Raw genomic sequence first — 132,230 nt, 5'->3', positions numbered from 1 at the left:
CCGCACAACAGCAATAGCACAGTAGGAACAGAACTGTATAAAAATGTGAAGACAGGCAGCAATCCAATAAAAATTCAGGCATTTCTGCTACACACACAAGAGGCGTACAATATCGAAGGTATGCCAAATTGCAGAACGCACTCACTTGAACAACTTGAACAACAGATCAGGTGCGATCATGTGGTGCTGTTCACTGCTCCCCAAAGATCCAGCAAGCAATCCTACGAACGACGCATGGACAGATCTGGGAAAAAACTCCTAAAAATTCATAACGAAGCAAGACAGGGGCAGCTATTGTCGGACAGAAAGGCAGCAGTGGGGGTACGAACCTGTATCCACGCAATGCAGGTAGGAAAAATTTCGGAAGAAGAGAGCCGGAGTCCATCAGGCGCACGGAGCAACGAATACGCACATCAGACAACCATATCCAAGCATCGTCAAAGAGTAAATAAGAATAAAGGCACGTGGAGGGAGATCTCACCACCGAAGTAAGGCCACCACCAGTAGCCCAGTCACAAGCGGCGACGACGGAGACACAAGGAGAAGGAACCATGAGCCACGAATCTCAGCCGGGCGAAGCGCGAGGCAAAAGGCGCAAGATGTATGCAAGGGAAACGGAGAAGGTAGGAAGCTGACCGAGGCTCAGAAGGGAACGGGAGCGGCGGCAGCAGCTGGATCCAGAGGCCTCCCTCCCCCCCCCCCCCCCGCGCCGAACCCTCGGACATGAAGGCGGTGCGGCAGCTCGACCTCCACCAAACCCTCTTCTCGCCCTACCCACCCCTTCCGCCCTTCACCGAGGGCGGCATGCAAGAGAGACACCAGGCAGTGAGGGCTGCGCACAAGAAAGGCAGCAGGCACGAGGGGCGATTGGCCCGAACCCTAGGGACGACGCGGAGAGGCGGTAACGCGAGGAGCGAGGTGGCCGAAATTCAGGCCTAGCGGCGAGCTGTGTCTAATCCACACCACCACGGAGCCACACATCGCGCCATGGGCGCTAGAGCAACCAGAGGGGTGTTGACATTTCTTAGCGCAATCACTAGGAACGGGGTTATTAAGCTCGTCACCGGCAATGGCGCCAGAAATGCTTGTTGACATTTCTTAGCGTCGCCACTAGGAGGGGTTAGTTCCTAGCAACGCCACCAAGGGAATGCCGTGTTGGTATGTCTTAACGTTTACAGAAAGATCTGCAAGCGCACGGATATACCGTTGTAGCATTTCACCCAGAAGTATTCAGGGTATCGTTATTTATATTTTCCCAAGGGATGGCTAGGTTGTGTAAAGTTATTTACTAGTTCCATGACCATAACACATATCAAGTAAGATGCAGACTACTGACTACACAGGGGTAAGTGATAAATAATGGATAATCAGGGGTAATGTGACACACACAGAACAGCCAACTCTCATGAATAAAGAATAAAAAAGCAATCCTAAGGTTAGTGGGAGAATAGGCATAGATTCCTAGTATACTATTCATGTTAGCAGATAAGTTACGTTAGCCACATGCTTAGAGCTGCAGGTGCCTAGAAATTAGGGACATCGGGGAGAATGACCCGCACTGGAGAATATCCAGTCCCGTTTCATCTTTGCATGAACTCCTACACGATATCCGAACATCGGGGAGTACGCTAACCGAGAAGCAGCTTCCCGGCAGACCGACATGGCTGTCACCACCTGTGGTCTACCCCAGTCACACCGTGGAGCACCGTCATATCCGAAGGATCTCGCATACACGGGCACCATGCCCGCATATGAAGTCACTACCCTAGCACCCCCGGATCCCCCACCCTTCGGATGGACAGGTAAGATACTAAGGCAAGCCCGAAAGCACAACGAACCGATATCCTTACCCAGATCATCTGGTCTAAGCAAGCAACTACTATAACTTGATAAAGCACAGATCAAAGCTAAGCAAGCTACGAACATAGTAAGATAACCAAGAACAAACTCAATATGAATAGCATAACGAAAGTCGGAATACAAAGCCATATCAGAGGCCGAGGATTGCTCGCCGACCCCGAGGACTACTGGATTCGCTAAAGAGATGAAGTACTAGCCTAGCTCCACTACCCTAAGGAGTACAAGTCACAAGAGAGTGTGAGAGAGAGGCCTTCAAGTGGTGTGTGTGGTGAGAGTGGTGGGAGGCCTCTTTTATAGCTTGAGAGGTCAGTTCCCGCCATCTCTATACATGGAAACATGCCAAACCGCCATTGGGAGGATAAGATCAGCCTTCCCGCCAAAATTTATCGTGTTTGGCTGCCAGGTGGGGTCGGCCGACCCCTCTGTGCCTCCTCTGGCCACCGCCCTTCTCTGGTACACTGCCTGGTGGGTCCTGATGTCAGGTGGTCGGTGTCGGGGCTTGGTTGATCGGTTTGGTCTGGTTTGTGTGCCTCCTTTGCATGTGTTACGCAGGACGTGATCGTTTGCGACTTTGTCTGTGTATTCGACGTGTTTTCTTCTTATTCCGGACTTGTGCTCCTGAAAACATAAATCTTCGAAAATAACTGTGGAGCTAGGTTAGTGATACAAATATGTGAGTAAGAGGTATAGTTTTCCTTCTTTTATGAGTATAGTTGACGGTCATATTTCGCACTTAATGACCGTCAACAAGGGGCGTTCGCTTCTTGCTGAATAGGGATTAGACTATTTGGAAATTGGGGGAAAAAGCACATATACCACCAAGTCCATGTATAGGTTCTTGACCTTTGGGGGTGCTGGATAAGAGAGCAGAGAAGCTGTGGAAAAAATAGATGCCGCTCAAGCTACGCTTGTTCATCTGGCAGGCTAATCACAATAAGCTACCCACAGAGGCAGTTTTGAAGCGGAAAAAATGGAAGGGCGGTGCCAATTGACACCTCTGTGGTACCCTCGAAAGGGGATCATATTTTCTTTCAGTGTGCCATGTCCCGTTTCGTCTAGGCTTCTTTCAAAGAAGCTTTGGAGTGGCATAAATAGCCTGATAATTTGAGGGGCGTTTTCTGGGATTGGGTTCCCTTGGGCTGTGCTAAATATGTTCTAAAACTTTTGTCGCTTGCGATAATCTGGTGGGCTCTTTGGCTAACCAAGAACAAGATGCGGATGGAATGTAAATTTCCTAATCAACCGTGTGACGTTCTTTATTCCATCTTATTCAAGATGCAGAGGATTCTATTGCAAGCGTCGGAGAGGGAGTCTTTTGAAGAGATGCGTGAGAAACTGGGTGCCTGGGTGAGGAGACTTCAATAAGAGCATAAGCCCAGTTGCGGAGCTGTGATTAGCTTTCCTTTTTGTTTTTTCCCTGGTGTCGTTAGTTTTCTTTTCGGAGGCTGTGTCCTCATGGTTCTGTTTCTGTTAAACTCGTCTCCTCAGTACGTGTTGGGTGTGTGAGTTTGTATAACCGAACATTATGCTTCCTGTATAAGCAGGATGAACTCTTCTTTCAAAAAAACACAACATAAACATACCACATGCCTAGATTAGGGACATAGAAATCGACTGACAACATGAAAAAACAATGGATTGTGGCACAAACAAGAATCAATTGAAAATAAGAGTTCAAACAATTATAGGCCAGTCTCAATGGAAGTTTCATGGGCACAGTTACCTAGACTGGGAACTAGGTAACTGCGTCAAATGAATTTCATGGTAATGAAACTCTCCTCACATCCTATGAAACTTCATCCTTCTCTCTTCTTGCCATGTCAGCAAAATTGATGATATTTAATGCTATAAAACTCTCCATGAAACTCTCATTGAGACTGGCCTTACAGGATTTCTGCTGCTCTTTTCCGGTGGACATTGCTGCGCGAGGACACTAGTTCGAGGTCGGTGGTGAATGTGGGCGTTGAGTCACCGTCCCTGAACCCCGCATGATGTGTTCCGCGTGGACATGAGTAGATGGCCGAGAGGTGAGGACAACATGGTGGCGCGGGCAGCGACCGAGCACACCGAGGCGGCGCGGATGCCGGACTAGCTGTAAGAGTCATCGTGGCCGCGAACAATGTCGGTTCCGGTGGTAGGACTACCTTGTCTGCGCATGAGAACAAGCTACCGAGGTTGGTATGAACTATGAGAGGCGAATCTAGAAGCTGAACAATGTGAGGAGCTCATCTTTCCTTTCTTCTTCCTCCTCCTTCATTTTCTCTTCTTCCTACTCCTCCTTTTCTTCCTCCTCCCTTTCAACCATGGCTAAAAATTGTAGGGGAGCTTAGGGGGGATCGATGGACTTCACAAAGGTAGGGGGGCTGGAGCCACCTCAGCCCCCCTACTGGATCCGCCCCTGTGGACTATGGAGTGATAGAACTCCAACTTCGGGGAGGAGGACGAACTACTCCTCACCTTGGCGGCATCCATGGCTACTAGGAAGGAAGATAGTGTGGGCCTTGTTGCGGCAGCAAGGGTGCCGCTGCGGCCGCAAGACGTTGGAGAAGGAGCCACGTTGGATGGCTGGGTCGTATTGTAGAAATCAGAATAGGAATGGAACAGTAACAACACATACAAATCAATCAATCATCAAACCCTAGGCGAGCGCCCTTCTTCCAATTCACCGTCACACCCACCAAACCCTAGGCGGGCGGTCGCCGCAGCCTCCGGCAAATGGCCGGCCGGCGGCGGCGGTCAGCGGCGGCCACTCGCATTCCTGCTTCTCTTCTTTCTTCCTCCCTCTCTCTCCTCACCTTCCAAATTCTGGTCGACGGCTGCACTGCTTCGAGGTCAACGGTGGGGGTTGCTCTTGTGGCAGAACCATTCTGAATTACACCAGATCAAGTGCACTAAACATCTAAGCACACCTTAATCAGTATAATCATTGGCCTGTCGGGTAAAATCCCGATAAAACCACTGAATATCCGATCGTAACACAAGTATACATTTCGCACGAAGGTGAGTCAGAGATATAATATTTCACAATATTTTACATCACATAGATAAGAGGTGTGAGTTACATCAGAGTTTTAAAGCTAGAAAACAAGAAATCTAGCTTTTTCAAGTTTATTCAAAGGAAAGAGATAAAAGTAAGCTATGCTTACTTTAGTATTTCTACAACGGAAATTTAAACATAATTATATATTAACATTGTAGAGTAGATGCCATGCTAAGCCCGAGCATGACATCATTCGTCCAAGTTATTGCTGGTCGAAGTTGGTTCCCATTCCATAGACCAGCCACAAGGTATAACACTAGGCCAAGTTAAGCTAGTGTTTGGGTCTTCAGAAGTCATTCCTGAAAATAGAGTCACCAACAAGTCTGAGTATACTAATACTCAGCAAGACTGATCCGATTAAAGGTAATAGTAGTAACCCTTATCTAGACATGCTAGGCTTGGAAGGTTCTGGGTTTGCTTTTGCTGAAAAGCCACAAAGAGTATGTCCTTAATATCAAATTTTAGCTTTCAAATTCTAGTTGTATTAACCATTCTAGGTATGCACCTATCTAAGAAAATATGGTAGAAGAATTAACTTCATCCAACTATATTTAGAATCAATCTTGTTCCTCTTCTTAATCTATGTAGCAAAGGGATTAAGCAGTCCCAATCATCGTGAGAAGCGGACAATTCTGAATCAAATTTCCAACCTTGCAAGGATAAACCTAGCACACACGTTTGGAGCGCTGTCGAGTCACTCCCAAGCAACCTTTTGCTTTTCATTCCGGTTCATGGATCAGTGCCACTCTCCCCGACTACAGAGAACCACCACATCTTTGTAGTCGCGGTGTTGCAACATTATATATATATATATATATATATATCTTCCTATCTCTAAGAGAGAGTGGGAGGTATGTCGACTTGCCGGGCCGATCAGTTACTAGGCTTATCGCGTACCATATTTACGGCATGTGGCTAGTACTTTCAAACGCTTAACCACCGCTACTACACACTGCGGCCTTAGTAATTTATCAACACAGATGGATCTCAACTGAAACTTGAAACCAAATCTGTCCATGGTCCTTATAGTGATTGCAAGAATGTAAACAATCAACTCCTATAAATCTCGCGGGTGACAGGAAATCACTCGACTTTTACCGGTCCTATTAGCATAGCATCTAGTTCAGACTCAGTTCTAGTGTTCAATCAATAGGTACCTAGAATTATGCATCTAAGTTTTCATTCAACTCCAATAACTTAAATACACAACAAAATAGATATAAAAAGTTGCATAATTTGAAATAATGGGATTATGCACCGGGGCTTGCCTGTAGTAGTGTCTATGGAGTCAGTAGACTTTGGTTCCTCCGAATCAGAGTTCGGAGCTTCAGTTAGTTCAACAATATTAGCCTGGGCTTCAGAAAAATCCCCGTCTGGTTCCTGAATAAACTCGTATGTTCCGTCTACTAAAGGGGTAATCTCTATATGAAATGCAATAGTTGGAAAAAAAAGTAAGATACTATACTTGAGTATAGATTTCCTTCACGATAAAGTTGTAAACTCAATCAATCAAACAACTCAGATTATCCATATTGTGTACTCTAGCTACACAAGATCTCATGGAGGAAGGTTTTTTTAAAATAGTCCATAGAAAGAATTTATTGAAAGATACAAATAGCACAAAAATAAGGAATTTTTGAAAAGCACAAATTAAAGCCCATTAATAGGCTTAGAAAAATTATAAAAAGCTAAATACACTTCATAGATCACATGCCTTCAAGCTCACAAGAAGAGCAATTTTAGAACCTAGGATCTAAATGAAAAGAGCTAGATCATACTCCTATTTTTAAAACTTACTACACAAGGTTTCAAATCATTCTCATAGCATTAACATGTAGAGTTTATCACAAGGAGCAAAACAAAATTAATTTTGCATTTTTTTTATTTTTGTACCATTTCCTATGAATTTTCAAAATTCACATTGAAAAGGGTTTGAATTCTTGCAGAAAGGACCTTGGAACTTTTTAGATCCTTACAAATGGGTCCCTGGCTCAAGGAGGAAGGGGAATAGGGGAGGGCCGGCCGTGTTCCGGCGAGGGAGGTCACTGGCGGCGAGGTCCAAGGGGCCAGAGAGAACAAGGGGGTCAAGGTGCACCTGTTGGTGTGCTTGAAGGGGTGCGGGGTGACTGGAGAGGCTTCGTCAGCGAGGAGCAGAACACGGCGGTGAGGGGTGCTCGACGGCGGCGATGCTCCGGCAGGGGAAAGGCGATGAGGGGTGGCGGGTTAGCTTTACAAGCTCAAGGCGAAGCCTTCCAGGAGGTTGTGGTGGTCAGAGGAGTGCTGTGGCGGTGTGTCAGAGGAGTGCTGTGACGATGGACAGGGGTCAACGGAGTGGGAGGAGAGGGTGCGGCGGTGGATGGCCGGTGATGAGGACCGGCCGGGGCTATTTATAGGCCCAGATTGAGGAGGATAAGCGAGAGAAGAGGTTCAGGGGATGAACTGAACCAGGAAGAAGCAAATTCGGCGACGAGAAAACCTTCTCCATGGGCGGCCGGCGAGGTGGCAGGCAAAGCAGCTCGCGGGGCGGCGTGGCGCGGGGCTACTGGGCCGGCCAAGGCAGTGCTAGAGGCGGCGGAGCCACATGCGCGACGCGTGGAGGCGGCGAGGCGGCTTGGGAAGGCGATTCCATGGGCGGCCGAGCTCGCCGGAGTTTGAAAACATAGGCGGCTTGGTGGCGGTGCTTCGTGGGAAGAGGATGTGGCGCCAGCAAAGGGGGAGTGGGTCCAGGAGGGGTCAAGGGAGATTATCGGCGCGTCAAATCGGCAGCGGGGGCAGCCGGTGGGTGGGAAACCGGCGGCGGGGCGGCGCCGCCAGGGCTCCGAGAAGGCTGGAGGTAGGAGACGACTGGGAGGACTAGTTTGTAATTTGTGAGAAGTTCAGGGGCTTAACTGCAAACTAAATTTTCCCATTGATCTAGGGCTCAAATGAAAAAGTGCCCAACATGAAAGTTGTTTAATTTTTCAAGATCTACAACTTTCATGTTATGAAAATTTTCACTAGATCAAAGGATTTGAAGATATTTTCATAAATTTAAAAGAACACTAATCCATTGAGGAAAATACTTTTTAATAGCAAAATTTCAACATTTTTGGGCTAAAATGGAACAATGCTACCAAAATAATTACTTTTAGCATATTTGCAAGAAAGCCCTACACAAAGTTGAAAATGCTTCCTAAATCAAAACTTTTGCAAACAGGGACTTGTAATCTTTCATAATTACCAAAATACCCCTACTATGCACTGCAAATTTTTGGCTATCAAACAATAATAAACACAAAATTCACACAATAAACTTTGATTTAATGCGCTTCCCGGTGTCGGATCTGCGGGCTCCCAGCCCATCACCTGTGGCGGGGGCTCAACGGCTGGCGGCACATCTCTACGCAGCGGTTCCGTGGCTGGCGGCGCACCTCTCGGCGGCAGGGCATGGCTAATAGCGCATGGCACCACGCGGCTGGCGGTGTGGCTCCCACAGCTAGGCTCGTTTGCTGGTTGTTGAGTGCCACCCCATTGTGGGGACTTGTCTGCCAGCAGTGCACCTCTTGCAGCTCGCTTGCTCGTCAGCTGGATGGGGTGATCTTTGGCCACCACATGTCGTTCTTGTTCGAGTCTGACCGTGGTGTCTTGGAGGTTGGTTCTTGATGCCGTGATGGTGCCTGATTTCGTCATGTCCCTCTTGGGGGCATCGCTATGGGACACCTCTAGGCGTCCTCTGCTGCCCCCTCCCCCCAGCCCGACTCGGTGACGGTTGGCCTCCGCGTCTCCGTCGCCGCCTATGGGTCTGCCTCCACCCGTTGCCAACCTTATGGGCTGGCTCTCTGCGGTCGCTAGCATGGAGGAAGGATACCTGGTGAAAACCATGTCCGGTGCTTTGGACTGGCAACGATGGTGCTGGTGCCTGGTGCGTCATGTCCCTCTTGAGGGCGTCGTCTTAGGATTTCTCCATGTCTCCACTGCTACCACGACCCGCGCCACACAAGACGGATAGCAGCATGGGCGGATAGCCGATCAGACGTGCACTGACACAGCGTGGGCTTACACAGTGCATAGTGGAACGCCCCTTCCCGTCGTGGCCTACAGTGATGTAGGTCATGTTTTGTTTTGAACGAAACTGTGGGGGAGCTCCCCACAGTGTGAAAAAACAATTTTATAAAAAAGGGGCTAAAGCCAGAGTTTAGAGAACCTTACATAGTGTTTAGCTGAAAGCATCTAGCCAAAAGCGAAAGGCTGATCTAAGACCTGCCTTGAATCTAATAGAATGAAGGAGACCCTGATTTTTAAAGTTACAAAACCATCTAGTAATGCAAACAGGTTGCCTGTCAAAGATTTTATCATTTCGTATCTTCCACAGTTCCCAACTCGCTATCATGGCTGCTTCTGTGAAGAAATCAACTCCACTTCTTTGCTTTGCATCTATGAATCTGTCCTCCAGGTTCAGACTTAAGTCCCAGTTTATGTTGATCCTTGTCCAGCATTGCCTTGCAAAGGAGCATGTGAAGAAGAGATGATCAATTGTTTCTTCTGCGCCTGTGTTGCACATTACACATAGGTTATCGTTGTGGACATGAATGTGCCTTCTTGTCAGCATAGTTTTTGTGTTTAGTCTGTCAACTAGCAGTAGCCAAGCAAAAAATTTGACTCTGGCAGTGCATTTTGATTTTCAGATACACTTGAAAATTGGGTGAGACTCTACTGCACTGAAGACATGCTTGTAGAAACCTCTTGAGGAGTATTCAGGTCCCCAAACTGGCTGCCAATGGTCTGCAGTATCATCATCATAGGCAATGTTTTGAATGTGAAGCTGCAACAGTTCAAGTTCTTCTGTTGCTTGTGGAGATAGTGGCAGGAGGAAAATGCTATCCAGATCAGTGGCTTGTAAAATCTCCTGAACTGAAGAGGAACTTGACTTTGCAAAGGAAGCTATCTTTGGAAAGATTGTTGCAAGAGTACCATCTGCCCATTGATCTTCCTAGAAGCATACTGAAGCACCATTCCCAATGGTGAACTTTGAGACTGTCCTGTAGATTTTATTTAGACGCTATAATATCTCTCCACCAGAAAGAGTCCAATTCTCTAGTGGCGTGAGGTACCTTGTTTTGGTAGTACCTGTACCAGACTAGATGGACCCAAGGTAAATCAGCTTGATTATAAAACTTGTGGAGGTGTTTCAATAGGAGTGCATCATTTTGTAACCTTAGGTTGATAACACCAAGTCCACTTTTTTTCCTTTGGCTTTTGTACTGCTTCCCAAGCAACAAGATTTCCCCCTCTTTTCTTTTTCTAAGTTTCCTCTCCAGAGACATTGTTTTCTAATTCTGTCGATATTCTCGATGACTCCCTTGGGCAGTTTGATTGTGCCTAAAGCATAGGTCACAATTGGGGTTATTGTTGTGTTAATCATCTCCAGCCTCCCTGAGTAGGACAACCAGGTAGCACAGCCTGACAGGCGTCTCCCCACTCTGTCCATCATTGGTGTAAGATCCTCCATTCTTGGTTTGGTGGTGCCCATTGGCAGTCCCAGATAGGTAAAAGGAAAAGTGCCAATGGAGCAACCAAAAGTGTTTGCAAGATGTTCCATGATGTAGGTTATGTTGACACTATTTTTTGGCACGTGTCAATTTTGTGGACAGGCAGCCGATAAGGAACAGGCCAACGCTGGAGTAAAAGAGGGAGAGAAGGCATATTGGGCTTTTGGGCCAGAGCAGGCGTCACAGCCGATGGAGCTAAGGAAGGAGCTGACGGAGCTACGTTAGCAAGTTATCATTTGAATTTTGTGTCATTTAAATTAGGAAAGTTTGTTTTCTTGATAGTCAAGTTGAAATCTTGTCGTATCAACAACGGGGTCTAAGTTTAGCCTATAAATAGCAGACCTCCGGAAATTTGTAAATTTCGATCAATTGCATCCAACCAAAAACTTTATTTTCAATCTCATCTACTTTTCTCGCAGGCGACTTTGCCATAGTTATAGTAGATTTTCTCTTTTTGATTTCTTCTCAGCAGGCATGTTCATCGTTTGCTAGTAAGTTTCAAGTCGAGTTGCTTAGATAGATCCAGGTTGATGACACATCGCTTCTTTCTCTGTCTGTAGCGCTCAAAGTTATCGAGCAAGTTAAATATGTCCGACGGGATTTAGCTTGTTCACCAATTTATCGGTAAAAGTTATCAATTTGTTAGGTTAATTGATCCGTTCATCTAGCTTTTTGTTGCTTTTATCACCAATTATCGGTAATTGCTTAGATCTAACTAGGTTAATCCATTTAATCTAGCTTGCTTTAAGTTTTTACCACAAGTTATCGACATATGCTTAGATCTTGCTAAGTTAATCCGTTTAATCTACTATGTTTTAAGTTTTTTTTCACAAGTTATCCAGCTATCTTGATTGGCTACCTTCCGTGATCTGATCACACGGGCCGATTTTTACTTGGATCTAAGTGTTGCTTGTGCTACGTTGCTTTATGCGTAGATTGTTTTCCCTCGGCTGCACGATAGCCGATTGCTAGCGTCATCAGTATCGGCTAGCTAGCCGATAGCCTTTGTATTTGACGTCTACCCTCTTCGTCAATTGCAGGTCAAATTGACTGGTACACCTAGTGCACCACATGCGCGCCTAATGGGTTCGGTACATCGGAGCGAAGTAGATCTCCCCGACCCTAGCGTACGTGGAGCACAAGGATTCCCGTCCGGCGAGGAATTTTCGTGTCAACATGCCATAGGGTAGGGGCGTGCTGCACCTTGATGGAGGCGCCCTCACGTCTCCCGCTCCGCAAATTGTGCGGTAGGACGAACCCGGCGGTGGAGGAGGAGGGGGAGGACGGTGACGACAAGGCCATGCAGGCCTACGATGACTGGAGCGGCAGAGGACTCGGGGACTCTCTCTCTCTTTGTTATACACCATTCTCCTCTCTGTCATATAAAGAGGGGAGGACGAACCCTTGCACAAGAGATCGACTTCCAGATTGACCCCCAGATTGCACACTGGACCAACCTCAGGCCAGATCGATTGGATCAGGCTCGAGCGATACACACACCCTTCTCTCCCGCACACCAGAGACTTGGGACGCTTCTCTCTCTCGTCCGTCTGTAACACATTTGCCGGGTAAAAAGCACCGACAATTTGTGAAAAGGGAGATCTATTACTTTATTATGTCTTCTAGTCTTAAAAATGTGACTCAGTGCTGAAAACCGTAAGAAGCAGAGTGCCTTGAATAATTTCCTCAAACTCAGAAGGCACTCTTGATAGATTTATTGTTACAGTAATTGTATAATTAGACTCAAAATGCATTTGCATTATTTGAGTTTCCTAAATGTAAAACGTCAAAAACTTTATTCGGCCCTGCCGATGAGATGAGATGTACTACGAACGTTGCAGGTGCTGACGTACATGCCCGTTGCCCCGTTACACGCATGCTCGATACTAGGCACCATAAGCTTTCCTTAAAAAAATACTAGGTACCATAAACGTCAATTGCCACTGTAGCTCTGCTTCCGTTTATTACCAGACAGACTCTGACGCTTTGGCCGGCCAACCAATCTTGTTCTCCCCTAATATCGATGGATATCATCCCTCCTCCCCCCCGCACCCCACCCCACCCACCCACCCAAAAAAAAGCTTCTGCTTCCCCTCGATGGCTCGATCTCCATGGATTTGGACTTTGGAGCCTCTCCCCCCACGCACGTGCAGCGGCGAGCGGCCTCTGGCGGTGGTGCCGGCGCCTGTGCTTCCCGCCCGGGCGGCACAAGAGAGCTGCAACCCACATGCCGGCGGCCGGCGTGTTGGTTGGATCCTTATCCATGGAGTTTGATTGCTTGGAAATCCAACCTGCAAGGTCAACTGATTTCCCCACGGCTTGCATCTTGGCCGTCTCAAATATATGCGTGGAAGTTGCCGGAGCCTGCAGATCCGGATCCGGACTCTGTTGATCGACAAATTTGGCACCTGCTGAGGTCGACCGGTCTGACCGGTCGGGCCGACCGGTCAGACCGATCTGGTCTGTACAGTCCGAGTAGAATTAGGGTTTTTGTAAAGAGTCCTCATGTAATCCTACTCGTGAAGGGTTACGTCTTCCCCGGCCTATAAATATAAAGGCTAAGGCCGATTGAGGTTATTCACAATCGAATCAATACAAAAAATCGTATTACTTTTATAAATCAAACCCTAGCCTTTTCCAACCCTAGATTGCTTTCTTCTTTCGTCCCGGCGGCGTTTGAAGACGTTCTGAGTGGCCTGCCGACCTCAGAGCAACCCTACGATCACGAGCTCCGACGGGGTCCCTCCCGAGCTCGCTGTTCTAGGTTTCCACCAAGCCCCTGCCTGCACCGGTCAGACCGGTCGGCGGTACCGGTCAGACCGGTCCGCCCAGGGTTTTGCGGGTGTTAATCGTTTTGACGATCGTTCGCGCGTTCTAGCGCATTCGAGTGTGTTGGCCCACAACGCTTCGGATAACACTTCATGCCACCTCTTAGGATTTTCTTCTATCTTCTTTTTAATAAATTTGATCAAAATCTTATTACTAGACTCGGCCTGCCCATTGGCCTGAGCATAGTATGGAGATGAATTGTGCAACTTAATCTTATAAGATTCGGCAAAGACACGCACCTCTTTTGATATAAATGAAGGACCTTGATCCGTTGTCAAAGTTTGTGGAATGCTGAATCTATGAATAATATGCTCAGTAATAAACTCAATTACCTCCCTATGTGTCATATTCTTCAAAGGAACTACTTCGGTCCACTTAGTAAAATAATCTGTAGCAACTAACACGAAGCGATGCCCCTTTGAAGATGGAGGATTAATTTGTCCAATAAAATCCAACCCCCAACCTCGGAACGGCCATGGTTTAATAATAGGATGCATCAACGCAGCAGGCACCAATTGCAAATCACCAAATCGCTGACATTCTTCACACCCTTTATAGTATCTAAAACAATCGGACAGCATGGTGGGCCAATAGAAACCAAATCTTCTGAGTAACCACTTCATCTTGGGAGCCGATTGATGAGTACCACAAATACCTTTATGAACCTCACCCATAGCAACCCGAGCCTGATCCGAGTCTAAACATTTGAGAAGCAAATCTTCGGCAGTTCGACGATAAAGATCATCGTCAATTAAAACGTACTTGAAGGCCAAACGCCGAATATTTCTCTCTGCACCACGATCAGGATCTCTCAAATATGATATAAGAGGGACCCTCCAATCCTGAGCTTCAGCCGAAACAATTGAATCAACTTTTTTGGCCGAATCAGAATCAGCAACTGCATCACCGGTCAGACCGGTCTCTGGACCGGTCAGACCGGTTTCGCTGACCGGTCGGACCGGTGCGTCCAGAAACAGACACTCGGCTTTCGTTTGCATCGGCTTGCGAATGTTGAAATATTTTTTCGTAACATTATAGCCAGATGCTTGTTGCGCCAGAGTATTTGCCTTTCCATTCTCCTCCCTCGGAATATGTTTGATAATAAATTCATCGAAAGAGAAAATAATATCGAGGCATTTATCAAGATATGCATTTAAAGAACCATTATAACACTGTCATACCTTAGATACTTGCTGCACCACCAGAAGAGAATCTCCAAAGGCTTCAACATGCTTCACGCCCATGGATTGTAAGAATTCCAAGCCAAATAGAAGAGCCTCATATTCAACTTGGTTATTTGTGCACTCTTCTTCCAATCGGTTTGAAAATTCAAAAACAGCACCATTCGGAGAAATAAGAACAGCACCAATCCCTTGACCATCATCACAAACCGATCCATCAAAGTACAACTTCCATGGTGTGCAAGTAATATAGCCGACTTCTAAATCATGCTTGTCATTAATCCAATGCTCAACAATAAAATCCGCTACAATTTGGCCTCTCATAGATTTTAAAGGTTCACAAGCCAAATCATACTCAACCAAAGCATAAGCCCACTTACCGATTCTACCACTCAAAATCGGTTTCTGTAACATATGTTTGATCACATCGGTTTGACATACTACTATACAAGTACTAGATAATAGATAATGTCTCAATTTGGTACAAGCATAATAAAGAGACAAACATAACTTCTCAATAAATGTATACCTCGTCTCCGCATCAATAAGTCGTCGGCTTAAATATGCAATAATATATTCCTTCCCTTCGGTCTCTTGAGTCAAAACAGCCCCAATAACCTTATCTTCAGCAGCCACATAAAGTCTGAAAGGTACTCCTCTCCTAGGTGCTTTGAGTACGGGTGGTGAAGACAAATAAATCTTGATCTTCTCAAATGCTTCTTGCTGTTTTGCCCCCCAAATAAATTCGGTTTCATCTTTTAACCGAAGAATATGAGTAAAAGCATCGATCTTCCCGGACAAGTTAGATATAAATCTTCTCAAGAAATTTACCTTGCCCAAGAACTTCTGTAAATCCTTTTTGCATGTAGGGGCTTCAACCTTCTTCATGGCTTCAACTCTCTTAGGATCAATCTCTATTCCCTTCTCATGAATAATGAAGCCAAGAAACTTCCTAGCCGATACACCAAAAGCACATTTGAGTGGATTCATCTTTAAACCATACCAAGTCTCAAATCGGCTAAATGATGATCTAAACCGGCCGATTTAATGACAATATCATTAATGTACACTTCCAAGATGACACCAATCAAATCATGAAAGATTAAATTTATAGCTCTTTAATAAGTAGCACCCGCATTTTTCAAACCAAAAGTCATAACCACCCACTCAAATAAGCCGACAAATCCCGGACATCTAAAGGCTGTTTTAGATATATCTTCTTCGGCCATGAATATTTGATTGTAACCGGCGTTACCATCAAGAAAACTAATGACACGATGTCCGAAAGCCTCATTAATCAACATATCGGCTATAGGCATAGGATATTCATCCTTGGGAGTAGCTTTATTAAGATCTCTAAAATCAATGCACACTCTAATTTTCCCCGAATACTTTTTCTCAACAGGCACAATATTAGAGATCCAATCAGCATAACGACAAGACCGAATAAATCCAGCATCAAGTAAACGATTAATTTCAGTTTTAATTCGGTCATAAATAATGGGATTGAAATGTCTAACCGGTTGTTTATATGGTCTAAAACCGGCTTTAATAGGTAAACAATGCTCAACAAGATCATGACTCAAACCAGGCATCTCATGATACTCCCAAGCAAAGCAATCGATGTATTCTTTTAATAAATTAACCAAATCGGCTTTATATTCAGCCGATAAATTTTTGTTTACAAAGGTCGGCCTAGGAATAGTTCCATCACCAATGTCTACCTTTTCTAAAGGATCGGCCGATGTAAACCCTTGTCCCAGCTTATCTAGATCACCAGAATCTTCAATGGCTTCACACATATCGTTCGTACGCGCGCGATATTGATCTAGCCTCTGCTGTAGCCATTCTGCATTAGATCGGTCTGACCGGTCGGGGTGTCCGGTCTGACCGGTCGGCCCTGTGCGCCGAACGGGATAGGACCGGTCTGACCGGTCGGCACTGGCGATCTGACCGGTCGCCTCTGGAATTTCTGTTGTACTCATCTGATTTACATTAAATGATTTAGCCGATTATTCATCGGCTTTAGCACAGCAGAAACAAAGCCATCTTTAGTGCAACTGATCAAATCATAATCGGACAGATCCATGGCTGATAAACACTTGACGTTGTCGTGTGCACTAATAGAATCCGAATCGGCTAAAGCAACAAAGGATGAAGTGTCCCCATGGACAATCTCAACCTCATCGCCGATCCACTGAATAAGAAACTGATGCAAGGTAGAAGGAACACACTGATTTGCATGAATCCAATCCCTCCCAAGAATCAAATTGTAGTTACCTTGCACTTCCGCGACGAAGAAAGCTGTAGCAAGCGTCTTACTTCCAATGGTGAGCTCCATGGAAGCAACTCCTTTGGCGCTAAGGGGCTCGCTCCCTCCAACACCACTGACCGTCATGTTTGTCTTGATCAAGTCCTCGTCCTGGCCACCTGTAACATCCCGAAAATTACCCAAATAAATCATGCGCTAGAATTCTGCTTCGTCGTTGAGCTCGAGATCCCTCCTTGAAACCCTAACCCCAGTCTTCCGGAATCTTCCCTGTTCCGCCAGATCTCCCGAACTTCCAAAGACCCGACACCCGTATCCAGAACCCTGTTTTCCCCTCAATCCGTGCATCACGCCTGGCAGCGGCCGCGGCCGCGACAGCCGCGCGTACCCGACCGGCGTCGCTGTCGCCACCGGCGGGATCACCGCAAACCTCTCCCTTTTTCCCTTTTTCTCTCCCCTCCTTTTTCTTTTTCTTTTCTTTTTCCCATTTTCTTCTTTTCCATTTTCTTTTTCTCTCTCCTTCTCTCTCTCTCTCTGCTCCTACCCCGCGCGCTCGGCTTTCCCCCTCCCTCTCTGCTCTGCCGCTCCCGAGCGCCGCCCGCTCGGCCTTCCCTTCCTCCCCACCGAGCACGCCCCCTGGACTGCGCCACGGCCGCGCTAGATCGGCGCCACCCCTCCCGCACGCGCCCACGCTGCAGGGCAGCCCCACGCCCCCGCGCGTGCCAAACCCGAGCCGCTCCAGCGCCGCCGCGGCGCCGCGCGCACGCGTGCGCACACGGCGCGCCGGTCCTCGCCACCTCTCCCCGCTCCCGGCCGCCCTGCTTCGCTCGGCCGTGCACCCGCCTGCCCAGCCCGTGCGCGCGCCCACACCACGCGCACACGGCCGCGCCGCGACCCGCGCGACCGCACACGCCACGTCGCCGGGCCCGCTCGCCCTGCCCGCCCGCACGCAACGGCCGACAGCCGTTGACGCCGCACGGCGCCGGCGACCACAGAACAGCAACGCCTGCGCGCGGTCGCCGCCTGCCGAAGCGTCCTATCCCGCCTCGCCGCGCGCGCCATCGCCTGTGCTCGTACGACGCCGGCGACTCGTGCACAGCGCCTCCGTTGACGCCGCCGCTGCCCTGCTTCCACCTCGCCGCCTAAGCCGCCTATTTAAAGGGCCAAGGGGGCGCCTCCGGACTCCGCACCCCCGCCCCGGTCTCACTGACCCCCCACGGCCCCTCTCCCCCTTGCTGCAGCGACGCCCCGCCGGACCCCAGTGGCCGCCGCCGCCCGCCCCCGAAGACCCGCCTCCTCGCTCCAACCCAAGGCGAGCCAGGTGGGGGAATCAAGCCGCCCCACCTCCCTGCTCCTTTTTCCCCTACCCCGGGCCGCCGCCGAGGCGCAGAGCGCCCGAATCGGCCGCCGCCGGCGCCGCTCGGCCCCTCCCCTGCTCTCCCGTGGAGAGGGGAGGAAGAAGGGGCACATTTGCCCCTAGGCCCTTCCCTTCCCTCCTAATTGTTTAAGAGCCCATCTACCTTTTGGCATTTTTGCAAATAAACCCCTTCTTTTATTATTTTCCCAAAACAAACCCCCACTATATAAACATAATTACAAATCAGACCCTGACCCTTTTTAATTAACCCAAGAAACTTCTAAAATATAAACCAAGCCCCTGCTTACTTAATCCTAATTACAATTAGGTCCCTGAACCCCGGTTTAGGCCCTAAACCCTCCTTTGACCTATCATTTTATGTGCCAAACGACCCCAGATTAACCTAAAATTTTACCACGCCTCTCCTAACTCAGCTTTGGCTATACCATTCAGAAGCCATTCAAAAATAATACTCTATGCTCTATATTTCATGTGTTCCCGTTTCGAGCTCGACGACAATTTTTGTTTTGATTGTATGTTTGTCTGTGTGCGCTGTAGACCACGGAGTGACCGAAGGAGAGCCCGTCAACGAGCCGTACTGTGAGCAGGAGAACGAGGACCCGTCCCGCGACCCCGAGCCCGAAGGGCAGGACTTCCCCGAAGGCTTTGAAGACGGCAAGTTCAATCCCATCCTTTGATGCATGTTTCTGTCCTAGTTTTTATAAACACAACCCAATGGCCTGTTTTATAAATTGCATATGTTTTGCTTGCATGAAAACACGGTTGGATAGCCACCCCTTGATTTGTGATGACCATTCCTTGACCTCCTAGATTAATGTCTGATTTTGCTTGGACGTTAATCGATATTAGAACGCTTAGTACTTTACTCATAATATGATTTATTTGATAAAGAAAATGTGTGCGTGTGGGAAGGGATAAAATGTGGATTTTCGAAAGATGAGTATGGACGGGATGGACGGCATTTCTGTGTGATTTGCCGATTGGTGTGCTTATGCCTGTGTGGCAGGGCAAAGGAGGGAGTTATCCATCTTGTCGCGTTTAAGGACCGAGTTGGTGTGTCATCTCACCTAACTCCACTATCGTGCAAACCACTCGACCGTTGTATGGGCAACGGCGTAGCATAAATCCCACTAGTTGGTGTGATAGCCATCAGGAGAGCTGAGAGCAACGGGTGACTAAGGAAAAAGGGATAAGCCCAGAGTGACTTATGCCCGGTTGTACCTAAGTGAACGGTCGATGACCCCTTGGTGCATCCCGTGATGGCTAGTCAGGCTTAGCTATGGTGGGTAATGGCTATGTTGGGATCTACACCGACACGACGGTGTTTGAGTTGTGGTATCCTACTTGTGGGTAAAGTTGCACACCTCTGCAGAGTTAAGAATCTATTCGAATAGTCCGGGCCCACGGTATTGGGCGAGTTATGGTGTGGTCACCTAACTAGTGTTTTATTGGGATGGATTAGTGTGAGTTGTTTTGGAATTGTGTCCGGCAGTCGTGCCGTGTGCTACGACGGACGGGGAGTCCGGTAGCAGTTTTAAAACATGAACTTAGTGTTACTGCAAAAACTGATTTCAAAAAGGTTTTTCCGTAAAACAAAACCCCTGCATAAAATGTCGTTTTTCCGCAAATTAAACCGTAACCTTATCCTTGATTTACCTATGCATATTATTCTGTTATAACCCCCCCTCCGTGGGTGTGGTTGGACTTGCTGAGTACGTTTGTACTCACCCCACTCTTACTTTTTACAGAAGAAGACCCAGACTTTGTGCCAGACGACGACGAGTAGGGTTATCGTTCTACACCCAACCTTGCCTGTGGAACCGGCCCTGTCGAGATGCCCCCGCTGTCGCAGTACTCTGAGCCCGTGGTAGACCCTATGTGGTTTGCAGTCTGGTGTTATGTCGTAGCTTGGTTAGTTATTATCATTATCTGTATCGAGTGTCCTCCAAGGTTTGTACGGTTTTGAACCATCTGATGTAATAAATGTGGCATCAGCCTCCTGGGACTGATGTTTTGTATCACATTTAAGTCTTCTCTTATGAGGGGACGCTTCAGGTGGTATCAGAGTCGTAGGTTGGCCGTAGGACGTGACCCTAGGAGCGAAACCCGTTTTCAGGACCTTTCGCCTTAGGACTTTTCTATCCTTAATCCTTTCCTCACACAAACACTTACCTTGGGTTCTTGCCCTGTTCCAGATGGCTGACGATGGATGGATCGGCGGAATCTGTTTCGCAGAGCCCGGCCTTCCTAAGTTGTTGATACTCAGCCTGGAACGCATTGGAGTTGTGGATCCGCCAGAGTTTCTTTATCGAGAGTACGACTCCAAGGGCACTCTTCGGTGTGACCTAATGATCTTCATAGCAAGGAGCACCCGCTACCCTGACGTGGACCCTTGGTTCATCTCCACCACTGGATTCCGTTTCCCGGATACTTATCGAAAAGCCGCCCGCAAGGCCCTACGACGGCTCCGAGTGATCTACAGGCATCACCTTCAGAGGACTCCTATGGGATTTTTCCCGCCGACTGAAGGAAGAGGACGCACATGGATTGCCAGGATGAGAGGACTTGGAAGAGAAGAAGAAGACCTAGAAGACACGGTCTCTCACCTATCCATCTATATCACCGGCCTGGATGAGCTCTATCGCAAGCAAGCAGCACAACTGAAACAGCAGGTCCACAGAGCAGAAAAAGCAACCCAGGAAATGGAGGAACAACGGTCGAGGACTTTCCATGCCGAGTATTCCCTAGCCGCCCTCCAAGTCCAAATGGATGAAAAAGAGGAAGAACTGGAAGAACAGCGAGCAAGAGCCGCACGCGCCGAGGACTCGCTAGCCGCTCTCCAAGCTCGTATGCGGAGGTATGAGGCTCGCTGGGGAATAGGAGGATGGATAGAGGAAGACGCTGAGGAAGAACCCGAAGAGGCTCAATGGGATGTAAACACCCAGACCGAAGAGGAAGAGCCCATGGGAACCCATTGGGATGTTGGAACTCAAACTGAAGAAGAAGAACCTGAAGAAACCCATTGGGACAAAGGTACTCAGACCGAGGATAACTTGATGGATCAGTATCTTCCACTGAAGAAGCGCTCTCTTAGGATCGAGGAAGAGTCCCCTTGATAGGAGTTGTCTCCAAACTAGAACCTTTGCTCTAATAATAATCATGTACCCATGAAGTTGTACTCCACCATGTGGCCATAAATAAATGTCATCTACCCCCCCTTGTGTACCTCAAATATTTGTGCAAGTTTTCACCCTATCTTTGTTTTCAGATGGCTGAGGAAGGATGGACCCAGGGCAACTGCCAAGCTGCACCTGGCTTCCCCAGTCTCTTGATCAACGCCCTGGAAAGCCTTGGAGTCACGGAACGCCCAAGGTACTACAGCAGAGAGTATGAGCACCATGGCACTCTCCGCTGCAGGGTGATCCTAGTCGTCGCCAGAAGTGACCGCTACCCCGACATCCTGTCATGGCGAGTGACTGCTACAGGGTTTAGGCACCAGGACACCTATCCCCTAGCCGTCAGGAAAGCACTTCGTTACTTGTGCCGGATTTTTGAAAGACACCTCACCCCCACACCAATGAGGTTCTTCCCACCAGCCATCAGAACTCCAGTTTGGGAAGCCCGAATGAGAAGCCTGGAACGGCGTCGCCATGAAGAAGTCCTCCTGTACCAAGTGGCTACCTACCTAGCCTCCCTGGATCAGCTCTTTGATGAGCAAGCCAACCTGCTGAGGGAACAGACCCATCGAGCTGAGCAAGCAGAGCTCGCGCTAAGACTGCAGCAGATCCGAGCAGTCCAAGCCGAGGCAAGAGCCGCAGCAGCGGTCAGCAGTGAAGCAGTTGCTCAGGAAAGCCTCAGGCAAGCCCGGGACCAGCGAATGCAAGAATGGACTAACAGTGGAACCCCAGTCCCGGCAATAGGAGAAGACCATGTTCTGCTCGGAACGCCTGTCGTAGGATGGGGACCGCTCGTTGGAAACCCACTAGCCCCACCCGAAAATCCTGGGAGGTCTACGGCCGCTGCCGCAAGAGAAGCCACGGCACCACCCCAGGAAAATGGAGACCTAGAGGACGGTGAGCCAGGACCGCTTGATTCCCCGGAAGACGTGAGTTCCCTTCCGAGGGAGGAGCCCACTCAAGCCAATGAGTCTGCCTGAAGCGCGAGCAACCGACAAGGAATGAAGCCGTGTGGTCCGAAGAAGTGCTGTGCCCCTTTTCCTTTTAAAAGTTGTGTACCCGGACGTGTAGTACGCGTTCTAGTCGTGTTTCCGTGTTGTACCCTGCCTTGCTTTAGTGAGAGTTGCTTGTTTGCTTTGTTGTGTGCTTGATTGTGTGTGTGCCCTTCGGCAGAAGGTAAATTCTGCCTTTTCGAAAATGCGAGTTAAACAACTTAAACATCACCTAATCCCAATCTCACAAAAACCCCACTCGATCTGCAGATGGTTTCCCGGAGCATCACAAGGGCCTCCCGAGTCAGGGACCCTGCAGCCGCTGATGCAGGAGTACACCCCGACGGGCAAAACCATCCTCAGGAAGAGCAAGAAGTGAGCCAGGGCAGAGGAGAAAATCTTGGTGCACAGCTGCCACCACCACCACCACCCTTCGTGGACCTGGCACAAGTAATCCATAACCAGACTCTCATACTGGAGACACTGGCCAATGCTCTAGTGAACAGGCAGCCACGAGAGCAGACCTTTAATGACAAGCTGACAGCTTTTCTGAGGGCCAAGCCCCCTACTTTTGCCGGATCCAGCAACCCCTTGGATGCAGATGACTGGCTCCGCGTGATCCAAAGGAAGCTCGAGCCATTTGGGTGCCAGGATCGAGATAAAGTTCTTCTGGCTGCACATCAACTCACCGGGACTGCCTTAGCCTGGTGGGAGAATTACTGCGCTGCTGCCCGAGATGCTTCCACCATCACCTGGAATGAATTCGTAAGGGAGTTCCGCCGATATCACATCCCCTCGGCCACCATGAAGCGCAAGGCGGATGAATTCCGCGCACTTCAGCAGGGGAGTATGTCGGTGGAAGAGTATACTCACCAGTTTATGGAGCTGTCTCGATATGCGCCAGATGAAGTGAACGACGACGAGAAGAAGCAGGACATGTTCAAGAAGGGACTAAACCCAGAACTCAGGACCCTGCTCACCCCTCAGATCTACCCTGATTTCAACACCTTGATGAACAAGGCAATCCTCACCGAGAGGGCTAAGATTGAGGAAAGAAAAGAGAACAAGCGCAAGTTCCTGGAGAGTAAGTCACGCCAGCAGGATCGTTTTCAGAAGACCAGAAGTCTCAGCTACAACGCACCAAGGTCCCAAGCCCCAATGCAGTACAAAACTCAGTCTCAAGTGACAGGACCACGTGCCCCTAACACCCAGCTCAGAAGCCAGAACACCATGAGGGCCCCTCAGAGTAATGCAAGCCAGGTCACCAACAACAACAGCAACGTGAGGGCCTGCTTCAACTGTCGAGAGACGGGACATTTCATCGCCGACTGTCCTTATGCCAAGAACAAGCCGGCTACATCAGCTTTCTCCAACACGGTGAACGGACCTAAGCCAGTTCTGACCGGTGCCAACCGAGTGCCCCTCCGCGGCAACAGCAGCAACAACAACAACCAGCAGAGGCAACCCCAGCAGTCTTTTGGACGAGCTCGCGTCAACCACATCGACGCACAGGAAGCCCAAGGAGCTCAGGGTGTAGTACTCGGTGAGTACCTAGTCAGCTCAACTCTTGCAACAGTACTGTTTGATTCTGGAGCGTCACACTCGTTTATATCCTCAAGTTTTGTGGAGAAGCATAAAATACCTACAGTACTACTAAAAACACCCCTATTAACCCGGACGCCCGGAGGAGACATCAGGTGTCAACTGGGTTGTCTACGGGTAAGGATCAATTTAAGTGGGGTAGAATTTTTAGCAGATTTAGTAGTGCTTAAGTCAGGGGGGATAGATGTGATCCTCGGAATGGACTGGCTAAGCAAACACAATGGACTCATAGGTTGTACGGACAAGGTAGTCCATCTAACAAACCCGGAGGGAGTCCGAGTGACTTGTCATACCCGGGAAAGTGGAGCAAACCCGATGGTATTCAGCATGGAAGCCAAGTCCTTGGAAGAAGTCCCTGTAGTGAACGAGTATCCCGATGTCTTTCCCGAAGAACTTCCCGGTATGCCACCAGATAGGGATATAGAATTTGTCATTGACCTTGTCCCTGGGACTGCCCCTATGGCCAAGAGACCTTATAGGATGGCAGCCACCGAGTTGGCAGAATTAAAGAAACAATTAGAGGAACTACAACGAATTGGCTTCATCAGGCCGAGTTCGTCTCCTTGGGGAGCCCCGGTTCTATTCGTCAAGAAGAAGGACGGAAGTATGAGGCTATGTGTAGATTACCGGGCACTAAACGAGGTCACTATCAAGAATAAGTACCCCCTTCCCAGGATCGATGATCTTTTCGATCAATTAAAAGGAGCCAAGTACTTTTCCAAGATTGACCTAAGGTCCGGATATTTTCAGCTCAAGATTAGGGAAAGTGACATCCCGAAGACGGCCTTTGTCACCCGATACGGACAATTTGAGTTCACAGTGATGTCTTTTGGACTAACAAATGCACCTGCTTATTTCATGAACCTCATGAATAAAGTTTTTATGGACGAGCTAGATAAGTTTGTCGTAGTCTTCATCGACGACATACTTATTTACTCGAAGAGTATTCAGGAGCACGAGTAGCACCTGAGGGTAGTTCTGGAAAAACTGAGAGTGCATAGGCTATACGCCAAATTCAGCAAGTGTGAATTTTGGCTGGAGAAAGTAGCTTTCCTTGGTCACATTCTGACCGCGGAAGGAGTAGCAGTAGACCCCGAGAAGGTCGAAGCAGTATCCAACTGGCAGCAACCAACCAATGTCAGTGAGATCAGGAGTTTTCTTGGATTAGCTGGGTATTATCGGAGATTCATTGAAGGATTTTCCAAGATAGCCCGGCCCATGACAGAGCTACTCAAGAAAGAGAAGAAATTCACCTGGACGGAGTCGTGTGAAAGGAGCTTCCAGGAGTTGAAGCGAAGATTGACGACAGCCCCAGTACTAACCCTGCCGGATATTCATCGGGATTTTGTCATCTATTGTGTTGCGTCCCGACAAGGATTGGGTTGTGTACTGATGCAAGATGGGAAGGTCGTTGCATATGCTTCCCGTCAGCTCAGGACCCATGAGCAAAACTACCCGACCCATGACTTGGAACTTGCAGCCGTAGTGCACGCACTTAAGATCTGGAGGCATTATTTAATTGGAAATAAGTGCGAAATCTTTACCGACCATAAAAGTCTGAAGTATATCTTCACCCAGCCGGACTTGAACTTGAGGCAAAGAAGATGGCTAGAATTAGTCAAAGATTATAACTTGGAAATTCATTATCACCCGGGAAAAGCTAATGTAGTAGCTGATGCTCTAAGTCGGAAATCCTACGGGCCCAAGAATGACCATTTACGAGAGGAAATGGCACGATTAAATGTGCACATTGTCCCTCGAGGTTCCAGCCAAGTGCTGAACGTTCAATCCACTCTGGAAGAAAGAATCAGGAAAGCCCAAAGATCGGACAAAGGGCTGATGGAAATCCGGAGGCAAACCGGAGAAAATAAGGCCCCAGACTTTCGAGTTGATAATAAGGGAACGTTGTGGTATAAAGACAGAATTTGTGTGCCCCAGAAAGGAGATTTCAGGCAGATGATCATGGATGAAGCCCATAACTCGGCCTACTCAATTCACCCAGGATCCACCAAAATGTATATGGACTTAAAACAGAAATATTGGTGGGATGGGATGAAGGCAGATATTGCACGATTTGTCGCCCGTTGTGATACTTGCCAGAGAATCAAAGCTGAACACCAGAAGCCGGCAGGATTACTGCAACCCCTACCCATCCCGGTGTGGAAATGGGATGAAGTAGGAATGGACTTTGTGGTGGGCTTGCCCAGAACCCAGAAAGGACATGACTCCATATGGGTAATAGTGGATCGCCTTACTAAATCAGCTCACTTCATACCCGTACGAACCAACTATGACGGGGAGAAGCTAGCTAAGCTCTATATTGAGAACATAGTGAAATTGCATGGTGTGCCCAGCCGAATCGTTTCGGATAGAGGAACCCAGTTCACCTCTAGATTTTGGAAAAGTTTGCATAAAGCTATGGGCACCAAGCTAGACTTTAGCTCCGCTTATCACCCACAGACAGATGGTCAGACAGAAAGGGTGAATCAGATCATGGAGGATATGCTGAGAGCATGTGTCCTCACTTATGGCAAGGATTGGGAGCAGAGTCTACCCTATGCCGAGTTCTCATACAACAACGGGTACCAAGCAAGCTTGGGCATGTCGCCGTTTGAAGCTCTCTACGGAAGAAAATGCAGAACCCCGCTGATGTGGTCAGAAGTTGGAGAACGTGCCCTAGTCGGCCCCGCACTCATAAAAGAAGCCGAAGAAAGAGTCGCCGAGATTCGAGAAAAGATAAAAGCGGCCCAGTCCCGACAGAAGAGCTACGCCGACAAGAAAAGACGGGAAATAAGTTTCAACCCAGGAGATTTCGTGTATCTCAAGGTATCGCCTATTCGAGGAACCCGAAGATTTCAGGTACAAGGAAAATTGGCCCCTCGGTATATTGGACCATACCGAGTTCTGAAGAAGGTTGGAGCAGTAGCATACCGTTTGGAGCTACCAGAAGAAATGTCGGATATCCACCCAGTATTCCATGTCTCGCAATTGAGAAGGTGTTTGAGGATACCCGAAGTGGAACATGTGCCGGTTGAAACAATAGATTTACAGCCAGATTTGCGGTACCAAGAAATACCGGTTAAGATTCTAGACACCGTCACCAGGAGGACCAGAAACTCCGAAGTGCGAATTTGCAGAGTTCAGTGGAGCAGACACGGAGTAAAAGAAGCTACGTGGGAACGCGAAGATGCTCTGAAGAAGGAATTTCCCCACCTGTTCGGGAACCAGTCGAATCTCGAGGACGAGATTCATTTTAAGTGGGGTAGGTTTGTAACATCCCGAAAATTACCCAAATAAATCATGCGCTAGAATTCTGCTTCGTCGTTGAGCTCGAGATCCCTCCTTGAAACCCTAACCCCAGTCTTCCGGAATCTTCCCTGTTCCGCCAGATCTCCCGAACTTCCAAAGACCCGACACCCGTATCCAGAACCCTGTTTTCCCCTCAATCCGTGCATCACGCCTGACAGCGGCCGCGGCCGCGACAGCCGCGCGTACCCGACCGGCGTCGCTGTCGCCACCGGCGGGATCACCGCAAACCTCTCCCTTTTTCCCTTTTTCTCTCCCCTCCTTTTTCTTTTTCTTTTCTTTTTCCCATTTTCTTCTTTTCCATTTTCTTTTTCTCTCTCCTTCTCTCTCTCTCTCTGCTCCTACCCCGCGCGCTCGGCTTTCCCCCTCCCTCTCTGCTCTGCCGCTCCCGAGCGCCGCCCGCTCGGCCTTCCCTTCCTCCCCACCGAGCACGCCCCCTGGACTGCGCCACGGCCGCGCTAGATCGGCGCCACCCCTCCCGCACGCGCCCACGCTGCAGGGCAGCCCCACGCCCCCGCGCGTGCCAAACCCGAGCCGCTCCAGCGCCGCCGCGGCGCCGCGCGCACGCGTGCGCACACGGCGCGCCGGTCCTCGCCACCTCTCCCCGCTCCCGGCCGCCCTGCTTCGCTCGGCCGTGCACCCGCCTGCCCAGCCCGTGCGCGCGCCCACACCACGCGCACACGGCCGCGCCGCGACCCGCGCGACCGCACACGCCACGTCGCCGGGCCCGCTCGCCCTGCCCGCCCGCACGCAACGGCCGACAGCCGTTGACGCCGCACGGCGCCGGCGACCACAGAACAGCAACGCCTGCGCGCGGTCGCCGCCTGCCGAAGCGTCCTATCCCGCCTCGCCGCGCGCGCCATCGCCTGTGCTCGTACGACGCCGGCGACTCGTGCACAGCGCCTCCGTTGACGCCGCCGCTGCCCTGCTTCCACCTCGCCGCCTAAGCCGCCTATTTAAAGGGCCAAGGGGGCGCCTCCGGACTCCGCACCCCCGCCCCGGTCTCACTGACCCCCCACGGCCCCTCTCCCCCTTGCTGCAGCGACGCCCCGCCGGACCCCAGTGGCCGCCGCCGCCCGCCCCCGAAGACCCGCCTCCTCGCTCCAACCCAAGGCGAGCCAGGTGGGGGAATCAAGCCGCCCCACCTCCCTGCTCCTTTTTCCCCTACCCCGGGCCGCCGCCGAGGCGCAGAGCGCCCGAATCGGCCGCCGCCGGCGCCGCTCGGCCCCTCCCCTGCTCTCCCGTGGAGAGGGGAGGAAGAAGGGGCACATTTGCCCCTAGGCCCTTCCCTTCCCTCCTAATTGTTTAAGAGCCCATCTACCTTTTGGCATTTTTGCAAATAAACCCCTTCTTTTATTATTTTCCCAAAACAAACCCCCACTATATAAACATAATTACAAATCAGACCCTGACCCTTTTTAATTAACCCAAGAAACTTCTAAAATATAAACCAAGCCCCTGCTTACTTAATCCTAATTACAATTAGGTCCCTGAACCCCGGTTTAGGCCCTAAACCCTCCTTTGACCTATCATTTTATGTGCCAAACGACCCCAGATTAACCTAAAATTTTACCACGCCTCTCCTAACTCAGCTTTGGCCATACCATTCAGAAGCCATTCAAAAATAATACTCTATGCTCTATATTTCATGTGTTCCCGTTTCGAGCTCGACGACAATTTTTGTTTTGATTGTATGTTTGTCTGTGTGCGCTGTAGACCACGGAGTGACCGAAGGAGAGCCCGTCAACGAGCCGTACTGTGAGCAGGAGAACGAGGACCCGTCCCGCGACCCCGAGCCCGAAGGGCAGGACTTCCCCGAAGGCTTTGAAGACGGCAAGTTCAATCCCATCCTTTGATGCATGTTTCTGTCCTAGTTTTTATAAACACAACCCAATGGCCTGTTTTATAAATTGCATATGTTTTGCTTGCATGAAAACACGGTTGGATAGCCACCCCTTGATTTGTGATGACCATTCCTTGACCTCCTAGATTAATGTCTGATTTTGCTTGGACGTTAATCGATATTAGAACGCTTAGTACTTTACTCATAATATGATTTATTTGATAAAGAAAATGTGTGCGTGTGGGAAGGGATAAAATGTGGATTTTCGAAAGATGAGTATGGACGGGATGGACGGCATTTCTGTGTGATTTGCCGATTGGTGTGCTTATGCCTGTGTGGCAGGGCAAAGGAGGGAGTTATCCATCTTGTCGCGTTTAAGGACCGAGTTGGTGTGTCATCTCACCTAACTCCACTATCGTGCAAACCACTCGACCGTTGTATGGGCAACGGCGTAGCATAAATCCCACTAGTTGGTGTGATAGCCATCAGGAGAGCTGAGAGCAACGGGTGACTAAGGAAAAAGGGATAAGCCCAGAGTGACTTATGCCCGGTTGTACCTAAGTGAACGGTCGATGACCCCTTGGTGCATCCCGTGATGGCTAGTCAGGCTTAGCTATGGTGGGTAATGGCTATGTTGGGATCTACACCGACACGACGGTGTTCGAGTTGTGGTATCCTACTTGTGGGTAAAGTTGCACACCTCTGCAGAGTTAAGAATCTATTCGAATAGTCCGGGCCCACGGTATTGGGCGAGTTATGGTGTGGTCACCTAACTAGTGTTTTATTGGGATGGATTAGTGTGAGTTGTTTTGGAATTGTGTCCGGCAGTCGTGCCGTGTGCTACGACGGACGGGGAGTCCGGTAGCAGTTTTAAAACATGAACTTAGTGTTACTGCAAAAACTGATTTCAAAAAGGTTTTTCCGTAAAACAAAACCCCTGCATAAAATGTCGTTTTTCCGCAAATTAAACCGTAACCTTATCCTTGATTTACCTATGCATATTATTCTGTTATAACCCCCCCTCCGTGGGTGTGGTTGGACTTGCTGAGTACGTTTGTACTCACCCCACTCTTACTTTTTACAGAAGAAGACCCAGACTTTGTGCCAGACGACGACGAGTAGGGTTATCGTTCTACACCCAACCTTGCCTGTGGAACCGGCCCTGTCGAGATGCCCCCGCTGTCGCAGTACTCTGAGCCCGTGGTAGACCCTATGTGGTTTGCAGTCTGGTGTTATGTCGTAGCTTGGTTAGTTATTATCATTATCTGTATCGAGTGTCCTCCAAGGTTTGTACGGTTTTGAACCATCTGATGTAATAAATGTGGCATCAGCCTCCTGGGACTGATGTTTTGTATCACATTTAAGTCTTCTCTTATGAGGGGACGCTTCACCACCGAGCTTCTTGTACAGCGAGTAGAGCATAAGATTTACAATGGCCCCCACCATCTATTAGCATGCGAGTCACCGGCTTTCCGTTGATGTGTCCCCTCATATAAAGAGCCTTCAGATGATTGTCTTTCTCACTTGGCTTCTGGAACACAGCTTCACGGGGCCCAAACTGAAGATGAGCCAAATCCTCCTCCGGAACCACGAAGTAATCCAAAGATAAATGCACCACATTGATCTCCATATTGGTGCGCTCTGGAGACGCTTCGTAGTCTACCAACTCTTCGTCTTCTGATGTCGGAGGAACTGCTGGGGCTTCATCAATAGAAGAAACCGAAACGGGCGGCGCCGATTCGGCTGTTGCCTCTATACTGGGCTCGACCAGTCTGACCGATTGGTCAGAGCGGTCTGACTGGTCTGTCTGACCGGTCTGACCGGTCGGCTGCAAGGATCCGACCGGTCTGGCTGGATGATCAGCTATCTTGGCCTTCCAAACCTTGCTCTGAGGGAACATGGGCCTGTATCTGTTGAAGTTCTCATCCCTCTTCTTCTCTTCCTCCTGCTCCTTCTTCTCTTTGTTGCGAAGGCGCTGCAATTTCCTCTTTTGTGTATGAGTTAAACCCGAAGGGCACCACCTAGGCTGATGGTACTTGTCCGCCGCGTTATTGCTGCTACCAGCCTCATGATCATTGGCCATGACCGGCTTTTGCGAAGGAACGTCAACCGATGTATCTATATCCATCGATTTCTTGCCTGTATCCTTTATGGGCACCTTGAACTTCTCTGGGTCGGCCATAGGCTTCTGCTCCCCTTTCTTCTCCTTGACGCGATACTCGAATCTTGGAACAGGAACTTGGCCCGGCCTCTGATGAGATCGGTCTGACCGGTCGGAGGTGACCGGTCTGACCGGTGCAGCCTGCTGCACTGGACCAGATTGGCGTGGTCCCAATCGGTCATGTACTGGTACTCTGGAGCTTTCCCCCTGATAATGTGGAGGATAAGGCATTGGAAAACACTGCATCCATATCCCTTCATGCTCCCACACCGGATTTGTTGCATTTGACGCCGGTGGCATCCATGGCATGGTAGCATACATCTTCTGAGGAGGATACAATGTGACAACATCACCTCTGCGCCTGCTGAACTCCCCCCTCGGGGACGCTGGACGATCCTGGCACGGTGGTGATCGCAGTCTCTTTTTTAGCGGCCGATCGTTTTGAACGGCCTTTGTGTACTTGTTCAACAACTGGTTGAAGGTGGGCTTCTGATTAGTAGCTCTTCCCTGCACCTTCACCTCATTGGTCTTCCAAGTACCCACTTACGGACGTTTTGGCTTGAAAGTCCGGGGACGGTCACCAGGGCGGCCTGACCGGTTGGAGGAACCGGTCTGACCGGTCGGAGATACTGGTCTGACCGGTCGTGCCTGATCAGCAGACCGATTTTCTGGTGGAGAGCTTCCTTGCCCCCCAAGTCTGGGATTTCTGATAATGATCTTCAGAGTATCCTTTCCACCATCAGTCTTCTCCTTGATAACTTCCCGGGCAAGAATTTTGTCACTTGTATTCATCGGTCTCGGATCACCGATGACAACCTGCTTCCCCTTAGCTCCTTCGGCTTGTTCCGGTCGAATGAGCACCTTCGGATTGTTCAATTCCAGTGTATGAACAGGGAAAGGAGCTTTATCAATTTGCATCTCAGAAAGTACTAATCGTCCTTCATTAATGGCCGATTGTACCTGTCGACGAAAAACATTACAATCAGTAGTAGCATGAGATGTAGAGTTATGCCACTTACAATATGCATGCCGTTTAAGTTCGTCGGGAGATGGAATAGCATGTGACAATCGGATGTTACCATTCTTAAGCAATTCGTCAAAAATCCGATCACACTTAAAAACATCAAAAGTAAATTTCAGCTCCTCTTGCCGATTCTTTTGAATCGGTTTGAGAGACGGAACTGAACCGGGTTTGGCCTTCGATGGCCAAACAAATTCAGCAGCATATACTTCTTTATTCTCATCATCCGAACTATCTGAATCACGATCGATAATGTGCGTGTTGGACCGATGAGGCTTGAAAGTATCTTTGGCGTTTTTAAGCTTAAACTCTAAACCCATGATTTTGACTTGCAAGAAATTCACAGTATGATATTCAAAGCCCTCGAGTTTATCTTTCAAATAAGAGCGTAAACCATTAAATGCCAAATCCGCCAAATCTTTTTCGGAAATCGTCAAACTAAAACACTGATTTTTAATTTCTTTAAATCTTTTGAAATAATCCGAAGAAGATTCATCACGTCCTTGCTTAATCGATGTTAAGTCTAACAATTTCGCTTCGGTTTCCCCACTAAAAAAGTGATCATGAAACTTATACTCCAACTAAGCCCAATTGCGAATAGAATTAGGAGCAAACGAGGAAAACCAAGAGAAAGTCGTTCCAGTCAAAGATAAAGAAAATAAATGCACACGCAAAGCATCATTGAAACCGGGTTCTCCTAATTGCAAGACATATTGACTAACGTGTTCCCAAGTTGTACGAGAATCATCACCATTAAATTTAGTAAACTCAGGAATACGCCAACCAACAGGAAAAGGAGTAAAATCAAACTCAGCGGGATAAGGTTTTTGATATAAATGTGTAGTACCCATATCCACCCCAAGCTTACTCTTAATCGCATTGGCCAGATCTTCTTTGAACTTAATAAGATCGGCCTGATAGTGCTGGCTAGTATAAAACTCAGAAAAACGATGTGCATTAGGGTTTCCATGCAACATCGTCTGTGAAGAAGTTGGGATCGGTCCTTGGTTAGGTCCAGATCCTCGTGACCCTCCCGCTACAGTAGTAGTGCGAGGCGGCGTATACAGCGACAACTCATTAGTTCGGCTAGGGGCAGCCGAACCAGAAATTGTCTCGAGAGGCGTCGGCGACGGCACTGATTAACCGGTCTGACCGGTCTGGTAACCGGTCTGACCGGTCGTACCGGTCTGACCGGTCTGTGGGACCGGTCTGACCGGTGCTGTGTGCACGGTCGACGGTGGCGGGGTTTACCCTGAGAACGAGTTCGGCGGCATACCATAGAGTGGTTCAGATGTGAACTCAGGGATAGCCGAACTCGGATCTGATGAGTTAGGATCTGACATGGGTTGTTTACCTTTAAGCGCATCAACATCACTACTCAATTTAATTAGAATATCACCCACAGCGGCTTGTGCAGCAACAATCTTTTGATCCATCATGGATGACATTCTATGAAACATATCAGAGGGAGAGAGGCTTACATTGGAGATCTCTTCAATCTTATCCTTGCTAAGCTTGAGAGACGGCAGTACGAACTCTTCCACTCTCTTGACGAGGCCACCACGATCCTTCTTGAAGCCCTTCAAGAATTGTGCCTTGACGTGCTCCTCCACAAGAAGGTAGGCCTTGCGCTCTTCTTCGGTGAGCTCCTCCATTGTAGCCGTGATGATGTTTTCCTTGTCGATCTCTGAAGAGCCCATCTTCTTCAAGGAGTAGATTAGATCGGTTTTAAAACCAGATTAATCTCTCCCCAGCGGAGTCGCCAAAAAGTGTGTTGACACAGAATCGCGCCAACACACTCGAATGCGCTAGAACGCGCGAACGATCTTCAAAACGATCAACACCCGCGAAACCCTGGGCGAACCGGTCTGACCGGTACCGCCGACCGGTCTGACCGGTGCAGGCAGGGGCTCGCTGGAAACCTAGAACAGCGAGCTCGGGAGGGACCCCGTCGGAGCTCGTGATCGTAGGGTTACTCTGAGGTCGGCAGGCCACTCAGAACGTCTTCAAATGCCGCCGGGACGAAGGAAGAAAGCAATCTAGGGTTGGAAAAGGCTAGGGTTTGAGAGATAAAAGTAATACGATTTTTTGTATTGATTCGATTGGGAATAACCTCAATCGGCCTTAGCCTTTATATTTATAGGCCGGGGAAGACGTACCACTTCACGAGTAGGATTACATGAGGACTCTTTACAAAAACCATAATTCTACTCGGACTGTACAGACCAAACCGGTCTGACCGGTCGGCCCGACCGGTCAGACCGGTCGACCTCAGCAGGTGCCAAATTTGGCTGTCAACAGACTCTCCTCAGAACTGAATCAACCGGCATGACGAAGCCGGAGTAAGGTGAGATCGTCGCAGCCCAAATCTCTCGGATTTATTAGGCGCCTAACCTTGTGTGTCCACGGCAGCACTCGCCGGCGACCACGTTCCACCTTCCACGAAGGCGCGCGCAGCGCCGCTGGTGGAGGGGTCGACTATACAAAAGAACAAAGTTCATGCAACACGGCATGGCTAACTAGGGGGGATTTTGATATTTGGCATCTGTTAACAGCTGATGCCAAAGAGATCGACCGTGGTCCCATGCTGCCTCCGCCTCTAATTAACAAACAGCAAGACGTACGTAAGCACAGGTAACTCTTCTGGCTATCGATTGTTCAATCTTCTCGTTCTATCCATTCGTTTCAAATTATAGATCGTTCTGTCATTTCTAGGCGCAAAAAAGTAAATTATGCATCTAGAGACACCAAAACGATCTATTATTTGAAACGGAGGAAGTAATTCTGATACTCCTTTCCAATGATCACAAGCATAGAACAAGTGCCAAAACTAGGGAGACTATTAAAATATGATCCAATTTTCTTTCACTTGATTCAAAATTATTTCCTCAAATGCGCCTCGCATCTTTTTCAAGATTTCAGAAAATTTTCTCAAAAGCACCATGCATCTTTGTTCAAGATTTCTCGTGCTGGACCAAAAGAGCTGACATAAGTGGTTAAGATGACTTTCATCACAAAAGATATTTGCTTGCCTTGGTCGTATTTTTTCTCTAAATTGTGAAACCAAAATCATCTGTGCCATACTGATGGTAATTTACACCTTACATATACCGTATGTCCGTATGTGATTATATCAATATAGATCTTCCTGCTATTTGCATAAATGAGTGCTTGTGAGCTTGTCTGACAAATTCGCTCACCTCCTGCAGGCATCATTTTCCCCACTGACAAAATTGTTATTCCATAGCTATGTGGTGCACTGTGTAGTTGTTAGTCCCATGGGCTTGGAGACAAAGAGCTATGTCTACGTGTATAGTATATGTATCCTGAGACACAAAGAAGGGATGAAACGATCGAAAATGAATCATTTTATTGGACACGGTACTCGGTCCATTAGGAATTTTCATATTATCCAATTTAACATTTGAGAGTTGCAATCTAGAGATGAAAATTATTAGAAACAACAAGTTTTATGTTTGGGTAGAATTGGAAACGGTCGGAAAGGAAATCAGTTTTGAGAACTTATACTGGCTCCGTCCGGAATTGCCATCACTATTTTCCCAATCCTCTTCATGGTGCCAGAGATGTCCCAGCGATGGCTACGAGGGTGAGCCCTACCTAGTTAGAGCATCCCAGCAAAGTCCCTAATTGAGTCCCTACTCAAAAAGAGTAGGGGATGGAGATGAAAAAACCTGCTAGATAAGGAGGGCCCTACTCCCGTGCACCTCCTCCTTCCTCCCCCACGCACCTCCGGCGGTGATCCCACACACAGGCACGGCTGGCCAGAGTGGCACGCGCACGTGTCGAAGCTCCCGCCCGCACGGCAGGTCGGAGCTCCTGCTCCTTCGCGCCGCCGCGCTGGCCGCCAGCCAAGCCCTTGTCTTGCGGGCCGTCGCACTGGGCACCGCCCGTGCTCCTACTCCGCGGTAGCGGCCAGCTCCCCTCCAAGGAACCCGGGCACGAGCAATGGCCGGCCGGCGGCGGTTCCCGCCTCACCGCGGTCACGTTGGCCGCGCGGGCGTGGATACCGTGACGGCGCAGCAAGGCAGGGCCCAGCTACTTCGACCCCAAGAGGTCATGGTCGTGCTCTGTCAATCGATTCTTCCTGCTCGGCTTCTTCTCTATGTACCTGCGTACACATCATGACGCTATTGGCGTCCCTGTTCTTCCTCGCCGTGGACGCCACTGGCCTCTGAGCGGATGCGCTCCGAGCTCTGGGTCATGATGAGGTTTGTCATGAAACCGGTGGATGCGCGGAGCTGGTGTTCGCACACGCGCGGCACACGGTGGCTCGGCTGCGTCCGGACTCAGAGGAGCACCGTGTGGCACGCTGCTGGACCGCGGGCTGGAGCGTGCCGTGCGCGTCGCACTCCAGGAGCTTGAGTGCATCGTCTGCCTCAGCGGGTTCGATGGCGACGAGACGCTCCGGCCTCGTGCATAGATGTACCCGGCAGCTCCGGCCGCGCCACCGGTGAGGGGCACAGTCGCCACGGCCTTCAGTTCCGGCAAAGGTGCCGCCTTCCACGCTGTCGCGGCCGCTCGATCGAGAGAGAGAAAAGAGAGGAAGCAGATAGTAGAAACAAAAGAAGAAAATAAAAGAAGAAAATAAAAGGAGAAAAAAATATAGTCTATGACGGGTGGGTCCTATTTTTTATGATGAAAGTAGGGGCAGCAAAGTACTCCCTCGGTCCGACAAAGACTGTTCGTTTAAAAAAATTCAGACACACTACTAGTAGTAGAAAATGACTATGTTACCCCTAATTAACTATGACATTTGTGATTGAAGATCGTGTTGTTTATTTGATTTCCTAGATCCTAATAAATGCAAATGTATTGGAACTAGAGAAGTAACATCTCCTTAAATATTTATTGGTTCCATGTCCTTCTCTATGCAATTATTTCTTGGTATTTGATATTGCTTTAATTAGATGGACTTTACTACAATCTAGACGAACAGTCTTTGTGATACAAAATTTGGAGCCTAAATGAACAGTCTTTATGGGACGGAGGGAGTAGGAACTATTATTGGAGTTGAGAGTAAAATTCGAAGTGCCAGAAAGTTGGACAGCCCTACTCAAAAAAGTAGGGGCTTTAAGTTAGGGCTATTACTGAAGTTGCTCTTAATATGGTGAGGTCGGCAAAGGGAGAGTGAGGGGACCATCAGCATAGCAAGGACTCACCATCAGCAGCGAGTGGGAAGAGGCCAGAGCGCGGAGAGGTGCACTGGGTGCCGAGCATGCACACAGAAAGGAGTGTTACATTCTCTGCCTGAGGTTCAGTGGCGAATTCAGAATGGATTATAGGGGGGGCTGATTTCTTCTCCCTCTTCTTTCTTCTCTTTTCTTCTCAAAAATGAGGGTGGCTCAAGGGGGGCTCCATAATTTTTTTGGGTCTAGGAGGGCTGGAGCTCCCTAGACCCAGTGGTGCCTCCGCCCCTAGTTGTGATGGCTGCCTGTGGCCTGCAGTAGTAGCCGGCAGTCTTGGGCGTAGAGGAGAGCTCATGGTTGATGAAGGAGGGGCAGCAGAACTACAATTGGAGGTAATCTCGATTGGACCTGTGCTTGGTGCTTGGTTCTGATTTGGGAGGATAAAGCTAGGAGAGCACCTGTCGTGTAGTGTAACTGTGAGGGAGAAGGAAATTTGTGCAAGCTTCAGATTTGTAGTGGTACGTACAGGTGAGTGCAGAGCACATTGAAAGAATAAGAGAAAGGAGAGCACCAGATTCTAGTTCTACGCAATGGGGGACAAGAAATTGAACAAGTGCTTAGAAAATTGGTGGAATTCGTCACATCAAAAGAAGATGAGGCTCCAATAATTTCAAGCGTATTGTGCTTCACAGTTCACACGGAACCAGTCCAGGAGATTGAGTTGATGCCAAATAACATCAAATTAGAGGCTACAAAAAGATAATTGGCTTGGTCTAGAAGGGCACTATGGCTGTTGAAAGCGAAAATGCTTGAAAGCTTTGTAAACAGAAAATCATCCGGGCTAGAAAGTAAGTCAAGCTCTGAATAGAGCACATAACTCCTTGGTAGCTGCATGTGCGTTAAGCTCCTTCCTTGCTAGTACCTTGATACAATTATAAGTGCAGGTGAGATATGGAAAGGCAATGTGTTTTTGATGGTGGAAATATAAGACCACCTCCATGATCTCAAACAAAGGGAGCGATATGTGCCAAAGTGTTGCTGAGTTGGAAAGTTTATGGGCTGATGTTGATTATCTTGAACCCATAGAGTTGCCACATTCCAAGAGTTGGCTTGGGTGAAGAAGTGGATAGAAGAGAAAAAAAAAAAGTTTATTCAACCTCTGAGAGGATGAAACCCAGAGTTTAATGCATTTGTAGTTAAAATATTTTTGGTGATTACCAACATATATCCCCTCTAACTCAAATATTGATCAAATATAGAGGATACCTCTCTCAGCCCTATCCATTGTGTAAGATGCTACAATACTGGCTATTGAAAACACAAAATATATCCACTGTGTGGCTATTAAAAATATAAAATGTGTTTTGGTGACGGAGATATAGAATATATAAGGCGCTTATCTTAATCATAAATGCATTTGACATGTGTCTATGTTTTTCTTTAATTACTTGGTTTGCTTATTCACGGGCATTAATTCCTTCATACTCCCTCTGTTCCAAATTATAAGTCATTCCAAGAATCTTGGAGAGTCAAAATTTTCCAAATTTGACCAAATTTATACAACAAGATAATAACATTTACGATACCAATTAAGTATCATTAGATTTTTTGTTAGTTATATTTTTATAGTATACTTATTTGATGTCATAAATCTTTGTGTGTTTTCTCTATAATTTTGGTCAAACTTTGAAATGGTTTAACTCTCCAAGATTCTTGGAATGACTTATAATTTGGAATAGAGGGAGTATTTGATTACACGCTATTTGCTGAATTTTCATGTTATTTACAAACTTCCGACTGCTGATGGGATGGAAAGGATGCTGCAAAAGAATGAAAACTTGCAAGCGGAGCTTGATTCAGCTTTTGGAGGAGTTGGATCATATGATGTTAGTAACAGGTAATGTAACACCCACATTTGAAATGATCTTGGTTAGAAATAATAAAATTCATGTGAGTATTTGGTCCCCTGTTGTCAAATTATCTAGGTTAGGAGTGATAGAAATCTTATGAATAGATCCAGCTCTTCTATCATTTGCTCGGTCTAAAACCCAAAAATTGCTGGGCCAAACACCTCCTCTCCCCCTAATGGTTTTTTTAAAGCAACCTCCCCCAAAAATCTTATGATTTTGGTGTTTTTAGTCGCAGTGGAAAAACAAAAGCCATCTGCATCCTGAAAAATTACTGCATCATCGAAGAGGCCCCAAAACCACGCCGTCTTCATTCCCCTCGCAATCTCGATTTCGCCGACGACGCCAACCGCCTCCGCCTCCGCCCTCGGGTTCCCTCTGCAACCGCAACATGGCGAAGCGCGACCGGGCTGCCCGCGGCGACCGCGGCGCGCAAAGGGAGGCTGCCCGCGGCGCGCGGAGGGAGGCTGCCGGCGGCGACCGCGGGCGGAATCCGTGGCCCCAGAGGGGCTGCTGCGGGGGGAGGCCAAGTACCAGGAAGAGCGGGGAATGGCGGAGGTCGACTCGAGCATGGTGCGGCAGCAGGCGGCGGCCAGCGCGGCGGCGCACCACACCCTCGCAGGCCTGCGGACATCGCCTTGGTATATACCTAACCCTAAATCCTCGAATCCCCTTGCTGTTCTCGGTTTGGTGTTGAGCTGTTGGTTTACATGTGCGTTATTGGAGCACAAAAGACTTTGCCTCCATTGTTCGATCAACACAGCTTCGGAAGAACCATATAGATATGAATCTCACTGTCTGATGTAGTAGTAGCAACATGTTGTGCTCTGTTATTGGATATAGATATCTATCTGCAATTGATGCTAGGAACTAGAAATTGGAGATCATATAGATATGAATCTCACTGTCTGATGTAGTAGTAGCAACATGTTGTGCTCTGTTACTGGATATAGATATCTATCTGCAATTGATGCTAGGAACTAGAAATTGGAGATGGACTATGCTCTGAGGAAGAAGTAACTGGGGTAAATTGACTTGAGATAAAAAAAAAATACAGTGAGGAAGCTGCTAGAGGTAGAAAATGATGTTGACAATGTTTTCTGTCTGATTCCCTGAACCATTGAGGATTGGTCCCTTATGTAGCGTGTCCTCAAAATGGTTCCCGACAATAAAAATTTTACCGCCTTACATGATCCATGTCAAAATAGTTACAAATGTCAGAAAAAAATCTGCATTCGGCTTTAAGCAACAGACTCATAAATGATGCTTCTCATCTGTTTCTACAATTCTTCCTTCCATGGTAATTGTCATAAACAAAGATGCTGTCCAAAGCTTCTGCACATACTGTACAAATATATCAACTAGTGAGGGGTCAATGCTTTTATTGAATACAGGGTAATGACAACAAGAAAATGTGGTTGGATGGCAATAGGAACAGAGACGTTCATGAACAAAAGGTAAGATGTCCTTCCTTTCTTTCTCAACTTGTTGCAAAGGCCATGGCATGCAAGAACTTACTTTTTAAATCCGTGATTGTTTTTGCTAGACTGTTCTGACAGGAAGCCCTTTCCGATCTGAGAATACTCCAACGAAAGTCAACAACAAAGACTCCAACAAATAATAGATGAGCTTCGGGAGTTGAAGAATCTGTTGTCCGGTCAATCTACATGGGAAGCGAGTGAAGAATCTCTGAAACAATATCATGAGTTGCTTGGTGAATTCGAGAAGATAAAGAAGGAAATCAAATCTGCTCAAGGGATGGCCATCCCACTGCCCAAGGACGTCGGAAAGAAGCCTAAGTTGAAGGTGTCCCTGTTCAAGTAGTAGAGAGTAGCCATCCCAATGCTCAAGGACGAAGTATTTGCAGTACCAAATAGAATGTAGGCAGGATCAGTCGAAGTATTTGCTATACCCTAAAGATGAAATGGTGCAGCATATGACTTCATTTTGTTTGACTGAAAGTTAGAATAGTGCATCTGATGACTGCCCTGTTCTAGCAGCAGTGTCTGGCTGTTTCTACGTGTGGAAAATAAAGTACAGCCATAAGCAGATTAGCTTTATGCACAATTCACAGATTGAGGCCCATAGTTTTTGGAGATAGTGTACGAAGCAAACTTGTCATGATATGCTCTCAGGTTAGTTTTTACCTTAAAGTTTAAGTCTTAACTGTTGTTCTTATAACAAGCTGTGACTTTAGTTCATAAAGCTGGAACACTTGTTGAAATTAGTAAAGAACTCAAAAAAGTTGCTTCTCTTGAAATATGGTTGATAAAGTGTTCCGTTATATGTAATCATATTTCATGAACTGCTAAGAATTAATTGTTAGTTTTTCCTTATTGTGTGGTGAAATAGTGATTTCTGTAGACTGAATACAGGGCACATTTTTGCGGATATTGGTATAGGTTTTCATGTGGAATTTACTTGGCAAGAACGTATGTGGTATATATCTGAAAGAGGCATGGTTAGTTAGTAAGTCAATTCTGATGTTTGAATGTCTCAGTATTATCTTCCATGCAGCATTCTGTTATATTAAATGAGTTATCCAAAAGGATCATTTGGAAACACCGTAATGCATGTGTCTTTGATGGACTAGCTCCCTGCCTCCAAGTTGCTTTGCAAGCCTATAAGGATGAATTGTAGCTTTGGATAGCTGCAGGAGCTAAGGGGCTCAAGGCCCTGCGTGTACAACAGATAGAGTGAAGACGCCATTAGGGTGTTTTGGTCAGGTCCTACCTCTCTAATTTTTTTTTCTGTAAATCTTTTAGGATTCTTGCTCAACCGTCACCCATTCTGGCCCAAGGTGGGTGATCGGTGATGTAAATTGGCCACTCTCTTCTTCTTAATACAAAGATGCGCAGCTCTCCTGCGTGTTCGAGAAAAAAAATTTATACTTTCTGTTCAATACGGTGTTTAGACAGGGCGAAAATCATATAACCTGTTAATTTAGCTAGTAGGAAATGAAGATATATTAGCTCCAAAGGAAAAGAAGAAAAAAAGATGCTGACGCAACTTTTAGCTCAAGCGTTTCAATGGCTGTAAATCTTGTTAAGAGTTTATGATGTAGGACATTTAGTTTTCTTGGAACATTGCTTGCATATTACAGAGCTGGTCATGACATGCTACTGGCGTGCCTGACATTCAATTTTATACACACATGAAGGAATTTGGTGAAGATCGCGTTTCTTAGGATTCTTCTAAACACTTGAATTGTTGCATGTTGCAGGCAAGCAGATAAGCGCACACTTGTCGTCGCACGGCTATAATAACAGTCGATCGAGTTGGTACGGACACAGTATTATAGTGGCATCCTTGAACTGCTGCAGGTGTCGCCTGGGAGGACCTAGGAACATCAGGTAGAATTTGTAGTTAATTCCGCACTGGCTGCCGTTATAAAAGTTGCTAATTCAGCCCCTGGAAAAGTTGTGGCGCCATCCATGCCGATATGCCACATTGCCGTCACTTGATAGAGAGACAAAATGTCCCTTTTGCCCTTCCCGTCGGAGCAACCCAACCCATCCTCGTTGCTCGGACGGTAGCGGTGCTGTTAGCTGCCGTCGCCGGCTCCAGCCTCCCTGCTCGTCACACTCGCGCTCGCCGGCGTGGGTGACGCCGCCGCGCACCTGGTCACCTGGACGACGGGTAGGGTCGCGCAGCTCGCTCCTTGATTGGCGGCTCCTGTTCATGTGGATTTCAGGCGGCGAGGGAAGGGGACGGGAGCAGTTCGAGGCCACTGGCCGGGAGGGGGTACTAGAGGGAAGGGGCGCGGAGCGGCAGTAGCCGGCCGGATGGGGAGGGCACTTGCACTGACATTTGTTGGCTTGGAGACAAGCCTGAACTCTGATGCTGCTGTACAAGTCGGTACCAATCGCATCGCTGCAGTGACTTCAACATCAACCCTTCATTCTGCATCGGATGGCTTTAGTGCTTCGTCTACTATTCAATTTAGTCTTTACAGCAGTTTTACCTTTCTAGCCAATTGGCTAAGAGTGCTTTGTATTAGTTGAGAACCTTGTCCAGTTAATAACCGAGCCAAAAGATAGGCTCTGGTTGGGCACTGTTGGGATCATGATGGGCAAGAACTAAACAATAGCTAGGACTAGAATAGCTGATTTTGTAATGGGTACTGTTGGGATCATGATGGGCACTGTTGGAATTGGAATAAGAATAAAGCTTGTTTTTTTTTGTAGAAAGCTAGAAACTATCCAACACCTCTTTGTTGAATGTCATTATGCAAAATTTCTGTAGCGCGCAATTCATCTTTTGTTAGGTATAACACCACCGGTAAATATTGAACATTTGTTAAATAACTGGTCTAAGCAGGGAGGGCACAAGCACAACATATTGTTATTAACAGGAGCCACAGCTATATTTATCAAAAATGATACTGTGTTTAATAATTGTAGACCAAAAATATTTGCAGGTGCTTTTCCGGGGGGGGGGGGCACATTGGTTCCGGTCATGTGCTCGGTTGCAGTGCATTAATGACCAAAAGGAGCGGGTAGTCGAAGCATGCCAGATTCTAGAGTCTTTAGTTTTGCATTTCTTCGCCTCCCATGGACAACCCTTCATTTTGCGTATTGGTTTTTAATTTTAAACACAATATGGTTGAAACTCGATTGATAGTTGCGGACAAATACCTCTTTCTGGAGGGGTTTGAAGCCGAAAGTTTTTCCATTATCTAAAAAAATAGTTGTAGCTCGTCGTTTCTGTGGCGGTGCTTGGTGAAGGCTGCTCATCTCGACTTGTAATAATCTGTACTTCAGTTATCTAGTTCTTTTGGATTTGCCCAAATCCTGCATCTTCTCTTTGGTTTTGATCTTTTCCTGGTCGTATATGTCCTCAACACAAGCCAACGCGTTGTCCCGCACGGGCGAGAGCTACCCGAAGCTGCAGGAGTGGGTGCAGTGCAGACCAAGGGCCATGTCGAGATGGACGACGACTGGGTTAAGAAAGTCGAAGCCACGGTTACGAGACTCAGGAAGAAGATGAAGACGGTGAAAGCAACTAGAATGATGACGATGAGTTTTACTTATTAGGCTCCGTTTGAATCACCTAGGATTAAATTAAATTAAAGTTTAAGACTAAACTTTTACTCTATTAAACTTTAGTCCAAACAGAGCCTTGGATCGGGCGCGTACAAGAAATCCGAAGATTTCCGTTTGACCTGCCTCGTGCTCGATGCCGGAGATATACGCCACACGCCGTGGTAAATAAAAATTCAATCAAATACATATTATTTCTACTAATCAAAGAAACAGTGAATTTTTTTTGCTTTTGATGAATTGAAATAGAAATTCAATTAAATGTGCATACTCAAAACTAGAATTGCAACAGTGAATTTCTTTGGCTTTTGAATTTTTGACTACCCACTTAATCAATACTATACTAGGCCCACCGTGCCTCTTGTTGGCTAGGTTCATAAGCTACAATTGAAACACAAAATAAAATAGTTTGACTAGGATTTACCTGCACGAAAGGATTGACCCATTGAGCCATTGTGAATACACCAAATTGAGAAAAAATATATATAAAAAGGAGCCCCGCACGAGAGGTGGGGTTCCTCCGTCACCATCCTCATCATCTCCAAATTGGAAAGCGTGCACGAAAAATCATGTAAAAGTCTTTGGGCGTGTTTAGTTGGTGAAAATTTTTGGATTTTGGAATTGTAGCACTTTCGTTGTTATTTGATAATTAATGTCCAATTATGAACTAATTAGGTTTAAAAGATTCGTCTCATCATTTACAGCTAAACTGTGCAATTAGTTATTTTTTAAATTATATTTAATACTCCATACATACTTCCAAAAATTAGATATAACAGAGAATCTTGAAAATTTTTGGAACTAAAAGCCCACACCGCTCTATCCCTTTCCCCCTCACCGCAACGAACGTGAAAAGCTAGCACGCACCAGGACCGTACCCACCCACCTGTACTATCAATGACATGTGGGTCAGGGATAAGCGAAACGTGAGCGGCCCCACATGTCATAAAGGCAGGAAGCTGTTCGGCGACCGAGCCTTATCTCCACATCACCATCCATGCGCCGACGCGTCACCTCCATATCCCCTCGTCGTTGCCTCCACCGTCCTAAGCAACAGAAAAATAAAAATCCCTGAATCACCCTTACACAAGTACATATTTGTAACAAGCATCGCCACAGGTACTGAAAAAGAAATAAAGAATCAATAGCCAAACGCCACGAGAGGGCTTAACCGGAATAACGTAAATTTTAGAGGGACCAATCCGTGATATGCGCATGGAGAACCCATACCCATTACATTATTAATGGTAAACCCCCCTTCACCGTAACGGCAACCCCTTCCTCCGCTTTCCCTTCGCGCGCACGCCTCCTCCGCGATTTCGTCGAGCACCCCCCGCGCCGCGCCGCGCCATGCCGCCGCCCGCCGGCGCGTCCCGCTCCGGCGCCGGCTCCGAAGAACCCGAGTCCCCGGCGGCGCGCCGCCTCCGCCGCCTCTCCCTGCACCTCCTCCACCTCGAGCCCTCCCCCGCCCCGGCCGATCAGGCGGCGGGCCCGGCGCTGGCCCCCGCGGCGTGCGCGGGGCGGGCGCGGCGCGTCGAGGGCGGCGCGGACGTGGCGGCGGCGCTGGCGGCGTACCTGCGGGGCCGGCACCGCGCGGCGCAGCTGCGGCTGTTCGACTTCCTCCGCGCGCGCCCGGACCTGCAGACGCCCGTGGAGCTCGCCACGGCCGCGCACCGGGAGCTCTGCTTCCGCCAGCTGCGCGCGCTGGTGCGGGACGCCGGGGTGCGCCCGCTCACGCTCATGGCCACCGACCCCGCCGAGTACTTCGCCGTCATGGAGGCCGCCGGCGGCGCCGACATCTCCCTCGGCGTCAAGCTGGGCGTCCAGTACAGGTGGGTGCTCTGCTCGCGCGATCCTGGGTCCTGGCTGCTTGCTACCGTAATTAATGAGCCTGCTGCCACTGGATGGCGATGCTTCAACAATCCACATGTTTCATATGGTTTGATGGTGGAGTTAGACAGATATCCATTGGTGCTAGCTGTTAGTTAAGCAGAGACGCAGATAATTACTTTTTGCTAGCTGATGATAATTACAGACAAAAAATTCTTACTGGACTTGTCAATTCGTTGTGAAATTTTGGTCTGGAGGACTTTACCTCGCTGCTTTGAAGAAAGCTGTAAATTCAAGTAGGCAGTTCATCATAACATGACCGATCATAGACTGTACACTGGCATATGGTAGTGGTACATAGTGCCAGGGTACTTCATTTGTGGGTCAATTGAAGCGATCCAGCTGTGTGTACAAATATCTAGTTACTTTTTCTTTATAGAGTGCACATGCAGTTGGTTGTCACATTCACAAGGATTCTAAGGATGGTTACTACTATGAAAGTGGAGTTGTGCATATCAATATCTAAATTTAACTACTCTGTGTTGATGCCTACTCGCATCAGTGCAAATAGTTTTCTGCAAAAGGGTTTCTGAAAACGAAGTTTTGTCTTGTCCTTTTCATTCCTTCTCCCCTTTTTTTTCTGTAAAGTACTTTGGTTGTACATGGGCTTTCAGTTTCCTCCTTGTAACCCGTTTAGTTACCAAAAAATTTTGGCACCTTTTCCAACACTAATTATGAGTATTAAACATAGATTAATTATAAAACTAATTACACGGACGGACGGAAAATCGCGAGTCGAATCTATTAAGCCTAATTAATCCGTCATTAGAGGTTGTTTACTGTAGCATGACATTGTCTAATCATTGCATAATTAGGTTCATTAGATTCGTCTCGCGATTTCACCCGGGGGTTATGGAATAGGTTTTGTCAGGCTATCCACATTTAATACTCCTAATTAGTGGTCAAACGCTCAAAGTTACTATAATGTGTGAAAAAATTTGGAAACTAAATGGGACCTTACAGGTGAGTTCTGTTTAGCTGCAATTTTCGAATGCGGGCCTGCTTCATTGATACCCATAAAGAGAGCATTCATTACTCATGAACATGATGCTTTGTTCAGTACTGCGCATTCAAAAGCTTGTTTTTTGGAAATCTTTCTGATGGATCGGCCACGGCCTATTTAATTGGCCTGATGGATGATAGCATGCCAAATAGTTGCTGTGGGTTCACAATAAATATGGATACGTTTTATCTAACTCATTTATTCTTGTTCATTTTTGGTGGTTAACCCAGGCCAGCTACAAACTCTGCAGCCATTTATTGTTAGTTGCACATCTTAACATACTTGAATTCATTCAAAATACCCTGTAGATTTATTTTGTTGCAGCTATATAGTTTGGTAGTCTTTTCAGAACATTAGCAGAATCTGCTCCAGTTATTTACCGCTTTTATTTACTAGCTACTTCCATCTCTTTGTAACGCACTAATTGGTCTGCTTGTTGATGCAGCCTCTGGGGAGGTTCTGTCATAAATTTAGGAACCAAAAAGCACAGAGATAAGTTCTTTGATGGAATTGACAATTTGGATTACCCAGGCTGTTTTGCAATGACAGAACTGCATCATGGTTAGGTTCTCCACTAATCAATGTTGTCTCTTTTCTTTTGTTGTTTTTCGTTTTATGAATATGCAGCCCAGCTACAGGGCCTCAGTACTGTTGTGTACGTTTTTTCTTTATTTGAATGGTGTGCAGTAGTGCTTGAACCCAGCACCTAAAACACAGTTACCTATTCCAAAGCTCTCTGTCACCATATTCCTCTTACATTATTTATCTTTTCACTTAAACAGGATCGAATGTCCAAGCCCTACAGACTACTGCTACATTTGATACTGTTACTGATGAGTTCATCATTAACACCCCCAATGATGGGGCTATTAAGTGGTGGATTGGCAATGCTGCAGTTCATGGAAAATTTGCTACTGTCTTTGCAAGGTTAATTTTGCCCCTTCAAGGAAAAGGAGGAGAACCTGCTGATATGGGCATTCACGCATTCATTGTCCCCATACGGGACCTTGAAACTCATGCTGTTCTTCCTGGAATCGAGATCAATGACTGTGGGCACAAGATAGGCCTGAATGGTGTAGACAATGGTGCACTGAGATTCCGCTCAGTTAGGATACCCAGAGATAATCTTCTGAACCGGTTTGGTGATGTCTCACGAGACGGAAAATACACAAGCAGTCTCCCCACAATTAACAAAAGATTTGCAGCAACCCTTGGGGAGCTTGTTGGTGGACGAGTCGGTATTGCATACTGTTCTGTTGGTGTGCTCAAAGTTGCAGTAACAATTGCCGTGAGGTATGCTCTTCTGCGCCACCAATTTGGTCCACCTAAGCAGCCCGAAATCAGTGTGTTGGACTATCAGTCTCACCAGCACAAACTAATGCCCATGTTAGCATCTTCATATGCGTTTCACTTTGCCACAGTCCAATTGGTGGATAAGTATTCAGAAATGAAGAAATCCAACGATGAGGATCTTATTGCTGACGTGCATGTTCTTTCATCTGGATTGAAAGCTTATATAACTTCATATACAGCGAAGTCTATAAGCATATGCAGAGAAGCATGTGGTGGCCATGGTTATGCTGCTGTAAATCGTTTTGGAGCACTGCGCAATGACCATGATATATTCCAAACATTTGAGGGGGACAACACAGTTCTTCTGCAGCAGGTACTGATCAGCATATCCTTTACAAAGCCAGCTGATGGCCTATTTTCAGACTTGACAATATTTGAGGGGGCAGGTTTTCTCATATAATCTGTGTTCAGAGGAAGTTTGGATCAGTTTCTAAAAATGCTATGAAGTTATTTTTCCTTCAATGATGTGCTTCTTCCCATGCTCTTGTAGGTTGCTGGAGATCTCTTGAAGCAATATCAGGAGAAATTTAAGGGAGGTACACTCTCAGTTACCTGGAATTACTTGAGAGACTCCATGGGTACCTACCTATCCCAGCCTAATCCTGTCACTGCCCGATGGGAAGGGGAAGATCATCTGCGGGATCCTAATTTCCAGCTGGATGCCTTCAGAGTGAGTCCATTATTCATAGTTTCTGAGAGCTCTCTCAAACTTCCTGTACTGATTAGACAAACTTTCTCCTCAGTATCGGACATCTCGGTTGCTGCATAGTGTTGCTGCTCGACTTCAGAAACACAGCAAGACGCTTGGCGGTTTTGGCGCATGGAACAGATGTTTGAATCATCTCCTCACACTTGCAGAGTCACACATTGAGTCTGTGATCCTTGCAAACTTCATTGAATCAGTAAAAAGGTAAAATTCTAATATTGCATTTGTCCTGATTTCATTTTTCACACCCAGCTTTGGTTCTGTTTCTTTATGCGTGAGTGGTAGAATTCTTTCTCGAACCATCAAGAATACTGTAGCTGAGAGTACTTAGTCATTTATATAATTATATGATGCTGATATAGATATCCTTGACTCCTGCTACCTTGTTGCTGTTTTGTTTTACCACAACAAATTAATTAGTCTCAACCTGTGCTATCTAAGTCTGCTCATCACTCAGATGCCTTTCATACCTCTTTTCAAACCTCTGCCAATTTATTCTAACCACAATTGATAACGAACGCTTATGCAGTTGCCCTGATGAAAAAACACGGGAGGTCCTAAAGCTTGTGTGTGACCTTTACGCGCTCGATAGGATCTGGAAAGACATTGGAACATACCGGAATGTAGACTATGTTGCCCCAAACAAAGCAAAGGTTTGTGCTTGTCACTCTCATGCAGCAATTTCAGTTCTAAATTCACGCTGGAACTGGAAGGTCAGAATCTGACAGCAGTATTCCCTTGTATGTATGCAGGCTATTCACAAGTTGACAGACTACCTTAGCTACCAAGTGAGGCTCGTGGCAAAAGAACTCGTCGACGCATTTGATCTTCCAGATCTCATCATTCGTGCCCCAATTGGCATGCAATCAGAGGCTTATGCACAGTATACTCAATATGTTGGCTTCTAAACGGTATAAATATTAACATAGCTGGGATAAGTTCATATATGCACCAAGTTGCAATGAAGTGTATAGATGGGAAAATAAGTTTATCCGTGCTCATATAAATAACTGTAAAGCCGGGCCTTCTGTGAATAAACTATCAGATTGCTTTTTCGGCACAATTGTTTTCATGGACAGTATTGTTACTCGGAAGAAAAATCAGTCTAAGACATGAATGGTACAGCCTTGATGTCTGCTTAGTTGCCTGCCAAAAAAACTCACAAATAACTTGTTTTCCTTACTTTTGAAAAAAAAATGCCAAACTGCAAGGTGAGCATGAGCCAATGCCGAATTAGAGAACTACTAACAGATTGCCTGTTCTATCATTGTTGCGATAAAGGATGAACTTCTGATATCCCTAACCAACATCAAGGACAGGTGACGAAGGTTAAATATGCCAGGCATACAAATATCACTAAATATTAGGCAAAAGATTGTACTATAATCTGATCATCCACAAAATATATATACCCAAACACTAGAATTTGTCATCCAGAACAGATAGGAAAAATGCATACGCCACCATTCACATAGGGCTAAGTAAGTTGAGCATTTGGTCCAACTCTCTTGTAATCATCGCGAGCTATCTCATAGTTCTGCTTGAGCTCCTCGTAGCACTTCAGCGACGCCTCTGAGAACTTTGTTAGGCGATCAAGAACCATTGTCAGTCTTGACTGCAGTCCTTCAGCTGCTGGCACACTTCCGCTCTTTGCCTCCTCCTGCTCATTGCTCTCCAGCATCCCACACTCCTGCGACTCAGTTTTGGGCTTGTTCTGGTCATCCTGGTGCTCAAACGAGTCGCGGAGGAGCTGCATCACATCTTTGATGGACTTGCATAGCTCATCGGCAGGGAGTGACTCCGTCAGGGTGAGCCAGTCTCTGCATAAGATAAATATTGGTGGGGAGACAGCCTGGCGGGGAGGGAATGAGACCATGCGCTTGCGCCTGCGTCGGTCTTGGGGAGGCTGCAGGACACATTTCTGGAGCCATGCGTTAAGGGCCTCTACATAAGACTGATGAGCAGTGACCCAGTTCTTGAAGCTTGAGGAAAAGCTGTCCATCTCGTTATACAGATTCATTGCGGCCTGGCGGTGGTGCTCGCCTTGCTGCACCGGGGTTGAGCTTTTCACATGGTATGCCAGTGTGATTGTGATGAACTGTTTGTGGTGACATTCCAGCATAGATTTCCACATTCTGATTAACCTGTATGAAGTCAATTCATTGTTAATAGACAAGAAATGCAAGCATGGTGTTGTAAAATCAACAGTCTAAGATACTCCCTCTGTTCCAAAATGTAGGTCGTTTTGACTTTTCTAGATTCATATATTTTGCTATGTACCTAGACATATATTATATCTAAATGCATAGCAAACACTATGAATCTAAAAAAGCCAAAACGACCTACATTTTGGAACGGAGGGAGTAGATTATTATCAGCTAAAAGATGAAGTTTGAACTGTGCCGTGAGACATCAGAAAGTTCAGCAAAACAAGGGGGCTTCGGGTAATAAGTCAGTGTTAATCTTCTGATTTCCAGTATTGCACTGTCATTCTGCCAAAACTATATTGGAGTGACATGTAAATCAGAATTTTTTTATTAACATACACTAGAAAGGATATAAGAAGCAGCAAGTTTGCATTCAGAATTGCGGTAAAAGAAACACAAGAATAGATCTATGTAAACAAATATGTTTGCTAGGTATATGCTATCAGTTATATACCCTTGAATCAGCTCAACGAGTTGTGGCAGCAGTTCTTCATCCCTTATCTTCTCAATTCTTTTGGAGATTGCATCAACAGCTTGAATTGCAACCGATACCCTGGAATGTAGATCCTTTACAACAGCTCTAGTCTTGTCAATCAGCTGTGCGTTTAGGCCGCGTGCAAATTGGCACCGGAGGAGGTTACATTTCTCATCATAGGCCTTTCTGACATTTTCACTTGCCTACATAAACCAAATAATGCAGTAAGCTAGTGACAGTAATTCATTATGCCAGCAAGAGTGCAACTGATGAGAATATCCCAAATGGCTATTAGCATCTCAGAAGTCAGAACATGCGCTCTATTTTCTTTTCTAGTGAGCAAACAATAAGTGGCCTACCAACTACATCTGAACTATTACATAAAAAATGCAATATTAATAAAGATCAAGTATTACATGTTCTCCATCTATCAACCCTTGTGACAATTGACCACTTATATCAGAAATACAGTCTTGAGAATGTCAAGATCAAATACAGTAGCTTTGTATCTATAAAAAACAGGTATTCCATGTAGACTGGGTAATTAATGATGAATTCATGCCACACCACTAGAAAAAAATCTGAGATTGACATCATATAGATGAGCTTACTAGACATGTACTTATGAAGTACCTTGATTTCATCGTATAGTTTTCTCTCCCACGCATGTAGCCTATCCAATGTAGAAGAGTGGCTTCCAGATACCATGGCAAATTCCTCAACAAAATCACTGTTACTGTCATCCACATCATCTTTAACTATCGATGTCATGAGTGCACTCTTAGATGATGACGATAGAGATGAGACAGAACGCTTCCAAGTAACAACCTTTGAAACATGTTGTGCAGTTTCTACAGAAATATTTAAAATTAATAGTTCAAGCAAACATTATGATAATGAAAGGAAGAGTACAATCAAAACACGCCCTGAGTTACCCTGGTTGAGAATAATATCGCGATTGCAGCAGACTCGGAGCGCTGACACAAATCGGGCAGTAGGTAGCTTCCCTGGAGAACCTAGGATTTGATTAAAAATGCAAATTAAACACTTATAGAAATCGCTGACATAATCCTGTGAAAATAAAATACAAGATATATGCAACCCTCATGATTATCACCTGGCATTTTTGGGCATATGTCTAGTCTGATCTTCTTGGTCTCCAGCATTCTGGAAACCTCATTCCCTGCTTCAGCTGCACGTATAAATCTGGTTTCAATGTCCTTCATGCTTGACAAAAAATCTTTCGCTCGATGAGTGATGAACTCCGAAGGATCTTCTGTCTCTGCGCACAATTCTTTTTCCATTTCGCTTTCTTCCACCTTTGCAGCAACTTGCTCAGAATATTTAGCTTTGGATGAAACATCCACCAATTGACTTGGTTTACTGATCACACTTTGCTCTGGCTCTCTTCCCTGCTTAGATGGTGAATTAACACCAGAAAATTTTGTGTGCCTTCTTTCTGACATAACTAGTTCTTCTTCTTCACCTTCTTCTTCTTCTTTCAGTGGCACTACTTCAGCTACCTTTGACTCTCTCAAACCTTTCAATCTACTAAAGTTCAAGGTTAGCCCATTATCATTGTTGGAGGACGAACTACCAGCAGTGTCAATGGGATCAAAGAAGTCCCATGAGGTGCATAATTCTGGAGGTAATGGTGGTGGGGGTGGCACAAAAGCTGAGATTGGGGATTCTTGCCCCACAAATTCAGCAGCAGATGGATCAATCATGAAAGTCAAAGGTGTGGTTCCTGCCGCTTTCATACAGTGGATTCTTGTTGCGGGAGTAGTAGTCGATGGACTTGCTCGATGCATTGGAGAGGCAACATTCTCTACTGCACGTGAAGACGAGGGGGATGCCATAGACGAATGTGATGGCGACTTATCCACTTCTGAAATAGAGAGTGATGATTCTGGTGAGATCTCAGATTCAGCATACCGTCGCAGTGCAGTCCCCACAGTACGGAGGGATTGAGTATACGATAAGTGTGCTGCTGACAATGCATCTCTTGAGTCAATGGCTCGTCTGATATGGCGCATCCGATCTTTGCACAGAACCAGGGCATCCTCTCCAGTGGCTTTGGAGGGAGAAGAACCCATGAGTCCCACGAAACTGCAGATCCCCTACTGCACTATACTAGATACCAGTAGACTCATCAAAATCCAACTACTGCTAACAGCTTCCACCAATTAAAAATCTTGCTTGTGATCAGCAGTCAGCAGTGGTCTTTGCTCCTCAGATCCTATCAATAACAAAAATAATGCTTGTCAGAGTACATAATACATAAAATGCAGAACCAAATTTAACAGTATTGGCCTAAAACAAACTTCAGGGAACATAAATAAAACTAACTAAAAATACTTCATATCCCCAAAGCCGACCACATTTGCTGCTAACTTGAGCTGATGTGGTCATTTCAGCCACAACTGAGCCTGACAACAGTAATTTTAGCCAGGCAATTAATCTACTACACAAAAGAGAGAAAACAAGGTAGAACAATTGCCATTGCTACAAGAGCTCAACTGAAACATGGTGCAGGTCTAAGAACCAACCACTCATACATCCAAAGGGAAGGAAAAGGCAACGAAACTCTTTTATTCCTTTACTTGCTAACCTGAAAATACTCTACACATCAGAAGCCAATGGTCAAAGTGTATTTGTTGAAAGCCTGAACCATGATTAAAGCAGGCAGTTCTATGATTAAAGCAAGCAGGAGCTGTGCCAGCAGATAAGCTGGACCAAAAGAGTGAGAAAAGGAACCAGCAAAGCAGAGACCTTTCCCTAATTCTAACCTCTGATCAAGGCATCAAGCAACTGTAAGAAATTAAAAATAAAAACCACCACCACCTAAAAAGCAGCACTTCAACAACATGATAATCTGCCCGATGCACCCCCCCCCCCCCCCCCCCCCCCCCAAATCCCCAGAAGATGACCAGGGCACTACCTAAATTCGGTTCTTGAAAGTTGAAACCACCGTTATCCTAACAGCAATACGCAATTGGCAAAAGGTGAAAAGCCAAAAGGGTGGTAAATCAGAATGTTGCCCCCCCCCCCCCTCTCCTAATGCAAGCCAATGTGGTGCTGACTGCTGAATAATCACCATCTACCCTCACAATCATGTATTGGAGCCTCTGCAGGGTCAATCAAATGCAGCTCACTGAAGAACAAACCAAACCAAGAACCCGCCTTAAACCACCAGGGTTTTGCACAGCAAAGAACCCTACTTTCCCCCTACCTGACACCCCCCAATCCAAGAACCTAGCACCCAAGAATCACAGCCCAACAAATAACCAAAGCGACGACGGGAGAACCACACTCACCGAAAATGCGGCCGCGGCACTGTAGCCGAGTGCGGGGACGCGGCAATGCGGCCGCCGCGGCTCGATTCCGGGTGGTGGGGGGCTCACGTGCGCACAGTGGCAGACGGGCACGGGGTTTTGTTGGGTTCTTGGTGGCGATGCAGGGGAGGGGAGGGGAGGGGAGGGGAGAGGTAACCGTTGATGGTGGTGGCGGTGCTACTGTGCAGTGAGGTGAGAGCCGGCAGGGGGTGGGTGGAGCCAAGGGAATGAGAGCAATGGGGAATTAATGGTGGGGTGTACTGCCGCTGCAGTGCAGTATCAGGAGGTGATGGGTGAAGATCTTTCATTTCTTCCCTTTTTGCCCCTGGCATTGGCGCGTGCGCAGGCCGAAGAGAAGGGGTAAAAAGAGTAACTAGCACGGGGCCGTGAGAAAAGCTTTTTGCCTACAGTTTACTCTAGCAACTTAACTCATTAGTCCTGTAAAAAAATCCTGGTAGTAAAACTGTTTGCATGAGAAAAGAAGATAATCTGCTTGATGCAGTCAGCAATACGTTGGATGACTCCAACAAACATTCACTAGATGACTTTTGGTCAAATAATAAGAGGTCAAAATTCAGCAACCGTAAGAAATGACCACCCACCGTTTGGTCAATGAGACTTGAGACTGTCTACAGTCAAAGAACAACTCGAGTTCAGCCGAGTGGTTTAGTCACGGGCAGTACCTGATCAGCCAATTATTGCTCAAACCCTAATGATGACAAGAATCTCAAGTGCGCGGAGATTGCCGCGTGGGCCCCACACATTTGTCTAGGCGCCTAGACTTTGGGATGATCATGTGATCTTTTTTTTTGTCTAATTTTTTTTTCACACTAGACGAGCCTAAAGAAAATGACGAGCCTAAAGAAAATCTGATGTGGGCATAGCCAGCAATACACCAGTAATGCCATGCTAAAGCAAATAAGAGAAGGAAACCACAAGCCCTAGGTTGCACAAAATGGATGATGAGTTAGTAAAAAGATCACTTCTACATGCAGCCACAGCATCACCAACTCTCTTGTTCTGGTAAGAGGTACTGATACAACATGGATCCAAAAAATCACAAAGGGATTTTGGGAATTACATTACAGAATGACCAAATGTAAGCTAAAAGTTACAAAATGGTGTGTTTTCATTCCATTTTCAGTCTGAGTCGGAATCTTGAGCGGTTGAAGATCTAACCCGCCGGTTCTTGGACTCACTTTCGTCATCTTCGTCGTCATCGTCTTTCTTCTTCTCGTCGATTACACCTAAAATTCAGTTGAAGTTAACATGTCATCCTGAATTGTGAATGAGTGCCGCGTAAGACAAAAGTCTATCATGGTTACATTTCATGTTGAGAATATTTTCCAAAGCTCTGGTCGAGAAGTCATCTTTACTCCCAAGGTCTTGAAATCCGACTAACCGGTCAACGGCAATACCCTTCCTGAAATAAGACAGGGATCTCAGCATGGTGAAACAGGAAGGTTACAGAGAAACAAACATTATCCAATGGGCAGCAGTAATGAAAAGCATATGGACTTACTTGAACAATATGACACATGGCAATGTTTTGATTGCCAGTTTGGACACAAAGAATGGAGCATTCTGCAGTTAGTTATTTATAAGATTAGGCTTCATAATTGTTACAAGGAAGTAATTAAAGCAAACAGTGATAGTATACAGACTTCAGCATCAAGCTTGACGAATTTTGTTCCCACATAGACCGGAGCAAGAGCCTTTAGATGCTTATCCATGATCCTAGCAAATATTTGCAGACATAACTTCCATAAGCACAAAAGGCAAAACTGTATATGGGTAAAAGAAGAAGGAAGAAAGAAGTTTTGGCATACTTGCAGCGGTAAAATTCACGGTGGTAGAAATGACATATAACCTTTTCACTGCCAGTAACCTCCCCAAGGAAGTCACCTTCAGTTATTTCTCTGTATTCACCGTGACCTTGCCTTTTCAGCACTTCACGCTTCTCAGCCTCTTTCTGTTGCATGGAGAGGGTTGAGGAATAAAATGAACATGACACTTGCATAAGCTTTCACAAGTGTAAGATGCAGATCAGTACCTTCAGAGCAGCAATTCTCTCCGCGTGCAACTTCTCAAGTTCTGGGTCCTGGAGAGAAGTTCGATGAAATTTGACAACTGTCAATATGACACAATACTATGTGCTGTACACAGAACGTAAATACAAGATTTAAGTAAGTAAATGTTTCTGCTTCTACTCACGTCCAACAACTCATCAAGATCAACTTCATCATGGCTGGCAGGTGCTGCTTGAGCCTTATCTTTAGCCACCATTTCCTAATATGATGTACATCAATGTCAGCATCACAAAATTAAAATTCATAATGGAACAAGGAGAAAAAGTAAGCTCTGTTCCATGATTACAAGAACTGAAACTGACAGAAACAAGATGAGGATACTGCCAACCACATTACAATAATGTGGTAAAAGAACATACAAAAAAGAAAAAAGAATGTGCGCTAACAGAACTGAAAAAATGTCAAAAATAAGAAACATTGATAAATCAAGTTCTCCATGACAGTCACGCCATGTTGTACACAGGTGTCAATCTATGAGAAAAAATACTATATATATAGGGCACACAGATTGAGGTGGCTTCAAAAAGTACCAATTTTTACCATTTCATGATCCTCAAACAGGCTAAGAGTTGAAAAATTCTCGATTTCAAGCAATTCCTAGCCATTGCCGTAGAGAAAGCACCAAAGACATCACAATTCACAAAGCATCACAAGTCCAAACATTGTAACACCAGAAGTTCACATTATAAGCGATCTTTTTCCCCCAACAAACAATCACCTCATCAAGGATGAGATTTCTGTACAGATACTACCAGTCCCAAGGAGGACCAAAACTCAAATACTTATTGCTCGGAGACCAGACATCCCAGCTAAAAAGCTCGTTTTGGCAAACCCACAAAATATATTTATTCACATGTGAATAAATGAACTCTGTTGAACTCCTGAAACGCAGGTGATTCCAATTGGATGGGTGTACAGTCCATTACTCCCAAGTCCCATGAATCACACCCCCCACTCCAGTCTCGAACATAGCACCAGGTTACACTCGAACTAGCAACCAGAAAGTGATCCGCGACGAATTATGCAAGCTTTCCCCGGGGAGCAATTCAGCATCTCACGGGCCGAAATCAGCACCTATTCCGATTAAAAAAAAAGGCTGGATAACCTCCACGTCCGCGCGCGCCAGCCTCGAGATCCAGGGCGCGGGCGCTGGATGCCTCGTCGACCAGCTCCGCAATCCGGCGGCGGGATCAGAGTAGGAGGAGCGACAGAGCGAGGCGGCGCTGGGATACTGGAGGGGGAGATGGCTGGTGATCCAGCGAGTCACCTTCTTGAGGTCGCGGGCGGCGGCGGCGATGACGTTGCCGAAGGCCAGGTTGGAGAGCGTCGACTTCACTGCGTCCGGATCCATCTCCGCTGCCTCCCCTTGTTCCTTCTCGCGCCGCCGGCTTCTCCCGCCTCCGGCGCCGCCGCTTCGCCTCGCCGGATTTGTTTCGGTTTCGTGGGGGAAGGGAGAGCGAAGCGAACTGAACTGCGGCGGCCTCGGTGGAAGATCATGCTCTCGGATTCGGTAAACTTGGCCCATTGGGCCAAGATATTTGTTCGCTCAAAAAAGAATTTGGGCTTGCTCAGGCCTGTTAAGTTTTTAACCTTTTTCCTCAAAAAAGAGTTGTAAACCCTTTTTTTATTTCTTATCTTTTTGGGGTGAAATCATCTAGTGACTAAACTGCTAAGAAATTTAATATCCCGCATGGAGAATAGCATGTAGTATGACGGTTTATGTACAGGGTAGATGGAGGGCCCAGCCGCATAATTTGAGTGAGAAAAGGGGATTTTGCATGCATACCATGGGCTCAAATCCCAATTTGCTATTTTAGCACTGGATGTCTCAATGACAGATAGGGCCAGGGCCCACCTGCCCATGAGACACCCACCTGACCCGTGGTTTGCATTTTCTCATCTCAAAAAAGAAAAGAATATGATCATACCATGGATTCTGGTTTGTCATTCTGACTCAACAAACTGACATACGGTTATGACAATGCAGATGCTTCTTCTTTTTTGAGAAAGACAATGCAGATGCTTCAGTAAAGTAAACCTTCACTTGCCATAAAAAATTACGGTTTTGTCAGGCAGAATTTTTTTCCCGTTACAATATACAAAAAAAAAGAGAACAATATTTCCACATTTCCATGCAGAAACCAGAAACGCCTTGAGTTCCTGCTTTGTATCGCCTCCTGTACAGCTGGGTAATGCCGAGCCGAGTCCTAACTTAGGGTCATCATCATCATCTGCCATCGACATGATGGTGTGAGCTATTATAGAAGCCCCAGAGACTTCAGCTGGTTGATGTGCTCTGCAGGGAGTGGCGGCGGACACCAATCTGTGCGCTCACCATCGACATCCTCTACAACATATTCCTGGAGAACACCAAATGGGATTTGAGTAAAACCATGGTAGATATGCTAGTAGATGAATTAACAGCAGTACTCACCTTGGTTAGCATTCGTTTAGCAAGAATGTGGTAGTGCCGCTGCCAGATCCGCTGACCAACCATTGTTGCTACCAGGACGCTGTAGAATATGCCTATAACCGTGAAAAGACCGAGCACAATCACCCCCATGATGAGGAGCAACGGTAGCCCAGCTTCCCCAGCGCCTCCCAAGCAACCACCACATTCGCCAGCTGTAGTTGCACAACCTTCAAAGCAGGTCGTGCAGTCTGTCCACATACAAAGTGTGCCAGGTAGATGGCAATCTGCGCACATCCTGAAATAGAACAAGTGTGGGTACAGTATAAATAGCTAGCACAAACACCATGCACTGCGAAAGAAAAGGTATGATGAATAACATTTAACGGCATACATAAGGAGCATGCCTCTTGAATCCAGTGAAATTAATAAGCAGTAAGTATATATAGCTGAAGACAGCAGTGTATATATAGCTTTTATGAAATTTGGCGCACATTAAATTGATAACAGTAAATGAATTCTGTGTTACTATTGGGTCCAATTTTATAAACCAGATTAACTATGTTAACCAATCCTTTTCAGGGTTGAGGAAACGCTTTAGCTTTAAGACAGTTATTTAGTGTGTGAGCTAATTAAAGCATACCCTGGCTGACAGCAACAAAGACATAGTTCTCGACAAGGCTGAGCCAAATCATTCCGTACTCTTCGATCATAACAAGTTATGAAGCATCCTGATAACCCCAACAAAGCAAAAAACATTAACGCACCTGCAATACACAAGTGCTACATCAGTACAGGGAAACATTATGTGCAGAGATGCGACTAAATAGTTAGCAACACAGTAGTCTAGTTAAATTGTAGCAGTGTGGCTCACATTAATGAAGTCTATATATTAATGAAACATTTTTCAATGTCAGCCTTCTGAGCTCAGTTCTTTCACATGCCTGTGCTTTTTTTAATGAGCCATAATCATTGCATACACAGCTGAGCTGAAGTTTTATTGGGGGGAAACTCATTGACCTCACCATGGAAAGATGCTTGAGTAAGCTATAAGAAAAATTTCTCATGGCATTTTAAATGTTACCTCATGATAATTGCCTATGGTACTGACAAAGAAAACAAACTCAATCCTATTGTTCATACTTATTCTTTACACCCATATTTATTTTCTTCACAACTTTTACAACAAAACCTATACAATACAAATGCAATTGATGAGTTCCAGGGATGCATTTTGCACTACCATAGAGAGAATCCTAGACAATCAAGGTATGGTTTTATGAAACAGACACACAGGAACAGATCAAAGTAGTGGCAATGGAATGGTTAAGTAGTTTACCACATATATAATAAAAACTAACTTCATTATCAAAACCCCAGGCCGTCCTCAACCAATATTGCTGGTACCCATCAATAAAATGTACCAAATATGCCAATGCAGAGATGACCTGGATGAACGAGTAAGAAAATACTATTGGTTACTCAATAGTCAATAGAATGTAATTAATGGAACAACATTTAAAGAACTTACCATCTGAACTAGAGCAAAGATGAATAATATATCTCTAGTAACAAAGAAACGAAACTTCAGTGTTCGCCATTTCCTGTCAGTGTGGGAATGAACCCTCAAGTAATATGGAGCCTTGCAGGTGGTACAATGAGAAAATGCAAATCCCTCCTGTGTAGGAAGAAGCATGGTAAGTTACCAGTCTTGAAAAAAAAATCAACAATTCGATTGCAGAAGAAAGCTCCAGATAAGACAGGCAGTAAAATGCACGTAGGCAGACTATTGAATGCTTTCACACTTTTTTCCTCGAACACTAAATGCTTTCACACTTTTTTCCTCGAACGCTGAATGCTTTCACGCTTATACGTACACCAGGAGAACATACACTATTTATTTTTTATTGCATTACATTGATCAAGGTTGCATTGCAGAAAAAGGTGTATTCTTTCTGACGCAAACAGTCTCCATTTGTTGTAAATAACAATATAACATAGTTTTGCAATAACCTGAACCGTCCAAGTTCAACCTACAACCCATCAGAGACTCCATCTGAAGTTACCTACCAGGACAACTTCCAAAATAGATGTAGACATTCCAACATCCTAACAGAAAGCAGAATTCGCAATGCTAACTACCAGATTTTGACCTGTGAACCCCTGTCTAACCACTATGACTCGCACATTTTGGAATTTTCAAATGAAGAGTAAATCATAAGCTAAAGAAACTAGAAAACCTGTTACAATCAAGTAACTTTTCAGAAAGCAAAAATCCAGCAGAAAAGGTCTTCACAAGATACAGAAATTGACAAGTTTTGAAAAAAAAAAGAACTTTTTGGTCAACCCAAGTAATGTCATGTCAAATTTGTGCTTCAATCTGATTGAGCAAGATCTTTATTCCATATGTATAAATTTCTAGTCAACAATGAACTACGTCAGGGATAAAGCAAGACAGATTGAGAAAAAAAATATCATAATAATGTTCGGAATTTTTATATTGATAAACTCAAACCTTCCATCAAACATGGATCCAACTGATTAAACTTGTACGGTAAACAAATAGTTCCAGATATTTGTAGGAAACAGAACCCACTGTGTAAAACACAATTAGCCATCAAAGTTACATTACTGGTCTATCAAAATGGCTTGTCTGAAGTCAAATTTTACCCACACTTCTCATGGCTATTAACAATGAAGTTATGAAAATATACAATGCACCTTGTTAAAAGCTAAACCAAGTGATTCAGGAGCTGATAGCTAATAGAAACATAGAAACAGATGCAAAACTGGGCTCTAATAGGAAGCTGATAGCTAATTCAACGTATCCAATAGAACAAAAATGTAGAGGGATCAAAAGTCTGCTTCTGTCATGTCGCACTAGGTAAGTGATTGCAACTAATGCCCCATCGACTCACCACTACAAAAGAACATTTTTTTTTAAAAAAAATATCATTTTGACAATCATATCTATATTCCACACACCACACCCCAAGAAGGTAAAGCCTCTGCAAAAGAATTCATTGTACTTACTTCTCAGTTCGCGCAACTCAAACAATCACTGCAGCTCAACGCACGGAATGAGGCCAGAAGAATCATCGATATCTAGAAGGGATGCTCCTAAACAGCACTACACGGCAACAAATCACAACGACAAGCTATCCCATATAAGCAGTAAGCACAGATCCAGAAGATAACTCCTCCTCGCATTCACATAATAACCAAACAAATGAAGCCATGGTCTCAACCTTCAACCGATTCATCACATAATTCGATCACTCGCTGCACTCCGATGCCACTCGGATAGCTCACTGCATTGCTAACCGCAGAAAATGCACACAGAACCCCGTCCTCCCCCACTCCCGGCGACATCATTTCGCCTAATTTCCATCTACGGGACACCGGGGCAGCGGCGCTCACCTTCACCGCCCTCCAGTGGTCGAGGCAGTCGCGGTGCACGTACTTGGACGTCCCCTTGCACTTGCACGGCGCGATGAAGTCCCTCCCTGCACACACCCACACACACAACCGGCCACTCAGATCCCCTCCAGAAACGGCCACCGGGGAAAAAAAAAGTCCGAGGAATCGAAAAAGGTCGGGGCTCCGTCCGCCCTCACCGTCGGTCTCGAGGCAGATCCGGCACTGCAGCTGGTCCCCGCCCCCGCCCGCCTCCAGGTCGATCTCCGACGGCGGCGGGATCAGCGGCGACGACGCCTTCTCCTCCATCCCCCCGCCCCGCCCCGCCCCTCCTCCCCCTCCCGCCGCCGCGCCCCCGGGAACCAGCTCAGCTCGGCGGCCGCCGCCTCTACCACCTCCCCGGCGCCGCGCCCATCCGAGCCCCCCGCCTCCGCCGCCCCACCACCGCTTCGAATCGAGAAGGGGGAGGAGGACGAGGTGGGGGTTGGGGGAGAGGAGAGCTGGAGTTAGGTGTGTGCGCGTGCGCGAGCGGGTGGTGGTGGACTAGCGGCGAAGCGAGGTATAGACTCCTTCACTGACACGGGGGCGCGCTAGCCGCGGGAGGATGACGCGCGGGGCCCGTCGCAGAGGCGGGGTAGGGCCCGCGGTGCCAGTGGGAGTGGCGGGGGTGGGTAGGGAGCGGTGGGGCCGGGCGCCAGGGCGGGGCGGGAGGGTTGACCGGGCAGAGGGAAGAAGCTTCGCGGGCGGAGGAGGCGGCGGCTGGGTGAAGTGTGCGCGGGTGGTTACGTTGGGCCGAGATGGGCTAGTGGGCCTCAAAAGTTCTCATTGGTCTAGACCTCGATGTGGGCTAGTGGGCCCGCGACCCGCGTTGCTTGGATTTTGTATCTGTAAACTGGAAAAAAATAAACATGGCGTGCCAGTTTTATTTTGGCTGTGTCAGCATACTGATAGTTTGCTGCGTGGCTTCTGGTGGGGGAGTAAGGAGGGGAAGAGAAAGACATGCTGGGCAGCATGGGAGGAGATGACAAAACCAAAATATATGGGAGGATTAGGAATCAGAGATATTGAGCTTTTCAACCTTGCACTGCTTGCGAGACAGGCTTGGCGTATTTTGCAGGAGCCGGCCACGCTCAGCGCGAGGGTGTTGAAGGCAGTTTACTTTCCTAATGCAGACTTTCTTGACGCAGAACTTGGTCCATCTCCATCCAGAGTTTGGAGAGCTATCATTGACGGCAAGGGAGTTCTACAGCAGGGTCTGATCAAAAGAATTGGAACGGGTGAGGACACAGATGTGTGGAGAACAAATTGGTTACCAAGAGATGGCCTCATGAGGCCGATCTGCTGCTTGAGCAGTACACCGCCGGCAGTGGTCAGTGAGCTGATCGATCCGGTGAGTTTGTCTTGGGATCTGAATAAGCTGAAATTCCACTTCATACCGATGGACTGGGAAGTAATCAGGAGTATACCCCTATCCACTCGAAGACAGGAGGATTTTTGGGCCTAGCACTATGAGAAATCGAGAGTTGGTGTCTAACCGAGAGCAAAGGACTGATTGGATTGATCACAACCCAGGTCAGTCAGATGTGAGAGCAAAACATAAGGACTGGATAGATTTATGGAGTGTCAAAGTTCCTTCCAAAGTTCGAGTCTTTTTGTGGAGACTTGCAAAACAATCGATCCCGACCGGAGATGTCCGTTATCATAGAAATATGGCGTAGCACAGCAACTGCTCCATATGTGGAAGGCCGGATTCCTGGCGCCACTCATTGCTGGAGTGCAACATGGCCAAGTGTGTCTGGGTTTTGCAAGGTGAACATGTGCTGGAATTTCTAAGTCAGGCACAGCATGAGGATGCTAGGGGATGGCTACATGAGGCAGTGGCAAATTTAAGACATGAAGACCTTGTGCGCTTGACAGTCACCATGTGGGTGATTTGGTAAGCTCGAAGGAAAGTCATTCATGATGAGATGTTCCAAAGCCCGTTATCTACTCATAATTTTATTGGGCGGTTTTTATCAGACCTGGAAACAGCTACTCCTACGGAGGTAAAACAGAGACAAGGGGAGATGATCAGGCCTCAAGTGTCGTGCTGGATCCCACCTCCTCGGGGAGTGTTGAAGGTGAATGTTGATGCAGCCCTATCCAAAAATTCAGATATTGCAGCCATGGCCGCGGTGGCAAGAGATGAAACAGGGATGTTTCTTGGCGCATCAGCTCTGGTTGTTGAGGGAGCTACCTCGCCGGAGGTTGCGGAAGCAATGGCTTGCCGGGAGGGACTTGCTCTCGCAAGCGATCTGGACCAACAGAAGATTAGAATTGCCACGGACTGTGTCAATGTGGTGAAAAACATATATGGGCAAGATATGGGACTTTATGGCCATATCGTTATGGAGATCAAGGCAGGGGCGGCTCGGTTTGTGGACGCTCAGTTCGTTCACGAAGGTCGGAATTCTAATGGTGATGCTCATAGACTAGCTAGAAGTTTGATCTTTGAAGCTGTAGGACGGCATGTCTGGTTTCTTACTCCTCCTGATGGAGTTTGTACCAACTATTTTTTTTAATTGAAGGTGGTACTATCTCAAAAAAAAGTTTTATTTTAGCATGCGTCCAGTCCGGTGGTGTTTTATTTCCATTGAGCATAGTGTTTTTTCGCGATAAATTGCTGAGTGAAAACTGGAATTTTTCAGAAAAGAGTAAGAATTTACTTTGTGTAGTCGTGTTCATACTTCCTAGTTTGTTTGAAGGCTACTAAACTTTTTCTTTGCATACACCAACCGTAACTGTTACAGCACACACCGACAACTAAATGTAGCGAAAGAACATGCTGGCTCGCTGTGATGGGCCCTACGTACGTAACATGAGAGATGGATGAGAGATTTAGCTTGAATGTATTTAATTTTAGTTTTCTCTAAACCTGACTGGCATATTTTCGTGTTTTGAGAAGACCAAACGGACTTTCTCCGGACTCTGGTAATTAAACCGGCAGGCTTCCTCATAAAAAATCAAAATAATAAATAAACCGGCGGGCTACCGGCGGGTGTTTCGGCGGTTGTTTCTGTTGCAACGCCAACGCCTGACCGTTTCTTGTGGGCCCGGCATTTAGGGCTGCCGTTTCGGGTTTCTGATGAACCGACATCGATGCAGAGCAGGTTTTCATTTTCCCCGCTTAGGAAGAAAAAGGTATGAACTGACCTGATTGATTTTGATTTCGACAAAGTTTTTGTTGTGTGACCCCATTCAATAAAATCAGGGTTTTTCATGGAACACTAAACTTGTAGAAATTCACATACAAATTTCAGAAAACAGGAAATAATCCTGGCTCCATGCCAAAGCTCAATATTTGGATTTTTTTATGATTCAATTGAACTTATTAATCCTGTTGTTGCATTGGTTCTACAGTATAAAAAGTGCCACTTTTGTTCAAAAATAAAAAACAACCGCTGAGCTTGATTGTAATCCTGTTTTGAGTGAATGAAATCTCTATACAGTATACACTATGTCACGACCCTCATGAGGACGCAGTTTCTTCTTCGTCTTTGTTTCCCTCTTTCTTTTTTTTCCTTCGATTTAGGATGAATTCATGGTATACATAATTACATAGAAAGAAGGTTGGGACTGTGTGTTTTCCGAAAGAAGAATGTCATCCAAATTGTGGCACCACGTGCGACATCTCCGGCATATATGAATAAGAAACGCTAACGGATCGTGGAAAAAGGTATATGTTTTTTACAGTTACAAACGGTTTTGTTACGGTTGTATACACGACATATGGACGTTACATCCAATGTATTACCCTAATAGCTATAGGTTAGTAATTGCTCAAGGTCAATGATCGGCATGGCTCGCTAGGAGGGGCCTATTTAGAAGTTTCTTGGAAGCATCTTTTCTCCATGAATTTTGCATGAGTGGACTCAAAAAGGGTTAGAGCGGCAAGAATAAAAATTGGCGATGGTGGCCAATAGGATGGGATGGGGATGGCCACGAGATAGATCAGCCAGGAGCACGCCCCTGGCTGATCTAGAATGGTGGTGGACTATAATGGCGGTGGCTGGCAGAGGCGGACAGACGTGCCCTGTTATATTGCTCCCTCTCTCGATGGGCATGTCACATGAACATAATCTTTTATTTTATGTTAGAAACCATTAAGAGAACCACATCGTTCATACGTACCTGTTGCTAATATAATATTTCATACAAACTTGAAATTTATCCTGGATGAACACCACAAAAAGATAACAGGGCCACCGGCCGCGGTAGCATCTCATTGATCAACAAATTAAACAAACGACCGAAACCGATACAAGGATATGCATGCATGATGCATCCATAGTTTCGTACTGTTAAACACTAAACCCAAATTCTCAACGACAGAGAGCAACTCCAAGAGACCTAAACCATGTAGTAGTTAAAAGCTGGCCCGGCATGCATTCTCTTCTTCACTCCTCAATCCACGAGAACCCCAAGTCACAACCCTTGTTGAAAGCCTCCATCGCGTCAGATGATCCACTGCAGCTCGGGCCGGCGCCAAGCTCCCCTCCTCCGTTCGGTGCCGGTGCCGGCGCCGGCGCCACCACTGCGGGAGGGTGGACGACACCCTCGCCCGCGCCGAGCTGCCGCAGGCGTTCCTTGGCCTCCCTCAGCCTCCGCCCCACCAGATCCTTGAGGGCAGCGAGCTCCTTGCCGGTGGCGCCGCCGGCGATGAGGCCCGGGCGGCGCCCGGCCACCATGCGCTCGTGGAGGAGCGCCGCGGCGTCGCGCTCGCCGTTCGCGTCCTCGGACCGCTTCACCTGTCCGCGGACCCTGGCGAAGCGGGCGGCGAGGTGCTGCAGCTGGCCCGTGGCCTTCTTGAGGCTGCTGCCCTCGGGCACGCCCCGGTACCTCCGGAAGAGCCGCGCGGCCTCCGCGGCGGAGGGCCACACCTCCGGCCGCGCCGCCGCGCCGGCGTCGGCGTCGTACACCACCACGCACGCCCGGGCGCCGCAGAGCGCGGCGATCTCGCTCGTCTTCTTCATCAGGCCCCGGCACCGCCGCTTGTACGTCGCGCGCCGGGCCAGCTTGTACGTCCGGTTATTTACACATTATGATTTTTTTAAGAGTTTCTTCCATCAACATTGTTAAAACATTTTTATACAATTTTCAACTTAATAATATTCAATTGATCTGCACTAGACTTTCTACAAGTTGTCGATTTACAGTGCCATTCCCGTGTGTTCTTACTTCTTAGAAATAGTTGGCAACTTGATTCTTGTTTTTACATTATTCTCACTATGTCCAGTTACTAACTTATGTTATTCTCCTTGTACTGTCATGTGAATGCCTAGGTGTTTTTTTTGTTATTGATGACATATGGGATAAGAAATCATGGGAATTGATCCAATGTGCTCTGCAACATAGTAATTATCAAAGCAGAGTTGTGGTAACTACTCGTATTTTCGAAGTCGCCACACATATCGGTGATATTTACAAAATGCAACCACTTCCCCGTGATGACTCTGAAATATTATTATACTCTAGAATTACTGATGGTGAAGACAGATTTCTAGACAGTCTTTCAACTGAGGCATGTGATAAGATTTTGAAGAAATGCGGTGGTGTGCCACTAGCTATCATTACAATAGCTAGTTTATTGGCAAGTAAAACAGGGGAGGACTGGTCTAAGGTGTACAATTCAATTGGTTTTGGTGACAGAGGCAATGACATTGTAGAGAATACCAGAAAATATTGTCTTTTAGCTACTATGACCTCCCTTCACATCTAAAGGCTTGCTTGCTATATCGAAGTCTGTTTCGTGAAGAATATGGGATTGAGAAAAATCTTTTGATATGGAAGTGGATAGCTGAAGGTTTTATCCAGAATGAACAAGCAACAACAGAGATAGAGTTATTTGAGCTTGGGGAAGGGTACTTTAACGAGCTAATAAACAGAAGCATGATCCAACCTATGGAGTTAGAGGATACCGGGTATGTATATGGTTGTCGTGTTCATGATATGGTGCTTGATCTGGTCCGTTCATTATCCAGTGAAGAAAAGTTCGCCGCTATATTCGACAGGTTCGCCGTGCACGGTAGAAATGTTGATCCTCAGCTGCTTAACATGGGTTTGGCAAAGGCGAGGTCCTTTAGTGCCACTCAGTGCAGCGATGTTAATGTGGTAACATCATGCTTTCGAGTTGTACGAGTTTTAACTTTAGAAGATTGTAGTCTTAGGGAATCTTGTGGAAAACATAGACTACAACATGTAGGGAATTTACACCACCTGAGGTATATCTTGGCATTTGGATCACACATATTGATGAGCTCCCCAAGGAAGTAGGAGATCTCAAGTTTCTGCAGACGCTGAATTTGTCAGGTACTGGAATGCAGCAGCTGCCGGAGTGTGTGGGCATGTTGAAACAACTGTTGTGCCTACGCATCAATGACAGTATAGCGGTGCCAGCTGGTTTGATTGGGAGCCTTACTTCTTTGCAAGAGCTGAAGATATGGCCGGTTGATGATGTGTCAACAAGGCAGTTTGTGAAGGAGCTGGGCAAGCTGAGAGAACTAAGGATCATCCGGTGTACCATTCATGTAATGGATGAGAGCATGGAGAGAGATCTGCTGGAGTCCCTAGCAAATCTCCACAAGATCCGCACTTTGTGTATTCTTGGCTCAGCGTTAGCAAGAGGGATCACAGGGGAAGAAGCACGTTTTGTGCCCCCTCAGCGCCTTGGACAGCTATGTTTGGAATGCTTCAGGTTCTCTGGACTACCAGCGTGGATCATCTCGTCACTTCTCTTGAGCCTCACCCATCTAGATGTGACAGTGCACGTGGTGCAAGAACAGGACATGGAAACCCTTGGGAGGCTACCAGAGCTCTGCTACCTCAAGCTGAATTCAGATCACACCAGGCTAGTAAGCATAAGGAAGCAGGCTACTAATGATCTGCGCCGCTGCTTCCGGAAGTTGAGATTCTTTCTTGCTCCCTCTTCATTTGTCCGGTTTGATCTGCACGGCTGCAAAAGGGACCCCAGCATGGCACACTCCACCATGATGCCAAGCCTTGAAGCCCTTGTGTTTTCTGTCCATGTTCGGTTCCTAAAAGATATGGACATGCAGCCTGGCTTTGGCAACCTGATTGGCTTTGAAAAAGTTGCTAGTGCTTCGCTCCAGAGGGTCACAGCTACGATCCAATGCGAGGACGCTACTGCTGAGGAGGTGGAGGAAGTGAAGGCAGCATTAGCACGCGCAGCTGACCTCCATCCCAACCGTCCCACCCTCAGAACTGAGATGGAGAATGAGCATAAGATGCTCTGATTATACCTACTGATAAGTGAGAACGCATTCTATCTTCGTGATATTCTATCAGAATTCATGGCTGTGCTTACATTTATTTTTATTTTATTTTTTTGCTTCAGCATTAGAGTAAGACAGACTGTAATAGGTGAACTATTGTACCACTTTCTGACCACCGTTCACTGCTTGTTTTAACTCTCTTCTCCAAATTGAAAGAAAGGGCCACCCCTGGTACAACAATCTCTAACTCCAGAGCTGACAGTTTCATGCTGAAGCTGTAAGTTTGATTTCTGAAACTGCATTTTTTGGATGGAACTGGAATGATCCATGTGTGTTTTCTGAAACTGCATTTTTTAGGATGGAACTGGAATGATCCATCATGAAGATGCTCTGATACAGTTTTGAGGCCCTAATACATTATCTGAACTTGTCTGCATCTGGGAACCCAACTGGTATGTGAAATGTGATCTCAAAAAAAAAAAACTGGTATGTGAAATGAATTGATGGAATCGGTGGCACCGTGCTGACATGATTTGCAGATTCAAACTAGTAGCACTTTGCATCAGTTTAGATTAATGGAACTGTGCTCTCGAACAGAGGCAGTGCACTTATGCTCTGTATGATTGCACAGGAAAAAGAAACCATACTTGCCTCTGAAACTGAAAAAACGAGATTCTAAGATGCACTGAAGTGAACTAAAAGAAAAATACAAATACGAGATGCACTGAACTAAAGAAATACAAATAGGAAAATAAATATGTTAAAGAGCAAAAAAAAAAGGTTACAATGTCTGAGCCCAGGTTCGAACTGGGGACCTTTAGTGTGTGAGACTAACGTGATAACCAACTACACCACCCAGACGGTTTGTGGGATGATTCTTTGTAATATAATAGAATTACCACAATCGGAGGACGGCGGCAGTGGCCAGTGAGAGATTGGCCCTGGGGTGGTCCCACACCGTTTGCCTGCCACCACCTTTCACCGCCGCCGCCGGCGATGGGGAAGAGGAAGAGGAAGAAGGGCAGAGCCACCACGGGAACCCGCGAGAACCCCGACCTCGCCCCACATTCCCAGCCCACCACCTCCACGCCCGAGCGCAAGCGCCGGCAACCGCGAGATCCCGCCCCGGGCGCCGGCTCCGACTCCGAGCCGGACCCCTCGCCACCGTCCTCGCCGGGCTCCGTGCGGCGCCTGATCGAGCCCTACTCGAGACCCCGCCTCCTCGCCATCCTGGCGCAGGCGGCCGCGGCCGACCCCGCGCTGCGCGCCCGCCTCGGCGCCGCCGCCGACGCGTCGCCCTCCCACCGCCGGCTCTTCGTCCACGGCCTGCCCCCGCGCGCCGACCCCGCCACGCTCGCGGAGGCGTTCTCCCGCTTCGGGCCACTCGCCGACTGCCACGCCGTCGCGGACCGCGCCACGGGCCGGTGCCGAGGGTACGGCTTCGTGTCCTTCGCCTCCCGCGCCGCCGCCCGCCGCGCGCTCCGGAACGCCCCGCGCGTCGTCGTCGCTGGCTGCCCCGTCTCCGCCCAGTTCGCCTCGGCCGGCCCCGGCCCGTCCGGCGGCGGCGCCGGGCGGCGGGTGTACGTGACCAACGTCGCGCCGGACGCCAGCGCGGAGCGGCTGCGCGCGTTCTTCGCGCGGTTCGGGGAGCTCGACGGCGGGCCGTTCGGGTTCGACGCCGACACCGGGAGCTCCCGCGGGTACGCGCTGTTCGTGTACCGGGCGGCGGCCGGCGCCGCCAAGGCGGTGGAGGAGCCGTACCGCGTGTTCGAGGGGCGCACGCTGCGCTGCCAGCTCGCCAATGAGCCCGCGCGGAAGGCCAAGGCACCCCCGGCGCCGCCACCGCCGGCGCCGGCGCTGCAGCCGGTGCTTGATGCCATCGCGGCCACCGGCGTGGGGGACCTTGCGAAGTACGCGCGGGACCCGGTGCAGGCTGCCGTATTGCTCGGGCAGAACCCGGCTCTTGCAGCTGCGGCACTGAGCTCGGCATTGGCGGCTGCAGCGGCAGCTTCATGGAATCCAGCGGCACCTGCTGCCGCCCCAAGTCCGGCTGCTGCTTCTGCACCGATGCCAGTAGCTGTGGCCACAGGAAGACTGGCAGTGGCAGCGGCAGTAGAGCCATTGCCGGTGAAATTTGGTGTTGGGTCAAGTGGCGGCGCAGGGCTGCTTGGGCCATACATGCCGCCATTGTCGCCAGTGGTGTCATCATCCCCGGGGAGGAAGGGGGCAATGCTGGGACAGTCATGGTAACCACCTCTTGCTGTTGCTGCCAAGAAATGATTGGTTTTGTTTATTTTACTTCCTGTGATTGAGATTGGTCGATTGAGATTCTTCAGTGGCTGAATCATCCCTGTATGCAGATGTTGATTTGCAGAGGTGGACAGTTGGACAAAGCAAATCCCTGTGGCTTCTGTTTTCAAAGCTCTGCCTCCTCTGGGATACGGATGCAAATCTAGCTGTGGTGATCCTCCCTTCACTGCATATAATTTTGTTGTATATAGTGTTTCATGTTTCACGTTATTGTACTTCGGAAATTCTGCCTTCATGTTTCTGAGCAGAGTAGCTTTTAGTACCTATGTTATTCACAAATCTAACTTGTACTATCCGGTTTAACATCCTTGTTCCATCATCTGAACTTGATATACCTTATGCATCTGTCTTGCTCGGTTGCTTGATGCATTTTCTTCGTTATCATTTCTTACTTGCAATTACCTCATGAAACAGCTGTGTAACTATTTCCATTTTTTCCTGGAAATGTCCCATTTTTCTGAACATTTTTTTCACAGCAATGCATTTCCATCAGAAAACGCTGCTTTATTTGCCTGCAGTTTATTGATGTGATACAGCATAAACCAACCTAACTTTTAGGAAAAACTCCAAGGGGAGTAATTTGGACTTTTTCCTTACCTAAATAGGCAGCACAAACAAGTCTAAGCCAACCAAATTTGCAGTCTTTATACTTTGATGAATCAATCAGTAAAGTTGTATACGATAAAGAATCGCCTGTGAGGCATTGAAAGTGCATTGTACAATGTGTGGTTCTACGGTTGGAATAACAAAGGTGGATGAACATGATGGCATTTTCATTCATCACAAAAATAAACCGTTCCTCCTTCAGAAACTGCCTGTATTATGTACAAGGTCGCATAGGGCTTCCTGATTAGTTACAGTATCTTTGGTCTTCTAAGGCACTAGTAGGATTACTTCCTGCTGATGCATTCCAGTGTTTCTGTTGGTATACCTGTAATAGCATACAGCACACCATGCATAGTAGCTAATACTGTCTGCCTGCCTTGTAAGGTGTCGCGGATAGCATATGGCACTGCGAATGACCCTATGAGGAACCATGAAAATCTCACTTCCACCTCTTTGCATTTTTAAGCGACTTAGATTTTTGCTTGCTTTGTTGGAAGGCCTGAACCTTCTGCTTCTTTCTGACGGCTTTCTCTGCCTGCATTGGTGTTCCAAAAAAAGGGTTGTTAAAATAAACTAAAGCAAACCAGATGTATGGTTTATACCTGAAATGGCATTTTAAATGCATAATAGCAATGTACCTTCGACATTTTGGATTTGGCCTTTACTTTGGGGGCTTTCTCCTCGAGCTCTTCCTCACGGGCAAGTTCCCTTTCTCTGGCTTCAAGGTTCCTTTCAAGGTAATACTGCAATCATTGATGAAGAAAATTTCATCATTACTTGTCTTGCTATGTCCTGATATGATTCAGAATATGAAACATTTGATAATACTAGATGGATACTAGATGCCCACCATGACACACATCAGTGATGACTCTCATATGCAGATATTCTACATAATAACTTATAGCATTCTTATTGTCAAACTTTCTGGCACACTACTTCAGTCTGCAAGCTTCTAATTAACTTTGTTAAAAGTACAACACACTTAACACTGAGTTAAGCAGATAACGCTGTAAATAGACGTGATGATTATGCAGTTGTACTAAGGGAATAATAGCAAGAAGAATTCAGCATAATTCATGCTCACTGCGATCAGAAATTTGAAGGAAGAATAAATGTAGGCTTTTAAGGTCATAGGAGAGCTTACATTATAATCTCCTTGATAGTCCTGGATAGTTTGGTCTTTCACTTCAATGACTCGGTTAACAATTTGTTTTATGAAGTACCGATCATGAGAAACTGTTATCACAGTACCTGTATACTCTGATATTGCCTCCTGTCATTCATGCAAAACCATGTATTAGGACTGCATGCTAAAGAATTATGACAATCCCATATCAGAGGGAGAAAGATGAGAAAATAAAATTATAGATCATGGAAACTGATCTTTCCAAAGGATAAGGACTGCATCTGACCTCAAGCATTTCTTTTGATGGGATATCAAGATGGTTTGTCGGTTCATCCAATATGAGTAAAGTAGATGGAGTCACCATGAACTTGCAAAATGCAAGTCTCGCCTAAGCAATAATAGAGAAAGATTGAGCATTAGAGAGCATTCAGAATTTCAGACACAGCATAAAGGTAACTTGTGAGGAGTAACAACTGTGCTGAAAATGCACATTACCTTCTCTCCACCGCTTAAAAATTGAACTTTTCTGTCCAGCATGTCATCCCTGAAGTTACAACGGCCAAGGAGACCTTTGATATCATCAAGCTTCCAATCTTCTGCAGCCTCTGCTACAGTATCAAGCACGGTCTTCTCCAAATCAAGAGCCTCTGCCTGGTAAAACATTATCCCATTAATGTAGTAGGAAAAGGCAACTTTTACTATAGTTACTCAGTAGGAGGATGACTAAGGTGTCCCCAACACTTGATTTGTCTGAAACAGCCATGCAAGGAGATACTGATTAGAGTAATTCAGTTTACCTGATTCTGCTCGAAATAGTTCGGCAACACATTATGATCCCCAAGAAGCACCTCGCCACCTTGTGGCTTCTCCATCCCCAAAATAAGTTTAAGCAGTGTGCTCTTCCCACATCCATTGGGCCCAATAATAGCTATCTTTTCACCTCTCTCTACTACTAGATTGGCATTGTTGAACAAAGTCTGGACACACACCACAGCAACCAGAATATGAGTGGACAATTGTTGTACAGAATATCACAATATATTAATTGATAAACTGAAACCTTGTAAACAATGGCCATTCACACAACAACACTGACCTTGTCCTCAAATCCGAACTGAAGATTTTTTATTGCTAACACAGTTCTACCACTTCTTCCCCGCTCAGGGAATCTGATCTTAAGCTGCTTCCTCTGGAAAGGTTTCTCAATCAACCCTTCCTTTTCAAGCTTCTCCAATTTCTGTTCGGATAAGATAAAAGTTAGAAGTTACACAAAAATGTAAGCAAAAATATACAAAATAGCAGCTGGAAAATGCAATGCAATTGGTCACAAAGATTTGATGAAAGCTTCCCATAAAAAAAATCCAAGTTACCTTTTGCTCACTGGAAGCACGCCCTGCATTAACTCCAGCTCCAAGTCTGTTTATCAGTTCCTTCGTCTGTTCAATCTCCTTCTGCTGCTTCTCCCATGCAGCATATTGTGCCTCAACTGCTATCGCCTTTGCTAGAATGTATTCTGAGTAGTTACCCTTGTATGTCTTGGACACACCAAATTCAGTCTCCACTATCTTGGTACACAATTGATCAAGAAAAGCCCTGTCGTGAGATATGATGACCATCGGCACATCCTGAGTCTTCAGATAGCTCTCCAGCCACTCAATGGTATCCAAATCAACATGATTTGTAGGCTCATCAAGTAGCAGCAAATCAGGGTCCTGCATAAAATCAAAATTTCAATGTAAAACGTAAACTAGAAGGAATTGCTGGAGGGTAACTCTGTCCAGTTTCATCACCAATTCAGTGCCATAATGCAATTCCATTTCTGCCCAGCACAATTCTTCACATTGTATAATTGTAACAGCTGCCCTTGTTGAACTTAACGGTCGGGTTTTTATACCTGAAGAACTATCTTGCCTAGAGACATCCTCATCTGCCACCCGCCACTGAAGGACGCGACAAGGCGGTCGGCATCCTCCGGCGCGAACCCGAGCTCCGGCATGAGCTTCTGCACCTTGACGTCCACCATGTCGAGGTCCACGTCCTGTGACCGCCGCTGCAGGAGGTCGAGCTCGTCGAGGAGCCGGCCCATGAGGTCCATGTCCTCGGTGGCGCCCTCAAGCGCGGCCTGCACCTGCTCGAGCCGCCGCTTGACCTTCATCTCCTCCTCGAAGGCGCTGAAGAACTCCTCCCGGACGGTGCGGGAGGCGGAGACCTCGAACTCCTGGCTGAGGAACGCGATCTTCATGTTCTCCTTGGCCTTGATGACGGTGCCGCCGTCGGGCTCCTCGAGCCCCGCGATGATGCGGAGCTGCGTCGTCTTGCCGGCGCCGTTCACGCCGACGAGCCCCACCTTCTCGCCGCGCTGCACCTCCCAGGACACGTCCTTGAGCACCGTGGCGCCCTTGTAGGACTTGGAGATGCCCTCCAGCCGCACCCCCGACGGGATGCTCGACGCGCCGCTGCTGCCGCCCGGCCGCTTCTTCTTGCCGGCGGCGGAGGGGTCCGAGGAGGATGAGGAGAGGAGGGAGGAAAGGTCCTGGCTTTTCGCATCGGCCTCTTCCGTAGTGGTGGTGGTGGAAGTGGATGGGGAGGATGAGGCGGTGAGGCGGCAGTGGAGTGGGGCATGGCGGCGGCGGCGGAGGCGGCGGGAGGTGGGGACCGAGCGCGATGGGGAAGGAGGCGAGGGGAGGAGGGAGGAATTGAGGCGGAGGGAGCGGAGCTTGCAGGAGAGGATGTCCATGGCGGCCATGGGAGAGCTTGGTGGAGGCGGGCCTCTCTCTCTCTTCTGATTCTTGGTTGGGCTGGGAGGAGGGAGAGAGGCCACACAGCACAAACCCACAGCCAGGGGAGAGTGTATGGGTGAGGGTGGAGGTGGGGTAGAAGAAGAAACCTTTTTTATCAAGTCAAAAATTTATTTGTTGGGTGATTTTTTGGGTTTAATTTGACTTCAACTTTTTTTCTGCTCCTCTAAATTGCTCTTATCAGTTTAGTTTCTTTTGTTTTGTTTTATATACGATACTGTTGTTTGGGCCTAAAGTCTGTATTTTTTCCTCCTCCATAACAAGGGTAAATGTGTTTATTTTTCTTTGAGGTCGCTTTTTTGTTTTGAACAAAAGATGTGTTTTTAGTTGCTTTCATGTGGTCTCGACGTTTTTGGAGGCAGGGTGTAGAAAGTTTCTCCGAGATATGTGGCACCCATGCTTTCGCTTGCAAACAAAAAATAGTTGCCGTACAAATGTCGCTCATATGACTCTCTAAGTTGCTCCTCATTATTAGAACCACCTTTTTTTGGCTTAATAGATAGAACGAAAAATGGTTTTCTTAGGATTTCTAAATATTGCCATATTTTATAGTCTATATTCATAAATTCATCTTTATTACAGAAGTACAAAACTCTATTTTTTGTGTAGCAGAGTTAAAATAGTTTTTTTGGGAGGAATGTTGTTTCGATATAAACATTTTGGGAGGTACAAGAATGTAAATTTCTCTATTGGTGATATTGATTCGTACAACTACAAAATAGTTTAAGAGGAACTGAGGAAGGATACACTATCAAATTAAAGCAACTAATAGAGTATGTGTGAGGAAGGGGAGCGGCAGTAGAAGAAACAGAATTCTTTAAAGCAATTTTGTTGGGTGGATTTTAAGGTTTGGTGGTTTTAACATTAGTTTTTTTTAAGTGAGAATGCAAAAGGATTGGAGTAGAAAAACATTTAAAACTTTGTTTCTTCTGCTCTGTTCCTGAAGATATTATTCTGGTTTTCTATGGAAGCCTAAGTTTCAGTTTCTTCTAGAAAAAGGAAGGAGAAAAGTTGGTATTTTTGAAGAAAACCTTTTGCATTCACAATTGCTCGGAATGCTTCGTCTTGGCAGCACTCTCCGAGGGGCTGAAAATTTCTTGTGGCCTGGGTTGATGCAGAAGAAGACGACGACGCCGCGGTGGGCAGACGACAGCAGGCTAGCCGGGACCGGGGCGTGGGGCCCCGGACGGAATCGTGCGGGGGCTTCCCGGCCATTGGCAGCCGCACACGTGTCCGTCGGAAGCGCACGGGGGAGATAATCCCGTTGATCCAGGCTTCTTCTTCCACCAGTGGTTTGTTGTCTCAGCCGTTGGATGGCCGGCCATGGCTGCAGAACTGCGGAGCTTCAGATGAAACTGAGACTGAAGGAGCAACTGAGCCATGTTTAGCCGCCTGAAGGAGCATCCAAACTGAGACCATCTAGCATCCACCAGTTGAATCCTCTCTCAGCGCGCCACTCACAAACATGGCTCAGTTCTTCAGCGTCCCAACTATGGTTTTCCATAGTTTTTTGCAGACCCAGCCAAAGTCTATCCTGAAAACACAGGTAATTCCTTAGCTTCCAAATGCCCCATGGAGTGCACAACTGATCATGTTAAAGACTTGGTGTTTCTTTTCGCATATCCATAGCTTAGCTAACGATTCAGAACCAATGCATGCCGGTACATTCGGAAATATACACCCAAACCTGCAGAGCTACTGTGCAAGTAAACAAAATGATGTCGGATGCTTTCATGTTCAGAACAAAACAAGCAACATTTATCCTCAATTTCTTTCTTTTGTCTAAGTTGTCTCTTGTTTTCGGATATCAAACTTCTAAGCAGGCGAGTAATGTGATGGATTGGTACGCGTGAATATATTGCAAGGTTAAAACGGAACGAGGAAGAAATTTGAAGCTTAGTCTTCTAGTTTTCTTTCTTTGTTTTATAGTTTTGTTCTTGTATATGTGAAACTTCTCATTTGAGATCTAGAGTCTAAGAACTCTTGTAAATCTTTTGGATGCAGTCATTTGAGATCTAGAGTCTAAGAATTCTTGTAAATCTTTTGGATGCAGTCATTCCCATGTGAATGATGAAAGGCGGAACTTTTCTATAATCTAAAAAAAAAGTTGTCTCTTGTTTGGAGCTCGTTTTCTGAAGGTAACCAAAGTACCTGTTGGATATGTGTCGAATATGTGTACAATTCGGTTACGACTAGAGTTGAGTTGTAAATTTGATAGGTTAGGGATAGAGTTTGGGTCCTACTTTGTATCCCTAGGATCCATAAATAGGAGGGCACTACCGTGTAACCGTGAGATGACTTGGCAGCTGGTGTGGGCGGCGGCGTTGCCGCGGTGGTGCCCGGACTGGTGTTTACGGGGAGGAGCGCCCGTAGTCATACCCCGAGAATGTAGGCACATCACCGAATCTTGTTAAAAAACATCGCGCATCAGTGTCGTTCTCGTTCGTGTGATCTTGTGATTTGGTTTTGTGTTCTTGGGTTATCGCTTCCGCGCAATTATTCTAACAAGTGGTACCAGAGCTTGATCCAGGGGAAAATTCACGAGGAGACGCGATGGGCATGTTCCACACCGCGCAAGGTCGCACAGGCTGTCCAGGAGGGACAGGGCGCAAGGTGGAGCATGGCGGCGATCGACTACTCGATCGGTGGTGTTGGACACTTCGGACGGGTGGCTCGAACCGTTCAATGGGCTGCAATCAACATGGATGCGTCCAGACGTGAGGAAGGAGATCACACGACGTGTTAAAGGTACGTGATGTGTACAATACACGAGAAACTCACTCTGCGGCACTGCAAGGTATACTGTAGTTTGGTTTTTTAACTTCTTATGTAACCAACATTGTTCACCGTCTTACATCTTTTTTGCTACCCACAGTTCCCGAATTACCCTATGAAAAAGAAAGGAGAGCCCAAACTCAACAAGACCTCATCTTCTGAGTTCCGTGGCCTGGATTTCATGTGTGAGAACCTCAAGGTTGAAATCATATATCGCTATGGTGATGCCCCCAAACTCATCAAGGTTCTCCTGCACGCTTCAGGGAACCTGTCAAGGAAGAACATTAAATTCACCAAAGTTAATTAGGTTAGTGTTAGTCCAGGGCTCCAAGCATTCTTTGTGGTTCATATGGATTATGCAGGCATATTATACTAATAGGCTCCCTTCAGATTCCTCAAATCGCAGCCATATACTGTTGACTCATTTCTAGGTGATGCGGGCCTTTGCTCTATTGACTACGTATGCAGTTGGTTTTTACTCTGTTTCTTTGCTTTAAGGATATGATTGTCTCTGGACATGTTTGCTATATGCGATGTCTCTTGCCAGCTGAACGCAGACCGCTCCTTGGGGCTCTTATCATCCTCGGGCCACGCAAGCCGAGCCTGGAAGCAGGACGGAGAGCTGATGGTTAGATGGTACGTAATCTGCAGTATTAGCAAGTTAAAAAAAAATCGCACTATCAGAACATGGTTTTGGCTGATGCTACATATTCCTGACTTTTGCATTAGTATAAGATGAACTACACATGTTTCAGGTATTTTTTTTTATCGTTGACGACTTTTGCTCTTAATAAGTGTTTTTCACGCTCTTCAGCATATGGAAATCATGATGCACAAAATATATCATACATTACCAAAGGGAAAAGAATCCCAGATATTTTGCCCTACAAGCACAGTAACACGAGTTCGTATACTGAAATAGTGAAATGTTGGCAAAATTCTTTGGCTTTGTCTTGGTGGGCAGTGACTCTTGCTGTTGCAGTTCTTAGTGCAGGGATACCAGATGGGTAGGAATCGGATCCCTACCAAGGTGTGGGCGCAGGTTGTAGGCGTGGGAAGGAGGTGGACGGAGGAGGAAGCGCGCCCTACGGCTTCTGGGCGCCGTGGTCGCGCTAGGGGGAGGAGGCAGGTGCGGCAAGGGGAGAGACTGGCGGCTAGGGTTTTGGGTCTCCCGGCTCCCTGAGGGAAGCCGAGCGATATGATTGCTCTTGCTTAATCCAAACCAAGTACTTTACAATGTTTATAAAGAAATAAGGCAAATAATTGGGCCAAGCCCATCTAATCTCCTGCGCCTAGCCACTAGCGGGCCTCCTCCTAGTATATTGAACGCCGGTCATAACAGAAGCTCTTTCTCTGTCGTGCATTTGCTCGGAGATGAAAAAGTTTAGTGTTTGCATCTCATCTCCCAGTTTAATTCATGTGGGAAATGAACGCTGGTGGATTTTGATCCTTTTAACCGCTGCTTATTCCAGTATTGTGAGCTTTGCATGTTTCCGTAGTGCCACCTTCTCAGTACCGAGTGGTCTGCTCTCTCTTGTGCTTGATTTAGCCTGAAAATAACTTCGTGTGCTATCTCTGCTGTCAGTTTCAGCCCTCCAAATTGTTCTCCATCCATCTCTTAAGTTTTTTTACTTAATCCTGATAGCTTGACGTGCGGTGTTCTCAAATTATCATCCCAACAGTGGATTGCTGTAATATTTTTTTTTTGCAAACCCCAAAGTCCATTCTGAAAACAGGTGTTTTCTTAGCTTCCAGTTGTCCCAAGGAGAGCAGAACAAATCATGTTAAAGACTTGGTGTTTCTTTTCACGTATCCGTAACTTAGCTATAGATTCAAAATCAATGCATGCCTGTACATTCTAAATGCACACCAAAATCTACCTAGCTACTGTGCAAGTTAAAAAACCAATAGATGCAGGGTGCTTTCATGTTCAGAACAAAACAAGCAGCATTATCCTCACTTTCTTTGCTAAGTAGTCTTGGAAGCTAATAAGGACTTATTCACCTATATATGCGTCTGCTTCTTCCATTATGGAGTCCTAGCAGGGTATAAATTATGTATAGTGCATGCTCATGCTAGCAGTGGCCGCAACCATTCAAAATAAAGATATAGCATCATTATTGTTCAACCACCCACAAGTTCTTCTATTTCGATGCATGGACTTCATTTGAGCTGGCCTGTAGAAAGGAGAACGATGCCGATGAACGCGTTAGGAAGAGGATGTGTGCTGTGTTCAGTTCAGACTTCAGAGTTCAGTTGTCCCCATGGAAACATTGCGTGCTCAGTGCTCACTTTATCCAGCTCTATTACACCACCCACTGTTCCAAGTTTTAGGCAGTAAACAATCCTACGTGTTGGTCTAGTTAAAACGTGCTAATGGTTGATTCCTGGCATTCTGGCAAAAAACCTTGCTTGAAAAATTCCCGCTGCAAAAAAACTGATTGATAGCAAACTTATCCTGTAGAAAATCCGAGCAACTATTCCCTCCGTTTTAAATTTTGCTATGTATTGATACATATATACTTATACCTAAGTATATAGAAAAAAATATAAATTTAGAAAAATCAAAAGAATTATTAATTTGGAAGAGTTCCGCGCTTTAAAAAACGAAAGCAGAGAATCCTCACCAGCGAAAATACAGTGTAGCCCGGCGACTGGGCTTCTAGTGGGCCGGCCCAGCCCGAACAGCTCTCCTGCTCGGCGCTGTGCTGTCCTTTCCAATCCCCCGCCCCCCCCCCCGTGTCATCGCCGTCGACGGAGACGAGGGTTTAGGCACCTCCTCCCCGCGCCGGCGTCTCCCCCCCGCTGGAGCCTCTCTTCCCTCGCGCAGCAGGCTCAACCCGCAGCGCTCGGTAAGCAAAGCCCCTTCCCGTACCTGTAGGACTGTTTCACTTCGGGCCCTCTCCTCTCGGGAAACCCTTGCGCGATCTCGATCTCTCGATGGGATCATGGGTACAATCCAGCCGCGCCGCGCCGCCAATTGGGATCTTGCGTCTCCTTCCTACTTAGAACCACGTCTCGCCTTGTAGTCGACCGGATTCCGTGGTGTTCTTGCGTAGATGGAACTGGGGAAGTTTTTTTCTTTTTTTTTGTTCTTTTTTTTTTGGTGGCGTGTTCTTAGACTTGTTTAGTTCTTGTTAAGTTGCTTCCGTAAAATTTTTGAAATATAATCTTTGTACATTTAAAATATTAAACATAGACTAATTACAAAACTAATTAAATAACTCGTCTACAAATTACGAGACAAATTTATTAAGAATGAGTAATTCATCATTAGAACATTTTTATTGTAGCAATTACTGTAGCAGCTTAGTATCTAATCATGGCCTGATTAGACTTATTAGATTCGTCTCGCAATTTACAAGGAACTATCCAATTTGTTTTTGATTTCGTCTTGATTTAATATTTCGTACATCATGATAGTTTTGGAATTTTGAATTTTGCAACTAAACAAGACCTTACACACACATCAACTACTGCGAGCAGGGCGATCCATGGAGCCTGCGGAGGCCACGTGGAAGAGGGCCCGCCCGTGCAGCTGCCGCGGCGGCGGCGGGGGCTCTGACCGACTGAGCGCCCTGCCGGACTGCCTCCTACACGTCATCATGTCCTCCCTCAAGGCCCGGCAGGCGGTGCAGACGTGTGTGCTGTCCAGGCGATGGAGGGACCTCTGGCGCTCGGTGCCATGCCTCGACGTCGACATCAACGAGTTCAGGGCCAACACGGCGGCGCCTGATCTCAACCAGGACGCCGGCTCGGGTGGCGACGGCATCCCTCGCTCCAGTGACGACGCCGGCTCGGGTGGCGACAGCATCCCTGGCTCCAGTGACGACAGCACTAGCTCTGACTACAGCAGCTCTAGCTCGGAGAGCGACGACATCTCTGACTCGGATAGCAACAACAGCTATGACTCGTTCATGATGCAGTTGATGCCCTCGCCCTACTACTCCTCAGATGTCGACAACAGCAAGGATTGGGAGAAATTCGAGGATTTCACCGCGACCCTGATGAATCGTTGTAACATTGCACAGCTGGATTCCTTTAGGCTGCAGATTGGCTGGCACCGGGCACCTGATCAGTTTTATCGTACGCAAGCAGGAGGATGGCTCCGCCGCGCAATGAAATACTGCAACCCGGAACCTTCCAGTCCACGCAAGGGATTGAGCCCCAGTCCGTGGCGCCTCAAAAGGCTGCATCTCTGCCATTCGCGTTTGGAAGATCGTTTCATGAAGCATGTTAGTTCAGTGTGCCGCAGTTTGGAGGATTTGGAGCTGCACGATTGCAATTGTCAAAGTCGGTCAGTCACCTCCGACTCGCTGAAGACCCTGGTTCTGAAAAATTGCACTTGGCTCAACCTTTCTGAGATTGCATTGCCCACACTGAAGACATTGGTTATTGATGGTAGCCACAACATTTCTCGCAGTGTGCTGGTTATCTTGACCCCTGCTCTGGCTTCTCTGCACCTGGCTGTGAGAATTGACCAATTTTATGGTGGTATTTCAACAAATCAGATGCCATCCCTTGTCAAGGCTTCAATTCATCTACGAGGTCACAGATATCGTACTGTATCCAAACATAGTAAACTTGGTGGCGATCAATTCAAGCTTCTTTGTAGTATCTCTAACGTGACAAGTTTAGAGTTGACTGGTGTTGGCAAGACGGTACACCCTCTTTGTCTCTGCTAATGTTCCATTTTATTCACTCCAATCACGTTCTGGTGCTATCTATTCTACTCCAGGTGCTCGGTGAGAAACCAACATTCCAAGAATTCATGAACCTGAGAAACCTATTGCTGGATGATTGTGATCTCAAGAACAACTTCCGCACATTAGGATTCTTTCTTCAGAGTTCACCTAATCTGGAGAAGCTCACTCTGCGGCACTGCAAGGTATACTGTAGTTTGATATTTTAACTTCTTATGTAACCAACATTGTTCACCGTCTTACATCTTTTATGCTACCCACAGTTCCCAAATTACCCAAAGAAAAAGAAAGGAGAGCCCAAACTCAATAAGACCTCATCTTCTGAGTTCCGTGGCCTGGATTTCATGTGTGCGAACCTCAAGGTTGAAATCATATGTTCCAATGGCGATGCCCACGAACTCGTCAAGGTTTTGCTGGACGCTTCAAGGAACCTGTCGAAGAAGAACATTAAATTCACCAAAGTTAATTAGGTTATTGTTGGTCCAGCGATCCAAGCATTCTATGTGGTTCATGTGGATTATGCAGGCATATTATAAGCTCCCTTAAGATTCCTCAAATCGCAGACATATACTTTCAAATCATTTCTAGGTGATGCAGGCCTTTGCTCTACTGACCACATATATATGCTATTGGTTTTTACTCTGTTTCTTTGCTTTTAAGGATATTATTGCCTCTGGACATGTTTGCTATCTGTGTTCCTTTTCTCCCCCATACCGGAAATGTCTCCAATTAGAAAACACTGGCAAGTGTAAAAATGAATTTGAAAATAGATCCAGATATCGCAAGTTTTTTTTTCTGGTGTTTCCCTGGATCCTTTTTCGGACATATATAATCTCGAAAGCTAAACGCCCACGTAGCATACTGCACAGGGAGTTGCTACTGTACATATCGTTTTGTGCATCACTGGCATATTTGAAGTTGTTCCAAAGAAAATGAGTGAAATGCATGGTCGGTCCTTAAATTTGTTCGGATGTGTCACCTAGCAGAGATTTCCGCGTCTTTTCTTGTATCATCGTGTAGAATGCGAAGTAGAACAAATGCAAGGGAGATACTCTGGTAAGAATCAGGAGTTCAGTAGCGCTTTCCTAGGAGTTCATTAGCTCTTTCCTCGTCAGCTCGCAAAACGTGTTGAGCCCTTCCTTTTGACATGCATGTGCTCTCAAGTCTCAACTTAACTTGGAGAGTTGAAATCTTATACAAACATCTTTCAATTTGAGGTGTTTTGGTTTTATCCTAAGTCAAATCCCTTCAAGTCTGGTCAATTTTGACAACATATACAGCACCAAATTAGTTTCATTAAATGCACAAGAAATTCGTTAAGCTTGAAGAGGTTTGGCTGGGAACAAAACCAAAAACACCATACATTTTGGAACCAAGAAAATATACGCTGTATATATATATATATATATATATATATATATATATATATATATATATATATATAATTTTATTAACTATTAGTTAAAATTTGATCAAATTCTTTTCATTTACGTTTACAAATTTCGAACGGAGGATTTACTTTAGAGATGGTTAGAAATTCCAGAGGAATTATCCGATGCGAAAATTATAGAACATAAAAAACTCTGCCCTAAAAAAAAAAATCTCTCGCGGCAAATGGGCCTCTAGTGGGCCGGCCCAGAGCTGCTCGCCGCTATACTAATCCCCTCCATCCCCCGTCTCGGCGTCGAGGGTTCAGGCAACTCAGCTTCCCCTCTCGCCGCCGGCGCCGCCAATCCCAAGCCCGCGCGTCTCCTCCGGCCTGATCCGCCTCCTCCCCGCACGGCGGGCTCAGGCTGCGGCGCTCGGTAAGCTCCCCCTTCCCCGACCGCCCATCTCTCGCCCCGCTTCCTGTACCCGTGACTGGTTTGCTGTCGGCCCCGTCGTGAACCCTACTCGATTCCAATCTTCCGATCAGACCAAGGTTCTGACTCAGCAATGCTTCGCCATATCTTGAATTCCCGCGCCGGATCCCGATCTAGCAGCGCGACGGCGCGACCCATCTAGTAATCGAACCGGATTTCGTGGTGTTCTTGCGTAGATGGAATTGGGGATTTTTTTAAAAAAAAAAATTGGCCTGCGTTGTTTGGTCTTGTAACGGAGCAACTGATTCGAGCAGGAGACGCCATGGAGCTTGAGGAGGCCGCAACGGAGCGTGGGAGCTCGGGTGGCGACGCGGACCGGCTCAGCGCGCTGCCGGACAGCCTCCTCCACACCGTCATGTCCTTCCTGAAGGCCCGGCAGGTGGTGCAGACGTGCGTGCTGTCCGCGCGCTGGAGGCACCTCTGGCGCTCCGTGCCGTGCCTCGACGTCGACCACGACGAGTTCAGGAACTCGGTGGCAAGTGCTCCCAGCAACCACCCTGCGGCCACCTATGATTTCTCTGACTCCGACGTTGACAGCTATGAAGACTCAGAGGACGAAAATGATGATAGCGACGACAACAGACAAAGGGAGTGGGAGAATTTTGAGGACTTCGCCGAGAGCCTGATGCACCGCTTCAACGTTGCTCAGTTGGATTCCTTGAGGCTGCATGTTAGTAGGGCCAGGGCGCCTAGCTTTGCAGACAGACAAGCAGGTGGGTGGCTGCGTCGCGCGATGAAGTACTGCACCCCGGATCCTCCCCGCGAGGGACTGAGCTCCAGTTCTTGGCGCCTCAAGAGGCTGTATCTCTGCAATGTGGCTCTGGAAGATCATTTCGCGGAGCATGTCGGTTCAGTGTGCCACTCATTGGAGGATCTGGAGCTGGAGGATTGCACATGTGGGATTCGTTCAATCACCTCCCGCTCACTGAAGAACTTAGTTCTGAAAAACTGCAGATGGCGCCACCTTTCTGAGATTACATCGCCCACACTGAAGAGCTTAGTAATCTCTGGTGGCTCGAATACTAATGAGTGTGTTCTGATTATCGTGGCCCCTGCAATTGCTCACCTGAGCCTGGATGTGTCTCTTCGCTTTGCCAGACGTGTTTCAATAAATCAGAACCCATCTTTACCAAGCTTTTGATTCACCTACGAGGTCATGGAGACAGTGTATTCGCAAGTGAACTTTGATGCAATCAATTAAAGCTTCTTTGTAGTGTATTTAGTGCAACAAGTTGGTTTTGGGACAATGTTATGCCTTCTGTCTTCGTAGAGTATCTTCTCAGTGTCCTGGATGTCCAGTGCGAGAACTTAAGCTTACTGGAATCATATATGACGAGATGATGTCTGCCAACTGGTCAAGGTTTTTCTGCGCATTTCAGTGAAGCTGCCGAAGAACTGCATAAAACTCACCAAAGTTGATTAGTTACTGTTGGTCTAGGCCTTTTATGTGGGATGTGGCTTGCCACCTTCTGGTTCATCTAAAATTTGTGGCATGTTCTACATTGCCTTCAGATGTATATAAAGTGGAAGCATATAGTTTTGACTCGTTTCTAGATGATGTAAGGTCTTGCTCTACTATGGTACCGGTGCTCTATTTTCTTGGCTTGTGATCTTGCTGAAGGTTATGACTACTGCTCAAGAAAATATCTTCTTTGAATCCTATGAACTTATATTTCACTAGAAGCTTTGGTGTGGAGTTGGAATTTTGCATATTTGTCTATGTTTTTATAGCAGACTTTAAAGTAGGTGCATCCTTCCAAGAGCTAAATGCTGACTAAAATTGCTCAACATTTTCTGGCTGCATTACTTGAACACATTTTGGATTATATGTCAACATTTATTTCTTCACCATTCTAGGTGTGGTTCTTGAGAGGTCAGACAATTCCATGTTCAGTTTCCTTTTGCTGGAGGTACAAGAAAGTATGTTTACATACCAAGGAAAATTGCAGTCTGGGTATTTTAAACCTTGGCTCTGACTCTGATGCACTGCTCTTTATTTATCAAAGTTTCAGCTATATGCTTGCAATTCTGAAAAGGGCGTGATCAAGAACTTGTTGCTTAACTGCATTCAAAAGAGTGAATGACGGGTTAGATTCAGGGTAGATCCTTCTTTCAGTAGTACTCCCTTTGTTACAGTGTTCAGTGTTAACTAGAAATTGTGACTCCCAAAATCTATACTGTGGTTGTGACAAGAAAAAAATGTCAGAACCACTGCCTTCAGAAGTACTACTTGAAATGCAATAATTCGTATTACTTGGACACATTTTATGGATTATACTGTATTTCAGGACTCATTTCTCCCCTATTCCGGTCGCGGTTCTCAGGAGGTTAGACCATTTCGTGTCCAGGTTCCTTTTGCCAGGATGGACAGGCTAACAGAGAAGTTTTACCTTGTTTATTGTAGTGCAAGGAACTGTGGTTACCTACCCATGAGCAGATGATCCAGCTACTCTTTCATTTACCAGACGGTAGTTTAAACACAAATTGGTGTGAACCCTTGGCGTCATGAGACATGGTTCACACCAACTGGGACATGTATGGGAGATGGTTGAGCTCTGCTCCTTGCCCTCCCAGATATTAATTAATTAAGAGAAATACTGAAATACTTTTCCTAATCAACTGTAATTTACACACACACGCACTGTGGAAACTGAAAGTTTCAAAGTAGAGCATCATACGCACTGTCAGCTGTGAGTTTGGTTTGGCAGCTGGTGGCGTGCAGCCTGTCCTGCTGAGCCATTTGTGCGAACTATCTGAGAGGAGATGTCCTGACAAATTCTGATGCGTGTATATGGGAGAGACGGCTCAACTCTGAAGTGCCCATTGTCTCACTCTGAAGAGCTGTTGATTCGTGGTTTGTTCACCGCAGGAAAAAAATAAAAATAATAAAAGTAGTAGTAGTAGTAGTAATAATAATAATAATAATAATAATAATAATAATAATAATAATAATAATAATAATAATTAGAAAACATGAAAAAATATTGGTATGAAATAACTGTAGATTTGCACATTGCTCTGTTCAGTACTGTTCTCTCATACTAATAAATTAGCACCAGCTATCAGCCAGTCAGCAGTACTGTTCTCTCATAATAAATCAGCACCAACCATAACCAAGCGAACACTGCGAACCGTCATGTACAATATACACCAAGTGATGGGTAGGTTCTCGTTCAGTCGTTCCTGTGATGAAACCGGATAAACTTATTATTATTTGACAATTCGATCGGAAGATGTTGCCGCGATCGTCATGACAGCAGAATGCCATCCCCTCTTGGTCGACTGGCAACAGCCAACAGGCCATGTCCAACGCCGGGACAGCTCGCTCGCTGCGCCATGTACACATCACGCCGCGCTGTGCCAGCCGCGCCCCGGAGACGTGGCCTTCAACAAGTCTCTCGATCGATCAGATCCTCTTCGATAAGATCACTAAGCCCCTCGCTAATCCGCCGCCCGGGTATAAATCAATTCAAGAAGGCTTGCTTGTAATCTACATCCACGCTACAAGAAGAAGCTGCCAGCTTTCTCCTCCTCCTCATCCCTCGTCGTCTGACCTTCGTCTCTCATGTCATTGGCGAGCCAAACGGAGGTAAGGGAGGGCCGCTGCAGCCTCTCCGTCCCTGCGCGCAGCTCAGTGCACGATCGCAGCTGGTAACGTGCTCTGTGGATTTCCATGCGTGCAGCGGAGGCAGCAGCAGCGGCCGCCGCGGCCGTCGGTGCCGGCGTTCGGGGGCTGGGAAGGCGGCGGCGGCGGCGGCGGCGCGCCGCCGGACTACTCGCTGGACTTCACCAAGATCCGCGCCGCGCGGATGCAGCGGCAGACCAAGGCGCTCTCCTGGTCCAGCTTCGTCGGCAACGCCGCCGCCGTCGAGGCCGCACCCGGCGGCGGCGACGAGGAGAGGCATCAGCAGTGGTCCTCGGCGCCCAGCGAGGGAGACGACGACGACGACCGCGAGCGCCGACGCCGCCGCCGGACCCGGCACCGGCACCGCCGCCTCCGCAGCGACGCCACCGACCAAAGCGACGACGACCGCCGCCAGCCGATCCGCCCCGGCCGCGCCGCTCCCAAGGTCCAGCAGTCCAGCTCCGTCACACGTCAGCTCGATACCTTCTTTTTTTTTAAAAAAAAAACGGCCACGTCAGCTCTCTTCTCTACCATACCAAAGCACCTGAAAACGTTGGAGCTCTGCATTTGCTGCACCGATCTGGTTTGCTGATGAGAGATTCAGAGATCGATCCGATGAGAGATCGAAACTCACAACCTGCTAATTAATCCCAAGCAATGCCATTCTTTTCTGGAGGGTTCGAAAACGTATTGTTTATTAGGTGGAGCTAATTGCTAGGAAACTTGAGCACTTCACACACTTTCTTGTGGCGACGACAATGGTGGAGAATTCTAGGCTAGCTTGATGCTCCCTATGCTGCTGCAGCCTGCATCTTGTTTTAGTTTACTCCAAGAGGCAAAATAAAAGAAAGATAATGCACTACCAAACTGCAGGTGATTGTTGATTAGCAAATGATGATCGGGCAATTTGCATTTTAATGAAAAACGTGGCCAAAAAAAAAAATGATCGGGCAATTTAGTCTGCAAGTCGTCATTGCCTGTTTCCTCCGTATGCATGCGTAGTTGGAACGTGCTCCCCACTTATCTCGCACTCCATTTTGACCATTTATTTCCATTGGATTACATAGTACTATCATAACCTTCATTTATTTTTCTATGCTAGTCCGCGTGTGCACATATATTTAATTTTGAGCTGACCTTATTATTCTCTGATGATTGTTCATCAATTACTAATAATGCATTCCTAGTTTCATATCATTTTAATTGTGCGTTTGTGGCAGCAGGAAGGAGGCAAGTTGAAGGGCTACTTGTTTGGTTGCGTGGGTGGACTATGGTGAGGAACGACGTGCACACCGGCCGACTTGCACTGCCGAGGAAAAGAAAAAGAATGCCGGATCGAAGAAATGAAGAACACCAATGGATTTGCCGTTCCAAAAGTGTGTAAATATGTGTTTTAAAGGGATATTATTAGTGCTCCGGGTGCATGTGTTTTGCTGAAATTTATGATCGAGTAAGTGTAATTCATTCTATTTTTGTTGAGAGTAGTAAATGTGATGTGTTGTTTTGTTGAAAAAAAAAGACCCAAGGGCGTAACCCTATTCCGTAAAGGGTCTACAGGACGTAACCGAGAAGCTTATCCGGTGCCATCATTGAATACATAGGGACCTGATCGAGAGGAAAGAGACCTGTGTTAAGTGTAATATACGTACCAACACAGGGGTACATGTGTGAAGAACAAAACAAAGGGCAAGGGGCCAGGCCTCGAATTTACAGCGCAACAGGGGTAAAAGTGTAAATATAAAATTCATGTCAGGACGAGAACGGAAAATAACACAGCTTCTCATGAGCAGAACTCGCGAGGGCCTGGAAAGAAAACGCCAGGGGCATCTGCGCGAGGGAAAACAGGCGGCCAGGGGCGTACATGTAAGAAAACAACTTGAGGCCAGGGACCGGCGCGTAAAATCTCAAAAAAATTTGGACCATTTCTCGATTTGTGCGTGTCATCCTTGCGCAGGGGCCATGCTAATCTTCTCTGTATCGTTCCAATTTTATCGGATGTCTCCGAAGAGACGGAGCAGGCTCTGAGGCCCCGGTTTATAAGCTGGTTGTTTCGTCCGTCGCTGAGCGGTGTGGGATTAAACCGTCGTCTCGTTTGGCTCCCCACCGCGTCCCGCAGGCCGCGCAGCTCACCAGGCCCCCCAGACGCCGCCGCCCGCGCGCCCTCCCGTGGGCCGGCCTTCCACTTCCGGCCCAACGTAACGAGGCGACGCGGCCTGGTTGCTTCCTCCTCCCTCCAGTGCTCGCACCACGTAATCGGCGGCCCATCGACATGATGCACGAGCTCGGATCCTTTGCTTCAGCTTGTGTGTGAGCTTGTGGTGCCTTCTTGCATTGTAGTGTGCTGTGTGCTTGTGCGTCGGTATTATTAGGAATAATGCACTTTTTTTGCTACATGTTTTTGAAAATAAAATGAAATACATTGTGTATATAAGTCGCTTCAAATATACACTGAGGAGGTTCGACAGCGTGGCAGCTCACCATCAGTCACTGCAGCTTTTCATGTAGTATTTGTCAGAAAATAAAACAAAAGATCAGACCACCCAGACAAAGCACTTTGATTTGTAGGCATGGTTCTTGGGCCACATGTACACACAGTTTAGGAGACTAGTCATTTCACCTTCTCTGAGACGCAAACTCACAAGTATAGTTTATACGTTCCAGTATCATACATCGTTTAGCAAAACCATGCTAAAAAGGGAATAAGAGAGATCAACTTAAACTTGTCGCAACTGGTACATACCGAGACATCGTGTAGCAACAGTACGATGCACAGAATGTCCTACCCACGTTTCTATATTCTTAGCATTACAGCTATATATATGTCATTGACTCATGTAAAACTGTTGAGTATAAAGACATACACATCCAGGGAATTTACTTTCCATACGGTCCGTATTCTGCCTCGGCCATCAGCCCCTGGAGAAGGGATGAGCCCTGTGTTACAGCAAAGGCAGAAATTACATGGGCAGGCAGTTTGTATCACAGAATTTCAGAGAAGGTTGTCACTAAAGCTTGAGTTAATTAGCAACTATTTCTGGTCTGATTCAGAAGAGACAATTTCTAGTTGATGTATTGGCCTACTGCACTTCAGAAGTTCATCATATCCAAGAAAAAATTCAAAACAAAAACTGCCTGTTAGATGTTACATTAGGGAAATGATATATTAGAAATAAAATGTTAGTACTGTTATTAGGGAAGAAAAGTTCCAAATGGAAGACTGGCGGAATTACTGAAGAAAGAAAATACATTTTCATAATCCTCATGTGTTTAAGGTAGAAGTTAACGAATACTACAGTACATCATTGATGTACTCAAGTACAAGACAACTGAGTCTTCTCGGTTCAGTAACGGAAGCAGTCATCCAACACTAGTAAGATGTTTCAAGGAGTTTTGGTCAGAATTATAATGACTGCCAGAATGGTAAACAGAACTGCAGTCTGTCACACGTCCCAACCCATCATTTGGACCAATTAACTATCGCACACCAAGTCTCACTCGAAACAATCAAAGTGAACCTACCATTTTGGTAGTTCCACTGGAAGATACCTCATTGTGTGATCAATACAGATACTATAAGGTTAGTATGCTAGTCCTTTTATGCATTTTAGTATCATACATACAACATTTTTCATTCCAACTTTTTTAAACGAGATAGCAAGTTGCTGCCTTGTAAATGTTATACTAATACTGAAATCAATAAGCAAGTACTTCACCTGGCCTCAATCCAGCATCAAGCAAAGCATTTTCTTCTCTGCAAAAGAAAAATGCAAACGACATGAGTTGACAACTTCGAATATCTCTGAACAGCCATATTCATAAGAAGATTGTCTTTGAAATGTGTAAGATTCACACCCATCGCTCAACTTCTGATGCTGATTCAGAAAGTCTCCTCCTAAGAATAGATTTTTCTGCTTCGCAGCTCTCTATATCAATATCTGCAAGTTGAGACCGTTGACAACTTTCACCATTTCAAATCGTAGGTCATGTGTAATGCTGTGATTGGTAGCTTTACATACATAACCTTCAAAATATCGTGGGAAAAGAGTGTGTGTGTGTGTGTGGGGGGGGGGGGGGGCTCAGTCTTACCATAATAGTATGTTGATAGGATGTCGATTCGCTCAATTGGCTGACAAAAGGAAAAACACAACATTCATCTGTCAGGCATAGTATGGAAAAATTTCAACAGATTGTCGGTGAATTCAAATATTTCTCAATGCAATGTCAGCGAGCTTAACAAGCAACATGTATCAAGGCAAAACAGAAAACACTATTCAATCAAACAGTTTCAGGCCTACTATGGAAAAAGTTCAACAGATTGTCGGTGAATTCAAATATTTCTCAATCCATTGTCAGCGAGCTTAACAAGCAACATGTATCAAGGCAAAACAGAAAACGCTATTCAACCGAACACTTTAATGCGATCACACCCAAATAACATGATATAACTACATATTTTCGTCAAACATTTGCAGATAATCAAAATATATTTACATAAAAAGCATAGAAGAAAATCACTAAATTAGTTAAATAAGTATTACAAGGGTCCTGTACATGAAACAAAGCTCTTGAAGTCAACACATACCATCACAAAAATGCCTTCTCTGCGGGTTGGAAGCCTCTCTAGCTTTCTCAATGTATCGTCACCTTTAGTGACCCTCCCAAATACAGCATACTGAAATTCATTACGTATCAATCTCAGATAAGTGAAGTACTCCCTTCGTTCCAAATTATAGGTCGTTTTGGCATTTCTAAGTGCATAGTTTTTGCTATGTATCTAGACATAGTATATATCTAGGTTCATAGCAAAAATTATGCACCTAGAAATGGCAAAACAACTTATAATTTGAAAAGGAGGGAGTAGCTGATATCAATTATGAAGCTTTGAAGTAGTGTTAAACACCTGCCCATCAAGGTGTGGAGCATCGCCAAGAAGGAAAGAAAAGGATGAACCGCCGCTATCTGGATCTGAGTGCCTTGTTGAAGGAAAAAGAAAGATTTATAAGTTATAAGACAACTATTAGCTCACATGCAAATTCTAAATGCTCTCTAGGGGTTTCATTGACTCCTCTGAACGTGTACATAACTACAGATAGATGAAGTAAGAAAACCATATTTAGTGATCTTTATATTTTTCCTAATAAACAACTTGATAATCACTGATGAACTTTTCAACTGCACAGAAAGATGGTACATGCTCATTGTTTTAGGCCGGAACCATCAGACAGAAAAGCATTAGAAGTCTGTACAAGTGGTATATAGAATGCACCTTCCCATGGATAGGATTCCCCTGACATGCTTGACACTACTAAATTCACCAACAATTGTTTTATCTGCTTCTCTTTTCTGCACCTCATTCATTGGGGCAGTTCTACCTCCCACAACAGCAGCAACTTGTACCACAAATCCCTTGTCGACCTGGATAAGGCAACAGAACATTATATAGTTATAAATAAGTAGTTTGTTGGGGGGGGGGATAAGGTTACATTGTGTAAAGTAAAGAAGCAAGCAATTTAAAGCGCCGAATACCCTGAAGATATGATTTGTGTTGTAGCACCCAAGCCGCACAAGTTTGAAGATGTGCTCAACAGTCTTAGGCGCAACATGAGGAAAGAAGCCAAACTCAATATCACCATAATTTGTCTGCAGGTACAATTGCAGCAGAAGTGCGATGATCAGAACAGGAGCAAACATTACCACTAGTTCCACAAGTGTACTTTAACAGGTGAATGATCTGTGGGGACAAATGACAAAAACCAAGTGTTAATGCACAGCTTTAAGTATACTGTTCTGCTACTTCCATTTCCATGCCATGTGGACCCACATAAAACAGTTGAAGCTTGGCTGGAAGATGAGTCGTTTCAGTCACTGTCTAATAGAAGAAACTGAGAAAATCAGATATTCGAAGAAACATAGAGCTTGCAATCAATCTACTACTTGGAAGCATGTCAACCCACACCATTCTAGGGAAATTCATGCAGAAGTAGCCAGTTAAGCACCACGCATCCACTAATCTCCTAATCCAATATTCATATTTATACAAATGAAATCTGCAACAATTCGCAGTTCTAGGCACATTAGAACACCCAAAACCTTCTCCTCTCAACTCTCAACTCCCACACAACCCCAGTTCCCAGCCACATTCTAAGCGCCGAGCCAATTCTGGGAACGAATCTGCATCGCAAGAACAACGTCCCCGGCAATTCTCGCCCAGATCCTCCCCAACCCTCGATTTCCCAGCCCCTCAACGAGCAGGGACAATTCAAGACTCTCCAGCCCGATTCCTCCCCAAGAAACCACTAAAAACCGTCCCTTTTGCGCGAATTCGGGGCCAGACATCGCCGGCGAATCTCGAAGCAGTAAACGAGCTCTGTCAGAAGGCCCGGGGGGGTGGAAGGCTGCGGTTACCTGGAAGACGACGCGGGCGGATCCGAGATTGGGGTCCGAGGAGTAGAACGTGGAGGCCCCGCCGGCGCAGACGGCCGCGACGGCGAGGAGCGCCGCAGCGGCGGCGGCGTGGCGGAGTATCACCGCCATTTTTCCTTTTCCACCCTTTTGGTTTTTGCGCCCTCTGATTTTTGGTGCCACCAGTGTCTTCCTAACTAAACTCTTCCTATCCTACTCTAAAAAAAAACTAAACGCTTCCTAAACTACCTACCTTTGGCAAGATTTTTCGAAACAGGCTGCAAAGATTTTCTTTTAAAAAAACTTTGAACGAATCTTTCTTTTAAAGAATAGTCACATGACTCTCGTCAAATTTAGGAACAGATCATAAAAGAACAAATAGTAGCCAAATTTGGTTGAGATAAATATAATGCCACCTGTATAAAACAAAATATATAATTGGTTCGCATGTTGAAAAGGTGTATTAGAAGTTATTGTAGAGTAGTAATTAAAGTGCACCCACCATGGATGATGTGGCACTATTTTATTTTAGTCCAACAAATTACAAACATCTTGATGACTTATGGTCGAGGCGGTGTATTTACGAAATTACATGCCACTCGATGTGCTGAGATAAGGCTGGATATCGAGTTGGTTTGGCTCGGCTCGGCTCAGCTCGAGCTGGCTCGTTATGATAACGAGCTGGCTCGGCTCGGCTCATTATCAGACCGAGCTGAAAGTCAGACTCGGCTCGGCTCGGTTCGTTTGGCAGCTCGAGCTAGCTCGTTTGGCTCACGAGCCAGCTCAAAAAAAGGCAGCCAACTAGCAGAGCCAGAGCCTAGAACCACCAGCAAGCAAAATGCATACATGAATATGGTGCAACAATATAAATTACAAGTATCCAACACACATACAACACATCTGCAGATCTGCCAATACATATGATGATATGAACATAACAGATAACACTTAACACTTCAACAGCAAGTCCAAATGAGTGAATGACCAATTGTTTAGGTCCAGTCCAGCCACTGAACCAGGTCACGGTGCCCACTGGCCACTGCCAAGGCCTAAGGCAGCCAACATAGGTTCAAGTGTAGGAGTTCAGGAGTTCACACAAGCGGTGGTGGCGCAACAGGAACGTGTCCAGGGTCTTCCTTCATGGCTGCGGCCTGCGGGGAGAGGGGGCCTCAGCTAGAGGTGACGTCGTCGGCTCGTCGCGCTAAGCAGGTCCTGCTGCCGTCCTGGCGAGGGGTGAGGCCGCGAGGGCGCAGAGGCGCCGACCCCCGGCCGCGACCTGCGAGGCGCGCAGGGGCGAGGCGCGTAGAGGCGCAGGGCGAGGGGCGAGGGCGCAGAGGGGAGGGGCGAGCAGGTCCTGCCGTCCTGGGCTCCTGGCGAGGGGTGAGGGCGCAGAGGCGTCGGCCCCCGGCCGCGAGGGGCGACGGTGCAGAGCCGTGGAGGCGCCGACCCCGGCCGCTAGGCGCGCAGGCGCTGGCCGCGGCGCTGCTGCAGCCTGGAGGCGGGTCGTCGGAGGGGCGGGCCGGGCGGCCAGGGACGGTCGGATCCGGATGGGCGAGGCAACGGGGCGAGGTCGGGGGAGGCGACGGGATCGCGATTGGATTTGGAGTACTGGAACTGGACTAGCGCAGCCGCCGCGCAGGGGAAGGGAGTGGGAGAGCCGGAGAAGGAGTGGTTTAGGGTTTCATCGAGTGAGTCGAAGCTAGGCCGTGGGCCGGCTTTAGATTTGAGCCTGGGCTCGTTTCGGCTCGCGAGCGGCTCGTGAGCCGGCTCGAGCCAGCTCGATAAAAGACCGAGCCAAAACTTTGGCTTGGCTTGTTTATATTTTCCTACGAGCCGAGCCGAGCCGAGCCACTACTGAGCCGAGTCGAGCGAGCTACCGAGCCACGAGTTTTTCGTCCAGCCTTATGCTAAGATGGAGTGATGAAAGACTTAAAAGTATATGGACTGAGTATATCGTCTCGGCAGGGATATTTTTTATATGGAAATTAAAAGTCCATAGCTCCATCCGCAGAATACGTATCGGTGGTGTACAATGGAGTGTACATACACATATCGAACAAGTTAGTGTATAGTGGGTGCAATATTTGCAAGTTATTGGATCAAAGTGAAATAATGATGCAACTTCATGCATGGTGGGTGCACTTTATTAGAAAACTAATATCACTTAATCTTAGAATCAGATAACCTAATTACATGAACACTTATGAACTGCAAATGATTATGCGCCATTGATGTCCTCGTGCCTGCCTGAGGCAGGCATGGTGGAGAGGAAACACCGTCACCAGAGGACGATGCAGAGCGTAGATCTTTAGGACCACTCGCGATCTGATCTAATCAGAGTATTAGGACGAGTCTGTACTTTCTCATCATTGAGAGAAGGGGTGGTTGCCATTTCTCATAGCTCGGGGTGGTTTGGGACCCGGCCAATCAGCAGTTGGATGGACTCGTTGATCATGGGCAAGGCTTATTTCAACATGATCATATTCTCATAATGTTGCGTGAGAGGCTAAGCCAAGCCAAGATCAATTCCAACACATTCTATTATTTTATTCGTAATTTATTTAATTATAAATTATATCGTGCTATAAAGGTACCAAATTTGGCCATCGGTATCTCACTTAAAAAACGCGTAGTCTTATTAGGAGTGGACTAACAGTCTTTACCAAATTCTGAACCTAAAGAAGTCGTCGACGTTACTGCTGGTCATGAGATCCATAGTTCCATACATGCCAAATTATTGCCAACCATAATCAAAACAAGCCTGCATCATCTCACATATTATGATCATTATTCTCACTTGTTTCTATCACACTACTACAAAATGCTCATTTAGTCCCGGTTCCCAACAGCTTTTAGTCCTGGTTCTTCAACCGGGACTATCCAGCCGGGACAAATGTAAAAATCTTTTTATCCCGATGGCTATTGAACCGGGAACAAAGCCATTTTTCACGAACAAAAAAAAAAGCTCGCTAGCTCCGACATGCTAGCTCCGGCATTCGTGTTCGGGAGCCAGTTCTCCTAATCTAAAAAATTATCCAAAATTGTAATCTCAAAATGAAGATCAAATTCATCACATATCAGTACATACAAGAAAACACAACAAAATTGATCGATTCACATCACACAAGAAAACACATCTTATCTCACAGATCCAAAAATTGATTGATTCACATCACACAAAGATTCACAAACGAAAAAATCACCAACAAAGCACAAGTTCGTCGCCAGTCTTGCCCTCGCCGGCCCATGGCGGCAGGAGTCCCCGCCCCCCTGTGCTTGCTGCGCCCTGCGGTGGCGGCTCGCCAGGCACCCTCCCGCGCCGGTCCTTGCGTGGCGGCAGCAGCTGGGGCCGGCCCATGGCAGCCGGCGCCTGGCTGCGCGGTGCGGCTCGGCGGACCGTATCAGTCCCCGTCAGAGCCTAGCCTCGCGCGTCGGCAGCGCTTCGCCAGCCCCGACCCGCGTCCCTGCCGGCGCCTGGCGGCAGCCCGCGCCCGCGCCCGCGCCCGCACTGCGGCTCGCCAGCACCGCTGGCGGCGGCGGTTCGCCAGCCCCTGGCGGCTCGCCGGCCCCTGGAGCTGAGCGACGGAGGAAGCTAACGGAGAGAAGAAGATGAGGGAGGAAAAAAAGTTGTGGCTGAGAGGATGAGAGAAAGAGATAAGGTTGAGAGGAAGACAGTGAGTGAGCTTGCGATAAATAAAACATGAGTCGGAGCCGACCTATTTTATCCCGGGTGGGCAGTTCAACTAGGATTAAAAGATCATCTTTAGTCCCGGCTGGGGTTACCACCCGGGACTAAAACATTTTGTCCTGGGTGGTAACCCCACCCGGGATTAAAGAGGACCTTTTGGTCCCGGTTGAACTGCCCACCCGGGACAAAATATTTTTTTTGTCTTCTACCAACCCTAGATTTTAGAACTAGGACAAAAGACCTTATTGATCCCGGGTTGAACCATAATCGGGATAAATGTATATGATCAAAGACCTGTTCTGTAGTAGTGTAATCTTTATCAATTATTATGGAGCCGATACACCATTTTTTGGACGGGAATGGAGGCACGCCGTCCACACATGTTTTTATCATCAGATCATCGACAGCAGCACTTGTCACTGGAATGGCCTATCCTAGGGAAAACGCAGGTGGCCTTGGGGTTCTTGAACCCTTGCCTCTCGCAGCTCGCCGCGCATAAGATCTCGTCGCATGGAGCCAGAGGGCTGCACCCGCCTAATAATACCTCATAGGCAAAACGATGTCAGTCAGTGCTTGAGTAGAGAGAGAGAGAGAGAGAGAGAGAGAGAGAGAGAGAGAGAGAGAGAGAGAGAGAGAGAGAGAGAGAGAGAGAGAGCACCTTGTGCGTGACCAGGTGCGAAGAGCATAGCCATGACGAGAAGGGAGGCCAAGTACAGAGCCTTGGTATCCTTGTTCATCATCACAAGCGCCATTGGGTGGGGAGAGAGCTTTGTTTATTCTCCTAATATGTTTTGATACGTTGTTGGGTCGCTTCTTTATTTGTCCATGGCTTATATAATGCAAACCATTAAGTGTTTCATTAATGCTTTCCTTTTTTTATCCCAATCAATACTAATTAAAATCTATGTTCTAGTATGTCTTTTTAGTAGTAATTCCTGTTTCTTTTGATCATTTATTGGCTGCCATGTTGTGTCGAGAGGATATTGGCTTCTAATTAAGTTGTGGTTTTTTTTTGAGAAAGGGATGAAATTTCATTAAAATAGAACCCCTTTTACAACTGAGACCTCAACATAAAATAAAATTACATTGAAGCACGCCACTAGGTTCCTATTCTTCATCTTTCTTGCATCCGACGAAGTCCACTGCTTCAGAAAACTCCATCGCCATGAAACTTCACTAGATCCGGCCACGAGAATCGCAATTTCCACCAACATAAGACTCCACAATCGTGGAGACCGCAAGAGCCGCATAATGCTCAACCACTGTAGGGAGTAAAGGGTGCCGAAAGCACATCAGCCATATCTTCTGAAGGTTGAACCCACCATAAGATCCGACACCGCCATTAGCCATCACCAAGGGCGGCCGGAAGGACAAATCTGCCACCGCCAGTGGTAACACCAGCGGCCAGAAAGATGATTCCACTGAAGGGGAAAATAGATCCAATCCCTCATCAAAGAGGACTAGGCCAACATACCGAGGAACACGCCGCCATCGGAGAAACAACATATACCACGGATGAAATCCAGTACAAAACAGAAAGCCAGATCGAAAATATTGAAACGACAATCCAAACTCTAGCCTAATTATTCTGGAGGAAAGGAAAAAAGAAACCTAAAAATAGATATGAAGATCTGCTGAAGCAGGCGGACCCCCGGTCCTCGTTACCACCGGCTAGATGGCCAGAGGCGAGGAGAAGCGGGGGCCAGAGGCGGCGGCGGGCTCTGGCGGCGTCAGGCGGAGGTCCGCTCGAGTCGCCCTTCCTGGTTTCGGGTGGGGGATGTGACCATTTCGGGTGGGGGACGGTTTTGTGGTTTTATTTGGTTCAATGCTTTTTGTGATTGTTTGGCTAGTGGCAAAGTTCCTGGTACTGCATATTGCTCTGGTTTGGTCTGCCCAATTCAGATCTCATCCTTACTGAATACTGATCTTTGGTTCTTGCACTCAAATTATGGGAGTCTTGTTTTTTCATAACAAAGTTACTACAAGCACCTCACTCGACGAACATGTTGTCGCCTAGTAATACTGAAAACAGTGTTGTTAATTTCTTGAATAAATTCAAAAAAAATGATTATGTAGTATTTTGCTGAGTTGATGACCCAAATCCGATGGGTACATTGGATCATATAAGGAACCTAATGCTCAGTTTGTGTTTACGTGTACTGTTAAGTGTTAAAAGGTAGGGGTCTCCATACCGACTTCGGTTAAAAGAAAACTCGTGCTGTTAGCACAACATTGCCTAGTGCCTAAAGGCGTAGTAAACTGTGTCAGTCTTGCGTGCATCCTCTACAGCCCCTTCAACCATTTCCTACTTTGAATTTGGTGACAACTTCCTGGCCGGAAGTTGAAGCTGTCCTCCAGCGTCGGGCTGCTCGCTAGTAGTGTCAACGTCAAGTCAAGCGTTGTTTTTTTTTTCGAGGCAAAGTCAAGCGTTGTTTTTTTTTGAACGGAAAGTCAAGCGTTGTTGAGAAGACAGAAATTCCCTTAAAAAAAAGAGAAGACAGGAAATGAAACCAAGATATCGGAGGCCCAAAGGAAGGACTGGGCCAAAACACAGGCACGTTGAAGGCCCCACGAGGCCCATTTCAGAGCCAGTTCCGTTCTTCTTCCTCAGCTGTCAGCTCTACGGCCTCTACTGGCTTTCCCTCGTAAAAAAAGGCAAAGAAAACAGCGCGCTGCTCGCCTGCTTGCTGCTGGGATTGCAGTGATTCGAGTCGGCGACCTGCGGGGTCAGTGGTGTGGCGACCTCTGGATCTTCTCTTACGGATTGGCAAAAACACGGCAGTGGCAGCCTACGTATCACCGCAACCAGGTCGCCGTACCCATATCTGATACGGCGGGATACGGGGATACGGGGATACGTGCCGATACGCCGCGATATGCCTCTCTTGCGTAGCCGCCGCTGGAAGGAGTCCCGCACACGAAGCTGCTGGCCCTCTGCATGTATTTTGTCTGCATCAAGCCATCAGGACTTCAAAAGCTTGTGCCACCGCTGCTAGAAAGGTTCTTCAGTCTAGGTTCCAAAGCTAAATCACAATTGCAACACTAGCTATGATGATAATCTTACCGTATCATTGCTCTAAATGACAGCACATCCTTCAAATGCTTCATAATTAAGCTGCAGATGTTGATGATGATAGGATTTCTTCTTTTATGGGTAGGTTCCTTGTATATCTTTCTAAAACCATGCCATGGTGTTCAAGGCCGAGGCGTGTTCTCCTGCTCGCCGTCACCCCCTGCGCATTCCAGATGTTTCAACTCCAGGTACTTATCCTTATCCGAAGCTCTACTACGGTTGCAGTCATGTCTGTTCATCTCTTATCTGGTTTCTCAAACTCTGAACTCTCCAATCTGTGTTCTGTATTTGCATTTTGCAACCCGCTCCATCATGATCATCGATGCTTTTCATCCAATCGAATCTCGTTGAATTTCAAATACCAAAATTGCTACTGCAGTTTTGCAGTCATATGGAAAGTTCCGATTTCTCAAGTCTGAACACATGCCTGATTGACTTCAGCTAGTTTTAGCCGTCAGGGGCATGTTCAACGATCCCATATTTCCATGCTAGGAAAGAAAAAAAAGGTAATGGACACTGCTACAAAAACGCACGTCCGCGGCCGTTAGTACCGGTCACGATTTCGGCCGGTACTAACGAGCAAATTTAGTACCGGGTCAAAGAAACAGTGCCCATGGGAGCCGTTTAGTACCGGCTGGTGGCTCCAGCCGGCACTAAAGTGCGCCACCGACAGCCCCGACAGCCGCCTGCAACGGCTAGTGACAATTTAGTACCGGCTGGAGCCACCAGCCGGTACTAAATTGGCGCCAGAAAACTTAGTACCGGCTGGTGGCTCCAGCCGGTACTAATGCTCCCACTATAAATTGGGGCTTCTTCCTCCCCGAGCCGAGCCAGCGCCCATTTCATCAGAGAGCTAGCTCGAGCTCGGTTTCTTCTCTCATATTAGAGTTGCGCCGCCATTATTTGATCCATTTTTTGTGTGATTTGGACTCATTCAAGTGCGCCAAAGGTTTACAACTTCATTATCTCTTCATTGATAGTCTTTATTCTTCGTTTTATGCTCTATAGTTAGAGAAATTTGTGAGTTTTAGAAATAGTGAGGATGAGTATGATTTCTTTGATTTATGCAATGATTTGAGATATATAGAACCGATGACTTGAATGTGGGAGTAGGTTTATTGGCTAGGTTGAATATGAAAAATTTATAGACATATTTTTTCAATCATTTTCTATATATTACAAATGACCGTAGCATATTTTTTATTTTTAGATTCAGATGAGCATGTGGATAGTAGAAATTTTTAGAATGAGTGTAGACAAAACATGTGATTGTAGTAGATATAACCATAATGCGGATAGTTAATTTTTTTAAAATGAACTAATGAAAGAGTTATAATAGATTTTTTATTATGAATTGATTATTTTGACACTCTGATGATGTATTTATTCAGGCTCACATTAAAACTATCTATAAGCTAAAAAAATATTTATTTCGAAACAAGTATACGTCGTTAATCTCCATCCAATAGTGATGACACTACCTTTCGGGGAAACACTATGCGCTATATGGACGTCGCGAATCGGTTGGTCGCATCACCAGCACTTCCGATTGATACGAAGACAGCATTTGACTCAGTCAGCGTGGCCGTTGTTGCACCGAGAGCATATCAACGAGCACGCTGCCTGTGCCTAGTGCTGTGTTCCTATTAACCGGAAATATTGGTGCTGCGACTGGCCGATTGGTGACATCCTTGTACCGCACCGTGTCCCCCCGAAAGGCATTGTCATCACCGTAGGGTCGAGGTTACTGACATATACATTTTCCGAAATAAAGTTTTTTTTCATCTAGATGGTTTCTGGATATTGAAAAGAGTGTTCTCCTGGAACTGAAGGGTGTCAAAATAATTAGGAGTTATATAGATTTATTTCAATTAATTAGAGATTTCTCTCAATTAATTTATTTAGGTTTTTTTGATTGAGAATTAATGTGATTTTGCATTATTCAAGTGGCATGGTTAATTAGTTTGGTATTTGTTATGTATTTAGTTGCATTACTTTGGCACTCTAATGATGTATTTATTCGGGCTCATATGGAAACCATCGAGAAGTTTAAAAAATATATGTTTCGGATCATGAATATGTCGTTAACCTTGATCCTGCAGTTAAAACACTGCTATTCGGGGCTAGCATCGATATGCACGATGCGGTGCGGTATATATGAGGACGTGATGAAGGAGTACGGTCTTGGCCTCAATTATGAAATCCACCCCCTTTGAGCCAGTTAAGAATGAAATTATCCGGACCAAGGCTGTACTCCTTCATCTGGTCCTATTGTACCGCACTGTGTCGTGGATGTCAATAGTAGCCCCGAATAACAGTGTTATCACTGCAGGGTCAAGGTTGACGACATAGACATGTTTCGAAACAAATATTTTTTCTTCTCGATGGTTTTTGAGAAAGTGAGCGTGAAACAAAGCCGCGAACATTGATTGCGCATCCCTTATGGCGTGGAACGACGTGTTCGCGTTGAACTGAAGAGTGTCAAAATAATTATAGTTTATAATTTATGTTTTCTTTTTTATTCTAATAATTTGTTCAGATTTTTTTTCAAGTGGCATGGTTAATTAGTTTGATATTTGTTATGTATTTAGTTGCATTATTTTGTCACTCTAATGATGTATTTATTGGGACTCATATTGAAACCATCGAGAAGTTTAAAAAATGTATGTTTCGGATCATGAATATGTCGTTAAACTTGATCCTTCGGTGAAAACTCTGCTATTTGGGGCTAGCATCGATATCCACGATGCGGTGCGGTATATATGAGGACGCGATGAAGGAGTACGGTCTTGGTCTCAATAATGAAATCCTTCATTGGGTCCTATTGTACCGCACTGTGTCGTTGATGGCAATACTAGCCCCGAATGTCATTGTCATCACCGCAGGGTCAAGGTTAACGACATAGACATGTTTCGAAACAAACATTTTTTCTTCTCGATGGTTTTAGAGAAAGTGAGCCTGAAACAAAGCCGCGAACATTGATTGCGCATCCCTTATGGCGTGGAACGACGTGTTCGCATTGAACTGAAGAGTGTTAAAATAATTATGGTTTACAATTTATGTTTTCATTTTAAGAAAGCTTGAGTTCCACCCTGCAGAGCGTGTTGGTCTTGTTAGCGGTCGTATTCGTCATTTGATTAATAAAGCTTTTTATATATTCTCCCTTGGCAAAGAAAGCCATAAATTTTATCGTGAATTTAATGTCGAGTTGCATTGTACTGATGATGATCGTGAGTTGATGGCTCTATATAATGCAAGACGTGAAGAGTCGGGGCTAGCGGAATATGACCGTTCCGTGTCAAGACTTCACGAGGCAGTTCACGAGGCATTGGTCCAATGATCTCATGATGAGTAGTTTGTATTAGGTAGCTAGCATGTAGTGTAATGTATATGTTAATTTGGACTTCTATTTATCATGTTATATAATTTAAGCATGTAGTGTAATGTATCTGTTAATTTGGACTTCTATTAATTTTGTATTTCAATGTTAAATTCGCAAAAATGGCTTTTGTATTTCGTTATGTTATGTGCCAATTTAAATGATATGAAAACAAGTAAAATAATGTTGTTACTTAATTAAAAAGTGTAGGTCAATGGACCGACAATGGATGTATGGCGACCGGTGCACCTTGGCGTGGATTAATGGTCTAAAGTATTTTCTCGATGCGGCGGAGGCCCACAAGTCATCGAAAGGTTTTATGTGTTGTCCGTGCCGCGTTTGCCAAAATAAAAAGGAATACTCTAAGAGGAGCACTCTACACGCCCACATTTATGAAAAGGGTTTCATGGATAACTATACTCTTTGGACTAAGCTAAGTTGTGATGCAAGATGGTGAAGAAGATGATGATCATAGTATTGCAGACTGTGCTCATCTATATGAAGCGGGAGCCTTTGAAGATGAACCCATGGACGATGCTAAAGAAATGGACGAGGCTGGAGAAAATGCAGCAGAAGACCAACCACCTGATGAATTAGGTCAGGTTCTAGTGGATTCACAAAGAGACTGTGAAACTTTAAAGGAGTCAAAGAAGTTTGAGAAGATGTTGGAGGATCACAAAAAATTATTGTATCCAGATTGCAAGCAGGGGCTTAAAAAGTTGGGTACCACACTTGAAATGCTGCAGTGGAAGACAGCTAATGGTGTCACCGATAAGGGATTTGAGGAGCTACTTGGAATCGTAAAGAACATGCTTCCAGAGGGAAATGAACTGCCCTCTACAGCATATGAAGCAAAGAAGGTTGTTTGCCCTCTTGGATTGGAGGTACAGAAAATTCACGCATGTCCTGACGTTTGAAAATTCACGCATGTCCTAACGTTTAAATCAAATGCTAAATTGATGCGGTGGCACAAAGAAGAGCGTAAGCAAGATTAGATGCTGAGACACCCTGCGGATGGGTCCCAGTGGAGAAACATGGATAGAGATTTCCCAGATTTTGATAACGACCCAAGGAACATAAGGTTCGGTTTAAGTACGGACGGAATGAATCCATTCGGCGAGTGGGGCAGCAATCACAGTACATGGCCTGTGACCCTCTGTATGTTCAATCTTCCTTCTTGGCTATGCATGAAACAGAAGTACATGATGATACCGGTGCTTATCCAAGGCCCAAAACAGCCGGGCCATGATATTGACGTGTACCTAAAACCGTTGGTTGATGAACTTTTGCTGCTGTGGAAGGAGGAAGGTGTACGTGTTTGGGACGAGTACAAACAGGAGAATTTTAACCTGCGAGCATTGCTTTTTGTTACCATCAACGATTGGCATGCACTTAGCAATCTGTCCGGACAGTCAAATAAGGGATACCAGGCATGCACTCATTGTCTAGAAGAAACCGACAGCTTGTATCTAAAAAATTGTAGAAAGGTCGTGTACATGGGTCATCGTCGATTCCTTCCCCTCAACCACCCCTTAAGAAGAAAAGGAAAACATTTCAAAGGGGAACCAGAAACTCGTGCTAAGCCTATATTCCGAAACGGGAAGCGTGTTTTTTCGATGGTGAAGGATGTCCATGTTGTGTTTGGAAAGGGCCGTGGAAGCAAACAAGTTCCGAATGATGAAAACGGCCATGCCCCAATGTGGAAGAAGAAGTCCATACTATGGGAGCTCCCATATTGGGATGTCCTGGAGGTCCGCAACGCAATCGATGTGATGCACTTGATGAAGAATCTTTGCGTGAACCTGCTAGGATTCCTTGGTACGTATGGGCAGTCAAAATATACACTAGAAGCAAGACGTGATTTGAAAGAAACAAAACAATGAGAAGACCTACGTCCTGAGAAGAGAGAAAATGGACAGCACTACTTACGTCCTGCTAGCTACACTCTCAGCAAAGAGGAGAAGGAAAGCATGTTTGATTGCTTGAACAGTATGAAGGTACCGTCCGGTTACTCCTCGAATATGCAGGGAAGAATTAATATGAAAGAGAAAAAGTTCACAAACCTAAAGTCTCATGATTGCCACATTTTGATGACCCAATTGCTTCCAGTCGCGTTGAGGGGTATTCTACCAGAAAATGTAAGATTAGCAGTGGTGAAGCTATGTGCCTTTCTTAATGAAATTTCGCAGAAGGCAATAGATCCAAATAAGCTCACAAGGCTACAGAATGATGTGGTCCAATGTCTTGTCAGTTTTGAGATGGTCTTTCCACCTTTGTTCTTTAATATTATGACCCACCTCCTGGTTCATATTGTGAAAGAGATAAACATTTTAGGCCCTGTATTCCTACACAATATGTTCCCTTTCGAGAGATACATGGCAGTCTTAAAGAAGTACGTTTGGAATCGTTCTCGGCCAGAAGGATGTATCGCCAAGGGCTATGGAACAGAGGAGGTCATTGAGTTTTGTGTTGATTTCATTGATGAACTTAGTCCGATTGGGGTCCCCATGTCACGCTATGATGGGCGATTGGAAGGAAAGGGCACACTAGGTAAGAAATCTAATATGCACATCCCTGAAAGTGAAATCCACAAAGCAAATTTCACCGTTCTACAGAATTCATCCCTCGTGGCCCCATATATGGATGAGCACATCAATATTGTCCGATATGAAAACATAGGGAAGTCTGAGGCATGGATTACATGTCATCACATAGATAGCTTTGCGGTTTGGCTGAGAAGAAAACTCATAGGTGACAGCACGGTTGATGTACAACTACAATGGCTTGCTAGGGGACCATTGGCCACAATCATGCAATACCAAGGATACAAGATCAATGGATATACGTTTTACACAAGAGCCCAAGATGAAAAGAGCACGAACCAAAATAGTGGTGTGCGTATTAATGCAATAGGCCATGATGGAAATAAGGACAGCTATTTTGGTGTCATAGAGGAAATATGGGAGCTTGACTATGGCCCCTTGAAGATTCCTTTGTTTCGATGCCAATGGGTGAACCGAGCAGGTGGCGGTGTAACGATAGACCGGTATGGAATGACAATAGTGGACTACAAAAAGATTGGATATAAAGACGAACCATTCGTCCTCGCCAAGGATGTGATGCAGGTTTTCTATGTGAAGGACATGGCAAGCAAACCTAAGAAAAATCAAGGCAAGTCCGACGACGAGCCAAAACGCCACATAGTTCTTCCAGGAAAAAGAAAAATCGTTGGAGTTGAAGACATTTCGGACAAGTCAGAAGACTTTGATCAGTTTTACGACTGTCCTCCATTCTCTGTCGATGTTGACCCTAGCATCCTGTTGTCCAAAGAGGACGCTCCTTATTTACGCCTCGATCATGATCAAGGGACATTCATAAAAAGAAAGGTTGTCAACGTTCCATTAAACAATGATGTGTAATCATTATGTTATACTTTCATGTTCATGTAACCAAGTGATTGATGTAATATATGGTGTATGAAATAACTTATATTTTAATTTTTATGCATTTATATAATAGTTTGCACAAAAAACACAATTGAAACAGATATAAAAAAATTTAGACTCAATATGATAAATTAATTAAGTGCATACTCAATGTGATAAACATAATTAAAACATAAAATCTATTTAATTAAGTGCATGCACATATATGATAAAACACCCAAAAAAATAGAAAATCTATTTAATTAACTATTTAATTAACATGTATGAAATAACCGAGGTTTAAATTTTTTATGCATTTGTATAATAGTTTGCACAGAAAACACAATTGAAACAGATATAAAAATATTTGGACTCAATATGATAAATTAAGTGCATACACATTAAATATACCCAACATAGTGACCTATAATACAGAAATATAATTTTGCATGGTGAAAACAACATATATTTGTATTTATAATTAATTTATTATGAATAAACAATATGTAAAACTCTCAAAAAGAAAATACTAAAGAGCTAGATGGGACAGATTAGTACCGGTCCGTGTCAACACCCGATACTAAAGGGCCACAAAGAAAATTTCCCGCCAGATTGGCCTCTTTAGTACCGGGCCTTCCCACTGCCCGGTACTAAATGAGCCAGTTTAGTACCGGTCCGTGTCTGCGGCCGGTACTAAACTGCCCCGGTGCCAGTTTAGTACCGGGCGTAGACACGGACCGGTACTAAACTGTCAATCTTATATATATGCCAACACTTGGATTTCGATCTCCAGTTCTTCATTCTCGTCGTCGTCGTCCCGGCCCGCTGCGCCGCCGCTCCTCCTCCGCGCCGTCGACGTCGCCCCGCCTCCGCGCCGCTCCTGCTCGGTGCCGTGGGTCCGCCTCCGCGGAGGACGCCACTCCTCCCCTGCGTGGCGCACATTCCTCCCCCGCGCGCAGTTCCGCCCCGCCGGCGCCGCCGCCCCCCGGCCTCCCGACGCCTGCACCTAGATACTCCTCGGCGCCGAACTCCTCCTCCCGTGCAGGCGCGCCTCGGCGCCCCGGATCCGCCGCCTCTCCCCGCCGAGCTCGCGTGCGCCTGTCTTGTCGTCCTCGCCCCCGGCCGGCTTGCCGCCGTCGTCCTCGTCGCCGTTGGCCCGGCCGCCGCGCCCTCCTCCTTCGCGCGCCTCCGCCTCGACATCCGCGCCACTGCCCGGCCGCTGCGCCCTCCTCCTCCACCTCCTCCTCGATCCGCGCCGCCGGCCGCCGCCACGCCGGACATATCGCCGGCCGTAAGCCCTGGAATAAGCTGACATCACCTTTTTTTTATTTTTAGGTATTTCTATAAAATTGTAGAAAAATTTAGAAAAAATAGTATAAAAACTTAGAGAAATGGTAGAAAATCTTGGAAAGCTTTAGTAATTCTATAAATGGTAGAAAAATTGGTTTTGTTAGAAAATTTGACGAAAATGTTAGAAAAACTTAGAAACCTTTAGTAATTCTATAAATGGTAGAAAAATTTGTGCGAAAAATTTTAAAATAGTAGAAAATCTTAGAAATTGGTGATCAAAATGTAAAAGGTTCCATGGCACTTTTTTTTAAGGCAAAATTATGGAAATTATGAAAATAGCTGAAAATGTATATGAAAATTATGGAAAATGTAGAGAATTATAAATATAGCTGAAAATAGTATTATGGTTGTAGAAACATTATAGAAAATAGAAAATTATTGCTTAGGTATATTGTGGAGAACTATGTCTTTATATTTTGTAGTAATTATGGATATTGTACAAAAATCTTGTATGTTGTAGAAAACTTCATGTCTTTACGGGCTTCACATTTATTGTTTTATTTGGTATTGTTGAATTGTGTATTTTATGAAATGTATATGATGTAAATTTTGTCTTGTACAGCTTTATCTATTGAATTTGTAATTTTCTTTGTAAATTTTAGGTTGCTATATTATAAACAGGTGAAATCAGTAGAAAATAGTAGAAAATATTAGAAATTGGTGAAAATAGTAGAAAAATAGTACAAAAATAGTTGAAAATTCAGGGCACATTTTATAAAATTCCACAGGACATTTTATAAAATTATTGCTTAGGTTTATTGTATAGAAGTATGTCTTTATGGCCCTGTTTGGGGAGCTGCAGCTTCTCCAAAAACTCTACTAGGAAAAGCTCCATTTGCTTTTCTAAGAAGCTGCTTTTCAGAGAAGCTAACCATGTTTATTTGGGGGAGCTTCTGAAAATGCGCTTATAGGCACGAGAGGGAGCTCGGGCGGCATGGCCGTCAGGGCCTCAGCGGAGGGGAGCTCCAGCCGGCCACGAGCCTCGGCCGCGCTGCCTAGGAGAGCTCACCCCACCAGGCACGAACCCCGGCCGCACCGCCCAGGGGAGGGAGGCCGCGGCGGCCGCGGCGATGGCGGCAGGCGAGGGAGGACGCAGCGGCCGCGGCGAACGAGGGAGGATGCGGCGGTAGCGATTCGGGGCGAGGGAGGATGCGGCGGCCGCGGCTCAGAGCGAGGGAGGATGCGGCGGCCACGGCTCGGGGCGAGGGAGCGCCGCCCCTGGGAGCTCGCCCTCGCACCGGCCGCGCACCCAGGGGAGCCCGTCCTCCTCCGCGCCGGCGGGAGCTAGTCCTCCTCCTCCGCGCCCCTCTCGTCGACCTCCTTCACACCCCTCCGCGCCGGTGGGCGGGCTCATCCTCCTCCGTCGCACCAGCGGTCAGAGCTCGAGTGGAGGCGGGCGGAGCTCGGGTCGTGGGTGGATCCGTCGGGCGGAGCTCGGTGGAGGCGGCCGGCAGGCGGATCTCGGGTGGAGGCGGCCGGAGCTCGAGCGAACGCAGCCACCAGCGGTTGGAGTGGGGGAGAGACGAGGGAGAGAGTGGAAGGGAAGGAGAGGCGAGGAGACGAGAAAGGGGGCGGAACCGCAAAAGCTCGGGAAGCTCCTCCATTGTTGCTTCTCGCTTCTAGTGTAAAATGAGCTTTTCCTGTTTTAGGATTGTGAGAGAAGCAATGTCGTTTAGGGGGAGCTTCTCGCTTGTGGAGCTTCCCGCAGTCGCAGAAGCTGGCAAACGCTCCCCCAAACAGGGCCTATATCTTGTAGTAATTATGGATATTGTAGAAAAAACTTGTATATTGTAGAAAACTTCATGTCTTTACGGGCTTCACATTTATTGTTTTATTTGGTATTGTTGAATTGTGTGTGTTATGAAATGTATATGATGTAAATTTTGTCTTGTACAGCTTTATCTATTGAATTTCTAAGATGTAAATTCAGGGCACATTTTATAAAATTCCAGGGCACATTGTATATAAGATGTATATGATGTAAATTTTAGAAATTTTGTCCATGTATGCGTTGTGCGGCTTTATCGAAGGTGCACTTGTAATTTTTTTAATACATTGTCAATTAGTACAAAATTGCATATCAAACATATGTTGATTCACATAGGAAACGAAATGGAACCCTTTCGCCGTGATGACGACAAGGCCTTTCTTGCGGACATAATTGGTACGTGCACGCACCACAACGAAGAGGATGCTGCCGAGGACGATGGCAGCCAATACCTTAACGATACTGGCGATGGCGATGATAACCAGACAGAACAAATGACTGTGCAAGATGATAGCGCAGAGGTATATACAATTCGTGCTTATATATATAAACATACACATTAATTCTGTATGTAAGTACAATGCGTACTAAATACATATTTTTTAGGCATCCGGATCGACTAGGAAACCAAAACGGAAACGAGGGTCGAAGAAAATCATGGAGGGGCACACTATTATCACTTCATTGCATCCTGACGGTGAACCAAAGTCTCCGAAGGGTGTGAAGACGACGGTGGTGAATCAATGTGGATATTATGTCAGGGACCACATTCCCATTAGCTTCAAGCTATGGAAGAAATGTAAAGCCACAGATATCGATGCTGACGTCGTTCCCGAGACCGAGAAAGAAATGTTATGGGCAGATGTCAAATGGCACTTCACCTTTCCGGAGGACAAAGAACAGCTGTTTAAAGATTGGGTCATGAAGAAGATGGCTATTGCTTTTCAAACGTTCAAGAAAAAATTGAACACAGATTATGTTAAAAAGGGACTCACGCCGGACTTCGAGAAAAACTTCAAGAATCAGCGTCCTTATTGGGAGGCATTCGTGCAGTACAAGTCGTCCGAGGATAGCGAGAAGAAGACATCCCAAGCCAAGGAGAATGCGAGCAAAAAGAAGCACTTCCATCATCTTGGGCAAGGAGGATATGCGTCGGCGATTCCGAAATGGCAGAAGATGGAAGATGATCTCGTTGCCAGAGGAATCGTACCGGCGATTTTCAACTGGCCGTTGCGAGCAAAACATTACTTCTACGCTCATGGAGGCTCATTGAATATGGAAGATGGGCCGTTCGTCACTAGCGATGCCATAAGGGAAGCAGCCGACAGGCTCGATGTGGCACTAAAGGCCGTGTCCGAAGGCAGCTTCAAGTCAGACAGAGAGAAAGATGAGCTGACGTACGCACTTGGTACACCGGAACACACAGGACGTGTGCGAGGCATGGGCATAGTTCTATGGAAGCATGGCTTCAGTGGCGACATAGAGACGTATCGAAGCCGACAGAGAAGAAAGGTTGAAGTAGCAGAGAAGGTGCATGCCCTAGAAGAACGGGTTGCTTCGATCGAAGGTGCACTTACAGCTAGCCAACAGTAGCCACCAGAAGCCAGATCAACGGCTCAGCTGGAGACTAGACCCGTCGGCTCGCAGCGTCGTAGCAGCTTCACTTCAATGGAACACCCAGCCGTAGATCGAGAGGAAACGGTTGCGGAACATTACCCCGTGGACGACATCGCCGTGAGGACCCCCTGTGAGCTTCTATTTCCGCTAAGGAAAAAACTGAAAGTAGTCGCTCACGGGGTTGCTGAAGTCCCTGTTCAAGGCGGGACAATCCATGGCATGACGATTCTAGAAGGATATGCTAGAGTCATGGTTGACCGTGTCGAGAAAGGATGGGAAGACCTCGACCTCGAGATCCCTGGAGGCAATGGAGAAGAGGAACTAGGACAGGCCCTCCACACTTGGATCTGTTGGAAAAAATAGTACATAAAAATTGCAGGAAGGGATCCTAGCCCATCTCCGAGGTCACCGCCAGCTGCTCAAGGGTCTCCGAGGCCCAGTGTGGATCCATCGTCACCGCCCGCAGCCCAGGACCCCAGCGTTAGTCCATTGCCGTCACCGGCCGCTTCCGGGGAGCCTAGTGTTAGTCCGCCTCCGCCATCTCCTCGCCCCGCAAAGAAGAAGAAATCTGCTTGGGTGCCGCCACCGCCACCTCCAAGATAAAAGAAGACCCGAGAATGAAAGAAGAAAGAGAAGCCCGCACCAGAGAAGTCAGGTTACGAAATGACTCCAGAGGAATTGGATGCTTGGGTGCAAGAAGACGTGCGCAAGCAGTTGAAGCCAAAGAAGCCTCCGCCAAAGGAACCAGTGGATCCGACAGCGAAGAAATTCTATCTATCCATGATGTGCCAACCAAAGCCTCCACTGATGTCGGACTACGACTGCTCGATTACAAAATCATGGGAGAAGAAGAGTAATCGGAGGTACAACCAAGTCCCCCAGCTCGGCGAACAATCCAAACAAAGCGTACCCCCTCTAGTAGTGCTTTCAAAAGAGGATGAAGCTACTGCTGAGTTTGTCAAGGAAACGAACCTCACAAAAGCTCAGCTCCTAGGTCAGAAAAAAATCCCGGTTCACTAAGGGGCAGGAAGAAAGCCATTTGTACTGGGGTAATCTCTGATGTGGCCAGAGTTGATTGACACCCTACCAACAAGAATGCGTGAGTTACATCAGTGGTACTTGAAAGAATGTGCAGAGGGGTATATAATGCTAGCTGCTCGAATTAAACATACCCATTTCTAACTGGGAATGGATGACATTTGGATTGATTTTGACCATTTTTTGTTTCTATTCCATCAAGACGCCGTAGACAAGTCCCTCGTCAGTATATGGTCTATGTAAGTGTTTTCTATCAATTGTATACTCTAGGTCTACTAAGTCGTTTAGATTTCTCATTCCCTCCTTTTATTTGTAATCGTGCAGGATGAAAATGCAAGAATGCCGGAAGAGCGGGACTTACAACGTTGGCTTCATAGATCCGAATGTTGTACATGAGGAGTGTGTACGCAAATATCCTAATCGGACCGAGAATAATTTAGTCATGTCCTTGGAAGGGCAGCACGATCACACATTCATTCTGTTGCCGTACAACTTCAAGTGAGTCCTTTCACTTTTTGAGTCACTTCAACTAGCCAATAAGTGTATATATCTAACATTTCTTGTATCCATATGTATGTATCAACAGTTTCCACTAGATCCTACTTGTGATTGAAATCGATCGGTCCCGAGTTATTGTGTGGGACTCCTTGAATAAGCCACAAGAATTATATCAAAATCTCGTAGACATCATGCAAAGGGTATGGTCTCGGTTCCTCAAAACACAATTAGGAGTCGCGTCAACACCGACTGAGCTTGAATTCAACTATAACAAGCCGGTACGAATATCGCACATCTACTTTCATTTATTCAAACAGCATGAATATTTCATAACATGTATATATGTATATATGTATATAGTGTTTGACACAGCAACAAGGAACCAACCTCTGCGGATACTACGTATGTGAGCACATGCACTTTTTTTTGCAGAGAAACCAAGAGGGTGACACAAGAAAACTTCGAAGTACGTATAACATTAGTAACAATTTCTTGTATCTAATTCCATGCAGGTACTAAATTAAACTGTTGGTGTTTATTTGTTGTTGACAGATTTGGAGACTGAAAGAGAACCTCATCGAACCGGAAAGAATTAGGGCAATTCAAGAAGCACTCTGTGGATTCCTGTTGGATGAGGTGATAAATCCAAATGGTGAATTTTATTCCGATCCAATGATAAGTGTGGCTCGAGCTGATAAACTCAACAAATGCCACAAGAAGGATGCCGGTGCTGATGACGATGCAGATGATTAGAATTATTGAAGAATTTGTCGGAAAAAACTTATGAGAATTCATACTTGTAAATATTATTGTCTTTTATCCATGTATGTATATAATTTCTAACATTTATTTTATCCATGTATGTATATGTATATAAATTTTTTATTTGCTTTGTTCCATATACAAATACGAATTTTAGATACGAGTACGAGTACGAATACACAAACCGCTGTGAGTACGACTACTAATACTAATTAATTGAAATTGAAAGGAAAAGAGAACAAATATAAAGCATCAAAAAGAAAAAAAATCATTTAGTACCGGTTGGTATTACCAACCGGTACTAAACTGCTTGGCCTAGCTGCTGGCGTGGCCAGCAATTTAGTACCGGTTGGTGTTACCAACCGGTACTAAACGGGTCGTTTAGTACCGGGCCAGCTGACCGGTACTAAGTGCGCGTGCACTTAGTACCGGAGGAGCGGTACCGGTCGGGAAACCGGTACAAACCGGGGGTTCCCGACCGGTACTAATGGGAGATTTTCTAGCAGTGGGAAAGAGACTCTCAATGCCGGCGAATGCATGTTTCTCTTGATAGTCAAACAAAGCAGGCGTATAGAATGTACGCCTTCAAACTTACATTTGCCATTTTTGCCCTTTGTTTTCACAGTTCAACTCTGCAGGCCACTTTGTCAATAAAATCCCATGGTCATGTTTGGTCGCCAAAATAAAGGAGATGGGGCAAGTTGTAGCTTCTTGTGCAAGCAGGCCTCATGCTGTTAGGAAAAGTGTGCATCCTTCCATAGTTCCATTCATGAGTCTAGGAAGAGCTGGAATGAGATATTCAGCTAGTTGCTTGTACTTGATCGTGCTAACTTTCATGTTTATTTACTACAACAGCCTGATTCAGTACTTATGCTTGCTCACCCCCATCATCTTTGCCCTTCTTTTCTTTAGAGACTTGCTGTATGAATGCTAACTTTCATTTTTTTTAGATGAATATGCAGGCCACATCAGCAGCATACATTCCAGTCTCTTTATGCTCTCCTTTTTTTATGGTGCTGGCCTTAAGAAGAAGAGGGATCTACTAGCAATTTGACCAATGATCTCAGAAAGGATTGTCTTCATTGGGGAACCTATAATTACAGAGTTTAAAGGATCGAACGGGGTCAAGGGGAGCTATATAACAAAGTCTTCTCTGTCTCCCTTTTTCTGGTAAGCGCATCATGTTGTTTTCTTATTTAATTAAGCTTCTTACACATAATAGAATACCAGAATAAAGGCAAATTTTTTTGCCAACATGATCAATATCTTACAATTGTTTCTATCCATACATTTGTTACACGTAAAAGGATAAAAAGCACTGTTTAAGCTAACACAGTTCACAAGTTTTAGTGCTCATATTTTGTACATTGTAGAAAGATAAGCTTAACTTTTAGGGATTAATGGCTGAGGGCCTGTTTGGACTTTGGAACAGTGGGGAGAAATGGCAGTTGAAAAAGCACACCAGTTTTGAATACTTGTTAATCGGGAAGGAATTAAGGATGGTCATTATTGAAGGAAGGTATGGCTGGAATTGGATTAGATTGATTAGGGGTGCTAGCTTATGACTGGCAGTGGCGGTCATGTTTGGGTAGCACAGGCAACCGAAGACGCGGAGATGAGCATAGGACGGTGGCGAGCCGTACAGGGCCATGTGGGGCGTGGCCATGCTCAGCGTCTTGGTTGGTAGGAGGTTTAGCAGATATGTGGCGGTGTGCAGGGCCTCGACCTAGTAGGAGAGCGGCAGACTTGCCTGGAACAGGAGCGAGCGGAGGATGTTGTTGGTGGAACGAATGATCTGCTCAGCTCGACCATTCTAAGGCGAAGTGTAGGGGCAGGACATGCGCAGGTGTGTGCCGCGGGTGAGGAAGAAGGTCCGGGCGTTGGAGTTATCAAACTCGTGCCCGTTGTCGCACTGCACAACTTTGACAGTGGCACCAAACTGTGTAGTCACATAAGAGAAGAAATTAGCAAGCGTGTCATACGTGTCGGACTTGAGACGTAGAGGAAACGTCCATAAGTAGTGAGAGCAGTCATCAAGAATAACCAAATAATATTTGTAACCAGAAATAGGGGCGAAGCCAGGATAAAATGCCACCGGGGTCGGCACAAACTTATAAAGTTACAATACAAATTTGGTAAAATATAATACCATGCAAAATATTAATATCGATAAAATGGTATGATAAAGGACATTCACATATTGTGACAAATACAAAGTAAGCATTCAGTCCTATGGCTACCCTCTACGGTTACGGTCCTCCATCGTGTTAAAGCGAACAATTACATCGTGTTCTACAAAGCATATGATACAATGACTCATAAATTCATCACCAATACGATTTCGCAATATTGTCTTCACAATTTTCATTGCTGAAAAGCATCTCTCAATCGATGCAGTGGCAACAGAAAGAACTAGTATTAACTTGAGAAGCTGGTAGACCAAAGAAAAAGCAAGATCCTTTTTTGTCCGCACCATCAGCTTAGCAAGTTCAAAAATAGTATCCAAATTGGTAAATCTTTCATCAGCTCGCACATTATCAATGTAAATAGGAAGCTCAAGTCCAAGATCCTTCAGTTGTGTTGAATTAAAATCATCAGGGTACGACTTAGCCAACTCCATCAAGCTCTCAACTTTGAAAGCCTCAAAAGAATTTTTGGGACTAAAAGCAGCAATCTGAGTAAGCAATTTAGAATTCACCTCATTAAAATGGTCACTGAACTCGCAGTTTAGAATTCACCTCATTAAAACGGTCACTAAACTCTGCAAGCTGCAAGTCAATAATTGGATTCAAGCAATCATATCTATAATGTTGATAGTTGGTGCGATTGGTCTTTTTTCTTGGATTATGACGATAAATATAGTTCTCCTCCATATCAACCTTAGGAATGCCATGTTCTTCACAAAAGGAGTATATGGCCTCCAATAAAGAGTCCCAGCCGTCATCTCTAATTTGCTGAAATTTTTGCTTGGTTAACTTCACCTCTAACATGACCTCTAAGATGTCTTTATCCTACCTTTGCAATGACGCCGAGGAGTTGAGGTTACCTGGTACCTCCTAGGCTCCAATCACGGTGATCGATGAGACGAGGAGAGGATGCACGAGATGGCAAGATGGATGCACAAGCTTAGGGCGGGTCACCGCCTCGCCAGGCCGGAGCAAGATGAAAAACCAGAGAGAAGGGGAAGAGTGGATCTATTTTTTCCAAGTTGTGATCCTGTCTTTTGGTCTACCGATTGGAGTATTGGACCCTGGTGGCCTGGTGTGGACATGGGCCAAGCAGTGTGCGCCTGTGTGCCTGGCTTGTTGTTGTACGTAGACATTGGCTTGAGGCTTGGGCCCATCTACAATTACATGCTGTGCCTGTGCTGGGCTGCTGGACCGGGGTCATGCAATTTTTTTACTGGGGTCCAACGTGGTGAAAAATGCTGGGTACAAGCGCTTCTTCGTAGATCGTCGGGGTCAAGCTTCGCCACTGGTCCAGAAACACTAACAATAGGGGATGTCCATAGGTCACAATGAATAAGATCAAACTTGTTTGACGCTCGGGACGACGACACCCGAAAGGGGGGACGGGTGTGGCGGCCAAGTTGACACGCATGACAAAGAGATGAGCTAATATCTTTATTACATGACGGTAGCATGAAAGCTAATTTGGTCAGAGCCTCATGACCAGGATGACCAAGGCGGCGGTGCCATAAGGTGGAGGTGGAGCCGGCAGGTAGGGCAGTGGCAGCAGCAGGAAGGTGCAGAGGGTACAGAGGCCCGGAGCTATTGCACTTGACGATCACGTTCCGAGTCCCGAGATCCTTCATAGAGAAACCTGAGGGGTCAAATTCCACTGAGCAATTGTTATCGGAAGTAAACTGGCACACAGATATAAGATTCTTAATAAATTTTAGGGAAACGACAACATTATTAAGATGCAGAGGACCTGACAAGTGTGCTGTGCCAGTGGAGGTGACAGGGAGCAAAGAACCATCACTGACAACAATAGCTGAAGGAAAAGGGTACCGCTGGGGAAAAATATGTGAAAGAGTGCGAGAGTCGGAGGTCATGTGAGAGGTAGCACCTGAGTCGAAGTACCACTCATTTTGCTGCGGCTGCTGGTTTAGCGTCATGGTGCTGAAGGTGGAGGCGAGGGACTGCTGATCCCATGACGACAAGCCGGTGATGGGGTTGTAGGACCCCGGAGGTCAGCCCACTGGCTGGCGGGCTGAGGATTGGGAGCAGGCGCAGGCTGGAAAGCCTGGAGGGCCTGCGCCTGTGCTGCCTGGGCTGCCTGGAGGGCCGGGGCCTGCGCCTGGGCCGCCTGCCAGGCCTGCAGTTGCTGGAGCTGGGCCTGCTGCACCTGCTGAGCGAGCAGGGCCTGCGGGGGAGGCGCCGCTTGCTATGGACATGGGCCGGGCCACATCTGGATGGCCCCGGTCCACAGATTGTGGAAGGTGGGCCAGGGCATAGTGGAAGCGGCCTGCGTGGCGCCGCCGTTGCTGCCGCTGCCACCGTTGCCGCTGCTGGAGCCGCCAGACTTCGGCTGGCGGTTGTTGCGCTTGCCAGAGCACCTGGTCTTGGAGTTGGCGCCACCAGACCCGCCCCCGGGGCCGCTGCCACCCCCGGGGCCGCCAGAACACTACTGCGGGGTGGCGCAGAGGGACGGCCGGCGGTTGCAACGAGGAGGGCGATGGAGGGATCCGGATCGGAGGCGCCCACGGTGATCTCCTCGAGGAGTAGGTCGTTCTTGGCCTCCAAAAATGTGGGGAAGGGGCGCCCTCGACGGATGTGGTGGCCGATGGCGGTGTACTTGGCGTTGAGGCCACGTACGAGGTTGAGGATGAGGGTCCGGTCGGAGATGGGCTCGCCCAGGTTGCCGAGCTGGTCGGCCATGGTCTTGAGGCGCCTGCAGTAATTTGAAATAGACAGATCACCTTGCTTGAAGCCGCGGAACTGGGTGTCAAGGAGGAGGGCGTGCGTCTCCTGGTTGTCGAGGAACTGAGACTCGACGGCAGCCCAGACGGTGTGGGCAGAGGCGTCGGGCGTCATGACGGTCTCGACGAGGTTGTTGGAGATCATCCCGTAGATCCATGACAGGACGACGCAATCCATGCGCGCCTAGTCAGGATAGGTGGCCGGGGGCTCGTCGAGGAGGATGTGGTCCTGCAAGGAGAACTTGCCGAGGACGAGCAGGAACTGCTCACGCCACCTGGTGTAGTTGCCGGTGGCGACGTCGAGGACGACGGGGACGAGGCTCCGGATGTTCTGAACCGCAACAGCCTGGGCGTGCAGGTTCAGAACGGCGGCCGCTTCGTGAAGCAGCATGGCGCCTTGGACGTCGTGGACAGACTTGTCGTCGTCCTCGTGCGGCGGCGGGGCGGGGGGTGGATCGGCGGCGTCGGCCACGGTGCGCTCCTTGGCAGCAAGGAGGAGCGCTTGGCGAAGGCGTTCGGTGGCGGCGGCGCGCTCCTTGGCCACGGCGTCGGCGAGCTTCTTGGCCTCGGCGGCACGCGCTAGGGCATCAGCCCTAGCCTTGGCGCGGGCAGCCTTGCGCTCCTCCTCCGTCTTGGGGGAGGGAGGCTCGGACTGAGATCCAGCCATGGAGGTGGCTGCTGCGGCGGGGGTCGTCGAAGCAGGGGGCGCAGCCGGTGGCCAGCGCGCTAGGGTTGAGCAGAAGCGAGGTCGGGGGTAACCCGGTCTCTTGATACCATGAAGGAAGAATTGGATTAGATTGATTAGGGTGCAAAGCACGAGTACATGTACATATAGGCAAGGATGCCTAGGTTTATGGAAATATCCTATCAGGGGATCCTTGCCTATCCTAATCAACACAGGGGGGCGCACCTGGACAGTGCGGGCGCCCCAACCCTAAAAGCCAATATGGCCGGCACAACCAAAGGCTCATGGGCCAGCCTATACAACTCTCTAACAATTATAGCAAAGCTATCTAGAAGTGTCAGGCATTATCAATGCCACGTTGGAGTCCCCAAGAAGGTCCTGGAAGTGCCTTGTCATTATGTGAAAGCTGAAGCTGTATTTCATTAAGACCTGTATCAGAGATTCAAGACTAGAAACAAGAGAGAAATCAGACTAGAAACAGGGAGAGAATAAGTAATCAAGGTAAGTACAGAATATTGCGGGGCAACTCTAAATTGCAATTTAAAACATCATAAGCAGCGATGACTCGGTAGCTCAAATATTCAATGGCTGTTTCTTTTCTCCACCAGTAGCCAAGTTCAAGACAGAAACCGTCAATCAGAACAATCAAGCGACGGCAAAAACAGGCCCAAATTCCAAACACTTTTTAAATGGACCATTGACTATCTTAGTTTAATTAATCCTAGACTAGTCGTTTGTTGTTCATCATAGACTTTCTACCATCTTTTTTTTTCTCGAACGCGCAGGAGACTTTCTACCATCTTAACTGGTGCAGCTTGACTTACAGGGTTTCTACCTTAATGCCCACTTTGAATGCTAGAAATGGAGAAGCAGGAAAAACCAAAGCAACTTTAGTGCTTGTCAATTGTCATTCAGGAAGGATATGGTCTACACATGTGCATGGACTACTGGACTGGACTGACCTTCTTCATGACTCGAACCTGTAATATTTCTATCTCTGGAGTTGTTCTTCGTACATATCATTCCATAAACCCCAGCTTCTGCTCATTCTCTCCACCTGCTGTGTTATCTTCCTGAGGAGAGTTTGTAGAAATGGAGGTTCTCCTTTCTGCAGTCCTTGGTGAGGTGACCACTAGATCCATTAATTTCCTGATCAGCAAAATCACCAAGCCGATGCCACTGAATGTGGAGGATGGCCTGCGCAGGGTCCTGCTCCGGGCACAAGTGATCATTGAAGAGGCCATGGGACGGCACATCACAAACCAAGCCATGCTCCTCCAGCTGGTTATGCTAAGAGATGCCATGCACCGCGGCTACTACATGCTGGACACTTTTGGATACCAACTTCATGATGACGAGGAAGCCAAAGATCAGGCTGTGAGTTGCTACTCATCTTCGTATATAGTAAATTCCGTAAAGCGTCTATGTTTCCCCAGGAGAGATGCCTTGGCTTTGAAAGAACTGCACAAGACGCTTGACAATTTGAGCTCCACTATCCTTAATGTAAATGAGCTTGTCCTGTCCTTGACAAGCTATTCTCGCCTATACAGACAGCCTTACAGCATGCAACTCCAGCTGGCCAACTGCATGTTTGGCCGCCAGATGGAAGTACAACTAGTCATCAACTTCCTATTGCACACACAACCTCATTGTGCTGGAGAATTAGAGGTCTTGCCAATTGTTGGACCAAGATATGTTGGCAAGAGCACCCTTGTCGCTCATGTCTGCAAGGATGAAAGAGTCTGTGGCCATTTCTCAGAAATCTTGTTTTTCCACATCCATGGTTTCACAGATGATGAGCTAGCTACTTTCAGAAAAGGATGTGCTAAATTTGAAAATGACATGTCAGATTCGAACAAAGATGGAAGATTGCTAGTTGTTCTTGAGTTAGATGGGAATCTCAGTGAAGAAGCATTGAATAGGATGTATTCTGCTTCTAAACAGTATGTGCCAAGGGGTAGTAAAATCATACTTACAAGCTCGTTTGACAACATTGTAAAGTTTGGAACAACAAAGGTTCTGACCCTGAAGTTTCTGCCCCATGAGGCGTACTGGTATTTCTTCAAGACACTTACACTCGGAAGCATGGATCCCGAGATGCACCCGAGGCTCATGCACATGGCCATGGAGATAGCCAGGATGCATAGAAGTTCCTTTATTGGCGCAAATTTCATTTCTCGTTTGCTGAGGGATAATTTCGACCCCCGATTTTGGTTCAAGTTCGTGGCCTTCTTTAGAGGGTTCATCAATCAGCATATCTCCAAATTTGGTGACAATCCGCTTGATCTTCTAGACCAAAACAGGCCTGCACATCTTAGTAGAATGGTTGCGCCATCTGAAAGTTTGTTGATTTATAATTGTCAGCAACGCTCTTCAGATGAGGAAGTTCCAAAGATAAGAATGGATGATGTGATGTATGGAAGCATTAAGCCTCATGGGAAAGTTGAGGTCCTAATATGGAAGTCTCATATACCACCATACTATAGCTATATCTATACTTGTGAGATCCAGGAGATAAAGAACACAGGTGCCAAGCGGAAGCGCTCTATGGGAGGGATGTAGCTTTTATATTTTTGTGATGTGATTACCAGCCTTATGTCATGTATGAGGGTATTTAAACATGTGGCTGTTAGGGTGTCAGCACTCACAAGAACAACATAATAGCCGCTAAAGGATTTGACAGGTTACAACACCATTATTGAACTGGACTGCTATATTTATCATGTGTTAAGTTTCAGTAAAAACAGAATAATGTACGATGTGTACGCACAGATTTTCTTGAAATGTAATGAATGCTTCGTGTTGGTTTCACTCCATATATTAAGAAGAATTGCCAGTCTTTGCTATCAGGTTCAAGCTTTCCTTTCGTTCAGTTGAACCAATTTTGCCAGAAAAAACTGTACTCAAATGTTTGTACTGCATGTAGTGTGATGAGTCGTTCATCAATCTGATAATACAATGTACGGTGATACTTGCTCTGTTTCGATGTGTAATCGCCTAATCGGACTTGCCCATCTGGGAGTGTGATCTCCATAATTCGCTTTTGGCTTTTGCAGCCAGCAGGTGGTAAATCACAGAAAGTGAAATGTGTTCACTGCAGTAGGCTAGATGTCCTTAGTGTGAATCCCAAATGCTGTATGATATGTAAGTTTGTGCAGTAATTATCCAACCTTGTTCATTCGTAGAAAGGAGAATGGTTTGCACTAGAGCAAAACCAGTCTCCTTTGTTTCTGACTGATTTCAGAGTTTTTTTTGGATACTTGACTAATTTCAGAGTTTTTTTTTAATACATGACTAATTTCATAGTTTTTTTTTGATACTTGACTAATTTCAGACTTTTTTTTTGATACTTGACTAATTTCAGAGTTTTTTTTTGATACTTGACTAATTTCAGAGTTTGACCACCAGCTGAAGTGGAAGTGAAGGGAGTTCCAGACGTCACACACGCCGTGCATTGATTGTGAGTTAGCTGGTTGTCTTCTTCCTCTTCTTCGGCGCCGCCGCGGCCGAGGTCAGAGCGGCGACTACAGATGGATGAGAAGGGAGGCTCTGACCACCAGGCCTCAGGGAGATTTCAGTGCCCGGCCGGAGAAGACATATCGGTCCATTGACTACCTTTGCCTCTCTTCCCTCCCTCGTCGACTAGGCTGTGCAGCATCCGTTTCGCTCATCCTCACCAAGTGGCGCGTCCTCTCCGGTCATGGCGGCAGCTGTCGTGTTCCTCCTCGGGCCTTGGGCTCGCGCGCGACACTCCGGCTGGCGGAACGGATCACCAATGGCTGCGGAGGCGCGGAGAGCAGGTCATATGGCTTGGCGCGGGCAGCTGCGAGGGGTGGGGGATCTGCGCTTCCGGTGGGGGCGAAAGACGGGCCGCCGCCGGAGGGGAAACAGAGCCAACCAGGGGGCCGTTTGCAAAAATACAATCCAAACCATGAAACCAGGGGTCTATATGTAAATAATCGCGATCCGAATCCGGAGTCTTTTTGAAGTATGTATATCGGTAAAGGGGTCTTCGCAAATGTTCAAGGAATCATTTCATTTCACTTAAATTGTTTGTTTGTTTGAACACTAGTGTCAAGTTCTACGAGGCTTGTCTGTAAGCTGACACCCTCGCATTTCTCTGCCGGAGTGTCAGCCACTGAGACACATGAGAAATAATACATTAAGAGAATTCATCATACATTGAAGTCTTGATATCTCCTAACAACGTACCTGAGATAGATCTGTCCACCTCTGGAACGGATAAAACCTTGGCAATAAAATCTGCATAAGTCTCCAAAATAATGCGACTCATGCCTAATCCATCAGCACATTCCAGACCTTTCAAACAGGCAACTACCTCAGCATGTTGAGCACACAGTAGGGAATTAGCAGAGCCAACACCATCAGCTAACGCCATACCCGAGTGATCTCTTATTTTTCCCAGGGATGGGCTGGACTAGACGGTATCTCATTTACCGTCCTGGAGTGGTTTCTAACCATAGGATCTCATCTCTGCGGCCAAGATCCGATCAAACATGTGCCGAGGGAGCGTTGGTTTCGGGCCGCTCCAAGTGGAGGCCCAGTTTCCTTAGCCCATTGCCTTGCTGAGGCCCGTAGACTGCCTCCTTGCGTGTTTGATGCCTAAGCGGCCGCCCTGAGCCCACTACGACGCTGAGCCCATTAAGTCATAGCCCTCCGGATCTCACGGTGGTGGTAGACGGGCAGCGGCGGGCCCATTACGCAGCAACAAATGTCTTTGCATGTATACTATGAGGTGTGAGGAGATGCTAAGGGTCTGTTTTTTTCCGCTTATAAGCGAATTCTAGATGGAATAAAGCTAAAATCCCACCTAAATATTTTGATTATTTCTCGATTACGTAGGAAGCGGCGACGGGCGACGCTGAGAATCAGCAAAACAACGTGAGCTCCGATTCTCTCGTGCGCGTTGCCAACCCCGCGTCCGAGTTAAGCGAGGCCGTTTTTCCTACCGTGCCCTCTGCTCCCTCTCCCAAAGTAGGATTTATTATTATTATTTTACCATTTTTTTAAATGTATGTCCAAAAAAATAAATTGCAAATCTATACCCTGCCGCCGGATAAACGGCTACAGCCGATTCATTTGGCGCTAAGCTAAAAAGTAGGGATGTAAATGGTACGAATATTATCAGACCGTATTCGAATTCGATCCGGTTTGAAAAAGTATTTATCCGTCCGTATCTGATTTCGGATATTCAATATCCGTAACTGATCTATATCCGGATACTAAAAGTTAAATTTTTATGATGTCGATATCCATTACAATCTTATCCGGTAAAAACTAACACTATCCATATCCAATTTCGTACTCGAACAAAAATATAAAAACAAATAAATATCAGTAATATCCGTCTGTATTCAATCTGTTTACATCGCTACTAAAAATCCGCCGTTCCATACCGGCATGCCGCTGTAAGTGGACGTGTACATGTTCTTCTCTATTTTATTCACTTAAAATCAATGATTGTCTGCCATGGTGTTCAGTGATTTAATTTCTTATGTTGATCTGGTGGTGCAGCTCCTATTAATCATGCTTTGTAAAATGTGAATGTACACAAAGAAGATACATGCGTATGCTCGGCTGTAGAAACATCTAAAATCTTGCCCAGTTTGTAGACTCTAATCCTGAACCAGAACAGTGGAGAGAGACATGACCAATCACGCCTGAATCCTGAACATTAGGATCCTGCTCTACTAGTGGTCGCCGATAGTCATGGCACTGGGACATAAATAACAAGGCAATGAACGAGAATTTTTTGGACCAAAGACCATATGGCCCTGCTTTGTAGAAAGCAATATTACGCTCGGGCTGGGGTTACCAGTTTGCAGAGCAAAAGAGTTCTGGGTAACTCGCACTAGGAGAAACATAATAGGCTGAAAACAGATTACTCATACTCCATACCCAAAACATATTTTCTCTCCATTACTAGTAACTATTTTTTTTTGGTAATGGTTGTTGCAGCTGATTACAAAAATTCAATCACAAAAAATAAGGTAGAGGGAAAATCCCCTTCATTTAGGTCAGAGGGAAGTGTGTTTTGGTGATTATAAAAAAATTAAGGTATCGCCGATTTGATTGGTAATCTGCTGGAGCACCTCCAATCATCAAAATATCATTTTTTTGGTATTGGGAAGAGGATGAGTAATCTGTTGAAGATGCTCTAAACCTCACCAAACACACATTACTCAAACCCTCTAACAGAAGACATCAGCGAGCAAAAAAAGGAAAGAAAAGGGGCCCTCCCCCTGTCTTCTTTTAATCGTCAGATGACCAAGATGAAAGTCGGTGATGGAGTCGCTAGAGCGCCTCCTCCTCCCGATGCCGGTCATCTCCCTTGTTCAGGATCGCCCATCTCTGCATAAACAAGATACACTGGTACACAAACCTCAGGCGAAGAAACAACAATATAATTAAACACAAATTCATTTCTAATCAGCCATAGGCTCCACACAGCGCAGCAAAAAATGAAGATGAAACGTTTTGAGATCCACCCCCTCAAGCACCCTCTCTTGAAAAGAACGAACACTATCGGTAGTGGTGTCCAATTCAGTGAATCTCTGTAAACGATTCATAGAAACTGCGCCATAGCGCATTTAGAGATTTATGATCAGTCAATTCCACTTGTATATAGACTTTACATATCCCCCCGGGCAGTTCCTCTTAACCAGTTGTTCTGTAGATTGCAGCTTATATTGCTGACCTGCTAAAGGGGAAACAAATACTCTGCAGTAACTGCATAGGCATTGTGACACTGCCATGTGGACCCAATTGCAATCAGGCCCACATGGCAGTGGCACGAGTCCCTCTGCAGTTACTGCAAAGGAGAGAACATGAAGATTTTAATTTTTAGGGGTAGAGCTGTTTCCCAAATGGCCACCATATAGTAACTGATATAACCATGAATGACCACCATATAGTAATTGATATAACCATGAAACAAGATCTCTGTCTCTATATATAGCGAAGCTGTTGAAAAAGTCCCATTTTTCTCTAATGCCCAAACAATCGTATCACATTCTGAAGATAAGGTCAGCCCATCCATTGAACCTAGCATTTCTTCCTGCTCTATCAGTTCCTCCTCTCCAAGAGCTCTTCTAAATGTTAAGTTCACCATTAAGGACACTCTCTGATCCAAACATCATGCCAAAATATGGTTTTCTTTCCATTATTAACTACATATTCCATACTTGAGCTTTGCACCTTGTAGGCTTGTACAGAATTGTGATTCCCCCTCTATAATTACAACTCAAGAAGCCTTTGTTGCCCAGGTATTTCTTCCTGGGAAGGTTGAAGCAAACATTTTCATCTCCTCTTTCTTGCTTAAAGTTCCATTTTGCTGGTATGCATTCATTCATCGGTATTTGTAAATCCTAGCCCTCCAATGTCTTTGGGAGTCATCAAAGTATCCTATTTAACCATATAATATTTCTTTTTCTGTAATGGCCCAAGCCCAAAAAAAAAATCTACCCTTGCAGTAACCATCTTACTATGGATACCATCCTTTATAGTAAGTAAATACCCATAGAATTGTTTGGGACTGAACTCATCTTCCCTCTAGAAGACAGGTTACAACATTTCCATGTTGGCAAACTCTTCGAGATCTTTTGGTGTATGTAGGCTAAGTCTGACATGCACGCGTGGTCATTCTTCTCTACCAATACCACAGTTCGTGCGGCAGCGATTTCTAGGTCGCGTGGCATACAAAACAGCTGCTGCACCACATTATCTCTGAATGTGTAGAACTGATGATGCACACTAGCAGTAGTAACAACTTCCCTCCTCCAGATTCTGCAATAGTCAGTTAGTCATGGTACTACGACGCAAATAACACGGCATGAGCATGGTGCTTAATTTGGAACAATACAAATGCCCTGCGTCAAATTGATGAGGTCCAACCTACTGGAAGCATGTATATTTGCGTGTGGCGCGCGTTAATGGCCTAAGACCTGAGTATAGTGGGTTTATGGCTGCAGTGAGCGGATGGCCAACACAATCATCTTTGGTGGAGTTGGAGAATCTATTGGCTAATCAGGAGGCATTAGCCAAGCAGATGTGCAGTATCATCTTGGAGGAGAAGGATGAGGAGGAGGCGCTCTTCATAAAAAAGAAGGGTCCACTAAGAAGCCGAGGAGAGGCGAAGCAGGCGAAAGAGTGGACAAGAGGAGATAGGCGTTGCCCAAAGAAGTGCAGCTATTCAGGGGGAGCTCAACAAGAGAGCGATGACGAAGATGACCAGGAGTTGGTCAAGAATGAGAGGAGAAGAAAAGGTGAGTGCTTCAAGTGTGGCTAGAAGGGACATGTTGCTAGGGACTGTCCGAGTCCAAGAAGGCACACAGAAGGAAATGTGGCTACTATGAATGAAGTCATCCATAGTGGGTGGCTTAGTGAAGAAGAGTGGGATGCAGAGGCATGCATCGCAGCTAAAGATGATGGAGCCTATTTTCCTGGAAGACTTGATAGAAAGTGAAGCTCTATCAAACAGCATTGCTACCAAAGAAGAAGAAGAAGAAGAAGAAGAAGAAGAAGAAGAAGAAGAAGAAGAAGAAGAAGAAGAAGAAGAAGAAGAAGAAGAAGAAGAAGAAGAAGAAGAAGAAGAATGGGACGCAGAAGCGGGTTTTGCGATGGAGATAAGAGATTCAAATACTTCTACTGGATTTATAGTATTTGAATGTGATGATGAAGAAGATTGGGAGACTCTAAGCGACAAGGAGGAAGATACTAGAGATATGAAGATAGAGCCTAGTCTCCATGAAGATGAGCCACAAGAGTATGGGGCAGACACAGAGGGAGCATTGGTGACCCATGAAGATTTGAAAACACGAGATGTGGTGAAAAAGCTTCAGAAAGGATATAATTGTAAAGATCTCAGGTATGCCAATACGTCACGAACTCTGATTATTTTGCCTTCATACAAGGAAGAATTCAGAGAGCAAACAACTAGAAGAGTAAAGAAGAAAAAGGATATACATATTTGCACGAAGTCTATAGGGAAGCTCCAACTAAAGGTTGAGAAGTACGAGTCGAAGGAAGATCGAATCATGTCACCAGGACAAGAGAAGAAGGTTCGAAATGACAGAGCACAGAAGATTCAAGGGGTGGCATGCAGTGGTCCGATCGCCAGAGACAAGTATGCACAGAAGATTGTGGAAATCACAAGAAACCAACTTTGCAATGCATGAAGATAAGATCATGCCAAAGATAAGATCATGCCAAAGTAAGAAGAGTGGTGAGCAAGTATGAGTAATAGTTATTATACTTCATGGTGAAGTGTAGAACTCTCTAGAGGAAAGATATTTGTATGATAGGATAAAGATGGAGAGAACTCTAGAAATGTAGAAGAGTGTAGAAGATCGACA

At 46.4% G+C, this 132,230-nt stretch overlaps 13 protein-coding genes, 1 long non-coding RNA gene and 2 other non-coding genes across 26 annotated transcripts; 8 read left to right on the top strand and 8 right to left on the bottom strand.

Annotated features, from left to right (window-relative positions):
* The first annotated feature begins 12,490 nt into the window (after positions 1 to 12,490).
* On the top strand, positions 12,491 to 43,045 carry LOC120684603 (circumsporozoite protein-like). 5 transcript variants are annotated; one of them, XM_039966466.1, is made up of 7 exons: positions 12,491 to 12,809; positions 34,487 to 34,533; positions 34,742 to 34,820; positions 39,150 to 39,230; positions 39,473 to 39,881; positions 40,635 to 40,697; positions 40,787 to 41,364. In XM_039966466.1, exons 3-7 carry the CDS (start codon positions 34,771 to 34,773, stop codon positions 40,859 to 40,861), a joined length of 678 nt encoding a protein of 225 aa, XP_039822400.1. In that variant the 5' UTR covers positions 12,491 to 12,809; positions 34,487 to 34,533; positions 34,742 to 34,770; the 3' UTR covers positions 40,862 to 41,364. The 5 variants fall into 5 exon arrangements, 3 of the variants coding, with proteins under 3 accessions (XP_039822400.1, XP_039822399.1, XP_039822401.1); XM_039966465.1 differs by having other exon boundaries at positions 12,491 to 12,815; positions 34,490 to 34,533; XR_005679366.1 differs by lacking the exons at positions 12,491 to 12,809; positions 39,473 to 39,881 and adding an exon at positions 42,464 to 43,045 and having other exon boundaries at positions 34,519 to 34,533; positions 34,599 to 34,820; positions 40,787 to 41,375.
* A 2,525-nt stretch (positions 43,046 to 45,570) lies between these two features.
* On the top strand, positions 45,571 to 50,358 carry LOC120684567 (acyl-coenzyme A oxidase 2, peroxisomal-like). The gene is made up of 7 exons (XM_039966422.1): positions 45,571 to 46,114; positions 47,621 to 47,736; positions 47,958 to 48,841; positions 49,019 to 49,198; positions 49,272 to 49,438; positions 49,764 to 49,887; positions 49,987 to 50,358. The coding sequence occupies exons 1-7, from the start codon at positions 45,633 to 45,635 to the stop codon at positions 50,140 to 50,142; spliced, it is 2,109 nt and encodes a 702-aa protein (XP_039822356.1). The 5' UTR covers positions 45,571 to 45,632; the 3' UTR covers positions 50,143 to 50,358.
* Positions 50,359 to 50,554: 196 nt separating this feature from the next.
* Positions 50,555 to 55,466, bottom strand: LOC120684566 (protein ALTERED PHOSPHATE STARVATION RESPONSE 1). Of its 4 annotated transcripts, none has more exons than XM_039966419.1 (6): positions 55,205 to 55,466; positions 53,034 to 54,155; positions 52,852 to 52,932; positions 52,550 to 52,767; positions 51,896 to 52,119; positions 50,555 to 51,378 (listed from the first exon to the last, which is right to left on the bottom strand). In XM_039966419.1, the coding sequence occupies exons 2-6, from the start codon at positions 54,010 to 54,012 to the stop codon at positions 50,712 to 50,714; spliced, it is 2,169 nt and encodes a 722-aa protein (XP_039822353.1). In that variant the 5' UTR covers positions 54,013 to 54,155; positions 55,205 to 55,466; the 3' UTR covers positions 50,555 to 50,711. The 4 variants fall into 4 exon arrangements, with proteins under 4 accessions (XP_039822353.1, XP_039822352.1, XP_039822354.1 ...); XM_039966418.1 differs by having other exon boundaries at positions 55,234 to 55,466; XM_039966420.1 differs by lacking the exon at positions 55,205 to 55,466 and adding an exon at positions 55,149 to 55,170.
* Positions 55,467 to 56,195: 729 nt separating this feature from the next.
* On the bottom strand, positions 56,196 to 58,840 carry LOC120685257 (thioredoxin domain-containing protein PLP3B-like). The gene is made up of 8 exons (XM_039967074.1): positions 58,609 to 58,840; positions 57,466 to 57,540; positions 57,305 to 57,352; positions 57,081 to 57,223; positions 56,916 to 56,988; positions 56,774 to 56,835; positions 56,577 to 56,674; positions 56,196 to 56,498 (listed from the first exon to the last, which is right to left on the bottom strand). The coding sequence occupies exons 1-8, from the start codon at positions 58,690 to 58,692 to the stop codon at positions 56,392 to 56,394; spliced, it is 690 nt and encodes a 229-aa protein (XP_039823008.1). The 5' UTR covers positions 58,693 to 58,840; the 3' UTR covers positions 56,196 to 56,391.
* A 521-nt stretch (positions 58,841 to 59,361) lies between these two features.
* LOC120685256 lies at positions 59,362 to 63,687 on the bottom strand. The gene is made up of 7 exons (XM_039967073.1): positions 63,369 to 63,687; positions 63,172 to 63,257; positions 61,283 to 61,429; positions 61,091 to 61,199; positions 60,395 to 60,518; positions 59,776 to 60,049; positions 59,362 to 59,701 (listed from the first exon to the last, which is right to left on the bottom strand). Exons 1-7 carry the CDS (start codon positions 63,475 to 63,477, stop codon positions 59,600 to 59,602), a joined length of 951 nt encoding a protein of 316 aa, XP_039823007.1. The 5' UTR covers positions 63,478 to 63,687; the 3' UTR covers positions 59,362 to 59,599.
* Positions 63,688 to 67,604: 3,917 nt separating this feature from the next.
* On the bottom strand, positions 67,605 to 68,180 carry LOC120685105. Its single transcript, XM_039966943.1, has one exon. It carries the CDS (start codon positions 68,178 to 68,180, stop codon positions 67,605 to 67,607), a length of 576 nt encoding a protein of 191 aa, XP_039822877.1.
* A 928-nt stretch (positions 68,181 to 69,108) lies between these two features.
* Positions 69,109 to 70,754, top strand: LOC120685104 (disease resistance protein RGA5-like). The gene is made up of 2 exons (XM_039966942.1): positions 69,109 to 69,281; positions 69,410 to 70,754. The coding sequence occupies exons 1-2, from the start codon at positions 69,109 to 69,111 to the stop codon at positions 70,458 to 70,460; spliced, it is 1,224 nt and encodes a 407-aa protein (XP_039822876.1). The 3' UTR covers positions 70,461 to 70,754.
* Positions 70,755 to 71,226: 472 nt separating this feature from the next.
* On the bottom strand, positions 71,227 to 71,300 carry TRNAV-CAC. The gene has a single exon. It is a non-coding gene; the product is annotated as a tRNA-Val (tRNA).
* Positions 71,301 to 71,359: 59 nt separating this feature from the next.
* Positions 71,360 to 73,088, top strand: LOC120685373 (RNA-binding protein P-like). The gene is made up of 2 exons (XM_039967238.1): positions 71,360 to 72,685; positions 72,800 to 73,088. Coding segments are annotated over exons 1-2 (1,251 nt in total). The 5' UTR covers positions 71,360 to 71,435; the 3' UTR covers positions 72,801 to 73,088.
* A 311-nt stretch (positions 73,089 to 73,399) lies between these two features.
* Positions 73,400 to 77,343, bottom strand: LOC120685372 (ABC transporter F family member 5-like). The gene is made up of 9 exons (XM_039967237.1): positions 76,379 to 77,343; positions 75,855 to 76,196; positions 75,581 to 75,721; positions 75,282 to 75,461; positions 74,980 to 75,135; positions 74,771 to 74,872; positions 74,503 to 74,631; positions 73,994 to 74,098; positions 73,400 to 73,890 (listed from the first exon to the last, which is right to left on the bottom strand). Exons 1-9 carry the CDS (start codon positions 77,228 to 77,230, stop codon positions 73,795 to 73,797), a joined length of 2,103 nt encoding a protein of 700 aa, XP_039823171.1. The 5' UTR covers positions 77,231 to 77,343; the 3' UTR covers positions 73,400 to 73,794.
* Positions 77,344 to 78,559: 1,216 nt separating this feature from the next.
* On the top strand, positions 78,560 to 79,408 carry LOC120685761. The gene is made up of 2 exons (XR_005679726.1): positions 78,560 to 78,828; positions 79,106 to 79,408. It is a non-coding gene; the product is annotated as an uncharacterized LOC120685761 (long non-coding RNA).
* Positions 79,409 to 82,757: 3,349 nt separating this feature from the next.
* LOC120685759 (MEIOTIC F-BOX protein MOF-like) lies at positions 82,758 to 85,553 on the top strand. The gene is made up of 4 exons (XM_039967844.1): positions 82,758 to 82,909; positions 83,544 to 84,718; positions 84,796 to 84,945; positions 85,024 to 85,553. Exons 2-4 carry the CDS (start codon positions 83,552 to 83,554, stop codon positions 85,228 to 85,230), a joined length of 1,524 nt encoding a protein of 507 aa, XP_039823778.1. The 5' UTR covers positions 82,758 to 82,909; positions 83,544 to 83,551; the 3' UTR covers positions 85,231 to 85,553.
* Positions 85,554 to 86,420: 867 nt separating this feature from the next.
* On the top strand, positions 86,421 to 88,425 carry LOC120685882 (MEIOTIC F-BOX protein MOF-like). Of its 2 annotated transcripts, XR_005679825.1 has the most exons (3): positions 86,421 to 86,565; positions 86,877 to 88,117; positions 88,295 to 88,425. XR_005679825.1 is itself a non-coding variant. In XM_039968003.1 (2 exons), the coding sequence occupies exon 2, from the start codon at positions 86,885 to 86,887 to the stop codon at positions 87,761 to 87,763; it is 879 nt and encodes a 292-aa protein (XP_039823937.1). In that variant the 5' UTR covers positions 86,421 to 86,565; positions 86,877 to 86,884; the 3' UTR covers positions 87,764 to 88,279. The 2 variants fall into 2 exon arrangements, 1 of the variants encoding a protein (XP_039823937.1); XM_039968003.1 differs by lacking the exon at positions 88,295 to 88,425 and having other exon boundaries at positions 86,877 to 88,279.
* A 3,730-nt stretch (positions 88,426 to 92,155) lies between these two features.
* On the bottom strand, positions 92,156 to 92,258 carry LOC120686976. Its single transcript, XR_005680482.1, has one exon. It is a non-coding gene; the product is annotated as a U6 spliceosomal RNA (small nuclear RNA).
* A 584-nt stretch (positions 92,259 to 92,842) lies between these two features.
* Positions 92,843 to 96,847, bottom strand: LOC120686078 (peptidyl-prolyl cis-trans isomerase CYP23-like). Of its 3 annotated transcripts, XR_005679959.1 has the most exons (10): positions 96,653 to 96,847; positions 95,774 to 95,887; positions 95,514 to 95,662; positions 95,148 to 95,220; positions 94,830 to 94,919; positions 94,334 to 94,373; positions 94,100 to 94,182; positions 93,961 to 93,998; positions 93,274 to 93,327; positions 92,843 to 93,181 (listed from the first exon to the last, which is right to left on the bottom strand). XR_005679959.1 is itself a non-coding variant. In XM_039968239.1 (9 exons), the coding sequence occupies exons 1-8, from the start codon at positions 96,779 to 96,781 to the stop codon at positions 93,978 to 93,980; spliced, it is 699 nt and encodes a 232-aa protein (XP_039824173.1). In that variant the 5' UTR covers positions 96,782 to 96,847; the 3' UTR covers positions 92,843 to 93,163; positions 93,961 to 93,977. The 3 variants fall into 3 exon arrangements, 2 of the variants coding, with proteins under 2 accessions (XP_039824173.1, XP_039824172.1); XM_039968239.1 differs by lacking the exon at positions 93,274 to 93,327 and having other exon boundaries at positions 92,843 to 93,163; XM_039968238.1 differs by lacking the exon at positions 93,274 to 93,327 and having other exon boundaries at positions 96,653 to 96,846.
* A 27,101-nt stretch (positions 96,848 to 123,948) lies between these two features.
* Positions 123,949 to 125,748, top strand: LOC120686648. Its single transcript, XM_039968856.1, has one exon. It carries the CDS (start codon positions 123,949 to 123,951, stop codon positions 125,416 to 125,418), a length of 1,470 nt encoding a protein of 489 aa, XP_039824790.1. The 3' UTR covers positions 125,419 to 125,748.
* Positions 125,749 to 132,230: the final 6,482 nt, after the last annotated feature.

This window comes from Panicum virgatum, chromosome 8N (assembly GCF_016808335.1).
Source record: "Panicum virgatum strain AP13 chromosome 8N, P.virgatum_v5, whole genome shotgun sequence".
NCBI classification, from domain to species: domain Eukaryota; kingdom Viridiplantae; phylum Streptophyta; class Magnoliopsida; order Poales; family Poaceae; genus Panicum; species Panicum virgatum.
This window is presented reverse-complemented; position numbering and strand designations above follow the sequence as displayed.

Coding starts and splice junctions, on each gene's coding strand:
- LOC120684603 (XM_039966466.1), top strand. CDS start 34,771: ATGCTGCCTCCGCCTCTAATTAACAAACAGCAAGACGTACGTAAGCAC. Junction 34,821..39,149: donor CAAGACGTACGTAAGCACAG/GTAACTCTTCTG, acceptor TGGGATGGAAAG/GATGCTGCAAAAGAATGAAA. Junction 39,882..40,634: donor GGCCTGCGGACATCGCCTTG/GTATATACCTAA, acceptor TATTGAATACAG/GGTAATGACAACAAGAAAAT.
- LOC120684567 (XM_039966422.1), top strand. CDS start 45,633: ATGCCGCCGCCCGCCGGCGCGTCCCGCTCCGGCGCCGGCTCCGAAGAA. Junction 49,199..49,271: donor TCCAGCTGGATGCCTTCAGA/GTGAGTCCATTA, acceptor CTTTCTCCTCAG/TATCGGACATCTCGGTTGCT. Junction 49,888..49,986: donor TTGCCCCAAACAAAGCAAAG/GTTTGTGCTTGT, acceptor GTATGTATGCAG/GCTATTCACAAGTTGACAGA.
- LOC120684566 (XM_039966419.1), bottom strand. CDS start 54,012: ATGGGTTCTTCTCCCTCCAAAGCCACTGGAGAGGATGCCCTGGTTCTG. Junction 52,768..52,851: donor CGATATTATTCTCAACCAGG/GTAACTCAGGGC, acceptor ATATTTCTGTAG/AAACTGCACAACATGTTTCA. Junction 52,120..52,549: donor AACTATACGATGAAATCAAG/GTACTTCATAAG, acceptor TGGTTTATGTAG/GCAAGTGAAAATGTCAGAAA.
- LOC120685257 (XM_039967074.1), bottom strand. CDS start 58,692: ATGGATCCGGACGCAGTGAAGTCGACGCTCTCCAACCTGGCCTTCGGC. Junction 57,224..57,304: donor AGAGAATTGCTGCTCTGAAG/GTACTGATCTGC, acceptor TCCATGCAACAG/AAAGAGGCTGAGAAGCGTGA. Junction 56,675..56,773: donor CCATGTGTCATATTGTTCAA/GTAAGTCCATAT, acceptor GTCTTATTTCAG/GAAGGGTATTGCCGTTGACC.
- LOC120685256 (XM_039967073.1), bottom strand. CDS start 63,477: ATGGAGGAGAAGGCGTCGTCGCCGCTGATCCCGCCGCCGTCGGAGATC. Junction 61,430..63,171: donor ACCACTGGAGGGCGGTGAAG/GTGAGCGCCGCT, acceptor CTTCCTACACAG/GAGGGATTTGCATTTTCTCA. Junction 61,200..61,282: donor TCTTTGCTCTAGTTCAGATG/GTAAGTTCTTTA, acceptor TCGTTCATCCAG/GTCATCTCTGCATTGGCATA.
- LOC120685105 (XM_039966943.1), bottom strand. CDS start 68,180: ATGAAGAAGACGAGCGAGATCGCCGCGCTCTGCGGCGCCCGGGCGTGC.
- LOC120685104 (XM_039966942.1), top strand. CDS start 69,109: ATGGAGTTAGAGGATACCGGGTATGTATATGGTTGTCGTGTTCATGAT. Junction 69,282..69,409: donor ATGGGTTTGGCAAAGGCGAG/GTCCTTTAGTGC, acceptor TACAACATGTAG/GGAATTTACACCACCTGAGG.
- LOC120685373 (XM_039967238.1), top strand. CDS start 71,436: ATGGGGAAGAGGAAGAGGAAGAAGGGCAGAGCCACCACGGGAACCCGC.
- LOC120685372 (XM_039967237.1), bottom strand. CDS start 77,230: ATGGCCGCCATGGACATCCTCTCCTGCAAGCTCCGCTCCCTCCGCCTC. Junction 74,632..74,770: donor CATCAAAAGAAATGCTTGAG/GTCAGATGCAGT, acceptor CATGAATGACAG/GAGGCAATATCAGAGTATAC. Junction 74,099..74,502: donor ACTATCAAGGAGATTATAAT/GTAAGCTCTCCT, acceptor CAATGATTGCAG/TATTACCTTGAAAGGAACCT.
- LOC120685759 (XM_039967844.1), top strand. CDS start 83,552: ATGGAGCCTGCGGAGGCCACGTGGAAGAGGGCCCGCCCGTGCAGCTGC. Junction 84,719..84,795: donor TGACTGGTGTTGGCAAGACG/GTACACCCTCTT, acceptor ATTCTACTCCAG/GTGCTCGGTGAGAAACCAAC. Junction 84,946..85,023: donor TCACTCTGCGGCACTGCAAG/GTATACTGTAGT, acceptor TGCTACCCACAG/TTCCCAAATTACCCAAAGAA.
- LOC120685882 (XM_039968003.1), top strand. CDS start 86,885: ATGGAGCTTGAGGAGGCCGCAACGGAGCGTGGGAGCTCGGGTGGCGAC.
- LOC120686078 (XM_039968239.1), bottom strand. CDS start 96,781: ATGGCGGTGATACTCCGCCACGCCGCCGCCGCTGCGGCGCTCCTCGCC. Junction 94,183..94,333: donor CCTATCAACATACTATTATG/GTAAGACTGAGC, acceptor CTCAACTTGCAG/ATATTGATATAGAGAGCTGC. Junction 93,999..94,099: donor CATCAGAAGTTGAGCGATGG/GTGTGAATCTTA, acceptor TTTCTTTTGCAG/AGAAGAAAATGCTTTGCTTG.
- LOC120686648 (XM_039968856.1), top strand. CDS start 123,949: ATGGAGGTTCTCCTTTCTGCAGTCCTTGGTGAGGTGACCACTAGATCC.